Source organism: Giraffa tippelskirchi, chromosome 4 (genome assembly GCF_054371585.1).
Source record: "Giraffa tippelskirchi isolate mGirTip1 chromosome 4, T2T-mGirTip1v1.2.pri, whole genome shotgun sequence".
In the NCBI taxonomy this organism is placed as follows: Eukaryota; Metazoa; Chordata; class Mammalia; order Artiodactyla; family Giraffidae; genus Giraffa; species Giraffa tippelskirchi.
The window spans coordinates 122,709,351-122,853,529 of NC_137278.1; the positions used below are offsets into that span (position 1 = coordinate 122,709,351).

Consider the following 144,179-nt stretch of genomic DNA (forward strand, 5'->3'; position numbering starts at 1 on the left):
TCATGAAGAAGAAGGAAAGAAGGTACAGGAAAAGGGAATGTCCAAAAGAGTCTACGTGGGATAAGTATTCAGTGCTGGTTCTGAGAGGTAGGAGCCCACGTACAAGGCTCCTATAAGAACATGCAAGAACAGAGAGTGACTTTGGGAGCTAGGGGCAACCCAAAGCTGACAGCCAGTAAATAAATGACAACTTCAACCATACAACTCCAAAGAACTGAATTTGGTTAATATCTTGCATGAGCTTGGATGCAGAGTCTATGGAAAGCAGTGGGGTGAAATGTAAGGCTGTAATTCTAGGCTAGCTCATGAAAGACCTGAGAAGATAGGGTTAGATTGTTTACAAGCTTCTCAGAGCAAGACAGTCTTAAAGGGAAATCCATGTCAGGAGCCAGAAGCAAAGAGGGAAAGAAACTAAGAGATCCCCAACTGGGGAATTACCAGTTTAGGGGATCATCTTGGGAAAGGTCAACCAAACACTCTACCTCTACGATGAAGAGTCTTTCAGTCTTCTACCAAGAGCCCATTTGACAGGGGCCATCAGCAGAGTGCTGGGAAAGTGTTTCTATTACCAGTAGTAAGATAGCAGGTTCAGAAGTCTCTAACTATTAAGGGGAGGCCTTTGAGGGGGATCAGCAAACTGGTGAGTCTCTGAATACTGTTAGGAATGAGAGGAAGCTGGTAGGAAATGACTTCAAAAGGATCAGTGACTATTTAAAATATATCAAAAAGAAGCTGAACTTTTAAAATTGAAACTGGTTGAGAATATACATTTTTTAATGTAAAGATATGCATATATTATAAGCAGAAATCTATTAATATAAAAAGTTCATTATGGAGGTCACCTATTTTCTCCTCCCTCAGGTTGATCCTGCTTCTTTGCACCACATCAGTTTTATCATTACTTTATACTTTCTCGTAACTTTAGTTTGTATATCAATTTATTGGGCCTTTTCTCTATATCATAACTTTGCACCTTAAACTCACACTGCTCACTGGAAAATATTTCATGTTTTATCATTTCAAATTTAAGTTTATAGATGCAAGAATTGGACAGACCTGAGTCATCATTTCAAGTCAGGCCAAGAGATTATTGTTGCCTGACCAGCCTACAGTCAAGGGACCATTCACTACACACATGACAACTCAGGCAGCCAGTGCTGTCACAGAAGCAGGTTTGTTTAGAAGCGAGTGTGGTCAAGGAAGCTGCTCCAGCCAGGATCTACGTAGCACGCTGGCTGATGCTTTCATACAATGCACTCAGAACCCTTTGATTGCACATTCGGGCCATCCATGGCTTCCTGTGTTCATGCGCAGGGCATGGAAAGTAGAAATGCCCATTGGCTAGATCTTAGGAATTAAGTATTTCTCTAAAAGAGGCAGAGCTTATATTGAATCTCTTCCCAATTCCTGAATACCCTCCTCACCTTTTTTGGAACTCTTTCTAGAATAAACCATCAGATTAGGGCCACCCGAAAGCCCCAAGACTCTCCAAAGATTGAGCTTTCACTGCCCTCTAGAGGGAGTGGAAGAAGCAGTTCCATTGCTAATAATAATTAGGGTGCAGTTTTGAATGGATAAGCTGGGTCCATCTTACTGCCCAAAAAGAACCATTGTGAGTAAAAGAGAAAGAAGAGAGCTTTTGTATAGAGCAGTAAGAGAGGAGTATAGGTAGAGGATGCCAAAGAAGTTTGGGAAGGAAGGAAGGCCACAGAGGATAGCCGGGATGCCAGGAGGGCCAAGCTTGGAGAGCTAACATAAGGGAAGATGAGACCCAGAAAGTACTAATCAGGGAATAAAAAGTTATCTGATGACCGGACCTGTGGGGAGGGGGGTAAAGTCTTCATGAGAGGCTTGCTTGCGTGGTCTCCCCTGAAGGAGACCATCTCTGCAGCAGTCATCCATTTTCAGCATTTTCAGGCTATGAACCACTTACACCCAAGTATGTATCTGGTATACTCTCAAGCCCAAGTTACCTCTGACCTTTCCCATGGGATGCTTCCCCACAATGTGCCTTCAGCTCTGAAATTAATGCCTGGAACTTAATTGCTCAAAAGCTGGTTTCATGAAGTGTAACATCAACAGGGACCTCTAGACCTTGAGGAGAATGTTGAAAGGGACTTCTGTACAATTTTTTGAAGATTGCAACAAAAATAGTATGGTATCCTGGGTAAAATTTGCATTTGAATTATATTCACCAGAGAAAAGAAAACTCCCAGTGAGTTGAGGTGAGTTTATTCCTAAGAGTCCTCTGTTCTCATTTAGCTCAATCCACACTCTACTTCAGCTCTTGCTAGATTTAAATGTATAGGGATATCCTAATATCTGTCTTGAAATGGCTTTTGTAGAACCAAATTCAATCCGTGAAAGGGCTGCTGTGTGACTGAAACCGAGCCAATCACAGTACCACATTTTCCTTGGCTACAGTGATTGAGCTAGACTGATGTAATTCCTCCCCTGGAAATAAGAGTTTCTATCTTTCCATCAGGATTGCCAGTGACCATCTTGGAGTAAGGGACATAGCATGTTAATCAAGCTAAGAAGAGACAAGCAAAGCTGGGCAATAGAAATAGAGGATCCTTAGAAGAGACAGAAGAATGCAGACTTAGAAGCAATGATCTTGGAACACACTGCTGCCTTTGAATTGCAAATTTTCCACATTCCTTGAGCAAATAAGTTGACCTCTTTGAACTTAATTTATCTCAAAAACAGGTATCTTGTGAGATTGTGAGGATTCTATGAGTTAATATATAGAAAATGCTTAAGATAGTGTCTGACACATAGCAAGTGCTATGTACATGTTGGATATTTTTTTGACAACTTTGGTCATTCTACCGTAAAGTGAATAAATAGGTCAAAATATCTTATACCAGCCTCTATCATAATTAATAAATGCAAAAGATACCCACATTTCTCAAACTGGAACTTTTAGTGCAATATGTTGAATGTATTGAATCCTGGATACCTTGAAAAAGAGAATAATATTGATATAGCGGTATTCTGCCATATATACTTAAAGAGCTGTACTTCATCTTCTTAAAAATAAGAGCTACATATTGCTGTTTAGTCCTTCACCAAGTATACACTGATGTTATTAACTGGAAAAGTGTAAATCAATGATGAAAAACTATATTATTCAAGCATATACTATATCCTAAACAATAATTACTTTCTTCTTTGTAAAAAAGGGAGTTAAACCAAGTTATCTTTTTTATACTTTAGTTCTGAAAACTATCTAAAATTCTAGCTCTTTAAAAACTTGTATTTTTAGAATCATAATACTCTGCTACAAAAAAACATTTAAGACTCATTCGAGTTTCTCTGGTGGCTCAGTGGTAAAGAATCTGCCTGTCAATGCAGAAGACATCCCTGATTCAGGAAGATCCCACATGGGGCAACTAAGCCACTAAGTGGTACCACAGCTGCCAAGCCTGTGCTGCAGAGCCCCGGAGCTGCAACCACTGAAGCCCGTGTGCCCTAGAGCTTGTGCTCCACAACAAGAGCAGTCACCTCAATGAGAAGCTTGTACACCACAAGTAGAGAGTAGCCCTGAGATCTCAAATGCAGCATGGTCAAAGACAAACCAACATTCATTAGCCCGATTTTTTCATATTAAAGAGAGAGGTCCAGAAGATTTAGTATGATTTCTTCTTGATTGTTCTAAAAATGGCAGGTACTTGACATAAAACCTGTCAGGAAAGAGAAAGGAGAAAGTTAAAACGAAAGCATAGTCAAGCAAAAAAATATTCTTATTTAATATTTTAGAAGGCAGAGAATGGAGAAAAATAAAAATAAAGGTCAGGAACCCACACGAGACTGCTAGAAAGTGCACTGTAAGAGCAAGGTTCTAGAAGGAAGTAGGATGAGATTGGTTTACAATCCAGATGGAGCAGTTATTTTTATTTTTATTAATAGAATATTCTGGGTTTTGCAAGTACTATTTGTAGGGGCCTTCAGTTTCTAGAGACACAGGAACATCCTATAATTTTGATCTGCTTCTTTGCTATTAATTAACATTTTGATAAGCCTCTCAAGTTTTGCAGAGTGATTCCCATATTCTAATCCAAATGGATGCTGTGAAGTATCAAAAATAAAACAAAAAGAGAAACTCATATAAAACCACAGCCATTTACAGGATAAGAATCATTCAATGAAGCTAAATTGAGACCATTGTCCACTCATCCTAGGTCAATATCATGAGTAGTTCCTTGTTGACTTCTTCGTTATAATATGGCCCTTAACTATACATGGATAACTAAAATCACAAGTCTTTGAAGGTATAAGACACAGCTCTAAAGAAGAGAAAATTTCAATTTTTCAAGAAATCTTCCATGGACTCTTCAAGATCAAATGCCGTGTCTGGGGGAAAAAAAAAAAAAGTTAAATAGTTATTCTTGGAGAAATTTTCTCCTGTGAATCTGAGTGGAAAAGTTTTTAAAAGATATAAATATATGTTGATGCAAAGACATGAGGGAATGGGGAGGGAAGAACCTATGCCAAGATGCTGTTTGGCTTCATTTTCTTCACTTCTTCACTCCTATCCCCAATCCTATTCCCTCCCACCGTTGGACTATTTCTACTCTTAGTGGATCCAGTTCACCTCCTGCTTTCTGGGACTGGTTTAGCTCTAGGTTTCTGACCTTGAAAGACATTATTTGGCATCCAGATCATTCTTGTTCCTGGGCTATACATCTACTGCTCAGGCTGTGCTTAACAATGCCCCCACTTTCTTTGGTGCTGAGTCCTGAGAGGTCTTTGCCTTGGTCCCTAGCCCATGTTCCCAGCCTGTATATTAGACCCTATAATATCGCTCTTCAGATTCTCACCAAGTCCCTCAATGAGGATATGTTTCACCTTCCTAAACCTCCTTCCTTATGCTTGTGACTTAGAATATTACATACTCTTATTTTCCAAGTGGAACGTTCTCAAGCTCTTTGCCTTCAGGGAGTGCATGTCAGTCATGACTCCTTTTGTATACACTCTGATCATGTGTTAGATTCTTCTGGTGTAATTGTTTTCCAGTTTCAGGCAGTAACATCCCAAGCCCTAGGGTTGATTGTTTGTGAGAAATAGTCTCAACTCTATAGAACCTATTGCTCAGTCGTGTCTGAATCTTTGTGACCCCATGGACTGTAGCCTATCAGGCTCCTTTGTCCATGGGACTTTCCAGGCAAGCGTACTGGAGTGGGTTGCCATTTCCTTCTCCAGGGGATCTTCCCCACCCAGGGATTGAACCCAGGTCACCCACATTGCAGGCAGACGCTTTACTGTCTGAGCCACCAACTCTATAAAATAAATCTAAATGCCAACTATAAGTGTTGAAGGAATCATGAGAATGAGGACTTCCAGTTACACTTCAGCAGATGAAAAATGGCAAGTATGGAGAATTCACTGGGGAATTAATAAGACATGAATAAGAGAAAGAGAGTGAAGTGAGATGAATCACTACATAATAGGCTATTTAAGTAAGAAGCAAATTATAATTAAAGTTGCTTATCTTCCCACCAGAAATGACAAAAGAACTGAGTATGTGTGTGCTCAGTTGTGTTCGACTCTTTTTGATCCTATGGGCTGTAGCCCGCCAGGCTTCTTTGTCTATGAGATTCTCTAGGCAAAAATGTTGGAGGGGGTTGCCATTTTCTCCTCCGGGGGATCTTCCCGACCTGGGGGTGAACCTGCATCTCCTGCATTGGCAGGTGGGTTCCCTAACACAGAACCACCTGGGAAGCACAAAGAACTGGAGAGAACACACAAATTATGAGACAAAAGTAATTGTTATCAGAAGGTTGACCGGAAACACTGTTACACAGAGTAGAGGGTGGGAGAGTTTGATTATTGGTAAGAACAAGAGATGAAATAGAATTTCTAATAAGGTTTGAAGTTGTGGCCTTTTCCTAATGCTTGTCACAATTTCTTCAGTGTTCACTAGTATCTTATTAACTTGTTGCTTGCAAAATTTATTCCGCAAACCATTACTTTTTAAAAAATATTTCCCAGTTTCATAACCACAAAATTCTTGGCAAGTGCAACACGCAAAGTACCTTCAGCAGATTAACTTCTTAAGGTACATATTTGCTTTACAATTTGGGGCTTCCCTGGTGGCGCAGATGGTAAAGAATCTGCACGCAAAGCAGGAGACCCAGGGTCAGGTTCGATCCCCGGGTCGGGAAGATCCCTGCAGAAGAGAACGGCAACCCACTCCAGTATTTTTGCCTGGAGAATTCCAGGCACAGAGGAGCCTGGTGAGCTCAGGCTACAGTCCATTGGGTCACAGAGTCGGACACAACTGAGCGACTAACATTTTCACTTTTTCACTTGCATTACTGTTTAACTAGCACAAAAAACTCTGGCTTTATAGTAGATCCTGGGAAGTTGTGTTCAGTCTGATGTGAGATGATATATGCTGGAGCTCAGATGCATTTTATGGAGGACAAAAATGAAATGTAATTTTAATGGCTTGAAACTCTGAAAATTTCTCTTGTCTCTGCTGTGTCTTCATTAATGCAGTACTCTGTTATCAGTTCTGAGAATTGAATTCATAGGCAGTTAGCTCTCTGGTTTTAGGATCACACCTATTAGGTGTGATCATAGCAATATTTAGAAATTCAATTTGTGCTTCTGAAGGTGCATATTGAGTCATGTTCCAAAGGAGTCAAACTAAATGTTTTTATTATTTTATAAAATCATACACTTGTAATTGAAGCTCAAATATAACCTGTGCATGTTTATAATCTGATTGTGTGTATATAATGAAGAAGGTCTGATTCAAAGTCCATATAATCTTTTCCACAACAGACAGACATTAAAGCAGATCCTGGTTTTCAGCAAAGATTTGCTGAGGTTGCCATTTATCCTGACACTTCTCATGTCTGAGCAGGTCTGTGTTGTACAAAACATAAAGAATACTGGTTGCACTTTGATTTCATGTACACCCAGTGCCACTTTCACAATCTATTCTGATGGTATTAACATAGATACAGCTTCAAATCTGCAAGCGCCCTAATACGTTAGCACCCTAACATGTTTACTAAAAATAAACCAACAAATAAAACCTAGAGTTATCCCCTTTTTGTTTGCTAAATTTTATGCAGTAAAGTAACCTCAAATGAATGAGTCCTGACAAGTTTTCATAAGATTTAGCTGAAGTTGTTTACCCAACATCAGCCTGGTCTGGCTACTTGGGCAACACAAGATTCAGCATTTGCTTGGGGTATGGAAATCAGAAAACAGTCTCAGGTTATTATATTTGATCTGGAACTTGTTGGCTAAGTAAGATTTTGCTAGGAGTATCTGGGAGGAAGTAGGTTTGTGGGCAGAAATAGCAACACAAGAAAAACGTCACAGATCTAAAGGTACATGTGTAGGTCTGGGAAATGCTGAGTGTCTCAGAGTGAGTTTGGAGCCAAGGTGAGAATGAGACTGGAGGGGACTCTAATGTTGTTATCAAAAGAGAGGGGGCTACTGGAGGTATTTAAAGTGTCAGTTGCTCAGTCGTGTGTGACTCTTTGAGACCCCATCGACTGTAGCCTGCCAGTGTACAGAATACATTGACTGTATTCTGTCCATGGAATTCTCCAGGCAAGAATGCTGGAGTGGATAGCCATTCCCTTCTCCAGGGAATCTTCTCCACCCAGGGATCAAACCCAGGTCTCCTGCTTTGCAGGCAGATTCTTTACCCTCTGAGCCACCAGGGAAAGCTGAGGGGCAAAAGATTATAGCCGACATTTTAAAGGTCAGTCTGGCAGATGAAGGGAACACAGTGAATTGAAAGGCAGGAAAACCCAGGAAGAATTCTTTCCTTACAATCCAGATAAAAATAATAGGTACCTGGACTAAGACAAAAACAAGTCAAGGTCTTTGACATTTGCAACCCATTTCCACCAGCCTCCGGGCTCAGTTTCATCTTTTTCATCTTTTTTCATTCTTTCCCAGAGGGAGAGGGAGAGGGGAACATTTTAAAAAAAAATTATTTCTCTGGATATTTTCAAAATGAAAAACTTTTCCCTCTCCTTTTCATTCTGTAACAACTGACCCACAGAATTACACTGAGGATTCAATAAAAGAGCACATCTGAACACACATATGACAACATATATATGCTATGCATTTTATATATGTGTTTCTACATTTATAACATACACTGATTACTTTCATTTTATATAGCACAAGGATTTTTACTTTGTAGGACTTAAGATTGCTTTTTTAAGCAGATGTCTTCTAAATAATCAACCCTATTCCAAGTTCTTTCATGATCCATGCTCAATTTACCAACTTCCCACTCTTACATTTCCACTTAAATGTCTTTTGGCATATATCATGTGGAAAAGGAATTCGGCTGGTTGCTTCACCTGAATTTCCTATGACCGTGAATGGCTCACACATTCTTTTAGTAACTCAGGCTGTTCACGCTTAGCTTCCTGTGTGTGAAACCTCTACAACTCTTCACACTTCTGCCCGCTTTTCCATTTCTCCTGCCACCACCCTTTCATAAGCCTCAAAATCTCTCAGGAACTCTACCCAGATCCCCTGACCTGCCCCATGTGCCTGCTCCAGCACTCTGTTGCATGATGACCCCTCCTCATATTATGTGTCTAGTTGCTCAGTCGTGTCCAACTCTTTGTGACCTCATGGACTGTAGTGCACCAGGCTCCTCTGTCCATGGGATTGTCCAGGCAAGAATACTGGAGTGGATTGCCATAACTTCTCCAGGAGATCTTCTTGACCCAGGGATCAAACCCGGGTCTGCTGCATTGCAGGCTGATTCTTTACTGTATGAGCCACCAGGGAAGCCCCCTCATATTACGCCTCTGCTCAAAACCCTCCAATTGTGTTTAAGAGAACAGCCTGGTTTTCAGTCACATTTCCTCTTTCTTACCTTCACAAAGTCTGTACTCAAAGCATGTTAGATGTTTTCTTAACATGCCTTGTGTTTTTCTGACTTCGGATGTGTTTACGCAAGAATATCATCTTTCTTATGAAGTTTTGTCTGAGATCTTTCTCCCTAGTATCAAGTATGGTCTCAAACACCATTAAAATTCCATAGCATTTTAATCCATTCTCTTTATAATATCCACTATAATTCTTACCCTCAAAAATGCAGTAAATCGTAGACTTCTCATGATCAGAGGTGATGCTGTCCATAACTGAGGCTAGTTTAGGGTCATGCATGCAGAAGCAGTTTTATTTAATTGTACTGAGCATACCCTCAAAGCATGTATTTTCCTAGCCTGGGTACATCTGTTACATTTTAGGTGAATGTGAGATTTGCTCAGATACCTTTCTGCTTTTCATTATCAACATCACCAACAGTATACTCATTATCAAGAAAGAGCCATCAAATGTCTGCAAATTCAAGGTGTGCCCATTTTGGTAGAACTGAATGTGGTCAGCAAAGATGCAGTGCAGGTTTTATTCCAGGATTTCATTGGTGGTGATGGTCAAAGTTAAGCAAGTCTTGGCAACAATGTCAATGCATTTAAATAATGAAATGGGACAGCTACAGCTACTCTTCACATGGATGGAATGTAGACATTTAGGCACTGCCATGATTTTATTGAGAGATGGAACTCACTTCTTGTTAGTTAGGCCTTATTAATTTTGAAGCTTATCTAACATGCATATCTTCTCCACACAGCACATAGCAGCTTTCTTTCACTTTAGGAGCTCTAGCTAGCACTTCAGCCTTATGCTTTGGGGCCATTTTTTTAAACTAATTAATTTATTTTAACTGGAGGCTAATTACTTTACAATATTGTAGTGGTTTCTGCTATACATTGACATGAATCAGCCATGGGTGTACATGTGTCCCTCATCCTGAACCTCCCTCCCACCTCCCTCCCCATCCCATCCCTCAGGGTCATCCCAGTGCACCAGCCCTGAGCACCCTGCCTCATGCATCGAACCTGGGCTGGCGATCTATTTCACATATGATAATATACATGTTTCAATGCTATTCTCTCAAATCATCCCACCCTCGCCTTCTCCCACAGAGTCCAAAAGTCTGTCATTTTAAGTAGCAAAACCACCAACACAAAGCTCAATGCAAAAACATATGGCACTAAATAGACTTCGAAAAAGATACTTGTTTACAGTGTGAGAGTTGCAATAAGAAGATGGAGGAGTCACCTTGTTTGACCTCAGCTGGGAATGTGCAGGGTGGGTGGCTTAAACTCCTTATCACTCTGCACTTGTCTAGGTAAAAGCACCTAGCTGTTGATGCAGGGGTTTTAGATAAATTTTAGCACATGGACAAATTCACAAATGTGGAATCTGCAAATTATGAGGTTCAATTGTATTAAGGATAATTCAACCACCAGGCAGCCAAAGATCATATAATCTTTACTTATTTCCTTAGTGAAGTTGAAACGATGTTTAGTAAGTTTCTCACAGTTTCTCAGCTTGCATTTTCTACTGGTGGTAAGAAGCTGTTTATAGTTGCCATGTATATTCACTGCTATAAACCTCTAAACTTTTAATTATACAGTTTTCTCTGCCTGGAATGCCATACTATTTATTGCATGACTTACTTCCCATTTAGTCCTAAGAGCTCAAGTTAGCATTATCTCTACTAGGAAGCCTACCAACTGATCTCTTTCTGAATGTATGTATCCCTCTACCTTGGATGTGGAATTGAATAAATTTTCTGTCACCTCTGTATTGAGAACTTCTTAATAAGGCTCACTTTTACCCATTTTGTACCCTTAATATCTGGTACAATGCCTGGCACCTAATAGGTGCCAAATATTGCATTGAATGAAACTGAACTAGAGAGGGTGTAGGAAGAATTGCTAATATTTAAAAAGATGAGAATATAACTTGAATATGTAGAAAAACAACTTTAAAAAACAGGACTGGATTTCATCAGTTTGAATGAAAGCTAGAACAGCGAGGAACCAAAAAAACCAAAATTGATTTAAGAAAGACAGTGTGCTCAAGTACTGTGGGAGGAGAGGGTGGCTTAATGCTCATCATAGAACACAAATTGATGATTCAGCAGCATAAAGCAATTATTTAAAAAGCTAACATTATGCTGGAGTGTATATGAATAGGAATATGACAAACTTATCATGAGTAGTAATCTTTCCCCCATATTTGGCGATAATCAAGGCTTTCCTGAAGTATTTATGAGAGTTGTAGAGAAATTGGAGCTCATTCAAAGAGGATCAACAAAAATGAAAATGAGACCATTAGAAAAGATGAAAGGGACTCTGGGGACTCCAAGGAGGTCAGAGTATAGCAAAGAGGATCATGAATTAGAATTTGTTATTAAGCCCAGCCCCATACTTGGCACAAGGCTCAGGAAATAGCTCGCTGATTAATTAAAGTACTCAAGCTGAAGCTCAAGGACTGAGGCCAGAGGTCCTGTGTTAGGATACTAGCCAAAACTGGATGAAATAGATTAAAATTCTAGAAATAGATGAAAAGTTACTTGAAGGAGAATCTGATGATACAGTGCAACAAACTTCAGCAAAAGATCTTGAAATATTCTTTCATATATATCTATTAGAGTCATTTAGATGACAAACTGCTTTGAATGATTTAACTAAGTTCAGCCTAGGAACAGAGAGATGAACTCATTGTCCCTTTAACCACTCTAACAGAATTATAATACTTGCTGGTATACCACATTAGTTTTCTGATCTAGAAATCTGTGACTATAGTTTTATTTAATCTGTGTCCATCAAGACTATTTTCATATTTCTCACTTTCACTCTCACACATATTTTCTTTGGGAAGGTGAGCAAAAATGTCTCCATTTATTTCCTCCTTCTTATTCTCACCTGGTAATAGATTTCTTGCACAAATGGTTAACAGGAAGAATTATTTTACTAAGAACTTAAATGTTCCAGGCACCAGGATGGGGTTTACATGTATTATCTCATTTAATCCTAGCAAAAATTCTCTGAGAAAGTACTATTATAATCCCTTTTACAGATGAGGATTGGGCTATTCTGGTGGATCTGTGGTAAAGAATCGGCCTGCAATGTAGGAGGCCCGGGTTTGATCCTTTAGTCGGGAAGATTCCCTGGAGAAGAAAATGGCAACCCACTCCAGTATTGCCTGGAAAATTCCACGGACAGAGGAGCCTGGTGGGCTACAGTCGATGGGATCACAAGAGTCAGTCATGACTTAATGACTAAACAGCAACAACAGCATGGATTAGCACTGGGATAAAATGCTTTGAAGATAATTAAGCCTACCTACCCTCATGATGCTTATTTACTGGATAAATGGGAGAAACTGTCAAAGTAATATGTTTTTCCTATGGCAGATGGTATGTTGTAACAAAGAAAGTAAAGCTAGAGAGAGGGAGTTCAAGCAGGAAGGTTGGCTATAACGCAGTTTAGGTAAAGCTTCACTAAACTTTCGAGAGATTTGAGCAAAGCTTGGAAAGAGATGAGGAGATACATGAGGACACCTAGGGAAAGAGAATTTATGTTGGGAGAAAACAGTCTTGTGCAAAAGCCCCAAGCAGAAGTGTGACCACAATGTTTGAAGAATTGCAAGGTGAAAGGAGGGGGTTCAGCTGGCCAGTGTGACCAAATCATAGCTGGCAAAGAACAGAGTAGTAAGAGATCAAAGCCAAAGAAATAATAGGATATTGGAGCCCAGATAATGCGGGAGCCCTGTGACTCATTAAGGACTTTGGCATTTACTCTGAATGAGTTTGGAAGTTATTTGAGGGTTTTGAGCAGAGGTGTGAATGATTTGACAAATTTTAAAAGGCTCCCTCTTATGTGTTAAGAACAGACTGTAGAAAGACAAAGACAAAAATAGGATAAGAGTTAAGCTATTTCAGTCTCCCTGAAGAGAACTGGTGATAGCTTGGACCACAGTGGTCAGAGTGAAGGTAGTGAGAAGTGGTTGGATTCTTGATTCACTTTGAAGGTGGAACTAAAAGAATTTGCTAATCAAGGCTACTATTAAATTTCTTAGAGCCTTAGTATTCTTTCCTTAAAATATGGGCCAATATGTCTACTCTACTGAGCAGATTGTGAGAATTAAATGAAAAAAATATATGTGATGTGCTTGGCATATTGCCTGGAACACAATGGATGCCTAATAAACACTATTTCTTTTCCCCTCCTTGTCTCTCATCTTTATCACCTTTTTTGTCACTTCTTTTGATCCTAAAAAAAAAAAAAAAAGCAAACATTGTTAACTTTAATTTATAAATGAAGACATATAAGGCCATTAATCTAAACGATTTACATGAAACTGCAGCAAAAGTTGAACTATCTCTGGACTTAACTTCTGTTACAGCTTACCTTTAAGTGTAGAGTGAGGCTTCTTACATGTTAATGTTTGAATCCTTCCAGACATCTCATGCATCTCATAAGAAGCAAAATTCACCCTACTTTTGGAGGCTTTTAAAAATATGTTCTCCAAATTTTAATTTTAAAGGTTTCTTTTAAAGAAACATATGCTCTCCCAGCTGTCTACATCTAATAAAACAACTAGTGACATAAGGGGAAAAAGGAATGGAATATAACATTTCAGGGGTTCTTCAGATCCAGTAGACATGAATAAAGTGAACGCAGTTAAATCAGGTTGACTTGCAAGTGTAGGAATTGTGGAAGAGTGAAACCGCCTTTAATGCACATAGAATCCCAGACTTTCAGAGGCAATACTGTTTATTATAAATATATTATTAACAAGAAAATAAAACAATGGGTTATTAAGCAAAAATGAAATGCTGGATGTTTTTGCTATTGATGTATTTTATTATCACAACATGTTTATTTGTAGGGTGTTTATATAACAATTCATTGTAATAATATTTATAATGTTCCTCTAATCACTAGTTGAATAATTATAAAGAGAAGTCAGTGCATATCTCCACGCGTATTACTTTCTCATGGTCAGAACAAGAAGTACTGCAACAGTTTATGGATACTGTTGAAATATTTTTTTTAAGTCACAATAGACAAAAATCAGTTTTTTTTTTTTAAAAAAAGAGCAAAAGCATTAGACTTGCTAATAAATAATGCTGCAGTTTCAAGTTGGGTCAACAATTTAAGTAAAATTATTTTTCGTACGATTGACTGGTAATGAAACCTGACAGTGTATATTATGCATTGTATGACTTATCTTTCAAAGTCAGTTTGGTTTTGGACCCAGATCTTTCTGGTCTCATTCTACTCTCAAGAGGGCAATAGTAAAAGGACTGCCATGGTCCAGATGGAAAAATGAGAGCTACCCAAGCTGCCCTCTCCCTCTGAACAAGTCTCCCATTTATCAAAAATGTCCAAACAAACACCTACAGAAAAGAGAGTTATGGAAGAGCAAGGTGAGGATCACAGCCAGAGTCACTGGGGGAGCTTGTAAAAACCTGCAGAATTCCCACATTACCTGCAAACTTTCCCAAATGAGAATTTCCATGGCAAGACCCAGAAACTGTAAGTAACAAGAACTCTGGGTGATATTTTCATATAGTGGTTTGAGTGCCAAAAATTCTAACTTAAGAAATAACATGAATAAGTTTTTAAGCCTCACTGATCCTCAGTTTCTTTATCTGTAAGTTGGGGATGATTAAAATAATTAATCTAAGTATCAGTATCTCCTCTGTCCATGAAATTCTCCAGGCAAGAATACTGGAGTGGGTAGCCATTTCCTTCTCCAGGGGATTTTCCCAACCCAGGGATGGAACCTGGGTCTCCTGCATTGTAGGCCGATTCTTTACCATCTAAGCCACCCAGGGAAGCCCTGAATTATTCAATATAATTACTGAATGATTCACCTCCTTCAATCATTGTGAAGATTAAATAAGATAAAACCAAGATGAAACATATAAAGCATGTAATATTTTATACTATTTTTGATCATTATTGACCTAGGGTTCAAACAATTTTCTGGGCTGGTTCAATGGAAAAGGAAAGAATTTGAAGATATTTTCAAGAAAGCAGTTCAAGTAATAGATCATGAAATTTAGACATACTGATCAACATGAAGCCAGAAAGGACTTGGCAGAGGGAAAGAAAAATGAGTGTGGGAGGGTTTGAGAGTCTTAAAGAACTTAAACTAAATGTGTAGTGAGCCTTCATGGAGATTTGGCAGGATGGAGAATGGAGAAGAAAGTATGTCCCTTTTCTTAATGTTTTGGAATAAAAGTGTTTGTGTGTGTAATAGTTGGAAATGTGGTAACATTATCAAAAGTGCTTGATATCAACTACAAAAGTTGTGAAATATATGACACAGAATAATTTGATATGGGACAATTTAAAATTCTCAAGACAAAATCAAAACCTTATTTCTACTGCATTCAAAAATCCATTTCTCTCACTCTTTATGAGCATGTAAGGGATTAGAGAGCAGAGCAAGAGAAGAAAGCTGCCAATGTAAGGAGGTTAAATTTTAAGATTTCCTTGGTCTGGTGGCTCTTAATTATGGCAAGACTGAGTATGACAAATTAAGTGACTAGATAGAGTTGAAGGCCATTGGAGTTGAGGCCAAGGGCCTGTGAAGTAGGGATTAGTGTATGATTTCTAACCTACCTAGGAGGAAGGCAGAGTTTGGGGTTGAGATGAAGACTGTGCTCTAGAGGCAGTCAGTGATCAACAGAAGGTGAACAGCATTCAAAAGGCTGATGGATAAAGAGGAAGTGTAAAGGGGCTGCCGTCAGTACACCTCATTTACATTAAGTTGGAAGAATAAGGGCAGTTATGGAGCTGGGAGTTACGCCTCCAGTACCCCCACCCACCCCCATTGCCAGGAGCATGTGAGAGGAAGCAGTGTATGCTAAGGCAACTTCAAAAAACGCCAAATTCCTTAGGGGAACACCAGTTTCAGAGGACAGAAGGCTCTGTCTCTGAAAAGGCAGGAAATACTTGGAAAGCTGCTCACCTTAGTGGGGTCCACCGGCTTTCTGCGTATCCTCCTAGGGCCCATAAACAGGGTTTCGCTCTGCAAAGGCACTCTACCTTCTGTGGATATCACCTTGAAATTCTTATCAATTTTATCTCTGAATTTGTGTTTTGCAAGTGAAATGTGATCAGTGCAATGACGAAGAATACACAGGGGATTTAGAACCTCAGCTCGCCTGTTGTCATACCTCCCTGGGCAAGACCTCGACCACCAGCTTCCCCTGCCCCACCCTACTCTCTGGGGAGGCTGCCAGCTCCGGGGGCCTAGATAAAGTCTTGGGGAGGGATGGGGATCAGGAATACAAGCCCCACACTTAGAGTTGTGGAGCAGGACTTGAGCTCTTGGGCAAGTCTCTACTTGCCCCTTGCCTCAAGGAGCTCAACACTGAATGATAATAAGAAAAGCCACCAGAATGGATTTAGAAAGAGATCACAAAAGGAAAGAAAGCAAGCTTCCCTGCTCCCCTATTTTTGCCCAAGGAGACCTATATTTTCGTTTGCACTGAGTCCTACAATTTACACATGGGGTCCTGACTAGAGGCTTCTAAGGTAGGAGGAAGTATACTAGGAGGAGGGCAATAGTGAGAAGAGGGACTAGAGAGAAGGGGCCAATGAGACAATGGGAAAGGAAGGAGGGTGGATTATGAATTAAGATAATAAGTGATGATGGATGTTGTATTTTGAGCAGAAAGACATGGAAATCACCCCATCACAGATCCAAATGGAACTCTGGACAAGTTTCGTTTAAGTGGACTGAACGCCGATACTCAATTTTATTGCTGATTGCTTCCACTCAGTGTATCAAACAGAAAGTGGAGAGGTTCTTACAATCTGGTTCAATAAATCCTTTCCCAAGGGTCATTTAGTTAGAGAAACTTCCCTTCAAATTGGAAACAGCGCCTCTCTCATACAACAGTAAATCACAGTATATGTAGGCAGGTAGAAGGTAGTGGGGACAAAATTTGACTCTCATTGTTAAGAGCTGGATACAACCCAAACCACTCAGTTTAGAAAGGAAAAGGAACAGGCTTTGAGTGATGGCTTTTCAGTTGCCATTTTTTACCCCGATTATGAACCTTAATTTCTTTGAAATTTATCTGTAAAATGGGGATATTGATAATTCCTGGTTTCTGACTGCCCGGAATTATTTAAACATCAAAATATTTAATAAATGTGAAATTGCCTTGCAAATAGCTATGTAAACATTAATTGATACTTTAATTCTGTATCCTTCATTATTTCTTTTGAAATATTATAGAATATTTCAAATTACTCTGTAACAACATCTAGGAGAGAGATACATCCTCTTAACAACATCTAGGAGAGAGTCAGGCTTCATCATTGCCAGCTCTGTGTCTATTGAAGGTTAAACCTGAAGATGGAGCAGTGAAAAATTTAAACACAAACCAAGCAAAAACAAAAGATAAAGTTCCAAAGCAGAGGACGGTTAAGTTTATACACACACACAAACCCACACACACATGTGAATGTCATGTCTGAAAGGGTGACTGTCCTAGAAAATATATATTAGGGTAAAAAGAACGTAGGACGAGAAAAAGAGGTCTTATCTTGTGAATTTTAGTATATTTTCCACTTCATATCATTTTCTTACATCTAACTAGTCTCTCTTTTTCTATATTATTATCTCTCTTTTTTTCAACCACCTTCTCTCATTTACCTGTGGTGTACCCACAAAAGATCAATTGTGAACAGTATGAAGGAAAGGAAAAAAAGCAATTATCAATCTAAAGAGATCAGTGAAGCATTTCATTAAATAATAATGTCAGGATTTTAGAAAAGGAGCTTTAGATAGTTTGGAAACTAAAATGAGAGTAACATGCTTCAGTCATCATTCGATTAATTAAAACTCCAGCTTAATTCAACCTAATGTTTGTGAAACATCTTTTCTCAAAAATGCATTTACATTTTAAAGTAGATAACATCCATCTCTTCAATTTATTGAGATTTTGGAGACAAAATTCAAAATCATACTGTGTCCCCTAAATGTATTTTTTTTTTCTCCCAGTGGAGATGACAATAGCAAACAAGTTTAGAGTATAAATATTAGGTGCTGATAATCAGTTCAATCCATTTCTGTGGAGGTGCAGGCAAGGCTTCTTTGAAAAGATCGCCACCTTGGGGAAATTATGAGTCAAAGCAACATCTGCAGTCCACCACACATGCTGCATAAGTGATACATATTTAAGAATAAAAACAGGTAAAATGTTCTCTGGCTTCCCTTGTGGCTCAGTTGGTAATGAATCTGCCTGCAATGCGGGTGACTTGAGTTCGATCCCTGGGTTGGGAGGATACCCTGGAGAAGGGAAAGGCTACCCACAGCAGTATTCTGACCTGGAGAATTACATGGACTCGTATAGTCCATGGAGTTGCAGAGTTGGACACAACTGAGTTAAATTTTCACATACATACATGCATACATAAAATTTTCTCATATTGCAATAAATGAGATGAATCACCTATGAAACCCATACTAAATGGTGGCTCTAGAATTTTTGTGTCTGATTTTATGTTTATTCCGAAGTAACATTAAAACTGCATATAGTTTTTACTTATGCATTAGGGCATGACTTCTAAATTTTTTTCTCCATATCTAGAAATATTTTTAGAAAATAGGTATTCTGACATTTGAGTACAGAGGGAAAAATTACATTTGGGGCAAATTCATCAATTTTAAAAATTCAGAAATTTTAATTAGAACTCTGAAAAGTTTGAGCCAAACATGCCAAAGATTTCTATCTCAATTTAGTCTTAGAAATTAACAAAAATGCTTCCTCCTTAAACTTATTTGCTTCTGAGCATTTCTGCCTATGTCTCAAATCAGAACAGGTGGAGTGAGAGATAATCTAATTAGTTGATTCAAGTGAAAATAGGCTATTTTTCTTTGTTTCAATTTCTGGTGTTTTTGAATGACTGCATTTTCTGAAAGCATATTCAGCATGAAATGTGATCCATGTCATACTCTGTATATTATTTTGCAAATAAGGGAACTTAAAGCAAAAAATCTTTAAGGTAGTTCTAAGATGATTTAGCAGTTTTGAGTAATTTATGTCCTATATGGCTTTTTTTTTTTTTTAAAAGCTTGTTGTTCAGTACTGGAGTGGGTTGCCATTTCCTTCTCCAATGCATGAAAGTGAAAAGTGAAAGTGAAGTCGCTCAGTCGTGTCCGACTCTTAGCGACCCCATGGACTGCAGCCCACCAGGCTCCTCCATCCATGGGATTTTCCAGGCAAGAGTACTGGAGTGGGGTGCCATTGCCTTCTCCGTGCTGTTAGTGAGTGCCTGTTAACTCCTCAGTCTTCCCCATTAAAAGGTAAGTTCCTCAGAGGCAGAGACTCTGTTTTACGTAGTCATTACCAGGGAGCTATTGAGCCAGTGTCCGTTCTGATTGATTGGTACCCATTGTACCAGTGATTAAATATCTTGGATATAACCCATAGATATCTCTATATGACTTAGAATGTACATAATGCCTGACATTTAGGAAGGATACAAAGCATAATGGGTGAGTGAATGAACGGATGGCCTCCAAAATTGGACCTACTGCTGCTTTGTGTGCATTTATTTAATCTACCACTTCCCCACAAAAAAGAGAAAAACATAATTAAGAAGTTAATCTGCTGTAGAAGGCATAATTAATGTTTGTAAGGCAAAGGTAAATATAAATTATTGTCATCTCTTTTTAGGTTATCACTAGACTAAGCATCTTTATAGGTAATCAAAAGATAATGGCCACCAAAGGGAACTATTTTATCATACAAAAGTGTATGTATATATAAACATGTATAATCTTATAATGATATATATATATAATCATATTATTATATATACACAAATATAATCTTAGGAATGAGTAGTGTCTTTGGTAATAGAAAAGATTCTTAAGATAGATTATAAATTTATCTACCTGGATAACTAAACTTGACATTTGATCACTGCCCAGTAAAATTATTTAAATTACTTGGTGGTTCACATGTAACACCCCTAAGATATCTTCCCTGGTGGCTCAGTTAGTGAAGAATCTGCTTACAATGTAGGAGACACAGGATTGATCCCTGGGTTGGGAAGATCCCCTGGAGAAGGAAATGGCAACTCACTTCAGCATTCTTGCCTAGGAAATCCCATGGAGAGAGGAGCCTGATGGGTTACAGTCCATGGGATCGCAAGAGTCAGACACAACTTAGCGACTAAACCACCACCACCACCACTCCCAAGAGATGTTAAATGCATCTAATACCAATTAACTTCTGTTTTCTAAGCAAGTGTGTTATGAGTCTAAACTTTATAGTGCACTATAGCTTTTAATGTAAAAATGGATAATAATAATGAACACCCTAAATGCTGAAAAACTCTGCATTCTAAAACGTACTTGACTTTCATGATTTTATCAAAATCCTGTAGCTCTGTCTTGAATACACAGTCTAGACCAATCAGCTTTCTCCTCTTACCCTCTATCAACAGTGCATCACTACATTTGAATACCCATTAAATCTTATTCTGGAGAAGGAAATGGCAACCCACTCAGTACTCTTGCCTGGAAAATCCCATGGACGGAGGAGCCTGGAAGGCTACAGGCCATGGGATCGTGAAGAGTCAGACACAACTGAGAGACTTCACTTTCACTTTTCACTCTCATGCATTGGAGAAGGAAATGGCAACCCACTCCAGTATTCTTGCCTGGAGAATCCCAGGGACGGAACAGCCTGGTGGGCTGCTGTCTATGGGGTCGCACAGCGTTGGACGCAACTGAAGCGGCTTAACAGCAACAGCAAACAGAAAATCTTATTCTCTTCTTCTCCATATGGGTTTGCTCTCTTTCCCTCAAAGCAACAACTTTGCCAAACTGAATAAGCAAATCCATGCTAACATTATATATTCATCTGGCATTATTATTTGCCAACTCTCTCCTGACATATACAGAATCTAATAGTTCACCTATAAGGATAAAATTTGTCTTAAGCTAAAGGAGTGGCGAGGCTTAAGGTGAGATGTTTAAGTTGACAACAACATGAACATGCCATTGACTAGTAGAAACTATCTTAAAGAAAGTAGGGTTTAAAAGTACACCAAGATGTAAACACTGTCTTTTGCCCTTGCTTATGGCTAGGTCTGTTGCTGAGCACCGAAGAATTGATGCTTTTGAACTGTGGTGTTGGAGAAGACTCTTGAGAGTCCCTTGGACTGCAAGGAGATCCAACGAGTCCATCCTAAAGGAGATCAGTCCTGAGTGTTCATTGGAAGGACTGATGTTGAAGCTGAAACTCCAATACTTTGGCCACCTGATGCAAAGAGCTGACTCATTTGAAAAGACCCTGATGCTGGGAAAGATTGAGGGCAGGAGGAGAAGGGGATGACAGAGGATGAGATGGCTGGATGGCATCATCGACTTGATGGACACGGGTTTGGGTGGACTCCTTGAGCTGGTGACGGACAGGGAGGCCTGGTGTGCTGCGGTTCATGGGGTTGCAGAGTCGGACACAACTGAGCGACTGAACTAAACTGTTGGTAATCATAGGGACATTGTTGTTCAGTCACTATGTCATGCCCAACTCTTTGTGATCCCATGAACTGCAGCACATCAGGCTTCCCTGTTCTCACTATCTCCCTGAATTTGCTCAAACTCGTGTCCATTGAGTTGGTGATTTGATCCAACCATCTCATCCTCTGTCACCCCCTTTTCCTCCTGCCCTCAATCTTTCCCAGCATCAGGGTCTTTTCCAATGAGCTGGTTCTTCACATCGGGTGCCCAAAGTATTGGAGCTTCAGCATGAGTCCTGCCAATGAATATTCATGGTGGATTTCCTTTAGGATTGACTAGTTTAATCTCATTGATGACCATGGGACTCGCAAGAATCTTCATAAGGATACACGAGTTGTAATACCTTGCATGGCATTGTTCCTAGCTAAGTGCTTCTTTTTACATTTCATCCACATTTCCTACTTCAATTCTTTTTCTAATTCCTGATACTTTCCTCATAGCAAACCTTTCTCAGCTTTTACACTTGGATTCTTCATTAGACCCAGATGCTTTCAACTGACCTCTCGATACTGGCTACTGCTTTTACTTTTTATACTGTATTTAACTTTTCCCCCTAACTGTCACTGCCAGGTGGCACCCTCGGGCTCTTCTCCTGCCAGTAGCTAGTGATTTTTCATTTCCACCCACTTCCATTAGTGACAGCCGATTCCTAATTCAGAGAATTAAGAATTCTGCAATCAGAGGGAGCTTTATACTTTGACCTTAGAAGAAAGGGGAAAAGGGCCAGAAAACCTCTCTAATGATGTGCATATTCTAGTGGTTTTGCACTCTGATTCTTTTCTCTCTTTGAAATTTTTTGTCTCATAAATAATTTATCACAGAAGTTTTGGACATAAATTACTGAGACTCAGCATTTTTCCAGGACAGTATTATAATATGCAGTATAACTGCAAAAGTTTGACTTTGAATATTGACTCAGAATTATATCCCAAAATAATCTGAACTGAATTTAAAATGTCACCATACTCCCATCCATTTCACAAAGCAGAGCTAATGATATATGGAAACAGATTGAGTGGCTTCCCATGTCTGTCACCTATGAGCTGTGTGACTTGGGGTAGTTTTCTGAACAGCTGTTAGCATCAACTTTCTCATTGGTAAAGTTCTCTAGTGGCTGAGATGATAAAGAATCTGTCTGCAGTGCAGACGATCTGGGTTCGATCCCTGGGTCAGGAAGATCCCGTGGAGAAGGGAATTCTCCCCTGGAGAATTCCATCGACAGAAGACTTTGGTGGGCTACAGTCCATGGGGTCCCAAAGAGTCAGACGCCACTGTGCGACTAACACTTTCAAAAATACACTCATGGGCTTAGTCCAGGCCCTGGCTTAGCAAATGTTAGTTTAAACATGGAATAAATAAGTGTCAGGCTGTTTTGAATTTCTAAATCAGGTACTTTAAATTGTAGAAAACATTTTAAGTTTATTATAACGTGCACTTAAGAACCATTGCTGTGGGTATTATTAAGGTGGTTGGTTCATTCTCCTGATTCTGTGCCCCAGCAAGTCAGAGCCAACAGCTTCCTTGTTACATTAAAGGATTTTGTGTTCAGTTCCTATGAAGATCTGTCTGTCCCGAGAGCCAGTCTGCTCTATAACAGAGTTCAGGTCACAAGAGATGTAGTTGGGTACCTGCTACTGTAACAGCTCCGTCCTTCCTCTTTGTTCCTTGTGCCTTCCTATTGAAAGTAGTTTTAGTACACACATCATGAATAAGTCACTATGCTTCCCTGTTAGAACCAGCTAATAATCATAGTTCATTTCATACATTTAGTTTTACTTATTTTTCATAATATTAAAAATGTTTATGAAGGGCTTCTTATTGGCAAGACTGTACTGGAAATAGAAAATCAATTCCCTCCCCTATAGGATTTTCTAGCCAGAAGAGAGACACAGACAATGTAATTTTAAAAGGATAATGGAATTATTAATGGAATGAGTGTGAAGGATGTACAAAGCAGGGGTACCTGTTCTGGGACAATTGATGAATGCATTGCTAGGAAAGTGGTAAATGTGGAAACTGTCTGCTAAGGAAGACCCAGTCCTTAGCACTGATTTATGCTTCCAATAGAAATGGTTAAGCAGTTGGAAAGAGCAGGAAATCGGGCTGTAATACAAGTATAAATTATCCTCTGGTCACTCGATCAACAAACAAGTTTCTCTCTTTCCTTAACAAATTGCTCTATAATTAGTGGCTATGATCTTTAATAAATTAAATGATGCTCAAGTCCTAGGAGGTAACTGACTATCACAAGTCTTGCATTTGAAAGTAGGCCAATGGATTTATGTTCTTATTTTTATTTACCAGGATTAAAGTATTAGGCATTGTTTACTTTAGCAGTCTGGATTTAAAAATTTAAGCATATAAATTTCAAATTTGTTAATTTTCTTTTCTGTTGTCAGTATTAAAAGCAAAACCTATACTGAGTGTAGATTGCTAATGTTAATTAGTGCTGCTGCTGCTGCTGCTGCTAAGTTGCATCAGTCGTGTCTGACTCTGTGCGACCCCACAGACGGCAGCCCACCAGGCTCCTCTGTCCCTGGGATTCTCCAGGCAAGAATACTGGAGTGGGTTGCCATTGCCATCTCCAGTTAATTAGTGCAATTGATGTCAAAGGGAATTCAAAATATTTTCATAATAATGTCTTTAAACTCTTACTAGCAGGGAAAATTATTTTAAGTATAAAAATAATCATTTAGGGAAATCTAAGACCTCTTGTGGGTCTAAGTTTTCCCTCTTTCCTTTACTAACTTTGATAATTTTATATTTATGGCTTAGTCTCATTGGGCAAAAAGATACTATTATTAAACACCACAGCATATGGCAACATATTCAAATAAAAATAAAATATTTTAATATGAGCGTTCATGCCAACATGTTTGCAATACTCCTTCTATATGTATCAATGTATCATGTGTCCCACAAAATACATCTGTAAACACAAGAGGAAGACCACAACCAGTAACGTTTTTGTATACATGTTTGATTTTGCCACTAGGTGGCACCTAAATATTAATAGTTGTTGAGCACACAGTCTGCATAAGAAGACAAAATAGAAAGTATATGACAGAAAGAAAAGTTACTTTTATAAACTTTGTTTTGTATTTAAATATTTGTGCTAATGTATATGCTTTGAGGTCATGAGTTAACCGCAGGAAATAGTGTGGAATTCATAAAACTTATTTTTAAGAAAAAGGAAAACAGTGTTTCTTTTTTTATGGAAAAAATAAAAATCAACATTGACTTTGGAAAATCCTCTGGGAACAAGGGGAAATGTACAGACATTTAGACTTGACCTTATCTTGTTATCTTATATTGTAATCTCTCTGCTCAAGGGACTGCTACAATCAATAGGAAATTACAAAAATACAGTTATATATAGCAGCATTCTGATTTTGTCCTTGGGAACGCTATTTAATGATAAGTGTCAGGTGGATTATCTAATCTACCAGGGATTTCTGTGAGAACTGATGCATTAACATCAGTTAAAAGTCTTAAATTACTAGAACTAAAAGTAACATGCTAAAAGCCTAAACATATTCGTAGGAGAGAATACTCAAATATTTCATGATAACAGAGATATCAATCATTATAAAAAGTTCAAATGCCTTATGAAAATATCAGAAGATGCTATTATTAATAGTTTATCCTTAGATGTAGCACAAGATAGAATCTTCAATAAAGTGGTAATATTATGAATGTTAATCAGATATCTTACATATCTATAAAATTACCCACAAATTTTTGTGAATATTTTCCTAAAGTAAAACTTTTATTTTACTTTAGTTATAGATTAACATCGTCACAACAATATCTTAGGTTAATTTATTCCACTCCGCTGTTTATTCCCACCCTAAGTGTTTATATTGGTATCAGTTTCAGTTTCAGTTCAGTCACTCAGTCTTGTCCGACTCTTTGCGACCCCATGAACTGCAGTACGCCAGGCTTCCCTGTCCATCACCAACTCCCAGATCTTGCTCAAACTCATGTCCATCAAGTTGGTGATGTCATCCAACCATCTCATCCTCTGTCGTCCCCTTTTCCTCCTGTCTTCAATCTTTTCCAGCATCAGGGTCTTTTCCAGTGAGTCAGTTCTTCCCATCAGGTGGCCAAAGTATTGGAGTATCAGGTTCAGCATGTCCTCTCAATGAATATTCAGGGTTGATTTGGCATTGATTGGTTCAATCTCCTTGCAGTTTAAGGGACTCTCAAGAGTATTCTCCAACACCACAGCTCAAAAGCATTAATTCTTTGGTGCTCAGCTTTCTTTTGGAGAAGGCAATGGCAACCCACTCCAGTACTCTTGCCTGGAAAATCCCATGGATGGAGGAGCCTGATAGGGGGTCCATGGGGGCGCTAAGGGTTGGACACAACTGAGAGACTTCACTTTCACTTTTCACTTTCACGCATTGGAGAAGGAAATGGCAACCCACTCCAGTGTTCTTGCCTGGAGAATCCCAGGGACAGGAGAGCCTGGTGGGCTGCCATCTATGGGGTCGCACAGAGTTGGACACGACTGAAGTGACTTAGCAGCAGCAGCAGCTTTCTTTATGGTTCAACTCTCACATCCATACTTAACTAGTGGAAAAATCATAGCTTTGACTAGATGGAAATTTGTCAGCAATTAATGTCTCTGTTTTTTAATATGCTGTCTAGGTTGCTCATAGCTTTTCTTCCAAGAAGCAAGCATCTTTTAATTTCATGGCTTCATTCACCATCTACAATGATTTTGGAGCCCAAGAAAATAAAGTTTGTCACTGTTTCCATTGTTTCTCCATCTATTTGCCATGAACTGATGGGTCTGGATGCCATGATCTTAGTTTTTTGAATGTTCAGTTTTAAGCCAATTTTTTCACTCTCCTCTTTCACTTTCATCAAGAGGCTCTTAGTTCTTCTTCTCTTTCTGCCATAAGGGTGTCATCTGCGTATCTGATGTTATTGATGTTTCTCCCGGCAATCTTGATTCCAGCTTGTTCTTCATCCAGCCTGGCATTTTGATGATGTACTCTGCATATAAGGTAAATAAACAGGGTGACAATACACAGCCTTGATATACTCCTTTCCCAATTTGGAACCAGTCTGCTTTCAATGGCCAGTTCTAACTGTTGTTTCCTGACCTGCATATAGATTTCTTAGGAGGCAGGTCAGATGGCCTGGTATTCCCATCTCTTGAAGAATTTTTCACAGTTTGTTGTGGTCTACACAAAGACTTTGGCATAGTCAATAAAGCAGAAGTGGATGTTTTTCTGGAACTCTCTTGCTTTTTTGATGGTCCAGCAATGTTGGCAATTTGATCTCTGGTTCCTCAGCCTTTTCTAAATCCAGCTTGAACATCTGGAAGATCTTGGTTCATGTATTGCTGAAGCCTGGCTTGGAGAATTTTGAGCATTACTTTAGTAGCGTGTGAGATGAGTGCAACTGTGCGGTAGTTTGAGCATTCTTTGGCATTGCCTTTCTTTGGGATTGGAATGAAAACTGACCTTTTCCAGTCCTGTGGTCACTGCTGAGTTTTCCAAATTCGCTGGCATATTGAGTGCAGCCCTTTCACAGCATAATCTTTTAGGATTTGAAATAGCTCAACTGGAATTCCATCGCCTCCACTAGCTTTGTTAGTAGTGATGCTTCCTAAGGGCCACTTGACTTCACATTCCAGGATGTCTGGCTCTAGGTGAGTGATCACACCATCGTGATTATCTGGGTCATGGAGATCTTTTTTTGTATAGTTTTTCTGTGTATTCTTGCCACTTCTTATTAATATCTTCTGCTTCTGTTAGGTCCATACCATTTCTGTCCTTTATTGTGGCCATCTTTGCATGAAATGTTCCCTTGGTTTCTCTGATTTTCTTGAAGAGATCTCTAGTCTTTCCCATTCTGTTGTTTTCCTCTATTTCTTTGCACTGATCACCAAGGAAGTCTTCTTATCTCTCCTTGCTATTCTTTGGAACTCTGCATTCAAATGGGTATATCTTTCCTTTTCTCCTTTGCCTTTCGTTTCTCTTCTTTTCTCAGCTATTTGTAAGGACTCCTCAGACAACCATTTTGTCTTTTTACATTTATTTTTCTTGGGGATGGTCTTGATCACTGCTTCCTGCACAATGTCACGAACTTCCATCCATAATTCTTTAGGCACTCTGTCTATCAGATCTAAACCCTTGAATCTATTTATCACTTCCACTGTATAATTGTAAGGGATTTAATTTAGGTCATACCTGAATGGTCTAGTGGTTTTCCCTACTTTCTCCAATTTAATTCTGAGATTGGCAATAAGCAGTTCATGATCTGAGCCACAGCCAGCTCCCGGTCTTGTTTTTGCTGATGTATAGAGCTTCTCCATCTTTGGTTGCAAAGAATATATTCAATATGGTTTTGGTATTGAACATCTGGTGATGTCCATGTGTAGAGTCTCTTGCGTTGTTGGAAGAGGGTGTTTTCTATGACCAGTGTGTTCTCTTGGAAAAACTCTGTTAGCCTTTGTCCTGCTTCATTCTGTACTCCAAGGCCAAACTTGCCTGTTATTCCAGGTATCTCTTGACTTCCTACTTTTGCATTCCAGTCCCCTATGATGAAAAAGACATCTCTTTTGGGTGTTACATCTAGAAGGTCTTGTAGGTCTTCATAGAGCTGTTCAACTTCAGCTTCTTTGACGTTAGTGGTTGGGGCATAGAATTGGATGATACTGGATTATTGTGATATTGGTATATTATATTGGTATACATACACAATATTAACCAACAAGTTGTTAGATTGTCATCATATGAATTATATAAACTATTAAACTACTACTAAGAATTATAATTGAAACACAGATATCGGTGTTTCTTCTTTAGGTTCCATCGTTACCAAACCCACATTGAAGAGACTGAATTTTTTCCTACCCTCTTTGGAACTCAGATTAAGTTTATTAAAGGAATTTTTATTCCTAGCAAGCTTATTTTAAATAAAACAACAGGAAGATGTGTTGCAATAACATACTGGACCCACAACTTTGAACTCAGAATAGAGGACTTAAAGTCCCGAAATAATTTATTTCTTTAAATTGAAGGTCCTTCATCTGTAAAAGGAAAATAAAGTATTAGTTCATAGTGTGGTTATATGTGATAATGTGTGTTAAAATCTTGCATGTGCTTAAATAATTTTTGAATTCTTAGATCTCTGTTCTGACTACCTTAAGTGATCTATGTAAGTGGCTTATAGAAGGTATTTCATATTTGTTGGAATTTTCATTGTCTTCAGGTGTAGCATAAGATAGAAACTTCCTCTTTAAGCATTACAATACATGCATTTTGATTTTGAAAAGATGCATTGCCTGTTTGGAAAGGAATGATCTTGACTTGAATGGGTAATTCTTAGCACTAGCTATTAGAATATTAATGTCACCCATAAAGAGAAAGGAAGTAGCATGACACAGTAAGGGGAAGAGACAGAGGGCAGAAAGTGTACTTGGGGAATGAGTCGAGCTCCAGAGACTCAATTGGTTTTTACAGTCCTGCACAATGAAATATGCAGCTCAGAGTAACATATCTGACTGCAGTTATCCAAGAGAAAACAAGACATGTAGTGAATCATTTTTTCTAATTGTCTTATTAGATATTACATTTATACTTGCCTTAATTATTAAAAAATGATTTTTAGATACCACATAATATGTCAGTGGTCTCATCTGTGCATTTATTAAATACTTATTATAACTGGCAGATATTGAGTATCACTGTTCTGAGAATGTGGTAAGCATTGACCCATTTAATCATAATCTCATTTAATCCCAGGAGGTAGATACTATAGATAAGGAAAACGAGAAGCAAGAATTTCAGGAACATGCCTTAGGTCACACAAGTAGAGCAAAACAGAAGTATTGAACCCACAAACCACAGTTTTAATTATTAAATTCCCAAGAGGACTCTTCAATGCACAAACCCCTAAACCACAGATCTTCTAGGTCTCTCATGTGTATACTTAGACTTCTACAAAGCAGATTGCAACTCAGTAGGTATGGGTGGAGCCTGGGCAACATTTCTAAAAAGCTATTAGGTGGTTCTCATAACGCAGGTCCATGGACCACAGTCTCAATACCAAAGTGCCAGACCACTGCATTTGCACATTCTTTATAACTGGAAGCCAAAATTGAATTTCTAGGACCAGCTGGTTCATGTTTAGCTCAGTTGGTGTTAACTATCTAGGTATCTCAATCCAACAAAACTACAATGAGATCTCCTGAGCCTTGTTAATTTAGACCCAATCTTCAGAAATTGAGATGATTTGTATACAGTAATTAACAGTGATTTATAGTCTGTAATGAAATTCTTCTTAAATATTAGGTTATTTGGTCTTCACAATAGGTGTGTTCAAAATTGAGGAAGGAATATGTCAAGGCTGTATATTGTCGCCCCGGTTATTTAACTTATATGCAGATTACATCATGCAAAATGCTGGGCTGGATGAATCACAAGTTGTTATCAAGATTTCAGGGAGAAATATCAATAACCTCAGATAAGCAGATGATACCACCCTAATGACAGAAAGTGAAGAAAGGAGAAACATTTCAACAAGAAGTGAAAGAGAATGAAAAAGCTGGCTTGAAACTTAACATTCAAAAAATGAAGATCGTGGCATCCAGTCCCATCAGTTCATGGCAAATAGATGGGGAAACAATGTAAACAGTGACTGACTTTATTTTCTTGGGCTCCAAAATCACTGTGGACAGTGACTGCAGCCATGAAATTAAAAGATGTTTGCTCTTTGGAAAGAAAGCCATGACAAACCTAGAAAGCATATTGAAAAGCAGAGATATCACTTTGCTGAAAAAGGTCCATATAGTCAAAGTTATGGTTTTTCCAGTAGTCATGTGTGGATGTGATATCACTTTGCTGAAAAAGGTCCATATAGTCAAAGCTGTGGTTTTTCCAGTGGTCTTGTGTGGATGTGAGAGTTGGACCATAAAGAAGGCTGAGTGCCGAATAATTGATGCTTTAGAACTGTTGTGTTGGAGAAGATTCTTGAGAGTCCCTTGGACTGCAAGGGATCAAAGCAGTCAGTCCTAAAGGAAATCAACCCTGAACATTCATCAGAAGGACTGATTCTGAAGCTCCAATACTTTGGCCACCTGATGCAGAGAGCCAACTCATTGGAAAAGACCCTGATTCTGGGAAAGGTGGAGGGCAAGAGGAGAAGGGGGCGACAGAGGAGGCGATGGTTGGATGGCATTATTAACTCAATGAACATGCGATTGAGCAAATTCAGGGATATGGTGATGAACAGGGAAGCTTGGTGTGCTGCAGTCCATGGGGTCACATGACTGAGTGAACAGCAACAAATAGGTGTGAACAGTCATAAGGTATGATAACTATTTCTTAGGAACCAGAGACCTAAACTAAGACTACCTATCACCAGTCTCCCAGGTAGCAGTGACAACACAGTTGCCCAAACTCTTCTCTTTCATCAGCTGACCTTGAGGTCAGGTTATGATCCATTAACTGGCTAAAAGTTAAATAGATGCAAAAAAATTACTAGTACTAAAACAGGTAAGATATAGCCATATGCTGATTTTGATTTAAATATGCAGATAATCAAGGCCAAATTGATTCAGAAGCATTAATATTAGCCATCAGGGAAGTCCAATTTATATTAACAGTAATTTTCAAGTATGATTATGTTAATTTTAACCTGTATAAATGTAATTTAGCTGCATATATCATTTCATTATTCCGCTAAAATCAAAAATTAAACTGAAGAAGCTATGTTTTCTTATCCTATTCTTAACCCAAGAACACCTATAGGTTGATACTTGTATTGTTTTCTTCCAAGACTCTGTGGGTTTGGTATAGCTAAGTTATTTCACCTCTCATGTTTATTTTAATGAAACTAAAGATGTTGGAATAACTCGTCTTCATATGCAGATGTTACAAAGTGTTATGAAACCATTCTCGGAGAATTCAGAGTTGATCTCCAAATACCAAGTGTATTTACCATCCTTAGAGGACTAATATTTTCACAAGGAAAAATTCCATTAAGTTACTATGGAGACAAAGTAATGAAGATAAATTAAGAAATGCTGTCAGTCACTGGAAAGGAAAATACCAGAATCTCTTGTGGAAAAACACCTGAGAATAGACAGCAAAAATTTTTATCAAGGCCAGGCCTTCTGAGTAGACTTATGATTTATAATGTTATTTTTCTGACAGTTGACAAAGCAAATATTATCCCTGTTCTTGAAAGACACAGCTAAGTGGCAGCCCGTTAGCACTGTGTCCTCTCAAGTTTAAAATGATTTTAAGAATTTTTTTTTTTAAATCGTAAATTTTCATCAAGCATACTTACCTCTAAAACTAAAGATAGGGTTTATTCTGAGCCATATGTAACACTGATACTCTGGAATCATCAAGTGGTGTGGGGCGTCTCCGTGGTGATCCAGTCATGCTGAGCAGCAATGCCCAGGACCCCTTCATTACATGGGAGTGGTTCGGTAGGTCTCTGAAAAGTGTAATAGGTGTACTGGAATGTGTAAACCTCCCACCCTGTGACATGATTTAATCATTTCATACCAGCCTTCAAGGTTAGTAAAAGGACCATCACAGTATCTGGCTTAAAAAAAAAAACAAAGTTCAGGTAGAGACTCACCAATGACTTAGATTCTCCTTTCATTTTTTTTTTTTTTTTTTGCTGGACTATTCAGAAGATATGGATAGTGCAGAAATGAGTGGATAATATAGTTTCTCTCTCACTTCTCACTGGCTGCTCCTTCAGGACACTCTGGTGCTTCTGTACTCTGTTCCTCCAAGGCACCAAGCTCCTCTCAGCTCTCCACCTTTAGCCTCAAGTCACCCTCTCCCCACAGTAAACATCCCCAGCTTCTCTCTTGGGCTCCCTTGTGATACATACTTTCATAGTGATGCACTTCCTTTAGAATTCTGGCAGTGGCCAATTTGTCTAACTTCATTTAATGTCTGTCCTTTAGACTAAACTACAGGAGGGGATTTTGCTTATTCACCATCGTATCCTAATCACTGTTTGTGGTGCCTGGCCCCTGGTAGTTCCATAATTATTTGGTAAATAATGGTTCCCAAACTGAACTCTTGAGGCATTGCTCATATTTGCATCCCTCCCAGAGACTAGTGGATAATGTCTTGTGTATGTGGAGGCAATTAACATGTGCTGAATTTTGTCATGTAAAAGTGGAATCTTTTGTAAGAATAATTTGAGAATTGTCCAGATACGATTGTGGAGAAATTCAGTCCTAAATGAAAGTGTTTCTTTAATGAGAACTTAGTGATTAATTGAGTACCTTGGAAAAAGTATTTTTCGACTGTGACTTGTAAGGACTTATTGATCAGTATCAGCAGCAGGATCCTTGGTTTCCCCTGTGCATTAGAAATGCATATGGGTGGTCAATTTTATAGGTCACCATAAAATCGCATCTTGCAGAAAATAATGATTTCTTAAGAGCATAATAAATGTTTGGTTAGTCACTGCTGTAGTTTGGACTGTTTAGTGTCATTAAAAAAATCCTACGATCTTTGCGTTAGTTTTTCTTCTTGCATTCATCCTGTTGACCACTGAATAAGATGTCTGATATTCAAAAATAAGAATTGAGAAGCACAGTGATTTCATTCAACACTTTAATTATTTTATTATCTTTTTTAACAGCTTAACCTTATCATCCCCAAAAGCTGCAATAAAATCAGCATCCAGGTAAGAGATCACCCTATAGTCTTCTCTTCATTAAATACTGAATGGTGGTTCAGACTATACTTAGTCATATAGTTTGTCAAAAGATGTAATTTTTGAGAAGGTGGACTCAAATCCTTCATCTAGGGGAATTTTAGAAATATGCTATGACTGGAACTTTTATTAAGTTATGAGAATCAAGGATCCCAAGAACTGTATTACTTCCTAAAAATGTTTGAATAAAAGTTGTTATTTTGAATGTTGAATTCTCCATAGGTAATTGTTAGACATTAGAAACTAGTCCACATAAGCTTGCACTTAAACATATTTGTTTCACTCTCCTTTATAAGGAAGACAATTGGGAAAGAAAATTTTAAAAAAGATATTCCACCCCCAAAAGGCCAATCTTTAAAAAATTCATTCTGCAAAATCTATTATTATTCCTGTAAACTTATGACAAGGAATATATCCAGGAACAAGGCTTCAAAATCTATGTTCCATTGTTTGAAGTTACCTTAGATTTTAACTAGGTGTGCAAGTTGACTTCTGACCATGGGGAATCCTCTCCATGCATGGATTTATGGATTGCTGAGGCCATGGCAGATAACCAGTTCCACAGAAGCAACTTCATGTTCTTCTGAGGAAGATCCATAGCACTGTGGAACAAGGAATATAAATGAGCGATGCCATAAGAGACTGCAAACGGGGTTACCAAAATACAGCCCTCAAAAATGAACTCTGAAGGTGGAAAATCTATAAGAAAAAAAATATTAAAATAGGCATTTTAAAATGCTTTCAGTATCATGTTAAAAGTACTGACAAACATTTAATAAACATGGCACATGCTTCTTAGGCATCTAACAGTCAAGGTATCTGTTCATTCCAAGCTCATCAAGTAGAGATGGTGTATGAAGTTGTTATAAAAGGCAACATTTTCAGCATTGCCAGATTAAAAAAAAAAACAAAAACTCAAGCATCTAGAGGAGAAAACACCAAATGAAAATATTCAAACTGTAGTAATAAAATATTTGGCCTTTAATCATCTCCAGTTAAATTATATTTGAAAGCTCTCCCTCCCCCACCCATAGTCATACACAAACACATCAATTTTTAAACGTTTTATAATGGCCAAAGATGGGGTTTACATAGATAGGTTTATTAATGGAACTCACTTTTTCATTAGTTTTTGACAAGTGGTTAATTCATTTTAGCCTCCAGTCAGTTCCATCGCATTCCTCAATCCCTTTCCTGATGTCTTAATAGTTAATGTCCTGTATCATGAAGAGATCTTCCTGTGGCACTTGGGGAATTCTCTGTTTGGGGCTTAAATACGTACAGTTCATAAAGATCTCTCTCTCTTCTTCAGCCCCCACTAGGAATGATAAAGGCATTTCCAGAGGCAAACGATTCTCTTCCTCCGTCTGCTCATCCTCCGCCAGCCCCTCTTCTTCCTCCGCTATCTCCTCTGCTTCGTCCTCCTCATCTTCCTCCTCCTGCTCCTCCATATAATCAGCCTCTTCGCCCTCCTCATCTTTGGCCTCTGCCTCTTCGTCCTCTTCCTGGCTCTCCAACTCCTTGCCATCACACTCCTCCTCGTCACACCACTCCTCCTCCTCCTCCTCTTCTCTCTCCCCTTCCTCTTCCTCCACCAGCTGTGGGGTGGCCGACTGCTTTTCTTCGTCTGGGTCAGGACTGAAGACGAGAGAGGGATTCTGCACACAGCTGTACAGAGTATCTTGCAGCGCCCCGTCTTCCTGGCCACCACTAGGGGGCGCGTCGTTTCCGAAGGCGCCCTCAGGGGAGGCTGTGCCCCCGGCCTGGGCCTGCTGCGCCCGCAGCGCCTCCTGCTGGCGCTCTAGCTTCTCCTGCTGCCGCATGTCCTCGTAGATCTGGTTCATGATGAACTGCGTGGTGTTGCGCGGCGCCCGCATGCCGGGGGCGCGCCACCCGTACAGGTTGACCGGCCGCAGCAGCGTGCTCAGATCCACCGGAGGGCTCCTCTGGGCGGAGCGGCGAGGGTGACGGCGCAGGCCGCGGCCCCGACGACCCCAGCGCTTCTTCCTGCCCGGGGGCCTCGCCCAGCCGCGGTTCCAGGGCACGTGGCAGCAGGAGCAGCAGCAAAGGCAGAGCGGATGCAGGCCGTACACCCGGATCACTTGCACCCGGCCCGGGGGCTTCCGGAATCCCGCCGGAGGTGGGCGCCAGGGCCCTCCCCAGCGGCCCCAGTTAGAATACACGGCCCAGTAGGGACACCGGGGTGGTTGGAACCAAGGGCCTGGACCATATTGCTGCTTCGGCTGGTTCCTCGGGGGCTCGTACTCGGCCTTGGGACCGTAGCGAGGCGGCCGCCTGTAAATGCGAGCGCCCCTGCGCCTTCGGGGGCCAGACGACCAGGTGCGTAACGGGGCAGAGGATGCCCAGCCGCCGCCCAGGTTAAGAGGATCCTCTTTTGTGTCGAGGGTCTGGGTCATGATTCAGGGTGCTCCGAGAGGGCGACACGGTAGCGCCCTAGAAGCTGTCCTCGCGTCTGGGCAGATCTGACGGTCTCAAGGGCCTCGTTTCTCTCTCTGCCCAGCACCACGTGCCCGCCGCTGGGATCACGCCTTTGTCTGCAGAAGGATCCCCGCCTCTCTGCTCGCTCAGTCGCTCTCCGCGTAATCTCTGATCCTTCACACCCGAGTTGTCTCGCCCAGGCGGGTTGGGTGGGACTGGGGCTGGGTAAGGTTGGTGGGTGAAGAAGGTGTTGGTGGGCAATGCGCGGTGAGACCCGCTCCCGGGTCCCACTCACACCCGCCTCAGTGGACGCGCGGGCTGGGGCCGTGGGGGAGGCAGGGGTCGCGCCGTTACCTTGCTGCTCCCTCTCAACCCAGGTGCTTCACCGTCGCCGGCCGGGCCGGACTGGGGTGGCGTGGGCCGCGGCAGCGTTTAAATACCGGCCAGGGGCCCCGCGTGCCCACCGCATCCTTGGTTGCCCCGGGAGACAGCCAATTGGGGTTGAGGTCGTTCTCCCCGGGCGTGGAGGTGGGGTTCCAGCCGGAACCAGGTGCCCAGTGAACATTCGCAGGGGTCTTGTGACGTGGTTTTTGCAGGAGGGAGGGCGGAGGCTGGCTTTGTGCACCCCACGTTAGGAACCGCCTGAGGCAGTTTCTTTGCGCTCTCGACCACCTTGAGGTGCCGGGTTAGAGAAGATGGACCTTCAGCTGAAGCCAGAGGCGGGGGTTGGGGAGAAACTTGTCTGTTGAAAAATAACATCCTACGCCTTTGGGGTGATGGAAGGGGTAAAGAGAAAGCCCCTAGAGTCGGAAACAGGGTGCCACGCCCTACTTGGTGGCCCAGGCCCACTGCTCTAACTCCTGGAGCTCTGTTTCATCATGCGTAAAACAAGATGGCAAACGTTTATTGCGTGCGCTTGCTGTGCAGGTGGGCTCACGTCACACACGCCTCACACCTCCTCTGTGAGGCAGGTACTGTTACCATGTTTCGTAGGTTAGGAAGCTAAGACATTCATTTACCTGAGGTTGTGAGGTCAGTGAATTTAAGGGCTAGTGTTAAACATCTTTGACCTCAGAGCCCAAATTCTGAGGTTACTGCAGTGCCCAAACACCTTAAACAGGACTGTGATGAAGAGAACAGGGAATCTGTATGGTCAAGCACTGTACTAATTGTAGTAGATCATATAAATGTGCTTTGATTAAACATTACCAGGATGTACACCATGGGTTTGTTTGTAAGAATACTACTGTGTCAAGTGTTTGTCCTTTTGTCCTTTTGTTAACCAGGCAGCATGGTACCTTGGGAGCCTTTGTAATATTACAGTTAAGAATATGGGCTTTGGTTTAAATAGACGAGAGCCTGCCCTGAATGATTCCCTTCAGTCCTGTCCGACTCTTTGCGACCCTATAGACCATAGCCTGCCAGCCTCCTCTGTCCATGGAGTTCTCCAGGCAAGAATACTGGAGTAGGTTGCTATGCCCTTCTCCAGGGTATCTTCCCAACCGAGGCTGATAAAACCTGTGTCTCCTGCGTCCTCTGTGTTGGCAGGTGGACTCTTTACCACTAGTGCCATCTGGGAAGTCTAGGTTTATCCAAATCTGTAGAAGGTATAACATCAAGAGGAGCCCTAATGACCCCTAATATAAACTATGGACTTTTGTTGGTAATGATGTGTCACTGTAGGTTCATTATTAATAACGAACCACTCTGGTGAAGGATGTTTATAATGGGGGAGAGAATATATGAGGAATCTTTGTACCTTCTTCTCATTTTGCTGTGAATCTAAAATTGCTCTAAAAAATAAGGGCTAATAGAAAAAAAAATAGTCGCTTCCCTGGTGGCTCAGTGGCAAAGAATCTGCCTGCCAATGCAGAAGACTGGGGCTGGATATCTGTGTTGGAAAGATGCCCTGGAGAAGAAAATGGCAACCCACTCCAGTATTCTTGCCTGGGAAATCACATGGGCAGAGGAGCCTGGCAGCTACAGTCCATGGGGTCACAAAGAGTCGGATATGACTTAGCAACTAAACAACAACAGTAAAAAACAGAGATGCTTCAACTTCAACTCAGCAATTATTAACTTCTGGAAGCCTCCGGTTCCTTACCCATACCATGAGTATAGTTATAGTGCCTGTTGCATAGAGTTATGTTAAGGATTAAGTATCGATTAAAGCACTTAGAACAGGTACTCTGTGAGCACTTAGTAACTGGAAACTTGCATCATTATCATACTTACATGTTTTAGGACTTGTCGAGAAATTGATACAGTACATGGAAAGATCACTAACCTTATACCTGAAGCAAAAATAGACTAGATGTCCCCATCTTTGTGTCCTTTTTCTCCTTCCACTTTTGAGAAACAGCAGGAAAGTGCCACCGGCTTTGACCCTACAGAAAACTATCGAGTATATTCCTTTATTACCTTCCTGTGCTCAGTGGAATTGTGCAAAATGGAACACTGCCCACTGGGAACTGAGTCCATACAAGCTTCCATTAAATGACAGAGAAGCAAAATGTGGGGAAGCCCTGATGCTTGCAAAGGTCATTTATACTTTACTGGTTGAACATTGAGAATAGTACAGGGGTTCTTGGATCACCGCTCCACTCTTTGATGTGGGACCTACAGACTCTGCAGATATCATGCAAGTTCATTTGCTCTTTGGTTTGCTGAGAAGACAAGTCTGCTTGAGTCCAAGGGCAGAATGCTGACATTTTAAGCCTACAGTGTCCATTTTTGGACAGAGACTCACACACTTGGTGGTGACTCACCCCCCGATCTGCTGAACTTGGAACTGTGCTATTCCAGATTTAGTTTTCTAAGAACATATATGGTATATGATATTGAGTTTTAATTGAGATCTTTAGAAATTGAGCATGTTGATGAGTGGAATTCCCATCCATTTCTTTCTTTAAAAAAAAAAATTACCTCAAGGATAATTAAGGGCATTTTTCTGATCAGTTGATGTGAACTTTATGTAAGTAATACTGACTTTATACACTTTTTTCATGGTGAGATATATATCTTTCAAATCTATCCTCCCTACTTAAAAACATTAATGCAGAATTGTCTTCCTTTTTTTTAAGAAAAGCAGCAAATTACCATTTATGATTTTTATTTTTTTCAGTAGATTTACATTATCATACTGATTGTTCATGTACTGGTAAATTACCCAAGAGAATTAGCACCAGAACATGTTAAACACCACCATCAGAAATGCAGTTAAGAAATTTTAAACACTTTTAAAATTGACCCGTATTCTTCAAATACCCTATAAGGAAATACTTTGATTCAACATTAAAATCCAACACACCATATTTTTATACATTGTATCCATCTAGACTGCTACATTAAAAATCCCCGCAAACTTAGTCATCCATACTTAAAACAATGTGTACATATATTTGTTTTCTCAGCATTTCCAAGCATTGGGATCCAGGAACAACTTGCTGTGTTTTCTACTCAGGATCTCCCTGGGGCTATGATATAAGCATTTGGCCGTTTGCACTCTCATCTTGGAGCTCAATCTGCTCCCAAGATCATTCATGTTATTGGCAGAATTTATTTCCTTGTGGCTGTGTAACTGAGGGCCCTAAATTTTAGCTTGCGTGTTGGCCTGAGGAAGTCTTCGGGTCTGGAGGCTAACTGGAGGTTGGCGAGGACAACAGTGGTTCCAGAGGCAGCCTGCAGATCCTGATCATGGGCTTCCTCAATGTGGCCATTCACCCCCTCACGCTAGCCAAGAGCCTCTCCTCCGTGCTTCCTAGCAGGGTGAACATGCAGAGACACATACATGTCTGTATCATAATCATGGGGCTTGACTTTTGTGACATCCCTGACCTTTGTCATATCCTCTTGTCTAGAAGCAAGGCCCAGGTCCTACCAGCACTCAAGAAGAGAGGTTGACACAAAGGCATGAATACCAACAAGCAGGAAATCATTGGGGATCACCTTAGTCTGTTTGCACATGTTTCAAGTAAAGGCAGTCAAACATGTCCTTTATAGTAACTAGTTACAACTTGGGAGATTTTAATGATATTGCTGAATTTTGAAATTCTGATGAGTGCCATGTAGCAGCATTGGTTTTGCTATGTTTTATGTTATTCAGAGCATTATGTTGTTAAGTTGAAAACACTGCAGTCTTGGTTGTGCATTTGGGTGACTTGAAAAGAATGAATTCTAACACTTGATGGCAGTAGTAACTCAAGATTCAGTCAGTAAAAGTCCTTATACCAAAGAAACTGAAATTAGACACTTTATAAAAAATATTTTATCACATATATCAAGTTACTCCAGGTTGCCAATATTAATTATCCTTTTTTTTCCTGGAGTGGTAGAATTGGGTATATTTATTAGATTTTAGCATTTTTTGGACTGGATTTTGGAAAGCTCAGCTCAGCTAATTAAACTTGTAAATAAAATTCTTCAGAGAAAAGTGGGATATACCTGATACATTTGGTCAGAGAAATGAAATACAAAGCATATTTCAGATTTATCTTTGTAATCAATGTGTTGCTATGATATACAAAAAGTAATGTAAACATAACTCCTTTTATGCGCTCTCAAAAACTCGCCTTTTTCCACCCTAAAGATATTCATGTAGTTTAAAATGTAGTCGCCATCTAGTGGTTACAGAGACTAAATGCAAGGTTTTAAGCCTTGCTGACTTTTTGAAAGTGAGAAAAAAGGGATTCAAAATTACTCATTGCTTTCTCTCCACAATTTGGAAAGTTGTGGTGTTTTCAAGTTAATAAGGTACCTTGTACATCAGAGAATACCACTGTGATATTTTCCATTTATGATTCTCATATTATTTAAGTAAATTATGAAGGGAAATTTTGTAATAAAATAACTACAAAAACAGTGTTGCTTCAGATTTAAAAGAAGTAAGGATGTGAATTTTACACTCATAATAGCAATCTGTGTAGGTATTATTTGCTATTGCCAGTTGAAAATCTTACTAACCCTACAACAACTCAAGGTTTTCAGAGGATTAGCAAAATATATTGTAGTCCTATTATCTGAGAAATATGTGTATTCAGTGAGAATTACTTAGGAATTTCAATAAAGAGATGTTTGCTTATCAGTTCAGTTCAGTCGCTCAGTCGTGTCCGACTCTTTGCGACCCCATGAATTGCAGCACGCCAGGCCTCTCTGTCCATCACCAACTCCCGGAGTCTACCCAAACCCATGTCCATCAAGTCAGTGATGCCATCCAACCATCTCATCCTCTGTCGTCCCCTTCTCCTCCTGCCCCCAGTCCTACCCAGCATCAGGATCTTTTCCAATGAGTCAACTCTTCTCATGAGTGGCCAAAGTATTGGAGTTTCAGCTTCAACATCAGTCCTTCCAATGAACACCCAGGATTGATCTCCTTTAGGATAGATTGATTGGATCTCCTTGCAGTCCAAGGGACTCTCAAGAGTCTTCTCCAACACCACAGTTCAAAAGCATCAATTCTGTGGCGCTCAGCTTTCTTCACCGTCCAACTCTGACATCAATACATGACCACTGGAAAAACCATAGCCTTGTCTAGATGGACTTTTGTTGGCAAAGTAACGTCTCTGCTTTTTAATATGCTATCTAGATTGGCCATAACCTTCCTTCCAAGAGTAAGCGTCTTTTAATTTCATGGCTGCAGTCACCATCAGCAGTGATTTTGGAGCCCAAAAAAATAAAGTCTGACACTGTTACCACTGTTTCCCCATCTATTTCCCATGAAGTGATGGGACCAGATGTCATGATCTTAGTTTTCTGAACGTTGAGCTTTAAGCCAACTTTTTCACTCTCCTCTTTCACTTTCATCAAGAGGCTCTTTAGTTCTTCTTCACTTTCTGCCATAAGGGTGGTGCCATCTGCATATCTGAGGTTATTGATATTTCTCCCGGCAATCTTGATTCCAGCTTGTGTTTCTTCCAGCCCAGCGTTTCTCATGACGTACTCTGCGTATAAGTTAAATAAGCAGGGTGACAATATACAGTCTTGACGTACTCCTTTTCCTATTTGGAACCAGTCTGTTGTTCCATGTCCAGTTCTAACTGTTGCTTCCTGACCTGCATACAGGTTTCTCAAGAGACAGGTCAGATGGTCTGGTAGTCCCATCTCTTTTGGAATTTTCCACAGTTTATTGTGATCCACACAGTCAAAGGCTTTGGCATAGTCAATAAAGCAGAAATAGGTGTTTTTCTGGAACTCTCTTGCTTTTTCGATGATCCAGCGGATATTGGCAATTTGATCTCTGGTTCCTCTGCCTTTTCTAAAACCAGCTTGAACATCTGGAAGTTCACGGTTCACGTATTGCTTATAAATAGTTTTAAACATTATAATATGGGGCAACAAAATGCAATGTCCTCCCCCTTGGAAAAGAACTTGTAATATTTAGAGAAAAAGAAATGTGTATAGCATATTCATAAAGAAAATCTGTTGCTATTAAAAAAAAAGATTGTGTTTAATCAGGGATCAATTTCAGAAACAGAGTTTTCAATTAAGAGTGTGGTCATTAAATAGGATACATTTAAAAGGAATGCTGTCATCACATACTATATTTTCAGGTTATGGTACTTACTTTGTCCTTATAGAGTTGATGATGAATTAATTACATCTGTAAAGCAGCCTTGTGAGTAGGCAGTCATAATCCCCATGAGAATGTCAACTGACCCCATAGCTTTTGCATAATGATACTCTTTTTATCCCAGTATTTTATTTTCTTTCTTTCTTCCTTCCTTCCTTCCTTTCTTTTTCTTTCTTTTCTTTTCATTCTTTCCTTCTCTTTTCATTCTTTCTCTCTCTCTATCCCTCCTCCCTCTTTCTTTCCTTTGACTACAACTTCTACTCTCCGCTCTCATGATTTTGTAGTCATGGTGTGTTGAGAAGATTGTGAGAACAGAGGGGTTTTCTATGTCATTTGTGGGAAGATCTGAGACCATCAGTAGTTTCTGTGGGCAGGGCATTATGAATTTATGGGCCCTTTAAAAGTTATAGTTTATATCATGTTGCTGTAAACACTAATATATTCCAGACTGGATTCTTTATTGCCTGTTTACTATTATTATTATAATAATCGTGTGTTTTCTTTTTATTGAAAAGCATATGCAAAGTTCTGAAAATGAGTAAGTCAGCCCTGCCTACTGGGAGTCTTTCTTTACCCTCCTGGTCCAAAGCATCTCAGTCCATCTTTCTGCTGAACTTCTGGAGGTTGGGTATATGGATGCCTACTCTAGACCCCAGAAGTGTTTACTCAAATTAGACTGAGTAGCTTAAATAAAATAATTTTATTTCTCCTAGTTTTGGAGGATAGGATATCCAAGATCAGGGTCTTAGCCAATTTGATCTCTAGTGAGAGCTTACTTCCTGGATTGCAGACGGACCACTTCTCATTATGTCCTCACATGGCTTTTCTTTTTTTTCTTTAATTAATTAATTTATTTTAATTGGAGGCTAATTACTTTCCAATATTGTAGTGGTTTTTGCCATACATTGACATGAATCAGCCATGGTTGTACATGTGTTCCCTATCCTGACCCTCCCTCCCACCTCCCTCCCCATCCCATCTCTCAGGATCATCCCAGTGCACCAGCCCTGAGCACCCTGTCTCATGCATCAAATCTGGACTGGCAATCGGCTTCACACATGATAATATACATTTCAACACTACCCTCTCAAATCATCCCACCCTCGCCTTCTCCCACAGAGTCCAAAAAACTGTTCTTTACATCTGTGTCTCTTTTGCTGTCTCGCATATAGGGTCATCGTTACCATCTTTCTAAATTCCATACACATGCATTAGTTATACTGTATTGGTGTTTTTCTTTCTGGCTTACTTCATTCTGTATAATAGGCTCCAGTTTCATCCACCTCATTAGAATTGACTCAAATGCATTCTTTTTAATGGCTGAGTAATATTCTATTGTGTATATGTACCACAGCTTTCTTATCCATTTGCATGCCGATGGATATCTAGGTTGCTTCCATGTCCTGGCTATTGTAAACAGTGCTGTGATGAACATTGGGGTACACGTGTCTCTTTCAAGTCTGGTTTCTCAGTGTGTATGCCCAGCAGTGGGATTGCTGGGTTGTATGACAGTTCTATTTCCAGTTTTTTGAGGAATCTCCACACTGTTCTCCATAGTGGCTGTACTTGTTTGCATTCCCACCAACAGTGTAAGAGGGTTCCCTTTTCTCCACACCATCTCCAGCATTTATTATTTGTAGACTTTTGGATAGCAGCCATTCTGACTGGTGTGAGATGGTACCTCGTTGTGGTTTTGATTTGCATTTCTCTGATAATGAGTGATGTTGAGCATCTTTTCATGTGTTCATTAGCCATCTGTATGTCTTCTTTGGAGAAATGTCTCTTTAGTTCTTTGGCCCATTTTTTGATTGGGTCATTTATTTTTCTGGAATTGAGCTGCAGGAGCTGCTTGTATATTTTTGAGATTAATTCTTTGTCCATTGCTTCGTTTGCTATTATTTTCTCCCATTCTGAAGGCTGTCTTTTCACCTTGCTTATAGTTTCCTTAGTTGTTCAAAAGCTTTTAAGTTTAATTAGGTCCCATTTGTTTATTTTTGCTTTTATTTCCATTACTCTGGGAGGTGGGTCATAGAGGATCCTGCTGTGATTTATGTTGGAGAGTGTTTTGCCTATGTTTCCCTCTAGGAGTTTTATAGTTTCTGGCCTTATGTTTAGATCTTTAACCCATTTTGAGTTTATTTTTTTGTGTATGGTGTTAGAAAGTGTTCTAGTTTCATTCCTTTACAAGTGGTTGACCAGTTGTCCCAGCACCACTTGTTAAAGAGATTGCCTTTTCTCCATTGTATATTCTTGCCTCCTTTGTTGAAGATAAGGTGTCCATAGGTGCGTGGATTTACCTCTGGGCTTTCTATTTTGTTCCGTTGATCTATATTTCTGTCTTTGTGCCAGTACCATGCTGTCTGGATGACTTAGCTTTGTGGTATAGTCTGAAGTCAAGCAGGTTGATTCCTCCAGTTCCATTCTTCTTTCTCAAGATTTCTTTGGCTATTCGAGGTATTTTGTATTTAAATACAAATTGTGAAATTACTTGTTTTAATTCTCTGAAAAGTACCATTGGTAGCTTGATAGGGATTGCATTGAATCTGTAGATTGCTCTGGGTAGTATACTCATTTTCACTATATTGATTCTTCCAATCCATGAACATGTATATTTCTCCATCTATTTGTGTCATCTTTGATTTCTTTGTGGCTTTTCTTTAGTATAGGTACACAAACACACACACACACAGTAGTCTCCTTTGCTTCCTCTTCTTATAAGGCCACTAATCCCATCATAAGGGCCCTACCTCATGACCTCATCTAACCCTAATTAAACTCCCAAAGCCCCCATTCCAAAAACCATCACAATGGGGAGGGGGTTATTTAGGACTTCAATATACAAATTTTGGGGGTAAACATTAAGCTCATAACAACTTCCCTGTTTAGTCTGTACACCATTTTCTTGTATTATAATACAGGGGAAAGACACATCCATGGTATATGAGACAGGACAGTGAGGTGAAGTAGAATAGGCTTTTGGGGTCAGCCCTTAAACAGGGGCAAGTTGTTTAAGCTCTCTCTCAGATCTGTGACTGGAATAGTCATTACTATCTTCAACTCCTAGGATGTTGTGAATTAATACATGCAGAAAACCTTAGTAGATGCCTAGTACATCTTTTTGGAGAAGGCAATGGCACCCCACTCCAGTACTCTTGCCTGGAAAATCCCATGGACGGAGGAGCCTGGGAGGCTATAGTCCATGGGGTCGCTAAGAGTTGGACACGACTGAGCGATTTCACTTTCACTTTTCCCGTTCATGCATTGGAGAAGGAAATGGCAACCCACTCCAGTATTCTTGCCTGGAGAATCCCAGGGACGGGGGAGCCTGGTGGGCTGCCATTTATGGGGTCGCACAGAGTCAGACACGACTAAAGCGACTTAGCAGCAGCAGCAGCAGTACATCCTTTGTGTTCAAGAATTGGTTCCTGTTGTAACAATATACATCCTTGTAGTAGGCTGATATATGTTTTTCAAAATCAGTAGAGCTGTGTGTGCTGATATGGTAGATATGGTAGGAGTGATCAAGGAATAGTTTTAAGTGAAACAAGCAAAATAGTGATTATCTATTGTGCTTAAAAATCCATGTTTATATGTACTGATACATACGTAGTAGTGATGTATGTATATATATATATAGAGAGAGTATATCCATATGTATTTTTGTAAAAGAGGAGCAATTATTTTATGTGCAAGCTTTGGCTTCTCATGGAAAACTTGATAAAATAATGCAAGAAACCATTTACTATTTCCAAGGAGTGGAACTTAGGGTTTGCTGCAGGAAAGAAACTCACCTTTCAGTGTATACTCTTTTGTTATCTTTCAATTTTTTGTATTATTATCACACATTTCAGAAAGTTCAACTTTCTCTCCAGAAAGTAGTCCTTAACTCCTTCCCTACTGTCATTTTCATATTATTGTTTATATTTTCCATTTTCTGTGATTTATTTTTTCCACAGGCACAGAAATATTACCAGTTAACTAATGATTTAGGAAAGGTCTAAAACGAGTTGGCAGGGCTTTAAGATGATAAAATATTATTGTTAAAATACTGAAGCTGTGTGTATTATTATGATTATTTGCATGTTGTGATTATAATCAATATTTTCCACAAGGCCCTTATAATTTTCAAGTATTTTTATTCTTTTCTTAATTTTATTTAATGAATTTGAAAATAAAAACATGCTTTAGTAAAAAGAAAAGTTTAATTAAAAACATTTAAATCTTGGCAATATACCTACACTGTTAATTTTTGTTACATGATTAATTTAAAATTATATAGGATATGAATTCCTAAAACTTGAAAATTACATGTGATTTATAAGAATATCTGTGAAATATTTTCTCTTAGTCTTGCTATTTCTGGACATTTTTTGGTTTATTTCTGGTTCATCTTGTGCTTTCTTAGACTATTAAATTGCTATCATATATTAAAACTTTTAGCTGCATTTTATGTACTTATATCATCTTCCAAAACATATTTTGAAAGTATCATGCTGAGTTTTCTTTTTTAAGAGAACAGAAAGAATCATTTTGTTATAGGAGGCATCATAATGCTAACCATTATCTGAAATCAGACAAGACTCCCAATAGGCAAACGAGGTAGGCACATATAGGCTTGAGGAGTTTTGCTGAGATTGATAGGATTTCCATCCAGTCGAATATCCTCTAGTGCCTTACGAATATAAGTCAAATTTTTAACATTGCAGAAGGTATCTTCATGCATCTCCAGAATGTTGTTATTCTAAAAAAGATTAAGATAAATTATTAGATGAGTTATCTCATATTCCTAGTATTGATTAATAATATAGTCCATTTTGCTCCACCCCTGCTTTTACTCTTTCGTTCCTTCTCTCATCCAGAAATGCACATTATGCAATTATTGTATACATCAACACTTTCTAAAGCAGGGAGGATAAACCAGTAAACATATTAGACATATGCTTGCCTTTATGGAGCTTAGACTTCAGTAATGAGAATATAAGATAATGAGATGAAAAAACAAATTTAAAGAAAACAAATTATTTCCAAAAATAATCTGAACTGAGAAGAAAGGAAAGTGTCTGTGAAAAATTATCTTAAGAGACAGCAATGGAGCTGAGAATGGAATGACAAGGAAACATGGGCATGGGAGAGCTGAGGTAAGAATATCCCAGACAGAACGCCAAGTTCAAATTCTGAAGAATATGCATGGAAAGTTCAAGAATGAGAAAAAAAAAATGTCAAAATGGCTCTTGGGTTGAAAGCTTTGTACATGACTGTTAGGGCTAGTTGGTATATAGTGTTGCTCAAATCTTCTGTTTCTTAGTTGATCTTATGGCTAGTTGTTCTAGCCATTATTAAAAGCAGAATATTGAGGAATCTAACTATTATTGTTGAATTGTCTTTTTCTCCCTTCAATTCTAATCATGAAGTCCTTATAAATTTTGAGGCTTTGTTGTTAGGTACATATGTATTTATAAGCGTTATATCTTTCTGATAGATTGACTCTCTATTTTACAAAGTGTCCATGAGGAATAATACAGATTTAGTGCCTATGCACTATTCTATTTTCTTTGATAGGTAATAGATACACAGTTAATAATTATCATACCTTTAAGTCATTGTCATGTATCAGTGAATGCAGCACCTACTTCATAAACTAAAACTGAGATGCCGGGAGATTTAGATATTTGTTCAATCATTAAATAGTGTCAAGTAGAATTTCAGCCCAGGGAATCTGCTTTTGCCAGATCTGTCATTCTTATAGTATGTTCGAAAATATTTTTCAAATGAATCACAAAAGATTTTTATATAAGCATTAAAAATAAATATAAAATGAAGACAATGTAAATTAAAAACAGCTTTATACTGGATATTGGTGAAGTGATTGTGAAAGAGAAATATTTTTAAGTGTTCACTTGATACTTTTTTAAACCTTAGAATAGGGAATATAAAGCCAATCACTTCAAAAAAAATCTTAGATTGTATATGCAAGCACATTATGTTTAAATATAACATCAGAGACCAGGGTACTCTGTAGACTCAATATCATCAGATAGTAGTAATGAAATTTAATTCAGAATTGGGAAAGAATTTCCAGTTCCTTTTATGGTTCCCTTGAAAATCCTCTTTCTAATCCTAAACCAGGCAAGAAATTCTCATTCACATAGACATTCACCCCCAGAAAAAAGGAAGACCAATAGAGAGCCATCCAGAAACCAGATAAGGACTAGAAAGGGCATCACATTAAGGAAGTTAAATAGTCAGAAAAACTCCCAAGAGATAGATATCTAAGAGTCATAGACAGATACACACACAAAGACACCAAAAAGAAGTATGGAAAGATGTTAATAGGAATGGAAGAAAGGACACAGAGGTAAATAATCACAGAATTCACAGAGTAAAAAAAAAAAGAATCAGACTTGCTCTCACATAGCAGAATCACTTCTTGTGATGGTTTATACTTTTCCTCCTAAAAGATTGTAATATTGCACTATGATAGTGTGTCTTTGAGCACATAATTGTTGTGTTCTCTACAGATTTATTCCATAGAACAGATGAAATTATTACAGAAAGTTGATTACAACTGTATACCAAAAGTTACATCTGAAATAAGAAGTAATTTATCTTTCTTTGTTTCAACAACCAAAAGTGTTTTTTAATTGATCCTATTGTAATGTACTTCAGTGGAGTATATTTGTTTGGCCAAGGTTTGTTCGGGTTTTTCCATAACATCTTACAGAAAAAAACATGAACAAACTTCTTGGTCAATGCAATATTTAGGAAATATTAGACCGTAACATTTTAAAAATATGTTTTCACTCATTACTTCAAAGATAAAATGTAGCTTAAAGGAATTTAAAATAATGCAAGCTTTCAAATATGTTGGTTTAGAAAAAACTGCATTTTCTTAATCCAGAGAGATGAAAGTCCATCATCTCTCAGCAGATAAGAATGTCCTAGGATTGAATTTAACTCAGTTTATGGAACCTAAAATCAAGAGCTAAAACTGACATTTTTTTTTCCTCTGAAAGCTAGAAATCAAATTAAATTTTTCTTTCTCTCTTATTCTCTTCCATTTCATTGGAAATGAAGATTACTTCACACATTTCTTCAGCAGATGAAGCTCTTATTTTCTAAAAAAGAAGATCTGTGTGCCAAAAAGATGCATCATGACTTGGCAAAAAATGAAAATCAAGACTAAAGTTATCAGAAATAAATCAGTATAGATAGAGTCATGAATATGCAAACACCTTGTACTCAGAGTGAGAGTGAGAATAAATGAGAGAAGGAAAAAAAAAACTATCACAGAGTATTAACATGCCATTATACACAGCTTTTGCATCGTGGCTTCCTTCCATTTGCATCTGTTTTGCATGGATGTGTTGGGCATAACTTACTAGTAGAAGCCTACCTGGAGGTGAAGGGCCCGCAGATTTTCCGGGAGTGGTAGAGGGATGTGGTCCAAGTTGTTATCCGTGAGGTAGAGATGATGGAGATCATACATATCCTGTAAACATTCCAAATGTAGGGCCTTAATAGAAATTAGAGGTGCCACAGTCGTATCGCTCATCCCCTGTCCATGAAACTATTTGTAAAATAACACATGCCTGTTCAGGTCTTGTTTTCTAAGTGAATGAGTGAGTGAAGTCGCCCAGTCATGTCCGACTCTTTGTGACCCCATGGACTGTAGCCTACCAGGCTCCTCCGTCCATGAGATTTCCCAGGCAAGAGTATTGCAATGAGTTGCCATGCTTTCTAAAGTTCAGGCAAATTAGTTTTCTGTGTTCCTGGACAATTCAAATGAGTTCTGCAAGAACTGATAGCAAGCAAATATCTCTCGATGTAGATGAAACATCTTTCTTAGTCTTGGGAAGAACCTACTTTGTCCACTCTAACTTTCTCAGTTTAAGCAAGGCATTGATTTCCCACATAGAGATTCTGCAATAAAATTTTGAGGATTATGGTGAGAAGTAACAAGAATTTCCTTCATGTTACAGGAATGGGAAAATGAGAAATTCTCCCCGAGAAAATCCTACCATCTCCAGCGCAAGTACCAAGAGGGCAGCCTAACAAGACAGAATATACGTTTAGACACTACCAGATCTACTCCGACCAAATGTCACAGGACAACCTGTGACCATGCCAATAGACTCTGAGTAAGGGGACTAGATTTGATCCTTGCCAGGCTCTGATGAGGTGTCCTAACTCCCTTGCCCGCCACAGTGGTGTCACAGGAGCACTAGTCGAGATCCAGGCTTTCTACCATTGCCCAGGGCTAGCACATCCACACAACCCCTTGTAGCCTCCATGGAAGTTGTGAGATGTCCCTTCAAACAGTAGCTTAAATTTATTTGTTCAACAGATATTTAGAGAAGCAGCTCGAAGGGAGTTAAGAATGGGTAAGAAAGCCAAACTGGTACTGTTCTCAGACTCTCTGTGGTTATGCCAAGCAAAGCCATTCTAACCCCAAACTTGTTTCCTTCACTTAGAAAATGAAATTCATAAGATTAGCTGAATCCATCCCCCTTGCAGATAATTTAGAAGGCTTCTACCCTCAAGGCACCACCCACACTCTGTACAAATAACTGTCCTTCCAACCACACAAAGTACTCTCCTTGAGTGGAGCCTTGGTAAATATGAGTCATTTGGCTTATAGCATTCTTAGGTGCATCTTAACAGACTGGTGCTCCACCCACTTCTTATTCCAGCTAGGCTTTCTGTTCTTGGTTCTTGAGCAGCCTCAGAATGTACCAGAACACAGTATTTCCCAAAGTTTATTTTAGGCATTAGAAGTCTCATCAAATTGAATCCCTTTGTGGAAATAAAAAGGCTAGACACTGATAGCAAAGGGAACGGGAAGATTGAAGTATTTCATATTCAAACTTAAAACTCACTTTAAATGCCTCTTGCTTTATTCCTTTCCTTCCAAGTCTATTGTTGCTGATATCAATAAATCTCAAAGTGGTTGGCAGTTCTGGGAGCTGCCTGATTTTGTTGTCACGCAGGACAAGCTCTCGGAGTTGAGGCAGCTTTCTGAATGCATCTTCATCAATCTCAGATATTAAGTTTGATGTCAGATCAATCTTTCTTAGATCATCTGGAAGAGAAAAATCAGAGAAGTAGTTGAATATGCTTCACTCACCTAAAAATATAAATACAAGATTTCCCACATATAAACAAATGTAAACATGAATTAGCAATAGTTAATGAAACAATTATTTCTAACAACTTTATAAAAATTTAATAGACTGCTGCTGCTGCTCAGTCATGTCTGACTCTTTGCAACCCCATGGACTACAGCCCTCTAGGCTCATCTGTCCATGGGATTCTCCAGGCAGGAATACTGGAGTGGGTTGCCATTCCCTTTTCCAGGGGATCTTCCTGACCCAGGGATTGAACCCCTTCCCTTGTGTCTCCTGCAATGGCAGGTGGGTTCCTTACCACTGAACCACCTGGATTTCCTCCAAATACTATTCATATTTATGCACTCCAAAGAAAGTGTAGCCTTAGCAAAGAAATTGACACATTTTATTTCATTATATTTAAAATAATTGATCTTTTTCCTATATTCCTCATAAATTTTGTCTGGATCTTACTATTTAAAATATTTTTTCTCCGTGCTGGCAGATTATTATATTTTCTAACAGTAATAGATGAATTAGCATTAATTAAAGAAATTTTAGGCATTAAAAAGAATGCATTAAAAAGGCATTGAAAAGAAATTTTCAAATGATTAAAACACTTAATGAAGACAAATACCAACTTTCTTCAAAGTTGGCAACAATCGTAAGGTCAGAATTTAGATTTGCATTCATCAATTATAAACAAATTGTGCTTTTTTTTTTTAATTGTGCTTCAATGGAAGTCTATTCGAACAAGCCAGATCCTACTAAATATATGGTCATGACTTTCTGCTCTTATTGTGACAATGTGATAATGAGTTTTAGCCTATAAAATATAATTATTTGTGATTTTTGTTTACTTGAAAATAGTTTGAGAATATTAACAACTATATAGTTTCATGTGCATAAGTCACATCACTTCAATCATATCTGACTCTTTGTGACCTCATGGACTAAGGATTGTCATTGGGATTCTCCAGGCAAGAATACTGGACTGGGTTGCTATGGCTTCCTCCAGGGGACCTTCCCTATGCAGGGATCAAACCCATGTTTCTTATGTCTCCTGCATTGGCAGGCAGATTCTTTACCACTAATGCCACTTGGGAAATCCACATAGTTTCATAACAACTTTTAATGATTGATCATTCTTTCTTATCGTAATTAAAATAAACCTTCAAGCATACAAATAAGTAAAAATTGATTTTTGAGACATATTTTGATATTCAAGTTTCACTTTCGATACCAACATTTTATAATGAAAACATTTATGAAACAAAAGGGAAAGATATTAGTGCCAGCATCCATACTTAGGCTTGCAAAATCATTTTTGTTGATCTTTTTAATTCTGTTAAAACGGGAATAGAAATAAGCTGTGTTCTTGGGCAGTGGAGGAATAGCATCAAGTTCATGGTCATCACAGTATACGGTGGTACTTATACAAGTACACAGAAGGCAGGTTGGAAAGTCTAAAAGAGAGGCAAACAATATATGTAAGCAACAAGCAATTTCTAACAAATAATGGGGTTACAAATGTTTGTTAAGCGAGATTACAGTCTCATATAGACTATTCTGGCATATTTAATATCTTCTCATGTAGTTTTTTATAAATAAAATACTAAAGTCAAATATAACAACCCAGGCTGCCCCAATAATTAATATATTCTTTGTAATGTTTTGAAATTTTATTTTAAATTATCTACTGAAATTGCATGATTGTTGATTTTATATTTATTGAAAATTCTATTTTCAGAAGTAAATATTAAGATGGCAGTTTTTATAAATTTAAAACATCACATATAATATTTTTATTAGATCTTTCATTCAGTATTTAAACACTCCACTGAAATAAAATCAAGGGAAAAGGTAGGGCAATTATCATTAATAGTAATCACTCAATATGCATTTATTGAATCTATTCTATGTAAGCTGCACTGTGGTAGCTGGTGAAACAGTGGTAAGCACAAAGACACACTTCTGTTTCATGATCTGCTGTGTAAGATGAATGTTAATCACACAAATACAGTGATGATGTGGTAAATGTCATGGAATATCATAAAAGCATAAAATAGGAGAATTTGATCTAGTCTGAGAGTCATGGTTCTTTGAGGAGGTGATAACTGAGTGGAAATCCCAAGAAGAGCAGGACCTGACTGTTCAGCCAAGCGGAAAGAGTCTGCAGGCAGAGGACGCAGCACGTACCAGGTCCCTTCACTCTGGGGGAACTGAGAGGTGGTCCCTGTAGCTACAGCACAGAAGCATTGGAATGTGTAGGACAGAAAACACACAGGCCTTATGGGCTGTGTTACAGGTTTTGTCTCTTGTCCTAAGGATGGGCAGGAGTATTACATGATCAGATTTGCATATTAAGATATCACCCTGCTTGAAGGTGAGCTGGAAGACTGATTGATGGGGAGCAGTAAAGTGGGATGGGCATAGGGGCAATGAGTTATCAAGATAAAAGATGGTGCTTGCTTGGCTCTGATAATGTGATAGAAAAGGCAACAGATCCCCCCTAAAAAATTCAAGTTATATTATATCTCCATTTATTAATCTATTCTCTCTCTCTCTGTCTCTCTCTCTCTCACACGCACACACGCACACACACACACACACAGCCCCCTCCTTCACTCTCTGCTTATTGGTCTTATAGAGGACAGAGAGCTTCTAAGGGAGATAGAGAAGCAATGGTCAGAAGAAAAGAAGGATAATAGATGGTCAGTATTATGGACGCCAAGTGGAGAGATAGTTTGAAGGAACAGGAAACAGAAAATAATCTAAATCTGCTGAGATGTCAGTTAAGGACTGAAAAATATCTCTTGGAGTAGTTACTGTGGAGGTTATAGGAGACTTCAGTAAGAGCTGTGGAGTGATAAGGCTAGAAGCCAGATCACAGTCCCTAAAGGAGGATGTAGGAGGTGAGGAAATAGTTACAGAACATGCAGACAATGTTTTTGAGGTGTTTGACTGTAAAGAAAAAGGAAAGAGAGATAGTGATAACTGTAAGACGTATTTGTAGTGTGTATGATGAGGAAATGGACTAAAGTGGGAGAGATTTGAAGTAAAGTATCCAAAGGGAAAGAGATTGAAGATAAAAAGGATCCTGAGAGGGCAGCAGGAAATGGAACTGAACACAATGGGAAGCATTTACATCCCACATGAGGGAGCACAGACAGTTCCTCTGTTGTAATAGGAGGAAGGGGAAGAGGCGAGATTGTCTGTCAGTCAGTTCAGTTGCTCGTTCATGTCCAGCTCTTTGCAACTCCATGGACTGCAGCATGACAAGCTTCCCTGTCCATCATCAATTCTTAGAGCTTGTTCAAACTCATATCCATCAAGTTGGTGATGCCTTCCAACCATCTCATCCTCTGTTGTCCCCTTCTTCTCCTACCTTCAATCTTTCCCAGAATCAGGGTCTTTTCCAGTGAGTCAGCTTGTCCCATGAGGTGGCCCAAGTATTGGAACTTCAACTTCAGCATCAGTCCTTTCAATGAATATTCAGGACTGATTTCCTTTAGGATGGACTGGTTGGATCTCCTTGCAGTCCAAGGGACTCTCAAGAGTCTTCTCCAACACCACAGTTCAAAAGCATCAATTCTCTGGTGCTCAGCTTTCTTTATGGTCCAGCTCTCACATCCTTACATTACTGCTGGAAAAACTGTAGCTTTGACTATACGGACTTTTGTCAGCCAAGTAACGTCTCTCCTTTTTAATATGCTGTCTAGGTTTGTCATAACTTTTCTTCCAAGGAGCAAATGTCTTTTCATTTCATGGCTGCAGTTTCCATCTGCAGTGATTTTGGAGTCCAAGAAAGTAAAGTCTGCCACTGTTTCCATTGTTTCCCCATCTATTTGCCATGAAGTGATGGGACCGGATGCCATGATCTTAAGTTATTTGAATGCTGAGTTTCAAGCCAGCTTTTTCACACACATCTTTCACTTTCATCAAGGGGCTCTTTAGTTCCTCTTCACTTTCTGCCATAAGGGTGGTGTCATCTGCATATCTGATGTTATTGATATTTCTCCCAGCAATCTTTGTTGGGAGCCATTCTGGATCTACTGCTGATGACAAATCACGGCACCAATCAAGAAGAAACTGCAAAGCTGTTTGTCTCCAGGATCAGAACCTTCCCTCCTTCCTGTTTCTATGCTTCTGTTGTGGCTAGCTGTGTTTCATTCTTTGATGGCTGGAGTTGTAGGGGCTTCCATGATGAGGTCATAAGAGTCCAGGAAAAAGAAAAATGATCCCTTGCCCCAGAGAAACATTCCAAAAATGATTAAACCTACTGAGGCCCCTGCCTGGTGGGTCCCTAACATTCAGCCAGGGAATAAGGCCATGATCATTTGGAAAACAAGCCCTAAGCCTATTGTGACCTGGCCTCATGAGGAGATTGTTATTGATGACTGGAAAACTTGGGTCATGTATCAGGGAAAATTACAGAAATCTAAGAATCTAAGCATAAACGGAAAAGAACTATATGAATTGTATTGTAAATGGTTTCTAGGTAAACTGCAAAAGACTTGTCCCTGCCAGAAATAGTCTTGTATTATGTGGGTAGATGGTAAACAAACCACCACTGACAATGGCTGTACTATGAGAAACTTTTTGCCCTTAGACACCGCTATAGTCCTTATTCACTGAAGCAAGATGCTGTATTCGCTGTAGTAGCAGGCTGTACAGAAAAAGTAGATGGAATGATATGATTCATAGACTATGTTCTAGTAAAATAAAAATAAGTTTTGGGGTAAACATGTAACCAGAATGTGACAATAGACTAGAAAAAAACTTTTAACACATCTTAGAATCAGGGGATGTTGATCTGAATGGAAAAATATTGTAAGAATCATTACGTAGAAGAACACGTGCTATATAAATAGAGACTAAAGCAATAAAGATTATGGTCTTTGGGCCATCAAAAACTCTCTGTCTCCTTTCTTTTCCTTTCGCCAATGCCGTTCATCCCTTGGGGACCCCTGGACCAGCTAGAGCGGGACTCCGGCAAATCTTGATTACATTTTGTGCTTCTTCCAGCCCAGCATTTAGCATGATGTACTCTGCATATAAGTTATATAAACAGGGTGACAATATATAGCCTTGACGTACTCCTTGCCCAATTTGGAACCAGTCTGTTGTTCCTTGTCCGGTTCTAACTGTTGCTTCTTGACCTGCATGCAGATTTCTCAGGAGGCAGGTAAGGTGGTCTGGTATTCCCATCTCTTTAGGAATTTTCCACAGTTTGTGGTATCCACACAGTCAAAGCCTTTGGCATAGTCAGTAAAGCAGAATTAGATGTTTTTCTGGAACTCTCTTGCTTTTTCAGTGATCCAATGGATGTTGGCAATTTGATCTCTGGCTCCTCTCCCTTTTCTAAATCCAGCTTGAATATCTGGAAGTTCTCAGTTCACCTACTGTTGAAGCCTGGCTTGGAGAATTTTGAGCATTACTTTGCTAATGTGTGAGATGAGTGCAATTGTGCGGTAGGTAGTTTGAGCATTCTTTGGCATTGCCTTTCTTTGGGAGTGGAATGAAAACTGACCTTTTCCAGTCCTTTGGCCACTGCTGAGTTTCCAAATTTGCTGGATGATGATGGAAATGTAGGTAAAATGTGTAGGGCGTGGATATAGATGTAGGTAAATTATGTGTCTAAAAATAGAAAGACCAAAGAGCCATTGACCTGAAGACTGTATTTTCTTTGTGTAGGAGGAAGCTAAGCTTTCTGACGAGTTTGAGGAGTTTAGGGAGAAGGAGAGAATGGTTGTATAGATGTGAGATGGATGAAGAAATTAAAATAGCCATGAGAGATAGAAGAAAAAAGTGATGGAAGACTTTCTTGGGATTGCTTGGTGATCCTCATTTAGCTGAGATTTTGCTGGTTTTAGCATTGGAAGCCTCGTGTCTTGGGATCCCTCACTCCCAGGCAAATCAGGACATTTGGTTGCCCTTGTTGAAGGATCCATTTGTGGTTTGAGATCAAGAATTAGTAATGCATCTACTAAGGTCTTATTGTTGTTGTTGTTTAGTTGTTAAGTGGTATCTGACTCTTTTCAACTCCATGGACTGTAGCCCACTAGGCTCCAGTGTCCATGGAATTTTCTAGGCAAGTATACTGGAATGGGCTGCCATTTCCTTCTCCATGGTATCTTTCTGACCCAGGGATTGAACCCAAGTCTCCTGCATTGCAGGAGAATTTTAGTGATTTTGATTATAGAGTTAGGATTCCCAAGAAAACAAGGTCATTAAATAGAAAAAATCACTTATAACAACTCCAGGAATGAAAGCTATTTTAGGAATGGAAGTTTGAGAAAAAATTTTAAGGGAGAGCAATAAAACACTTAATACTTGCTAATTTCTCTAATTATTATAAATAAATATTTGCTACTTATCACAAAGTTTCAAGAATAAAAGCATTTCATTCTTCTATATATTCATGGCCATGCTCATTTAGCAGTAATTGCTTAGAGTAATTATATATAGTCACAACAATTGTTTTTAATTCTAGTTTTTTTTCCACTTATAACTCAAGCTTACTCAATGTAGCTTCTGAATATTCTAGAAATTGATATTTATAGTAACCAATAATGTTTCAGTTTTTAATGCTTTAAATATTTCTAAACAATTTGACTTAAACGAATTTACAATTTACAATTTAATTTTTAAAGTTTAGAATTTACTTTTGTGCAAAGTAAAATGTGAATTAAAATTTTAATTTCATTACTTAGACTCCTTTAAGAAACACATTTTTTTAAGTCATAATTTTTCTTGTTTCAAAATTTACATTATTGAGCCATAAATTTGACTAGAGCTTTTTAAAAGATTGGGCATTCTACTCCTCTTATTCTTGGCACATCAGATAATTCCAGATCAGTCAACTTTTGAAAGTTCTGAAATTACTTAAAAGAAAGTAATGTTCTAGAGATATTTCATTTCCCTGTTTGGAGGCATTCTGCTGGGAATTTCTGCACATTTGCTTCTCATTGTGTGTGTGTCTCCCGGGTTCTGTTTTTAGCATGGTCTATCACCCCACGGAAAGCTGACTGTGTGGAAAGAATACATGTATTCATTATAGACCGGATTTAGTGGTTTCTGTCTTCATTTCAGCACCATTACATACCCCCTCCATGATCTTGGACCACTTTTATGGTATTTAGAATTTTAGTTTGCCTACTTATAAAGTGAAAATAATAATAACTAGCACCTTAGTACTACTGTGTCTCTTCAAAGACGCACTATAAAACACTTTAGTGACTGGCGTATTGGCAGCATTTCACAAAAGACAATTTTCATAGGACTTCTTAGTGAATAGTGAGTAACTCATAGAATCAGAGAGTACCTTGGTAATTACCAGGGACTGGGTGGAGGGGGAAATGGTTTCAGGTGTGAAAATGAGTTATGTTCTAGACATCTGCTTACAACACAGTGCCTACAGTTAATGAATCATTCACTGAACAATTTGTTGAGAGTAAATTTTAAAAAATTATCTTCTATCAATAATAATGAGAATCACTAACACTGATGATGTTTACTATGGGCCAGGCACTAAATGTATTCACTTAATCCCTGCAACAACTCTATGAGGTAACATCTATTACTGATTATCCCATTTGCTAGATGAGGAAACAAAGGCAAAAAAATATTGAATGCTTTGCTCAAGACTGTCTATCCAGCAAATCTGAAAGTGGGGATCTGAATGCTCTTTCCTCTCTTTCATTCTCTCAGTGTGTTCTGTACACTTTTTCTTATATTAACTATAACACTTACTGTCTCTAAGTTGGTTTACATGTCTGTCTCTCTGTACTAGACAGAAATATCTGTGAAAATGGTAGTCATTTACAGATGTTTGGTATATCCAGAACTTACAGTACAGAGACACTTGATGCTAAGTAAACCTTCGCAATGGAAACTATTCACTTTTTCTGCACCCCTCTCATCAGAGCACACACATTCTCCATGTGTGTAAAGGTATTCTACTGTGAGTCCACTTGAATACCTCCCAAGGTTGACACTGATAAATTTTAACATGAGATATAGACAAACCATAGACTCACATTTAGCACCAGGAATTCCTTTTATGACCCAAAAGGCCCTGGTTTACATAACTTTCAGGTCCTATAAAGTGGAGTCCAATATTATGGAACACCGTCTTCCCTTTTCCTTTCTCTGCTCCTAGAACTGAGTGGAAAGGCAGCCTGGTTTCCACTAAGAACACACTCAAGAATCAGAACAAGCTTGTTTAAAACTCAATGTGTGAAACTAATGCTGTGTGATCTCTGGAAAATTCCTACCCTTTCTGAGCTAGTTTCCTAGGTAATGATATGAAAAAATGAATACTAATACCTTCACAGGGAGGTTGTAGTAGTCACATGAGATAATGTGACATGAGGCATTATGGCCCCCCAAAAGTGTGCTCAATCAACGGAAAACATTATTACTATCATCACCATCATCCTCACCATCATCACTTATCTCCTTGAAATGCTGGGACCTGATCTCTCAGATATGGGTTCTGATCTTGCTAATAGTGTATCCTTTGGTTTAGAAATGCATTCCACCACAAAGCTTTTTGAGTAATGATGCCAGGCAAATATTTTCACCCCACATCTTTGGTTATTTGATCATTTCCATCATGCCAAAGCTGAATTATTAAAACTGCTTTATATTTTAACACAAAATACATGTGTATCTCTTGCTTCAAACCTAGCCTCTAGCAAAGCTTTCTCCTTGGGTCATGTGGGTCCCTGCAGAGTTGGAACTTGGCAGTTTTGAGAAATGGACAAGTGAACGTCATTACAATCCAGCTCTGATGGGCCTGACCTTCATTGGTGTGTGGACCCAGAACCCCGGTGAATTCAGGCTCTTGTGGGGAAGAACCATCGATCAGCCTGGGGGTAGATTCCTCTTCCTCTTCCTCTTCAGCCTCCTCTGGCTGTGCGGGCGGGGTGAGGAGCTCTCTGTTCCCGGAAGGCATCACTGTCGCTATTTCCATCTAAAAAAGAAGCAGAATTTCATCAGGCAACCTTCTCAATCACTCTTTGTGGCAGTGACACAAATTAAAAAAAAAAAGTATCCATCTTTGCCACAAGAGGTCGCTGGTGTCCTGAAGTTGAACACTGTGACGCCTGCTTGCCTGAGAAGGCACATGCGGTTCCTGTTTTGTTTTTAATTAATTTTGTTTCTCAAATCTTAGTAATAGTTTCCAGTGCCTTTTTAATTTTGGTCTTATTGCTCTTTAAAACACCCGCATGTGTTTATTTCAAAGGTTTAAAAATAACTTTGTTTATTGTTTTCTAAATACATAGTGTTGCAAGAATGCCTTATTGTGAAAGATTCTGAGAGTAAAATCAGAAATTCCCCTTCCTCCTGCAGCCCCAATTCTACTCCCAATAAGAAACTGATGTGTATTTTCAAGTCCTTTTAATTTTTGATTTCTAGATTCAATTATTCTGTTCCTTTACAGTGACTTACACTTCCTTCAGTTGCATTTTTAGTGAAAAGTATCCTTTATGCTAAACTAAAATATGTAAAGGTATGAAAACTACATGATTTGATCATGGAATGCCATTTCTCATATATTTTCACTATTATTTGAATAACAAATATTACCAATAATATTGGGATATTAAAATTGACCTTCTTGAGAGCTTTGACAATACAAGGCACTTTTGTAAATTTTGAAAACCTAGTCAAAGATGGCTTCTATTTTAGATTATTCTTGATTTACTCTTCTTACTTGCATGTTTTATGTAGTGAGTTTTTGATTCTAAGAACACTGTTTGGCACTTAGAAGAACCCCTTACTCTCCACTTTCTTCCCTTATCTCAGTGTCTGTTCTTTTTTGTTGTTATTTAGTTGCTAAGTTGTGTCCGACTCTTTTGCAACCCCATGGACTGTAGCCCACCAAGCTCCTTTGTCCGTTGGATTTTCCAGGCAAAAACCTGGAGTGGGTTGCCATTTCCTTCTTCAAGGGATCTTCTTGACCCAGAGATTGAACCAGGGCCTCCTGCATTGGCAGGCAGATTCTTTACCACTGAGCCACCAGGGAAGCCCCCGTTTCTTTGTATCCCTTAGTAAATCCCTAACTCCCTAGCCTAACTTCCTGCTGACCTTGAAACTTTGGGTGAGAAATTTGCTCAAGACAATTGGTTGTCAACATGTAGGAACTGGCTCAGAGGTAAAGAATCTACCTGCCAAGCAGGAGACACAGGAGACATGAGTTCCATCCCTGGGTGGGGAAGATCCCTTGGAGGAGGGCATGGCAACCCACTCCAGTATTCATGCCTAGAAAATCCTGTGGACAGAGGATCCTGGTGGGCTACAGTCCATGGGGTTGCAAACAGTCAAATGGAACTGAGTGACTACACCCGCTCACAGGCTTATGTAGGAATCATCCTTAGAGGACTAGTTTTCTCATGGCACCCTAGAATTTCCAAAGTCTCCCTTTATCACCTTGATTTTTTTCATCCTTCTTTATTTGTTTTCATTAAACACACACACACACACAAATTACTTTCTAACTTATTTAATGTCAACATGATATACAAGCTATTACTTTCATGTTTGAAATATGAAATATGTAAAATAAATACATAATTAGACTAGATACTTTCTGAGTATTTTGGATAGGTGTTTCAGATTATTTTAAAATTTTACAATAGACTTATGATTTAATGTCACTTTTATACCCTTGAATACATTGCTTCACAAATGAAAATTATCCCTTTAAAAGAAACTAAACTATTTTTTGGTCAATTTATTTTTCTGGATTGTGTCTCCTTCTGTGCATCTGTAGTTTCTCCATTTCAGCCCTTCCTGCATTGTATGATATTGATTCCATCGGTTTTCTGCCAACCCAGGACTACTTTACGGTACACTTTGAGTTAGGTCTTCTACCTTTGCACCTCATGGCTGTAGCATAGTAGGTGATCAACAAGTACTTATTGATTATAATAAAAAAAATTTGCTTGTCCAAAAGATATCTAATTCACAGCTCCATGCTTAGTTTTAGACATTTTGCTAAGAAAAATCAACGAAGATATTAAAGCTTACTGTACTGCATTTAAAGCATGAAAGCAAACCTAAAGCAAATTACAGTATAATTGGGTGCATTAGGAAGCCATACATGAAGATATTATAAAACGTGTCCAGAAATCTCTGCTTGAGAAGATTGGGCACAGTTCCTTAAACAGAGAAACATACGGTTTCCATCTGCAGGGTCAGAAGGAGGCAGTTTCAGAAGGAATGGATTTGCAGAGAGACCAAAAGGAGGTTCTGGGAAGAACGGAAATTGAGACAGATGTTTCATGGAATGGAGGCAGCCTAAAGGGAGAAACACATTCCAGACACGTTGCCTTGAATCTTTAGCTTTGTAGAAAAATGTTTGTGCATACTTTTTTTTTTACAGATAACTGTTTTTCCACTGATTTGACGTGAAGCTGTAAGATCTCAGTTGTCATTCAATATAATGAGGCAAAACAGCTTTTGTGTTTATTAAAAACTGTTTTGTTCATGCTTCTTAGCTAATAAAATGTGAATGTTGAGCAGCTTTTAAGACCGAGGAAAAGGAATGCATTTTCAGTTCAGCAAAGTTACAGAACTGTAACCTTAAAGTACTGTGCCTGGAGAGCCTTTTGCACTGCAGACACATTTATTCTCACCATTGGATAGAAGTGATTTAGGGTTCTGTCTTCTTTTCCTCTTTAACAATTTTCATACCGTGATATGAAGTGGTGAGGCAAGGCATGCAGGGAAATGAGGCCAGGGAAACGTAACCACCTGGCTTTCCGAGTAACAGACTTTAATGCTTATGCTGCAGAAACCTAAATTTGGGAAGAAACATAAATGGAAATACCCCTGCCCCCTTTCTCAAATGTACACATAACTGAGCCTCTGATATAAATATTTATCCTTTTAGAGTTTTTCTCCCTTCTTTTTCATTTCGCCTCCTTATTTTACTCAGACTTGCTCCCTACTGAGTTGACTTTCGATCTGATCAGTTTATTTCCCTAAATTTAAAGATTCAACACAAGGTCATTCCCACGTGTCATTTCTTCTTGTGCTTATCTTCTTGACCCGGTACCAGTAGGGTGTATCTTTGACTTAATTGGTTGTCTCATTCTATTCTCTTGTTTACTGGCCTTGGAACTGTAGATAGTTGATGCCACGGCCGACGGTATTTAGAAGTACCTTCTATATCCATGAAAGAGGTATATTTCTATCAGAGATTACAGATGCATAGCCCACAAGCTGGGTAGAGTGCTGAACTTAATCCCTCAGTCATGTCTGACTCTTTGCGACCCAATGAGCTGTTGCTGCCAGGCTCCTCTATCCATGAAATTTTCCAGGCAAGAATACTGGAGTGGGTTGCCATTTCCTTCTCCAGGGGATCTTCCTGACCCAGGGATTGAACCCATGTCTGTTGCATCTTCTGCATTGTCAGGCAGATTCTTTATCACTGAGCCACTTGGGAAGTCACAGTGAGGTCTCTGCAAATGTCACGCAGAAGAGATAATGGTACCAAGAAGTGTCCTCCACCATCCCTTGGCCTCCACAGGCAGCACAGCCCTGATTCCATGAAAGTAACCTCACACCTCAATACAATCTCTGAGAAAACAGGGCTGAGATGACCCTGAGGTGGCTTAGATGAAATTTTTGCTCCTGGAGAAATAAGGACTCTAAGCAGAAAGAAAGTCAGTTACATTTTTTTTTTACAAGATTATGTGTACTCGGACTTTTACTGGCTGTGTTTATATTGTTATTAATAAAACTGTGAAAGATATGAGACCTTCATCCTCAAATAGTCAGCAGGCAGGGAGCTTAGCTCAGTGCTCTGTGATGACCTGCTGCTGCTGCTGCTAAGTCTCGTCAGTCGTGTCCGACTCTGTGTGACCCCAGAGACGGCAGCCCACCAGGCTCCTCTGTCCCTGGGATTCTCCAGGCAAGAACACTGGAGTGGGACTGTGATGACCTAGATGGGTGGAATGAGGGTGGGTAGGAGGGAGGTTCAAGAAGGAAGGGATATGTATTTACATATAGCTGATTCATTTAGTTGGATAGCAAAGACTAACAGTATTGTAAAGAAATTATACTCCAGTAAAATTTATTTTAAAACATAAGCAGAACTGCCCACAGAAGAAACTTTCTCTAAAATCACCCAACACCATTTTAAGTGACAGTAACATAAAGAAGGGGAGATAAATTGGGAGATTGGGATTGACATATATACACTACTATATATAAAAATATATAACTAATAAGGATCTATTGTATAGTATAGGGAATGCTACTCAATACTCTGTAATGAGCTATATGGGGAAATAATCTAAAAAAGAGTGGATATAATATAACCGACTCACTCTGCTATACACCTGAAACTAAGACGACACTATAATCAACTATACTGCAATAATAAGAAACTTAATATTAAACAAAAAAACACCCACAATTAAAAAAAATCATTTTAATCAAATCAATTTGCCCCCTAGCAAAAAGCATATCTAAATGATCTGTGCAACTGAATTACTACCATTAAGCCTAAATTTGTCTTAATTTCAGAGTAAAAATATGAATAATGAGAATGTTCAGAAAGAGCAGCCACACCTCTTCGAATTGTCTTGTTTGCTACTGATTCTTTCAGTAGAAACCTGTTGTTGAGCATGCACATCTGTTCAGAGTAGTCACAAACCATTTTGCTGCTCTTAAGCATTGTTTGAATTAATAAAAACTAGTATATTTTGTTTTTTGATATTTTAATATTTTTCATCTCTGTGCTTAATCTGCACTAAGTTTCCAGTGAAAAATTCAATGAAAATATTATACCTGTGAGACGGAAAGAATGGAAAGAAAATGTAATACATGTGAGATGGAAATCGTTACTTGGGTTTGATTCCTATCTTTATGAATGAATGAAAGGATCACTAAGTGAATGAGTGAATTTATAAATGATAGAAGGTTTGGCAGTGTTTATCATTATCTAATCAACCAGATTGAATGCCTGTGCCAAGCATTACACTTAAGCTGTGGTCAACTGTCCATTTTCCCTGTCGTTAATATTTTCTAAACATTGATCCAAGAATGAAAATATAATTGACCTTATTGGAAAAAAAAATAATGCAAATTTTAGTATATAAAATAAAGTCCAGGATAGAGTCACAGTGAGATTCCCAGCCCAAGAAACTGAAGTTACTTTAGATTGTTCTTATGATGTAGATCTGATCAGTGAGAAGAGACTGTTTGTTTCAAACCCGTGGGAGCAGTTTCTTGACTCTTGACTCATTAGTGATGATAATATAGTTAAAGAAAGGAAAGTGAAGTCACTCAATCATGTTTAACTCTTTGCTACCCCATGGATTGTAGCCTACCAGGCTCCTCTGTCCATGGGATTTTCCAGGCAAGAATACTGGAGTGGGTTGCCATTTCCTTCTCCAGGGTTTCTTCCCGACCCAGGGATTGAACTCGGGTATCCCACAAGTAAACTAAAGAAGAGAGTAGTCTAGAAAAATCAAGCTCAGGGAAATATATCATAGTTTGTAATTGTAGCCATCATTGTTTGGAAGAGAGAAACATTAAATTCATTGAACCTAAAGATATCATCTCTAAAATGGAAAAGGGAGGATTCATTGGATCTCACTATGGGCTAGATGAAACTATTGGGCATGGATTGAATACTCATTGTATATAAACAACTGTTATACTCTTTCCATTGATTTGCGTGTAATTCTCAAAATAGCCCTCTGTGGAGGTGCAATGATTGTGCACATTTAATGGATTTGTAAACTGAGAATGGAAGGAGGGAAGGCTGAGTAAGCTGTCTGAGGTCACACAGCTCCTATGTAGTCAGCCCAGGATTTAAATCTGATTATGACTGTCATAAAACTACACAACTTCCTTAATACTTACTGATTTTGTACTCAGCCAAAGAAATTTATGTTGAATAATCTAATTTCTTACATATCTTCATTCTGAGAAAGAGGAGCTCTGGATAGGAGGAGTGAGCGTTGTCATCGGTGGAAATGACCTCACATCATAAATTCATAAATGGACTTTCTTGTACATATTTTAAGCCTCATGTGATTTTTTTTCTTAGTGTCATTTCTCAACCTACCATCATATCTGACCATGACTGATTACGTTAGTCTGTTGCTACACATGAAGGCTGAACACCCTCCAAAGGCCATGCTGCCCTATGAGAGCACTTGGCAGCCAATCAGTCTTTTTCCTGAAATTGACAAGTATAAAAAATATCACATAACACTGATGTGGGTAGAATGTAAAATTCAAGCAGCCTTGATTATAATTTTCTCCCAATTTTGTAAGAAATAAGCTTTTATGTAGAATGAAGCTCTAGTCTGGTTAAGCTAAGATAGATTCATATATTCATTTTCCTCTTGGGCATTCAGCTGAAATCAATTTTCCACTTTCTTAGACTCTAGATTGGGTTAGGTGGCTAGTTCTGGCCAACTGATAGGGAGAGAAGGTCATGCGCAACGTCTGGTTCAAATCAGAAGAGCAAGCATTCTTTCTTCAGATTCTCTCTCTTCCCTTAATCTGTCAACAGAAGATCCACTGTGACTTTGAAGTCCAAAGGTGAAGATGGTGACGTTCTAACATGAAAGATGTTTGAATCTCTGAAGAACTACTTGGAAGGCAGTAAACCCCTTGACCTGCATTAGGTAGCCATGTCAGCAAGATATAAATTTCTTATTGCATTAAGCCATTGGGATTTTGAATTATTTGTTACAGCTTTTAATGTAACTTGCCCTAAAATAGACCTTTACAATTTTTGTTTTCTTATCCATTTCCTAATTAAATTAATGAAACAATTTTTAATATTTTTGAAATTTATTTACCCAGCACATTTCATTGACATTAGAAAAATACAAATATGCACATTTTTTGTCTCTTTATCCTCTCTAATTTCTCTTTGACAGACTACTTTTCTTTGATCTAGGTCACTTATGTAGTATTGAAATATATCACTGAATTTTACTCAGTTCACCATGATTTCAATTTATCTATTTTTAAATCTCAGTATTTTATTAGCTTAATTCAAAATTAATAAATCTATATAATGAATAAATGCCTGAAAGTCAAAATCAAGACTAGTTAATGGCTTTTTTTAATCAAAATAGCATACAGTGATAATACTTGACACTAACTTGCTAAGATATGTATGTATTGACGAAAACCCGTAAGTGCTTTCTTTTTTAAAATCTATCCTAATGTACAGCTATTCTTCATAGCTTTGTGTTCAATGCCATATTTAAGTGAAAACTGTAATGTAAAAAAGAACACAAGCTGATGATTTGAAGGTTGCATTTAATCATATCCTCTCTAGTTGGTGTCTCTTCTGGGACCTCAGTGTTTTTTTCTTTGTTCGCGTGTTTATTTTCTCATTTCCTTTTCTTGTTGTCAGAAAATGGAGATATTTCATTTTTACTTGCCAGATAGACTTTTTTACTTCAGTTTTATCCCAGTTTTTTCAGGACTCTGTTCACCATCACCCCCTTAGGCTCCAGAAACTTAATAGGTTTCTAATATCTTAGTTCTCACAAAATATATCATCTAGTTCTAATTGAATGTCTCCAAATGATATTGGTAGAGGACTTTGGCAAAGGCTGTAGAAACATTATCTAATAGCAAAGTCAGTTCATGTTCCCTTTCCCCTTACTGCCCTTGTTCCCCAAGTAAGGTTGCCAGAAGGACAATTTAGTGCAGGCTGAAATCAGTAATCTCATGAGGATGGGAGTAGGGGGAGAGAGTCAATCACAGTAATTGAAAACAAAGAAGCTGGACTGAAAACCAAGATATTTGGAACCTTTCAAACACTGGCTCTTTATTTCATGGTGGAGTAATTTAGTATTTTTTTTAAGTTTCAATCTTTCCCATCCTAACACAAAGCAAATTGTTCCTTCTAACACAGGCTTTCTTGAGGCACAAAGTATAACAAGCTGTGCCTTTTAATATGCAGAGCGTCTCTGAATACAAGTGCTATTCATTCATGATGACGATTTATATATTATCAGAGGTAATTATAGACATTTTAAATGGGAAAACTTGCATTTCAGAGGATGTTCTAGGGAGAAGCAGCTAAGATTCAGTTGTCTTCAAAATAGTTATTACATTATACTTTTTTCTATTGTACAGGATTGGTGGTAACTGCTACTGCTGCTACTGCTAAGTCGCTTCAGTCGTGTCCGACTCTGTGCGACCCCATAGACGGCAGCCCACCAGGCTCTGCCATCCCTGGGATTCTCCAGGCAAGAATACTGGAGTGGATTGCCATTTCCTTCTCCAGTGCATGAAAGGGAAAAGTGAAAGTGAAGTTGCTCAGTCGTGTCTGACTCTTAGCGACCCCAGGGACTGCAGCCTACCAGGCTCCTCCGTCCATGGGATTTTCCAGGCAAGAGTACTGGAGTGGGGTGCCATTGCCTTCTCCATTGGTGGTAAAGCCTTGCAAAATTTTGCAAATTTAGAAATCTGACTTAATCTCTCAGTGGCAGAATGACTTTGAACAAATTCAAAAGACCATTCTAACTTAGTATGCTAACCTGAATCCTCTTATTGCCACCGGTATGTTCTCTGTAGTCTCTGTAGCTTCACTTGGGGGCTAATTATAGTTAAAACTTTGTAGAAACAGAAGCAGAACAGAGGACCCTGTGCATATCAGCTCTATAATAACGTAAAGAAACAGAAGGCTGTTTTTCAAGGGATTGAAATCCTTGAATTTGTTGACTATCATAAGTTTTTGCAGTCATTAGCCTGGTAGAAGTCATCCTGTCAACAGAAGGCTGCTGAGTAGTAGTTAATTGACTCTAGTAATATTTGGCTCTATGATCTTGCTTATCAATCTCAGTATCAAAATGTATGGATCTGCTTTAATCTCCATTCTATATATATGTTATAGATTCAATATAATTATGGTGCTGCTGCTGCTGCTACGTCACTTCAGTCATGTCCGACCCTGTGTGACCCCATAGACAGCAGCCCACCAGGCTCCTCCATCCATGGGATTTTCCAGGCAAGAGTACTGGAGTGGGTTGCCAGTTCCTTCTCCAACAGTTACGGTGAAAGACTTATATGTTCTGAATTTGATTTCTTTCATATTTATGTCTTTGATCAGAGTTTCAATATCATAACTCCAGAGAGAACACGTTGAAAAAAGATTTGATCCATCCTCAATACCTTCTAGATACATTTCATTTGTTCTTCTCCTTATATGCTTTAAGAAATGGAGTGTTTTATATATTTACACATACACTTTTCCTCTTTAAAGCCCACATTGAAAGTTAGCAAAGATATTGACATGATGTCACTGTGATTATCCTTTGGGGCCCACCTATCTGCATCTTGTATGGAGAACATTGACATGATAAGCCAATAATTGTACAGCCTGATGGATGACAACATTGCTTGACCTCTTATTGTCCTCCCTAGCCTTTTTTTGTAAATGCCCTATTTTCATTGGATCTTCCCTAATTCCACAAATTTCTCATTCTAACACTCCTAGTGAAAGTTATAGTAAACTTTGTCTTCAGTTTGCTAGGAACAGAGAAGCTTACACTGTTATGGTATGCAAACACACAGGCATTTTTTAAAAAGGCTGTGCAGGACAATAAGAGGTCAGGTCCAATCCTGGGTTAGAAATTAGTGTAGTGGAAGAATATGTCTAGTATAGGATTATCCAAATCAGAAATGTGAAGATTTCCAAAATTCTTTTGAACAATGTTACTTTTGGTAGATTTATCATTTATTGATTTTTTAAGGTCTCTGTAGAAGATGCCACAAAACAATATCTGGAGAATTTTGTCAGAAAACAGTGGCTCAGATGGTAAAGAATTCACCTACAATGCAGGAGACCCAGGTTCGAACACTGAGTCAGGAAGATCCCCTGGAGAAGGGAATGGCAACCCATTCAAATATTTTTGCTTGAAAAATTCCACAGACAGAGGAACCTGGTGGGTTACGGTCCATAACATTGCAAAGAATCAGATATGACTGAGCAACTAACACTTTCACTTTTGTCAGAAAAACAAGTCTGGATGGAAAAGAAGAGAGAAGGCTCTCATTACTAGAAGGCACACAGTACTAAAGAAGTAAAGAGACCAAACCAAAAAACATATTAAACTGGTTAAAAACAATAGTAACTGACGAACACTAAAAGAATAGCTGAGGGACGTCAAATACCCAATTTGAGTCCTACCCCTAGATATTCTGATTTTAATAATCTAGAGTGTGGTCCAGGCATTAAAATGTGCTTTGATGGCTCAGACGGTAAAGAATATGCCTCCCTAGGTTGAGAAGATCCCCTGGAGAAGGGAATGGCAACCCACGTCAGAGTTCTTGCCTGAGGAATTCCATGAACAGAGCAGCCTGATGGGCTACAGTCCATGGTGTCGCAAAGAGCTGGACACGACTGAGTGACTTTCACTTTGAAACTCTAGAGGTGATTCAAATATATGGCCAAGGTCAACGTTAATTCCACAGACTAGAACGTAGGAGACACAAGTGCCAATCAAGTCCCGGAACTCTGACATGTTGAGTATAGCCTTAGAATACACAGTAAAGGGATTGTTTTTTACTGGCCTCCCAAGGGCCACAGTCATCAGAAACATCAACTGGCAGTTTCAGTTCAGGAATCTGCTGAAGTTCATTCTCCAGCTTGAAACAAAACAAAACAAAAAACTGTGGGGAACAAGTGGAAACTCTCTGTGAGGTAGATTTCTTGAATTTCACAGCCTGAAGCAAGGGTAAAAGCCCCTGGGACACAGAACTTCCAGACTGGAGAAACCCCTGGCTGAAAATCCTTGCATATAACCATCTATCACTTGAAAGAACACATATTCAATGCAACACCAGGAACCAGAAAACCAGGACTTAGCAGGAAAATGGAGTTCAAAAGCTTTGAATGTGCAGAAAGATAAGCTTCAGACGGATCTGATGATTGGTGGGGTGGTGGTTTAGTTGCTCAGTCATGTCCAACTCTTTGCAATGTTATAGACTGTAACCTACCAGACTCCTGTGTCCGTGGGATTTTCCAGGCAAGAATACTAGAGTGGGTTGCCATTTCCTTCTCCAGGGGGAACTTCCTGGCTCAGGGATCGAACCCAGGTCTCCTATATTGCAGGCAGTCTCCTGCAATGCAGGCAAATTCTTTACCAACTGAGCTACCAGGGAAGTCATCAATCACCTGTACTAAAAAACCATATGTTTAAAACTGGGCCAAGAAACAGTAATATCTCCAGTGATACTCTGAGAGGAGAGACATGATGTTTGGGGATGTTTTCTAGTTCAGTGCAGCTCATAGGTACATCAGAATGACCTGCAGGGTAGGTTTCTGATTTGTTAGATCTGGAGTGGAACCTGAAAGTTTGCAAATCTGACCAGCTTTCAGGTAATGTTGATGCTGCCAGCTCAAGAATTACACTTTGAGAACAGCTGCTCTAATAAAGGTAAAACAGTGCCGTTATTTAACGTCTAGTGGGAGATTTCTCCAAATTGTACTTAGCCTCAAATTCTGCAGGCTAGGGACAATGACCATAAGCTGACCAATATCTGGATGAGGTTAAACCAAAATTTCTTCCATCTTCTGAATTCTCAGATACATCAACTCTCTTCTTAGTCTCTGGCCATTGTATGTACAGGCATGAGGAATACACTTTTGCCTAGAATAGCTGCTTAGGGACTCAGGATTAACATGTTTCTTAAAATTTGATGGAGGTTGGGGTCAATATTGTGATAATATTGTGTGTGCAATCAGTTCTTCATTCTCTTTAAATATCAGGGTCATGGGAGACTTGGTAATGAACAAACAGCAATTTATGTGCCTTTGAAGAACTACATCTGTACCTGGTAGAGTCCACTCAGGTTGTGAAAAAGGGGAGTTTGGGAGTCCATATTCTTTGATCTTTTAAATCATGAGGCAAATAATTCTGCCTTTGTACTATAATCTCTTTGGATTAGTTTCTAGTTTAATATGGGCTTTCCTTGTGGCTCACCTGATAAAGAGTCCGCCTGCAATGTGAGAGACCTGGGTTCAATCTCTGGGTTGGAAAGATCCCCTGGAGAAGGAAAAGGCTACCCACTCCAGTATTCTGGCCTGGAGAATTCCATGGATTGTATAGTCCGTGGGTTGCAAAGAGTCAGACATGACTGAGTGACTTTCACTCATACTTTAATATGGACTTCCCAGGTGGCTCAGTGGTAAAGAATCTGCCTTAAATGCAGGAGATGCGAGTTCCATCTCTGGGTCAGGAAGATCCCCTGGAGAAAGAAATGGCAACCCATTTCAGTATTCTTGCCTGGAAAATCCCATGAATAGAGGATCCTGGCAGGCTGCACTCCATGGGGTTGCAAAACAGTCAGACATTTCTTAGTAACTAAACAACAAAGTGCTTTAATATGCAAGGGACATTATGTGTGCTTTTTAACTTTTCCTCAAAAACTTTATAGAGATAGGGGAGCTATATGCAAATCTGTATCCTCTGTGTTTCTGAAATTGTCTTATTGGTGTAATTACTCAGCATTTCACTTCATTGCAGAAGCTCTGATATTAAATAATGGGGCTTGATATAATTTGAGGTTAGAACATAGAACTGAGAGTGAAATTTCAATCTTTGAGATAAATTCACTGATGTTCTTGGACCTACTTCAGGGTTTTGTGCGATCAAAATCTACAGAGGATATTTAGGAGTGCTGGTTGGCCTCATGCAGGCCTCAAGGGCAGGCCTCATGAATATAGGAGCCACTGTCCTAAAAAATGGGCTGACTTCCTCTCTTGATGTGGAGAGAGCTCTACTGAACTCAGTGGCCAAGCCTAATGGCTTGTGAGGCCACCGTGTTGGGGAGTAGGTCCATCCACTCCTCCTAAGGGAAGAAGAATGACCAGGGTGATTCATGAGCAGGAAAAGGAGCTCAGCATGAGTGGCTCTCTTCTTTTTTAGAAGAAGTTGCCTGCTTGCCATTCTGTTTTGCCCCTTCATGCAGGCAATAAGGTTTACTGTGGTTGACTAACCTTGCCTGTGACTGATGACCTGGCCTATTTCTGAAGTTTTATATTAAAAACCCCACAGTTGCTTCACACCTAAGTCATATATTACAACTTAGCCTTTATCAGTAATAAGGGGGATATTTTGAAATCTATTTGTCTTAGTCTCATTTCTGTCTCAGTTGATCCTAAATTTAGGTAGGCCATAGCAGGAACATATATAAGGTTTCTTAAAACCTAATACTATTGTCCAGAAAATTTCTATATTATATGTATCTCTATGTGTCATATATAGAATAGTATGCATTTTCAAATATGTACTCAACCCCTGGCTTCATATTATGTTAACAACTCTTTTCTTTGCCTCACTGTCTTAATTTATACTTTATATCATAATATAACACATAATTAATAACATATAATACAAGATGTGATGTGGGGAATATAATACAATATACTTTATATATATATTTTGTAAACTCTTTTATGAGATAATATTATTGTATATAGCTCGTGCTGTGCTTAGTCACTCATTTATGTCCAACTCTTTATGACCCCATGAACTGTAGCCCGCCAGGCTCCTCTGTCCATGAGGATTCTTCAGGCAAGAATACTGGAGTGGGTTGCCATGCCCTCTTCCAGGGGATCTTCCTAACCCAGAGATCAAACCCAGGTCTTCCACATTGCAGGTGTATTCTTTACCATCTGAGCCACCAGGGAAACCCACTGTATATAGCTTATATTAATCTGATTTTATCTATAATTATATTCATATATATATTTATACATCTATTTCTGTATTCATTGTAGCATTTGTGCATGTAACTAGACGTACATACTATTCAAAAACAATAGTAGATAAACACATGAGTAAAATAATTTATATCTAAGATTTTCTGTCAGGTCTGTGACTCATGATAGATTTGGAGACATAATTTCTCAGCACGTCTGTATATTTTGTGACTGAATTCATAGAAACGTTATGTCCCCAAACTACAGATCTTGTTTATACTGATTTTTTTCACTTCCTTTATTGTGTTGAAGCTGTGTGTTTATAAGATGACTAGACTGAGAACTACTGAGGGACAGGGAGGGACTTGGTCTGATTTACCTGTTTCTATTCCCAACTTTCAGCAAAAGATTGGTAAGAGGATCCAAAGTGAACCCATGCCAGTAGAGTTAGTCTTCATTATAGCACAAATCCTCTCCCTTCCATGAAGGCTTCTCTGATCACTAGTGCATAACCCTCTGTGGCTGTCGACTAATAACTGATTCCATGGTAAAGATAACATTCATTGAACGGTAGCTGTGTTCCAGGCTCTAAGTTAAATCATTGATGTTCAGTCTCTTATAAGTTGTGTCCAACTCTTTGTGACCTCATGGACTGCAGAATGCCAGGCTTCCCTGTCCTTCACGATCTTCCAGAGTTTGCTCAAGCTCATGTTCATTGAGTCGATGGTGCTCTCCAACCATCTCATCCTCTGTCACCCGCTGCTTCTCCTGCCCTCAATCTTTCCAAGCGTCAGGGTCTTTTCCAGTGAGTTGGCTCTTTGCCTTTTTAAAGCTGCTACCTTCAAAAGTTAACTCTCTCAAAAATTCCCTTAAAAATAATTTTGAATTAAATCACATGTTCTGAAGATAATCTTTCCCATCAGGGTTTTTTTCCAGTGAGTCTGATCTTCACATCAGGTGGCCAAAGTATTGAAGCTTCAACTTCAACATCAGTCCTTCCAGTGAATATTAAGGACTGATTTCCTTTAGGACTGACTGGTTTGATCTCCTTGTAGTCCAAGGGACTCATAAGAGTCTTCTCCCAAGATATCTTAGTTCTAGGAAGCTGAAACTCAGAGGATTTTTACGACAGTCCAAGGCCACACAGTTGGTGTGACAGACTTGAGACTCAGACATGAGGAGTCTGACCCCATAGCTCATGTCACTCAACTCTGTGAAAAACTGCCTCTCAAGGATGAATCAGGTGTACACATTAGCAACACCCAAAGCTGGTGGTTTCTACCCCCATTCTTTGTAGTGTGCGTGGTAATGATTTAAGTGCCCAGGCAAAGCAAGATTGAGAAGCAAATGTCCTTCTTGTTTATTTGCTTAGAGTCTCCACTCTGCCAGTCTATACCTGACCAGTGAACTCCATTCTTCCAGCACATAATATTTAAATTATAGGCCCATCTCCTTGTTTTGTTGAAGTCTTCAAAATCCTGAATACTATTTGGATTTTTATACAGCACCAAGTAAGATTTTTGTAAAACAAAACAGAATTTTAAATGTATCTTTCTCCCAAATTACCCCACCAGTCAATACTCAGTCTTGAAAGTGTTCTTTATTGTCATCATTATATCAAAATTTGGTTTCCAAATAGGTTAAAAGGCCCTGGGCCATTCATTCAGCCTGAGTTACTAAGAGTATTCTTGTGGGTTCCACATGCTGGCATATAGGTATGCTAAGTGATGAAATTCTGCGCTAAGCATAAATCTGGTGCTCAAATTGATTTAAGTGATTTATAGTAATTATCTAAAAGAATGTGACCATGAACACTGGCAATGAAAGCTGTATCTTATTTTCTGCTTTATCCTGAAAGTGTACGAAGAAGAAATGTGTTTGGCAAAGATTACTGAATCGCCATGTTTTTGACAAAGCTGCTTTCAGTTCAGAAGGATCATCTTTCCTGTCTCTTCCTTAAATACTTTGACAGCTAAGAGAGATGCTTAGATAATGTGTTAATTGCAATCACTAGAAAACTTTTTCTGGTTCCTAATATTCAAATAACTTAATTTCAGAGAAAGTAAGCCTCAATATGGGACAGAGCTAAAAGAAGCAAAGATGAAAGAGAAGGAATTGAAAAATAATGGAGGTTTTAGTGCCTGGGTCTCTCTACTTTGGCATCAGAAGAATCTGGTTTAAATTTTACTCTGAAACTTACTAGTTGAATAACAACTCTGATCCTCAGTTGTTCTTAAAAATAAGTCTTATTTCAAGGGCCAGTTTTGATAATTAACTTATATTTGTGGTCTCATAAATATGTATAGTACAGATACAAACACAAACAAATCACTGGCAAATAATATCAGTGATCTTTTTCTTCTGATGAGCCTGCATCATTGTACATTTTTGTTGCTTCATTTTTTTTAAGGTTTTCAAATAGCTTAAAATAAAAGTCAAATAGTTTAATGCTGCTTTGGAAAGAAGCATATGGAAAGTCAATCAGACAACCATATTAAAGGATCATCAGCAAAATTCTTTCCTCTCATCCTCAGAGCATCTTTGATGAAAAGGGAGGGTAAAGAGAAAGATTAGCTTTTAATTTTTGCCATAGCCTGAAAAGAATATTTACTTCAGGCTGACTGACACTTTAACAAGTTACTTCTTCCAATAAGAGGTATTTTATATGCCAACCATATGTTTGAAACTTTAAAACATATTGTATAATGTGGCCAAAGTGAGACATAATTCCAAATACAATATGAAGTATTGCATGCCTTTTTCACCAGAAGAAATAAATAGTAGAAATATTTCTAATTTAATTGTTTTTTGTTCAGAATATATAGAGATGAGTTTTGAGACAAACTATTCTCTAGTATTGACGAAGTTTTTCACCAATTCATTATACTTGTATAATCTAATTTTAAGAGCCTTTTTATATGTCATTATCTAAAGTGGACATTGATTTCCATAAGTAGTCCCATATTAGTTTGATTCTACTTCAGCAGTTTCAGGTGTTACAGGCCATCAACATATATTCTAAATCTTTTTTTGCATAACATCCTGTTATGACCAACCTAGACAGCATATTAAAAAGCAGAGACATTACTTTGTTAACAAAGGTCCATTTAGTCAAGGCTATGGTTTTTCCAGTGGTCATGTATGGATGTGAAAGTTGGACTATAAAGAAAGCTGAGCACCGAAGAATTGATGCTTTTGAACTGTGGTGTTGGAGAAGACTCTTGAGAGTCCCTTGGACTGCAAGGAGATCTAACCAGTCCATCCTAAAGGAAATCAGTCCTGGGTGTTCATTGGTAGGACTAATGTTGAAGCTGAAACTCCAATACTTTGGCCACCTGATGCGAACAGCTGACTCATTTGAAAAGACCCTGATGCTAGGAAAGATTGAGGGCAGGAGGAGAAGGGGACAACAGAGGATGAGATGGTTGGATGGCATCACTGACTCAATGGACATGGGTTTGGGTGTACTCTGGGAGTTAGTGATGGACAGGGAAGCCTGGCGTTCTTCAGTTCATGGGATCACAAAGAGTCGGATAAGACTGAGCGACTGAACTGAACTGAACTGTTATGACAAAAGAAAAATCACTGCTCTATTGTTAATTGATACAACTGCCTTCACTGAGTTCTCTCCCATTCCTATAACTTCACTAAATTTAATTTTCATTCCCTTGACAAAGTTTATTGATAAATGCTATTTTTGAAGCTGAATATATTTATTTCAATGGCAGTTTTTGTTTTAAGAATAATTTAAAAAAATCTGGCCACCTGTTCTTTCTGTGAAATTTAAAAAAATGGCCTTAATTTTAAATCAATGGAGAGTAACAGCAATAAAAGCTTTCCTCATCCAAGAAACTTACTCTTGTCAAATTATTACTGATGTTTTTTGTTAGTTATTAATGCTATTTCCTTATGAATGCATACTCTCTCTCATTCCAGTAGGTATATAAGGCAATTTTTAAAGCACATATGGTAATATTTCAGAAAATAACCTCCTTGAGGAGACTAGGGTGATGGGAAGATAGAGGTGTGGGAAATAATACAAAGCCAGGGAAGAATGAGGCAAAAATTAAGATCTAGTTTTCTGAGAAAAATGACAAGCACAGTTACGAGATGGATGGCCTAGAACATAAACAGATTTCTTAAAAATTTCAACCTGTTCTGACACTGAGGCCTGAGAGAAATTTTTCCTTCAGGTCCTCATGAAAAAGCATCGTGTGATGTTGTCCTAAATGTCCCCGACACCGTCCTACGACAAATACAGTCAAGTCCTTCATGGGACCACATGCTATAACATCTCTGGTATTTATTGATGATACGGGAACAGTGCAGGCTCAATTAAGTAGAAGTAATTATGCAAGACTAAATTATGTGATAGAGATGTGGAGAAGTCTAATTGCCTGGATGGAGCCAAGGAAAATTTCCTGGAGGAATGGAAGTTCATACCTTTCAGCAGAACCTCCATAAATATTAATACAGTCACTGAGTATGTTTCCGAGCAAAATCATTTACTCATGGGCAAGACCAGTGATTTTTTAGACCTAAGAGAAATGGACAATCAATAACGCAAAAACTACATCATGAAAATGGGAACACCAAATACCTGCTCGGTCAAAAGCACAATCTCAACTTAAGCCATTCAAAGGATACAGAATTTTGCACTATTTAGATTTTTTGTGAACCTTTTAAAAAATTAGTGCAATGTTTCCTTGGACCCTACACACTCAGGTTATTCCTTATAACTTAGATACATATACCTATTCACAATTATTCTTAAGTAGTCTTAAGCCATTTTTTCTTAAAAAATTAGGTAAATGTCAGTTGTCTATAAAGTTCACTTCTAGTTCACCATATTCACCCATAGAAGAATGTTTTTCTTTCTAAGAGTGAAGTATAGAATGCACCTGGCATTAAGTTCAACCAAAACTGGTGCAAGTTAAAAGGATGATTAGAAAATGGTAGAAAATGGAGGGAGGATGATATAATCTTTATTAGTTTGTTGGAAATTATATTCCGGTAAGAGAACATCCCTATGACTATATATTATGAATAACTGTAAGGTTAGTCAAGCTACTTAACTGCTCTTTGTCTCAACATTCTTATCTATTTGATGGGAATAATAATGGTACTTCATTGTTTGGTTGGGAGAAATAAATGAGATAATACATGTGATATTCCTAGAACAGTACTGACATGTAATAAGTGCTCAGAATTAAGCTATTATCCATCAAGAAGGAAAACATCTGCATTTCATCCTTATGGCTTATAACCAGTTCCTACTCATATCATCACAGTAAAATGAAAGCTAGAGGTAAAAACTGCAGCAACTTTATATCAGCAAATTTAGCCACAGGATAATTTAAAACATTGTAATGGAATTTGTTGTTGTTGTTTATTTGTTAAGTCGTGTCTGACTCATTTGTGACCCCATGAACTGTAACCTATGAGGCTTCTCTGTCCATGGGGTATCACAGGCAAAAATACTGGAGTGGGTTGCCCTTTCCTTCTCCAGGGGATCTTACCAGCCCAGGGATAGAACTTGCATCTCCTGCATTGGCAGGTGGACTCTTACTGCTGAGCCACCAGGGAAGCCCAGATGATGGAATTTCTGGGTCTAAAATCTTTTTCTAACATATGTCCAGCGGATCCCAGATATTCTAGACCTTCAGAAATCACATAAGTCATCAGTCTGATATATTACTGCATATAATTTCAAACCACTGGAAGAAATACTTTCCAACCACTGAAGAGGTAATGAGTGTACTACTACCAGTAGAAATTAATAAAGCTCTACTGAGATTCTAACCCGGGAATCAAGGGTGGTTTAGCTCACTGACTAAATAAATCACTGGACTCATAAATGCAAGCCTTGCAGCCTTACAGTAATTCAAACGTGGTTTTCGGAAAGACAGTTTAAATCACTACATATTATATTAGTTTTCTGTTGCTGCACTGAAAATTGATATCTGGGTCAGGAAGATCCCCTGGAGGAGGGAATGGCAACCCACTCCAGTGTTCTTGCCTGGAGAATCCCCATGGACAGAGGAGCCTGGCAGGCTACAGTCCATGGGGTTGCAAACAGTCGGACACGGCTGAAGCAACTTAGCACACATACACACATAGCAGTTTGAAACTGTACTCATTTTTAAATTCATAGTTTCTGTGGATCAGAAGTTCAAGAATGGCCTGACTGGGTTCTCTGCTTAAGGTCTCACAAGGCCAAAATAGTGATGACCAGGACTGTAACCTCATGTGGAACTTGAAGTTTCTTGTATATTTAGAAATGGGTTTCTTCTACCCCCATATATTTGCTGGCTATCAACTTCTCAGCATTTAGAGACTTCCTGCATTCCTGCTCCATACACCCATCTATCTTTAAAGCCAGAAACAGATCATTTCCCTTGCATTGAATTTCTCTCATGACTCCAATTTTGTCCCTAACCTCAAGACACTGACTTAAGAGGACTCATGAGTTTAGGTCAGGCTGACTAAGATAATCTCTCTTTTTAAATTTCAAGTATGCCATAGAACATAACCTATTACAGGAGTGATATCCCAATATGTTCATGATGTTAAGAATTGTAAAGAGCATGGATACCTCCAGGAATGGGCCACTTAGGGCACATCTTAGAATTCTGCCTACCACATATATCAACGGCCTTAAGTATTAATGATACCAAGTTTAGACCAAAGGGTCAACTCTATTGGCATAAGTTGCCAAGGCTTAGATTTTATAAGAAAGAAAATTGGCATTTAAAAGCAGTTATCCTGCCATTTTACAATTTAAGAATACCAAGCCGTCTTTTGTACAGATGAAACAAATTCTAGGCTAAATTATGCAGAACCACACTCCTGGCATCAAGGACAAAAAAAGAAAAGAAAGCAACTGAAGAATCTGATCCCCTCATTCTCAATGTGCATCATTTACTCTGAACTTTTTCATCAACGAGACCCTGTATGGGTGTGTTATCAGTGCTCACTTAAAAAGTATCCCATAAGATCAAGACCATTTGGAAACACTGCCTTTAATTTATAAAGATGAGATGTATAAGTTTACTTGACCTTCCAGAATCTAAACTTCCAAGAATGCATCCAAGAAATTCATGCCATGTTAATCAGATTCTAGAATCCATTCACATGACTGGAGCTATTGGCTGTATTTCATATTTTCCCATAGGGAATTATATGGTAGCTGTTTATAAGGAAATTTATAGTAGTAATTTGTGAAGATCTGAACTAAAGTTCTTCTGAATTTTGTTCCTCATGGCACCTTACTTTATCATATTGATTTGCTTGTTTTTGGATTTTTTCCATAGGTGGAGGGTGAGTAGATTGGTTGATTGGTTTTTGCTATTGGACCAATTTCATAAACATCTTTTTAAAATTATGTATAGTTTATGTTTTCAAGTGTGTTATACTTTCATAACAGAAGCAGAAGATATTAAGAAGAGGTGGCAAGAATACACAGAAGAACTACACAAAAAAGATCTTCATGACCCAGATAATCACTATGGTGTGATCACTCACCTAGAGCCAGATAGCCTGGAATGCAAAGTCAAGTAGGCCTTAGAAAGCATCACTATAAACAAAGCTAGTGGAGGTGATGGTATTCCATTTGAGCTATTTCAAATCCTAAAAGATGATGCTGTGAAAGTGCTGCACTCAATATACCAGCAAATTTGGAAAACTCAGCAGTGACCACAGAACTGGAAAAGGTCAGTTTTCATTCACATCCAAAGGAAAGGCAATGCCAAAGAATGCTCAAACTACTGCACAATTGCACTCATTTCACACGCTAGCAAAGTAGTGCTCAAAATTCTTCAACAATACATGAACCAAGAACTTCCAGATGTTCAAGCTGGATTTAGAAAAGGCAGAGGAACCAGAGATCAAATTGCCAATATCTGTTGGATCATCGAGAAAGCAAGAGAGTTCCAGAAAAACATCTACTTCTGCTTTATTGACTATGCCAAAGGCTTTGACTGTGTGGATCACAACACACTGTGAAAAATTCTTAAAGAGATGGGATACCAGACCACCTTACCTGCCTCCTGAGAAATCTGCGTGCAGGTCAAGAAGCAACAGTTAGAACTGGACATGGAACAACTGACTGGTTCCAAATAGGAAAAGGAGTACGTCAAGGCTATATATTGTCACCCTACTTATTTAACTTATATGCAGAGTAATTCATGAGAAATGCCGGGCTGGATGAAGCAAGAACTTGAATCAAGATTGACACCCTTATGGCAGAAAGCAAAGAAGAACTAAAGAGCCTCTTGATGAAAGTGAAATGGAGATTGAAAAAGTTGGCTTAAAACTCAACATTCAGAAAACTAAGATCGTGGCATCCAGTCCCATCACTTCATGGCAAATAGATGGGGAAACAATGGAAACAGTGACAGATTTTATTTTGGGGGGCTCTAAAGTCACTGCAGATGGTAATTGCAGCCATGAAATTAAAAGATGCTTGCTCCTTGGAAGAAAAGCCATGACCAACCTAGACAGCATATTAAAAAGCCGAGACATTATGTTGCCAACAAAGATCTGTCTAATCAAAGCTATGGTTTTCCCAGTAGTCATGTATGGATGTGAGAGTTAGACTATAAAGAAAGCTGAGCGCCAAAGCACTGATGCTTTTGAACTGTGATGTTGGAGAAGACTCTTGAAAGCCCCTTGGACTGCAAGGAGATCCAATCAGTCCATCCTAAAGGAAATCAGTCCTGAATATTCATTGGAAGGACTGATGTTGAAGCTGAAACTCCAATACTTTGGCCACCTGATGCAAAGAACTGACTCATTGGAAAAGACCCCGATGCTGGGAAAGATTGAAGGCAGAAGGAGAAGGGGACTACAGAGGAGGAGATGGTTGGATGGCATCACCGACTCAATGGCCATGAGTTTGAGTAGGCTCTGGGAGTTGGTGATGGAAAGGGAAGCCTGGCGTGCTGCAGTCCATGGGGTTGCAAAGAATCAGATGTGACTGAGCGACTGAACTGAACTGATAGCACATTTATATCTATATTTCTATCTATACCTATGTCTATATCTATCACCTACCTAAAATCAGTTTTCTGATGATGACTTCGCCACAAAGAATTATTAAATTGGTGATGATTTGTGTATTTTAATCAACTACAAGGTGTTGTCCATGACTCGCTGGACCCTCTGTTTTTTAGGTTTCTGAGCTTGGGTAGGCCATTATGAAAATTAGAAATGTTTGCCTGAAGTAAGGGTTAGGGTATGTAAGGATATAATGCCACCTATTCAGTGCCTTACAGAAAGGTTCTTATTCTAGAATAAGCAAACACTGAGGAAAGATTGTCTACTAAATCATCTCTATATGGATATGTTGATTTGCTTATATTCTTGATGGCAGAAAGAACTTTAGACTTTCATGAGAATGTGTAGGGCCTCTTGGGCAACAACAACAACAAAATCCCAACAGTGAGGAATAACTTAAAAGCAGTCTGCAGATAAAGTTCACTTCCTTCACAGTTTGTCCAGGGCATTAAAAAATGTGAAAGTGTTACTCACTTCTGCAACCCCATGGACTATATAGCCCATGAGGTTTCTCTGTCCATGGAATTCTCCAAGCAAGAATACTGAAGTGGATAACCATTTCCTTCTCCAGGGAATCTTCTCAACCCAGAGATCGAACCTAGGTCTCCTGCACTGCAGGCACATTTTTTATCGTCTGAGCCACGAGGGAGGCTTAGTCTCCAAAGGTATTTTCTCTATCATGCCTCTGTTCTTCTGAAGTGAATAAATAGCCCCTTGAATCCAAATTCCTCAGCTCCACATAAAATAGAGAATTCACTTATGGTACTCACCAATCCTATGAAATATTTTTTGCAAGAATGACAAATAAGTTTAAAATCTTTATTTTAGTAGATAACTGCAACTATGCACTGTGGTTTTTTAAAAAAATTTATGCAAGATGGAAAAAGGAGCAGGGAAGATGAGTCAAGTTCTGGAAACTTTCTTCTAATGCTCTGCATTGATGCAATAGAGATATAGACATCACATTTATAGCAAGATAGATATTAATTATATAAATTCTCTACAGAAAACCCCCTTCATATAGTAGAAGGCACACAGTAAAATGAATCAAACAGTGAATATTAATAAAGATTTAAAAACAGTCATAACCAAATGTTCAGAAGAAAAGTCTCCTGTTGTCAAGCCTGAGATTTCACTAAAAGAAAGAAGAGAAAGATAGAGAGACAGGGGGCAAACGAGAGAAAGACAGCAAAAGAATAGGGTAGGGGGAGAAGATATAAAAATATTGTACAGTGAAAATCTAACTGTATTTAATAAGGCAATAAAAAGAAAGATGAGAACATTTACTATCTTAAAAAGGATGTACCTAAGTCTCATACAATTTAAATACATGCTTTTGTTTAAATATTTCATGTTCCTAGTTATCAAAAGTTATTCTAAGAAGATTTGCACTTGAATGACTGCCCCAAATATGTTCTGATTCTGTACAGGTGATGTAATTTCCCTTTTGGTTTATTTGTACTTAATTAGTTTTTGTCAATGTTGTACATTCATTGTACTCCAACATTTCAAGGTCTGCTTGTTTTCTGATTCAGAAAAATTAGTCTGTATCCTTTAGTTATATAAAAAGCCTACTACTTAATTAGGAAAATGTCATATTAGATTTAGGTAATGGTCTGTAACCTTGCCAATGCCTACATTACTGCTGAGAGTAATCAGTCATTTAGGGAAGCGTATTTTCACTTGGAAAACAGTAAAGTTTCAAACCATTGTCCCTTTTATGCATTCTTTTAGTTTTCTTCTATTACATTTTAATCTCTCACATCTTTTTTCTTCACTTCAAACTTCCCAAAAATCTTTATCATTATAGGTGTACTATTTGAATTCACCTTTCTCTCACTGATTGCCTCTTTCTCTACTCTAACTTGATAGAAACTCTTATTTTTCAACTTTATGAGGAGATATAAAGAAAAGGAAATGAAGTATAAAAAAGAAGAGTCTTCCAGTGTTTACCTTCATCACATTGAACATGTTATGGAGACAATGTTAATATGAAATTGTTAAGTTGGAACATTTCAGTTTATGTTCTCAGTTGCTCAGTCGTGTCCAACTCTTTGTGAACCCGTGAACTGCAGCCCACCAGGCTCCTCTGTCCATGGGATTTTCCAGGCAAGAATACTGGAGTGGGTTGCCATTTCCTCCTCCAGGGGATCTTCCGGAACCAGGGACCAAACCCATGTCTCCTGCATCTCCTGCATTGGCAGGCAGTTCTTTACCACTGAGTCACCTGGGAAGCCAGGACCATCTCTACTTCTAAGTAAACAAAAATCTATTTGAAGAGAAGAAACCCCAATAATTCCTCATATAATGATTTAAAAAGTCTCCAGAGTTGGAGGAATCAGTTACCTCAGCTCTTCCCACTGGAATATTCTCATAGTTGTACAGATGATCCAGGTCTTCTGAGGTGGCATCATAGGTTTCTGAGTCGTAGTTAATGGATTCTAGAGTTGGGGCAGTCACAGCAGCCTCCAAGATGACAAGTCCCACCATGAGTCTTGCTAATGCTTTCATTTTTCAAACTTTCCTAATCATAAAACATTGGAACACATAAATATTTAATTGCTAATAACTTATGAATAGTTTGCACTAAATAGGAATGATATATCACTGTCAATACTGAGAAACTCAAGCTGGTAGTTTTCTTTCAATGGATAATTTATAACATAACATGTGTAACTGTGTGGATTCTGAGGACTACTGATGCCAGGTATTCAAATTAATACACAAATCTACTCACATTTTTGCAGTAGATATTGTAATTGCAATCAATTGATTTTATTTTATAAAGAAACATGAAGAAAAAGAGATGCAGAAAGACTGTGATAAACTTAGGTGGCTCAGATGGTTAAGAAACCACCTGCAGTGTGGAAGACCTGTGTTCGATCCCTAGGTTGGGAAGATCACCTGGAGAAGGGAATGGCTACCCACTCCAGTATTCTGGCCTGGAGAATGCATGGACTATATGGTCCATGGGATCACAAACAGCTGGACATGACTGAGTGACTTTCACTTTATTCACAAAAGCCTTCACATTATCTAAGTTTCACCACTTACTAAGCATGAAGTTATTTCATCAGCTCTGGGATGCAGAGTTGATGATGATGATGATGATAATTATTATAACTGTCATAACATTTTAAAAATGAGGAAACCAAGACAGAGTTGGCTAGTAATACAACTAAGACTGTTTCTTGTACATTTAAGCCCAGGGCTTTTTCCAGACAAAATAATGAAGGATTTTTTTTTTTTCCTTTTACTTCTTTGTTGCCTCTGGGTGTCATTAATACATACATAATTTAATATGTGCATACATAAAATTAATATTTCATGCAATATTTTCAAAATTTGTCCTTAACTAAATGGAGGAGATAAGAAAAACCATTTTTCCTTTAGTCCTTGGTGTTTTACTTCAATTCATAATGGCTATTTAAAGTTTAGATTCAGAATCAATGGGAATACATGTTTAAAAGTCACCATTTGGCAAGATTTCCTTAGAGGAGCATTTGCACACACATAAGATTAGAGCAATCTTTTGTAATTCTTTAATTAATATAATTTTTATTTTCCATGATAACATCACGCATTTGGGGGAATCAGTCAATACCTTATAATTTTAATTATTTTAATTCTGTGTATATTCCTTTGAATACATTGTAGTTTAGAAAAAAATATCTTAGTATAATTTTAAATGTTTAAATTAAGCCTATCAAAAGTGTTACCTTGTGATCATTTATTGAGGAACAAAGTATTTGTAAAACTTTTTATCAAGCATGTCTAATTTTAAAGGTTTTTTATTTCAGATACACTTCTTGGATTTACTTATGAACAGTACGTGTGGTGTTTGTACCTACGCAGACATATAAAAAGGAATTCATGGTAAATATTACCCTTAAACTTGAATGCACTGGCAGACCAACTGACCTTCAGTTACTTGAAAGAAAGTCTTTATGAAGCAGATTTAGGCAGAAGCATATGAAATTCCTCTGAGAATAAGAAGTAGTACAAGGAGCTCTTTTTTAATCCCCTCCTATGCTTTTTTCAAGTAAATTTTATTTGTACAGGAGAAACTAAGCATCTATTTTACTTGCCTTTGCAGAAGGTTTTGCACAATCTCAGATTTGAAACTGTATTATGCAATCACCAACAAAGTCCTGCTTAATAAAACAGTGTGATTTGCAAATCTCTCAAGAACCAATCTCCATATTCAGGTGGGAAGCAGTAACAGTGGCCACCACTAATCTAGGAAGTATATATTTTCCTTGTACATTTCTGGTGAGTTTCATTGTTCAAAAAAATGATGCACTTGCCTATTTTTTCTCACTTCATACTCTGTATTTGATTATAAAGGTCTGCATATTAGAATGTATTTGCATTTGACATATCCCCTAAAGCTATCACCAATAAGGCAGTCTGTGAACCTTAGAAATATGAAGAACACATATCCATGTGTAGATAAGAAGCATATATCTTCCTTCAAATACTTACATTAGTATTTAATGTAGTGGCTTGTTGAAACTTTGAACTTACTGTCTACTTTATGCAATCAAATGATATTTTAATAGCATATACTTATATAAAGCTTTAAAATATATAGCTTAAAAAGGCATTCTAATTGCACAATTCTAATATGATCATCAGTACATTTTAACACCTGATTCTTATAATTTTCTTCTTTTGCATAATATTTCAATCAATAACAACCAATAGTGCCTGTCAATACTAGCAAAGAATGTGTTCTGTATCAGGGCACCTGACTTAAGGAATATATTAGAAACAGTTATAACTTTATTGGCATCTGTCATGGCTATTAAGATAAACTGTTTTGCTGTATGTTATGAATTCCTAAGATAACTCAGAATTTTGGATTTTCCAAGAATAATATAAATATAACAGGAGCAAACTAAACCCAATCCATTGAAGTTCCCCATGAAATAGTAAAGCAAGGTGAATTATTTTTTTCAAAGGTTGTTATAGTAGGAAAAAAAGTCTATAACCCAAGAAGAAGACAAGTGTAAAAACTTACCTTTGGCTCCGACTTGTTGAAATGGCACGCAGGGACTGAGGATGCCGTCCCAGTGGTATTTGCCCCTGACCAATGGTTGTGAATTCTGGTCTGTGGGAGGTGGAATTTATAACACTCACTTTTCTATTTGGAAAAGCTCACCTTGGGAAGTGCTTCTCAGTCTTTAAAAAAACCCAAATTATTTTACAATCACTCAAATTAAGCAGCAGAAGCCAAATTACATAGTACATAAAGCTCCTGAAATTGTGTTAAAGGAATTCTGATTGCAAATGTGTTACCTTAAAAATTTTAAATGGAAAAAGTTTGTTTTAACACATCTCATCTACAACACATTCACTAGTTAAGGGAAGACATTAATGTACACAGTGATACTATAAATGGATATTTCAGAAATGTTCTAAGAAGAAAGAATTTTACCAAACCTTGCTTATCTTGAATTATTTTTTTCAATTTTCATTGACATTAACTGAAATTTAGTAAATGTTGTAAAAACCTTACCTATATAATGTTGGACAAGGAAAAGAAACAAAAGAAAACAAATTATTTTGATTGCTTGGAGTGCTTTGAGAGCAAACAATAACCTCTTGCATGAATATTTTTTAAAAAATTATGCCCAGAAATAATGCATAAATATGATCTGAGTGTTTTGAAAAGAAGGCTCCTTTTCTTCTCTTTTATCTATCAGAGCCCAACAAATCAAATTACATTAAAAACTTTTTTGCCCCAGAATACAAGATTTATTTCAGGCTTTTGGTACCTGACGTGTTTTGTGAAGCTGAGTTTTATTACAGGCATATAGAGAAAATATATTTGTATTAAATTTCTCTTCTTCGCTTTCACTCACACTGCAAAAGTTATAGAGAAAATTAAAACTTGCATCTGGTATTCTGGTATGTCTTATGTAAATCTAGGCATCTGGCTTTCTCCTGTACACCAGGAATCTTTCCTTCATGACCAGAGGTGAACAGCTTCCCTGGTTTTTGAAAGCAGGTTTGGTCCTGGACAAACCGACGGAGGAGATGGTCTGTCTTCAGAACGCTCATTCCTCTTTCTGGTTCCTTCCAATATTTCGTCCTTCAAACTGCTTTGCCCATCTCTTTAGGGCACTCTCAGTCATTATCCCCATCATCTGTACCTGGTTACAAACAATTTGCTCTCAGTGTGAATTACTTTTCTCGGGGCCAGCTTTATTGATAATGGAAGCAGTGATAAAATGTAAAGTATGAAATCTACAAAGACCTCTGGAACAGTAGTGAGGCCATCTTGGAGGCAGTGATTTCCTCCTGGCAGCCGTGTACGCTTTCAGTCTCACCACATCATCTAGAGGCTACTTTCAGAGCATTTCTGGAAAGAGGCATTTCTGTCCTTTAAACCAGGCATCCCCAATCCCAGGGCCACACCTGTTAGAAACTTACACAGCAGAAGGTGAGCAGCAGGCAAGCGAGCAAAGCTTCATCTGCTCCCCATCACTTGCATTACTGCCTGAACTTCCCATGGAAAAGTTGTCTTCCACGAAAACCAATACTTGATGCCAAAAAGGTTGGAAACTGCTGCTTTAAGTTATTGATGTTTCAGTGATGTCTTCCATAGGCCCCAGAACACTCTCCACGAATGCGGTTTTTTCATGATGATTTCATAGCCAAATTACTTGTGTTATATATATAGAACTATATATGGAATTAATATAATATTGATAATTACTAGTCTTAATATAGAATTGAAAGCAAAAATGGTCATTTGTGAGTCTTCTTCCAAATTCTCTTTCCTTATAAAAATGGAAATTGTCATACTGAGTGAAGTCAGACACAGAAAGACAAATATCATATGATATGGCTTACATGTGGAATCTAAAAAAAGGGTACATGTGAACTTATTTATAAAACAAAAGTAGAGTCACAGATGTAGAAAACAAGCTTATGGTTATTGAGGGTAATGGGAGGAGGGATAAATTGGTAGATTGGGATTGCCATATACACACTACTATAAATAAAATAGATAAATAATAGGAACCTACTGTATAACACAGGGAACTCTATACTCTGTGATAGCCTATATGGGAAGATAATCTAAAAAAGGGTGAATATATGTATATGTATAACTGAGCCATTTCACTGTACACCTGAAACTAATGCAACTTTGTAAATCAACTATAATCCAACATTGTTTTTAAAGGGACAATTCTTAAAGTACTTTCTCTTATTCTTATCTGGACCCTCTCCAATATTTCAAAACTGTTTTGAACTGTGGGAGCTCAAATTTGTAACAGCCTCCTGAGGATCTAATCTCCACTGAACAAGGAGGGAGGATTAATTACCAGTTCCAACCTTTCATATCCCTGGTAAATATCTTCTAGTTTCATGATAATTTTCTTAATAGAGCCTGAATTTGGTTATCAGATATGCTCAGGAGATCAGTTATTATGACTACTTGTATTATCTAGTAACTGAGGCCTTATGGCTTTATCCCTTTTAAGTCCCCAAACATTTTATCAATACAAATCCTTTTGGCTATAACTCTCTACACAATTAATTAAATAGCATCCTTCTTGCTGAGACAGAATTAATTTTTTAAACAGAATGGTCTTGTACTAATGATTCCCTTCTCTCTGTTCTGTAGCAGTGGTGAGCAGAGAGGAACAGTCCCTCTGAGGGCAGCCCGCAACTCTCTGCCCTTGTTATCAGCTCCCAAAGACCACATTAGTGAGACTCAGCAGGAGGGTATAGATGTCCCACTCCACTGATTATAAGGAATAAAACCATTGCTTGCATGATTAGCTCTAAAGAATCCCCTTGTTGCCTCAAATACCTAGTCATCATCAGACGCTCACAGCTCTTGTAAGTCTTCTAGCATCACCATACACTCGTGCATTAATACAATGTGCTGCCTGTGTTCCCTAGTCCTAGCCAGTCTCCACTTCCAGGATTCTTTCAAGCCTGATCTCCGATCCAAAAATTCTCCTTTGTCCTCAGTTCCTTTTGAAAAATCCCCCTCTGTTTTTTCTTAATCTTAAAAATCTGGCTGTCTCCCGAGAAACGTTTTCCACTGTAGTCCTTAAAGTAAAAGCTGTGCTTCCTCTTTACTCACACGACTCAAAGATGGAGGAATGTTCCCTGCTCTATATTTCCTCTTCAAAATGATTTCTTCTCTTTACTCTTTAAAAAATAACTTCATCCATTCTGCAACTCACGACACTTGGTTTAATTATCTACAACCTCTTCCTGTCATCAACTGCTGGACCTCCTAGTCAAGCCTTTCCTTGTCTATGACTTTGACTCCTGGCTCCCTCATACTCTCTACTGATACCCTGTCATCATGTCCAATGACATGCTTCTATGTGCATAATCCACGTACCACGGACGCCTTGGAGTTGCCTTATCTTCTCACGTGAAGTTACCCACTATTATTGTCATAACCTCACCTTAACTAATGAAGCTTAGCTAATGCAGCTTAACCCCATAACTAATGAAAATCACCTACACAATTGGTGTCACTTTAAATTCTTAAAAATAAGCTACAACCCTAGCCAGCAGATCTACCATTTTTCTGATGTCCATTCCCTTCCCAGTACTCTAAGATGACTACATTATATTTCCTCTGTCCTTAAACACATCCTATATTCTGTTTCTCCTCATGAACATCAGCAGAGTAATTGTGAAAGTCATCAGAGAAATGTTCAATTAACTCATTATAAAACCCACCTGCACTTCTGTGTGTCTTCTTTGTTTTGCCTTCTGTGACAGTGGAAGAAGTAAAGTAAATTCCCCAAACAGGATCTAATTCCCTGTTTCTCTTCTCAAGGTCTATGCTTCTTTAATTATCTCCTCTTGCTCCACTAGCTCCCCTCTCTATTATTGTATGTAGAAACGCACACAGCCTGTGCCTGGTCAAGCAGATATTCTACACTGAGTGAAAGTACAAAATATCATGAGTATGGTAGTAACTATCAGAGCATATGCCACTTCTAAAATAAAATTCAAAATCAAATTATTTTAAAACACTCTGGGGTCCAAAAATGTATATCTACAGATTTGAGTCATCCTATAAATTCTACAATTATGACTTCAGATGTTATGTCTCATTGTTAAAAGTAATGGCTCTTAGATTCCACATTTTCATCCTACTACTATTCCATTTCTTTGTCCCCTTTACAGAAAAAAAAAAAATTCTCTAACTAATGGTATGCATTTACTGTTTCTTCTTGCTCTTTTCTCATCCTCTCTTCATTCTACTGCAGTTTGGGGCTCTGTATGGATAATTGTCTGGCTTTGTCCTAATTGCTGTCCTAGAAGCCCACCTTGGTTTGCATATCTCACTGGCTATGCCTTCTCAATTCCTTTCTCACTTTTCTCTTTCCCTAACTGGCCTGTAAATGTTGGAGTACCTTAGCTTTTAGTGTTTGGGTGACCTCATCTGTTTCTACTCTAAAATTACAACAAAAACAAAATTTTAAGAATCACTACCATTTTGAATGCTCACTATGGGCCTAGCATTGTTTATTATCCTCACTTACTGGAGAAGAAACTAAGGTCCAGGAAGATTAAATGACTTCAGCTAGTAAGAGGCAGAGCCAGAATCAAAGCTGAAGCCATCTGGCAGCAAAGCCCAAGCTTTTAACCACAACTTTGAACCACCACTTTATGTTTAAATCTCCTACTGCTGCCTCTCCAATCTGCACAGTTCAGTCTGAGCTGCCAATTCTTTTCTTTTGTGCTGCTGACTACTTAGAACTTGACATCTTCACTTGGGTGTCTAATCATAATATACCCGAAATAATGGCCTTAGGACCCACCCTAAACTCTGTTCCTTTACTCCACTCTTTATTAAATGATAATGACATCTCTCTAGTTGGCTCCATCTCAAAGCCTTACAATTATTGTAGATTCCTTCCAATTCTTTACTGTGTCTCATCCAATCCATCAAAGAGATCAGTTCTACTTAAAATATATTTCATTCCACTATCTTCTCTCACCTGAACTACCAAAAAAGCATACTACTGAGTCTCCTTGCTTCCTGTTTTGTGCTTCTATCATTTATTCTCCAAACACCAGCAAGAGTCATTTAAAATACAAATACATAAAACTCCACATCTTTTTCACTGGAAGCATTCAGTAGCTTTGTATTTCTCTTTGAACAAAATCTAAACTCCTGACCCATGTCCCAGAAAGTTCCCCATCAGCTGGAGCCTACGTCCTTCTCCATGCCTAGATCAAGCACCTCTCTCTCAGTCTCTCTACTGCAATCATATGAATGACCTTTCTGTTCTCAAGGCGCACCCAATCATTGTTTCCTCCAAGTGTTGATTTTCATAGCACCTGTTACAACCTGCTATTATATTTTTTCTTTTATTATATACATCTCTCTTAGGTGAATACTAGCTTCACGATGCATAAACTTTACTAATCATATTCACAGTTGTATCCTTAACATCTAAAATAGTTCTTGGCCCACAATTTGTGCCCAGTGTTTCTTGTGTGAATCAGTCAATTAATTATTGTATGAATCAAATGCATAGTAATTCAAAGTAATAAATAATCAATTAATAAAATTATAATGATTTGCTTGGGCTAGTTGGATTACTTCCACTTATAGTTCTTGGTTAACATACCAAATTCATTCTCTTCTTGTATTTTTTTTTTTTTAACTACATTTTCTGTTCTAGCAACTGCTAATTTGTCCAGTGACACTTTCCAAGCTGTTGCCCATTGGCCTCATGTAGCAAGGTTTTACATTTGTTTGTTATGACTTTCTTGTGTCACATACAAAGATATATAGTACAGGCTTTTGATGAGAATCTAAGAGAGCTTCCATACCACTTAGGATTCCTGGATAGAAGTATAAAAATCAAGCTGACTTAAGAAACAGGTAGTTCATTGACCCAATTAACTGAAAAGTTACTTGTAACTTGACCCAACTTACAAGTTTCTCTCTTTCCAGAGAGCTTTCTTTTTGTTGATGCCATAATTAATGATCTTCCACATAGAGGTGGTAGCTACATCTGCTCCACACCTTATATCATTTTAGGATAAAATCAGAGAAGACAACGAGAATTCTTTGTTCTCATAACCCAAGAAAATATTTTCTTTTGTACTATTGATTCTGATCAAATCATAGGCTCACCACTCAAAAAACAAACAAATAAGCAAAAAGATAACAATGAGGTTGGGAGAATATAGTGTCTATTTGGTTGAATTCTTACCTCATTTGAGGCTTTGCTTAATCTTACCTCCTTGGTTACTCCTTCCCTGAGCACTCGATCTAAAAGTGAATGAACTTCTTCATAACATTCATAACTATATGATGTAAATGCATAAATTATTAGTTTATTTATTTTCTCCACCAGAATGTTATCTCCGCAAAACATGGTTTATCAGTTTTGTTTATTGCTGTACTTCTGGTCCATTACACATATTGCTGCTGCTAAGTCGCTTCAGTCGTGTCCGACTCTGTGCGACCCCATAGACGGCAGCCCACCAGGCTCCGCCAGTCCCTGGGATTCTCCAGGCAAGAACACTGGAGTGGGTTGCCATTTCCTTCTCCAGTGCATGAAAGGGAAAAGTGAAAGTGAAGTCGCTCAGTCGTGTCCGACTCTTAGCAACCCCATGAACTGCAGCCGGCCAGGCTCCTCCGTCCATGGAATTTTCCAGGCAAGAGTACTGGAGTGGGTTGCCATATTAGGCATTCAATAAATATTTGTTGACTTCGACCTTTGGCCAAATGCTTTCTCCTTGAGCTTGTAACAGACTGAAAAGGGAGTGAATGGTAGTTCCCAGCAAAAACTAGTGAAAGAAGAGTGAATTTGTCATGCATCACAAAGTCTTTGAACTTTCGTGCATGGACTTTCTAAAAACTATTTTGGCTGTTTCTTTTGCTCAATTTCTGATTCTTATCTGTCTTCTAATGAATTGGACATAAGATATATATAAATCATTGAAAACAAAAATGTTATGATAGTATCATTAAATCTCTGCTTCACGTATAACATATGTATATATTCTATTTTCCATGTCACTTTGGCATTACTCATGCTTAATCAGTAAAATTTAAAATAACAATTTTAAATACTGTTAATGGTTATTTTATCATAATTTAGACTCTGAATTATTACATTTTACTTGTCTTTTTTATGTTGCATTTTTTAAAGCTTATTATTTTTGTAGAAATTATACATATTCATCATTATGAAAATTCAAGGACTATAAGTTTTGAGAAAAAGACCCAATAATCATCCACATGCTTACCATACAAAATGTTATTATCTCTGCATATTTAGAGATAAAAAAGGATGAAAAAGATGAGTATAGATAATATTATAAGATATAATAATATGATATATTATTTATATAAAGAATTGGTAAAAGTTTAACAGATATTTTATCCAAAAATTCAAAATTATTCATTTAAATATTAAAAATTATGAAATTATTGAGTTAAATCTTTTTAAAATATTTCTAATTTATATGTACTCATTTATATTTGCACTTCTTTTCACTTACCAATTTTGTTATATTTTACTTATCAGAGATTGGCAATTTTTCTTATTGTCTGAATACATGTTTGCTTACTTTAGCCAACATAGTCTAACGTCTCCTGCACTTTTATTTGCATATTATACCACATTTAATCTTCAAAATGACCTCATGAAATAGTTTGTACTATTAATTTGCCCAAGGTTATAGACCTAAAACTTGTCAGAGTTGAAACTATAATATAAGAATGTAGATCCAGACCATTTATTTGTCACATTATACAATTATGTGTCTCGTGTTTGACTTTAGATATGTTCATGATAGTATTTAATATGAATGATGCAGTCTTTTTTATTCACATCTGCTTCAGTTTTGAATGTACGGTTTTGATAGAACTCTTTTTAAACTATATTCACTTCTTTCTCATATGTCCTATGTTCCCTGACTCCTTGCTTTTTTTTTTTTTTAATCTGTGAACATTTTACTCTAAGGACAAATTGGTAGAATATTCTTAGGTCACATTTTTCTTAGACTATTGAGACATTGCTTCATTGTCTTCTGGCACTAAAAGTTGCAGTGGAAAAGTCTGAAGCCAGCCTAGTTATTTTCCACTGTTTAGGTTACTTACTTTTCCTCTCTGGACACTCACAAGATGTTTTCTAGACTTTGAATCTTGGTAACATCACAAAAGATGGCTTCACCTTTACAGTTTTGTCAATCTTTACAAAAGAAGAAGGTTCATTTTTTACTTGCAGGTTAGACAAATCTCTTCTAATGTACCTTTGAATTTTTGTTTCTGTTTAATTCCTTGTAATCATTTTCTGGAATAATAATTATGTTATATTGAAACTCATTTTGCTTTGTTCCATCACCATCAGTTTTTGCTCTAATCAGTTTTTTATTATCTCAATATTTTCTGTATATCTTCTTAACTCTGCCACTCTTCCACAGATTTTAGTAAATAGTTAAAAGTATGCCCAAAGGAAACTTAACAATGTCCCCCATGGGGAGCTACTCTACCCTATCTTACTTGAGAAAAGAAAAATCGGTCAACTCCAGACCTTGCTAGACTTATCTATCATAAACAATGAAAATATAGGGGCTAAGGAATGTTTTGAAAACCACATTTCAGGGACTAAGATCTATTAAAAATCTGAGATTTATTATAAGAATATAGAATTCTTACCCCTCTCAACATCTTACAGCCACCTCAACAGGGCTTCAATATTAAAACAGATCATAAGTGAGTCACAGATTATAAATGAGAATCACAGATTTTATTTAAGAAGGAGTCCCTAGGGAAACCCAAAAGCAACAGGAAGAAAAAAATCTGACAAGGAAACTAGAGAAAATGTAAGTTTCTGGCAGTTACAGTTATGGCAAACACTGAACAAAACCCAAGTCCTAGCCAGATTAACATAAAACGTCACACTAAAAGCTTAATTACCTCAATGACTATCACTCAATATATCATGTCCAGCTTTCAACAAAAAATTAGAAGGTATTCTAAAAGATAAAAAACAAACAATCTGAAGAGACAAAACAAAATAAGTTTTGAGACAAAGACACAAAACAACACAACTCAGATATGACATGAATTTTGAAATTATCAGAGAACTTAAAACTATTATGTTTAGTATTTTAAAGACTCCACTGGAAAATATATGCAACTTTCAAGAACAGATGGGTAATATAAATGAAGGGACAGAAACTGCCAAGAAAGAGTCTAAAGCAATTTTTTTTTTCCACCACACTGCATGGCTTAGGGGATCTTAGATCCTAACCAGGGGTCAAACTCAGGGCCCCAGCAGTGAAAGCACTAAACTACCAGGGAAATCCCAAAAGGAAAGTATAGAAGTCACAGATACTATAATAGACATGAAGAATTCTTTAGATGGTCTCATAAGTGGACTAAACATGGCAAAGGAAAGAATCAGTGACTATCAATATATGCCAATAGAAACTGCCAAAAGTGAAATGCAAAGAGTAAAAAAAAAAAAAAATTAAAGAAACAGAATAACCAAGGCATGTGGGAGAATTTTAAAAGGTGTAAAATATGTATAATAAAAAACATGAGAAGGACAAAAATGACAAGAAGGAGCAGCAGAAATATTTGAAATACTAATAATGGAATTTTCTAAAATTATTTACAGACACCAAACTACAGATTTAGGAAACTTAGAGAACAACAAGCAGAATTTAAATACCAAAAAATCTACACCTAAGCATATTATAGTTAAACACCAGAAAACAAAAGACAAAGAGGAAATCTAGAAAAAATTATTAAACAGTAGAGGAAACCATCTTTAGAGGAGTAAGAATAAGAATTACATTGGATGCGAGCAAGAAGAGAATGCAGTGAAATGTTCAAAGTGTTGAGGGAAAAACAAAAAACAAAAAACCTAAATTCTTGAGTTATGTATTTGTTTAACCTATCTTTTGGGTTTCCTAGGTGATGCTAGTGGTAGAGAACCTGCCTGCCAATGCAAGAGACATAAGAGGCGCAGGTTTGATCCCCGAGTTGGGAAGACTCCCTGGAGGAGGGCATAGCAACCCACTCCAGTATTCTTGCCTGGAGAATCCCATGGACAAAGGAGCCTGGCAGGCTACAGTCCATAGGGTCTCAAAGAGTCAGACACAACTGAAGCAACTTAGCACACACACACATGCAACCTATCTTTCAAGAGTGAAAGAGAAATAAAGACTCTTAGACAAACATATACTGAGGAAATCTGTTGCCAGTAGATCTGCATTGCAAGAAATGTTAAAAGAAGTCTAAAAAGAAGAATGATATAGGTCAGAAACTTGGACCTAAATAAAGAAAGGAAGAGCATAAGGGAAGGGATAAATAAAGATGAAATAAAATACTTTATCTTATTCTTAATTTAATAGATAAATAGTTGTTTAAATAATCATAGCAATAATGTTTTAGGTGATTACAGCATATGGACAAATAAAATAAATGACAACAATATTGTAAAGGATGGAAGGAAGGAGTTGGGAATACTCTGTTTACAGCAGTTTTATTTATAATCACCCAAAACTGGAAGGACTCAAGATATCCTTCAAAGGTGAATGAATATACAGTGCTATATCCATACAATGGAGCATTATTAAATAATTTTAAATGAGCTATCAAACAATAAAGTAACTTGTAAAAATTTGAATACATGTTGCTAAATGAAAGACAACAATCTTAAAAGTCTACATCAGTGGTCCCCAACTTTTTTTGGCATCAGGGACTGGTTTCATGGAAGATGATTTTTTTCATGGACCAGGTGAGGGGATGGTTTTGAGATGATTCAAGTGCATTACCTTTATTGTGCATGTTATTTCTGTTATTACATCAGCTCCATCTCAGATTGTCAGGCATTTGATTCCAGAGATTGGGAACTCTTGGTCTACATATTGTATGATTCCAATCATATGACAGTCTGCAAAAGGGAAAACTGTGGAGACAGTAAAAAGATCCGTGATTGTCAGGGGTATAGAGGGAGTGAGTAGAGGTTAAGAGGTGAGGCAGGGGGGATTATTAGGGCAAGTAAACTCATCTGTGTGATATTGTGATGGTAAATATATGACATTATGTGTTAGTGTTAAGTCACTCAGTCATGTCTGACTCTTTGCAACCCCATGTACTGTAGTTCACCAGGCTCCTCTGTCCAGAATTTTCCAGGCATGAATACTGGAGTTGCCATTCCCTTCTCCAGGGGACCTTCCTGACCCAGGGATTGAACCTGGGTCTCCTGCATTGCAGGCAGATTCTTTACTATCTGAGCCAACAGGGAAGCCCCACATGACATTATGCATTTGCCAAAATCTATAACACCATACATCACTAGTGGTGAACTTTAATATAAATGATGGACTATAGTTAATAATAATGTATTAATATTGCTTCATTTATCGTAACAAATGTACCATGCTGATGCAAGATATTAATAAAATAGGAAATGTGTGCAGGAGATGGGAGAGTGTTACATGAAAATCTCTGCACCATCTGTTCAATGTTTTTGTAAATCCAAAACTGTTTTAAAAAATTAGATATCCAATCTCTTCATTTCACACCAATAAAAAGAGTAATATATTATTTTACTCCCTAATTTGCCTTATTTTCTATGTGCCTATTACATATCAGGCACTGTATTTGGGGTATATGACTTTACAGAATTCTCCTGATATAGAAAGAACTTAGACTAAATATTCAGTATTATACTGGATTAAATATCAACTTGGAGAAGGAAATGGCAACCCACTCCAGTATTCTTGCCTGGAGAATTCCATAGACAGAGGAAGCTGGCGGGCTACAGTCCATGGGGTCACAAAGACACAACTGAGTGACTATCACTCACTCAAAGAGCAACTACATTTTAAAATGAGGTAAATATGATTATGGGTACTACCTCTCCCACAGTTACTACTTTAATTACAGATAGGTTCCTACATTAATCTTCAGGGAAAACCCACACACTGTGTACATTATATACCAGTTCCAGAAATTTTGTCTCCTTTAGCAAATATTTGCTGAAGGAAAACATTTGAAATCCAAAGAGGCTTTTATCAGAACAGGAAACTGTATCACACAGTCCATTTATGATGTTCTTCCTAGAGATTATTTTCTGACGTCTAACTTTTAAGGTCTACACAGGCATATAAATGCCAACAGTCTTAACACTTCACTCCTAAGTTTTCTAACTCTGATGTTTTTGGCTCTGTTACAGTTAATATCTAGTCTTTCTTGGCTGAAGTTACTTTATGTTGTCTAACTTGGTTAAATCACTTGTTCTGGACTGAATAAGTTAATTCATGTACTTGTTTACAAGATGATATGTTTTTCTTCTTGGCCTTCACAGTTGGTGTAAGTGAACAGGCTTTTGCTCCAAGGTTGATTCTGATTCCAAAATATCATCCAACTTTCACTCTTTCTGTGTTTCAGACATTAATTTGACTCTGGTGTTTGCCACCTCAGATAGCACTGAATGAGCTTTTATAAGTTGCCACTAAGATTTCCACCACCCCTCCTTGTCCCGTAGGTCCCCCAGTAATAATCATTTTTAGGCTTTCTATTTTATTATTTAGTTGCCAAAATCATTAACAAAAATAAAGTTTGGTAATAAAAAAGAAAAATATACCTAAAAAAGAGCTAGAATGGGGTTTCAGAAAGTTTATCAATAATTGACAAGAAATTTTAAAAGCAACTATATAGTATATTAGGGCTTCCCTGATAGCTCGGTTGGTAAAGAATCCACATGCAATGCAGGAGACCCTGGTTCAATTCCTGGGTTGGGAAGATCCACTGGAAAATGGGTAGGCTACTCACTCCAGTACTCTTGAGCTTTGCTTGTGGCTCAGCTGGCAAAGAATCTGCCCTCAATGAGGGAGACCTGGGTTCAGTCTATGGGTTGGGAAGATCCTCTGGAGAAGGGAAAGGCTACCCACTCCAGTATTCTGGCCTGGAGAATTCCGTGGACTCTATAGTCCATGGGGTCACAGAGAGTCGGACAACTGAGTGACTTACACTTTCACTTTTATATAGTATATTACATAGAATGGCACCAAACTTACAGATTTAATTTTATTTCATCTTTTTTTATGATTTAAAATACCAAGTAAACATCTCAAAGAATCAGAAATGCTTCCCTTTACAAGAGGAAATATAAACAGTCTATTTATGATAGCTAAGGAATTTTTCCATTTGAAGGACTATAAAATTTATATTTCTACTTAATGCATTGGTCTGAGTTTCTGTAAATTGTCTACAGTGCGTCGTTTTACATTGTAATTACTAAAATAACCCTCTGATAATTTGGTTGATATTTACAATGAAGCAATGACTATAGCGCTTAGAATTAAATAGAAAAATACTAATATAACTGAAATATGTTTTCTGATACGACTTAGTGCCTTTCCAACTTGATATTATCCAGCCAGGTTCCTAACTCATCAAAAGTTCAGCCACAGCAGTCTTTTGTGCCTCCAAAACACCAAGTTCATTCTCATTTCGGGCACTTCACCTCTTTGTTCCCTTTGTCTTATTTGCATTTTCCTCCTACCAACAATCATTTATGTCTGGGAGGGACCTTTCTGACCCATCCAAACTAAAATACTTCTTCTTCTTCTCCATAGCATCCTGCTTTATTTTACCATATTTCATATCAGATATTTTGCACTTGGGTATTATCAAATTTAACTTCCACAGAACTGAAATTCCACGGGAGCAAACATTGTGCTTTATTTTCCCTCCTTTGGATACCCACTGTCCAGCTCTGTCTCTGAAACAAAGGAGGGCTCCAATCAATGTTTGCTGAATAAATAAAATGTAACTTCAAAATTTATATTGTGTTACCCTTCAGGCCATTTAGTTTTACTGAGTCAGGTTAGTATAGAACTTCCCTCGTAGCTTAGTGAGTAAAGAATCTGCCTGCAATGAAGGAGATCCTGGTTCAATCCCTGGTTTGGGAAGATACCCTGGAGAAGGAAATGGCACCCCACTCCCATATTCTTGCCTGGAGAATCACATGGGCAGAGGAGCCTGGAAGGTTACAATCCATGGGGTAACAAGGGTCAGATATGACAGCAACTAAACCACCACCACAATACTAATACAAATTAGATAGAAATACATTGGTCCAAATTAAGACCACTCGAATCACTGTGTCTTTGTATCACCAAAGTGTCTGTTTTGGAAACAGTATTGGATACTGGTGATTATTCAGTATGTCTTGTGTCAGTCTTTGAGCTGATACCATTTACTTGGTTAAGTGACACACCATCCTAGCTATTCAGTGAGTAAATGTTGTTGGGTTTTCCTAACTTTCCTTCTGTTCAGCATTCCGTAAGAACCCTTCTTTCATTCAAGAAGGCTTTTTTTTCAGTTCCGATATGCCAGTCACTTATAGGTCTTATAAAATTTTCTTATAAAAATTAAAGTGAAAGCAATTATTAATTATTTTACCAATATTCCCAGTTATAATATCAATAGAAAATATTATGTTTTACTCTCCTGTTTACGTATTTTGTAATTATATATCTCAACTACTAGTAAGTTTTGCCAGACTAGGAAATAAAAATGCAGCAAACACAGTGAAATTTGAATTTCAAGGGAGTGAAATATTTTAACGGTGTAATTATGTCTAGTGTAATATTTGAGACATATTTATACTGAAGAAGTTATTTATTATTTACCTGCAATTTAAATTGACTGAGTGTCCTGTATTTTATGGTCAACTCTAATTAGTTCAGAACTTGAGCAAGAAAAAGTAAGAGTGGATCTTTTTAAACCCAAAAAGTCATTGCAAAGATCCCTCAGAGAACCTCAAAAATCTCTAAAATGACAAGGAATTAAAGGTCTTCTAGGAACTAAAATGTACAATATGTGCATAACTCTCATTGGGTATTCAATGAGGTTTCATTGAAGGAAACTAAATCTACCACAATCAAAAAGAATTTGGGAGCAAGTGTGTGGAGCCTGGGGGCAGTGGGAATGGGTCAGGGGAGGTTTATTCATCCTTTGAAATCTAAGGCGATATCCTTGAAGTTCCCTGAAATCTTAAAGGCATGTATAGTTTCAAAGCAGCGCATAAGATTGCTGAAAGTATTCATGAAAAAATTCCTATGATTTTTAATGGCCAGCATGAGTCAGCATGTACCAAAAGATGGTGCCATTTATGAGTTCTGTTTTAGCAGTCTAATTTAAGCAAGCAGGTTTTTAACCAACGTCTTTCCTTAAGTGCACATGATATGTGTTAGAGTAGGTGTGATTGAATGCCCCTTACATCAGTCAAGATTCTCCAGAGAGACAGAACCAAAAGAATTTATATATAAATATATAAATTCTTATATATATATTTGTTTATATTTATATATATATATCTGTGTGTGTGTGTGTATTTGTGTATTCTATAGAGATTTTAAGGGATTAGCTGAAACAATTGCGGGGCGTTGACAAGCCCGAAATTCTAAGGGCAGGCCAGCAAGCTGGGAATTCAGGCAATAGTTGAGGTAGCCTTGAATCTGAAATGCATAGGGTAGAATGCAAGTTGAATACTGAAGCAGCATTTCTATATTACAGTCTTGAGGATGCATTTCTTCTTCTCTTCAAAACCTTAGTTTTGTTTCTCTATAGACCTTAAACTGATTGGGTAAGCCCCATCCATATAATCAAGGGTGATCTCTTTGACTTAAAGTCAACTGACTATAGATCTTCATCGCATCTATTAATATAAAATACCTTCACAGCAACATCTAGACTAGGGTTTGACCAATAATGGGTACATTAGCCTAGCCAAGTTGACATGTAAAATTAGCTATCACACCACCTTATTTCTGCTACATATTTAAAGATTTTAGAGCATTTTATTCCTAACATGAGGTGAAGAACTTTGGTTCTGGAGTTAGATGGCCCCTGATGTCAATGTTTGCTATGTAACTTTGACAAACTCATTTAATCTATCTTTACCTCAGGTTATCATTCTGTAAAACAGGAAAAACAATACCCTCATAAGATTAACATGAAGGTGGTATATTAAAATGATACATCACATGTAAAAGTATTTAGAACAGTTTCCAATGCACAGGAAACATTTGATAATAATAATTTTTGTATACATTGATACTTATTATTATTATTCTCTAACTTTCAATGAGTTTTATTATAATTAATGCTGCTCTCTGAGTTATTTAATTAGATATCCAAGGAATGCTGGCACTTTCCTTTACCACTATTCCCCTTCCTTGTAGATTTTCTAAAGGAGCTCCACATACAAGGAACATCAAGAAGTTAGAAATTAAGTGCAAGTTTAACCTTAACTGGCCTTCCCAGGTGGCAAAGTATAAAGAATCTGCCTGCCAATGCAGGAGACACCAGAGATGCAGGTTCAATCCCTGGGTTGGAAGATCCCCTGGAGAAGGAAATGGCAACCCACTCCAGTATTCTTGCCAGGAAAATTCCATGGACAGAGAAGCCTGGCAGGTACAGGTCCATTGAGGTCGCAAAGAGTTGGATGCAACTGAGCACACACAGAAACATACACAATGTCTTTCTTAACTGATCTTTTTACTGACAACTTCAAGCAGGGGTCTTTGGTACTCCATTATCTTGAGATGATGATAAATACATGCATGAATGCCAAATCGCTTCAGGCTTTTCTGACTCTTTGCAACCTTATGGACTGTAGCCTTCCAGGCTCTTCTGTCCATGAGATTCTTCAGGCAAGAATAATGGAGTTGGTTACCATGCCTTCCTCCAAGGGATCTTTCCTGACCCAGGGATCAAACCCATATCTCTTATTTCCCTTGCATTGGCAGGTGGGTTCTTTACCTCCAGCGCCACTTGGGAAGCCCAATGACAAATGTTGTTGTTGTTCAGTGGCCAGTTGTGTCCAACTCTTTGTGACCCCATGGACTGCAGCATGCCCATCCTCCCTATCCCTTTCCATCTCCCAAAGTTTACCCAAGTTCATGTCCATTGCATCGGTGATGCCATCCAGCCATCTCATTCTCTGATGCCCTCTTCTCCTGCCCTCAATCTTTCCCAGTGCCAGGAACTTTTCCAATGTGTCGGCTGTTCACATTAGGAAACCAAAATACTGAAGCCTCAGCTTCAGCATCGTCTTTCCAGTGAATATTCAGGGTTGATTTCCCTTGAGATTGACTGGTTTGATCTCCTTGCTGTCCAAGGGACTCTCAGGAGTCTTCTCCAGCACCACAGTTTGAAGGTATCGATTCTTTGGTGGTTTGCCTTCTTTACAGTCCAGCTCTCACAACCGTATGTGACCACTGGGAAGACCATAGCCTTGACTATATGGACATGTGTTGGTAGAGTAATGTCTGTGCTTTTCAGCACAATGTCTAGGTTTGTCATAGCTTTCCTACCAAGAAGCAATCGTATTCTGATTTCATGGCTGCTGTCACCATCTGCAGTGATTTTAGAGCCCATGAAGAGGAAATCTGTCAATACTTCCACATTTTCCTCTTCTATTTGCCATGAAGTAATGGGGCCATGATCTTAGTATGTTTTTTTTTTTTTTTCCAATATTTGGTATTAAGCTGGATCTTTCACACTCCTCCTTCACCCTCATCAAGATGCTCTTTAGTTTCTCTTCAATTTCTGCCATTAGGGTGGTATCATCCACATATCTGAGGTTCTTGATGTTTCTCCCACCTATCTTGATTTCAGCTTGTAACTCATCCAGCCTGGCATTTCTCAAGATGTGCTCAGTGTATAGGTTAAATAAACAGGATGACAGAAGACAGCCCTGTTGTACTCCTTTCTCAATCCTGAACCAATCAGTTGTTCCATACAGGGTTCTAACTGTTACTTCTTGACCCACATATAGGTTTCTCAAGAGATAGGTAAGATGGTCTGGTATTCCCATCTCTTTAAGAGCTTTCCACAGTTTGTTATGACCCACACAGTCAGAAGCTTTAGTGTAGTTAATGAAACAGAGCTAGATGTTTTTCTGGAATTCCATTGCTTTCTCTATGATCCAACAAATGTTGGCAATTTGATCTCTGATTCCTCTGCCTTTTCTAAACTCAGTTTGGAGGTCTGTAAGTTCTTGGTTTGCATAATGCTGAAACATAGCATGTAAGATTTTAAGCTTGACCTTACCAGAGAATAAATGATATTCAGATATATAATGTATCCTTTGCAGGGAAGAAGGGAAGTATAGAAGAAAGTATGAGAGAAGCCTCACATGCATTTTCTCAGCAGACATATCTGAGAATGGGTTTAATTAGAAGAAAGAATCTGTGCTGGAAGGGAAAAGCATGAAAAAAATTAGAAACAAACTAAAAATCCAACTCATGTCTGCCCAGATTTCTCAAGCCAGCCACTTCTTAAAAAGAAAAAAAATTAAACCCAATTAAAAAATTGATAGCTAGTGGGAAGCAGCTATATAGCACAGGGAGCTCAGCTCAGTGCTCTGTGGTGACCTAGAGGGCTGGGATGGGGGAGTGGGATGGAGGCTCCAGAGGAAGGAGAGTATACGTATGCTTACAGCTGACTCACACTGTTGTACAGCAGAAACCAACACAACATTGTAACGCAGTTATCCTCCAACTAAAAAGATCTTTTAATAAAAGGGAAAACAAACAAACACAAAACCTGCTGTTGTTCTTTTAAAGTCAAGAAGATGGAGCTGCGTTAAGAACCCACATGAGTTCCCATTCTCCTGGCTTGGCCAGTAGACAAAGGATAGCAGGACAGGGGCTCCTCAGGGATCTTTAGAGAGTGAAGCTTGGAAAAACACTGTCTGGATGGGTAGGAGATTGAAATCATTGCAGCTGAAATGATTAAGAAAACATCACCTGATTCCTAATCCGGTACTAGTATGGCCCAGTAATGTCATCCTTAAATATATGAATCAATACAGTATTTTCCAAACTGCCATATTCCCAGACCCTTAAATGAGTTTTGTCATATCCCTATAAAACCATTGTTTTAATTATAAAAACTTAACATTTTTTCAAATCAAATGCAACTTGATTTCTTTAAAAAGTTTAGCCTCATACTATCTCATGATTTCTGTGAAATTGTGTTTTTGTTAATGTGTGTGTATATCACATTAAAAATAAATTTGAAAGCTGCCTATATAAACTGCCAATATATGTGTTTATAAACCACTTGGAAGTATAACATGCTTTGGGAAAAAATTAGTTTTATGTGGGTGAAAATACAGCTTTTAACAAAATATGTATATATCCTGGACTCCTATTGCTTCAATAAATATTTGTGAATTATAATGTCAGGAGCAGTTCTACGCACTACAAATGCAGAAGTAATCTAGACAGTCAATAGTGATATGTGTTATAAAGAAAATAAAACATGTCAAATGAGGAAAGTTCCCAGGAAGGTGAAAATTTTATTTGAATATGGCCAAGTATAATCAGGTGGCATTAGTGGTAAAGAACCTGCCCACCAATGCAGATGTAAGAGACATAGGTTTGATCCCTGGATCAGGAAGATCACTTGGAGGAGGGCATGGCAACCCACTCCAGTATTCTTGCCTGCAGAATCCCATGGACAGAGGAGCCTGGCAGGCTACTGTCCATAGGGTCACAAAGAGTCAAACACCACCAAAGCAACTTAGCATGCACACAAGTAAAACCAACATCCCTCTCTTTTTCTTAGCAATCATCCAGAGGCAACAAGGAGGATAAGAAATAGAAACAGGAAGTCCATTAGAAACTAAATGAAAATAAATGAATAAAATCTTAGATGTATCAAAGAGCAATCCTGAATTGCTAATTAGGAGAGAGGATTGTCCAAAAAGTGAAGACCAACAAGGTAATAGAGAGAGGATCTTTGTGGTTGCAGAACTCCATGAAAAAAACCACAGACACTGCTTATTCTTAAGTAGGTGGTACAGTCTTGAAATTCAAAAGCAACATTTTCTTGTTTGCAAAAAATGGCAACAGGGTACCTGGGTTATCTGGGGAATTTCCTTGGAATTGGCTCTATTTTGAGGAAAAGAAGATGGAAAAGGATGCAATCACACAGCTTGCATTTCAAGTCAGCCCAAAGAGAGGTGAGAGGCACTTCACATCACTGTGAGCTGTCTGCCAGTTCCTAACCTCAATATTTTGGATCAGTAAAAGCTAATAAACTTCTCACATACACCGACCTAGAGCATAAAAACTTTCTCAGAAGCCTGGAATATAATATTGGTCCATCCTTCAGGAAGAGCCTGCTGCGGTCTTAGGGGAAGAGACTTAATTTCTGAAGGCAGCACAGCAAGTCTTCCCATTGCAGTAGGTTCCAAAGTCAGCTAACTACTCAAAAGACTTCATCTTCTCCATTTGCCTGAAGACTGCATGCCTTTGTATCCATAGCCTACTCCTCACTGTTATGCATGCAAACAAATAAAAATAAATAAATAGATAAATGTGTGTGTGCTCAGTTGTACCCGACTCTTTGCGATCCCATGGACTGCAGGCCACCAGGCTCCTCTGTCCATGGGATTCTCCAGGCAAGATTACTGGAGTGGGTTGCCATTTCCTTCTCCAGTGGATCTTCCCAACTCAGGGATCGAACCCGCATCTCTTGTGTCTTCTGCATTGGCAGGCCGATTCTTTACCACTGTGCCACCTGGGAAACCCAAAACAGATAAATAAATAAATAAGTAAATAATTGTTTTAGAAGAGATGAATCATTGCCCATAGATACAGTCTTCAAACACTTCTGGCCTTTGCAGTCACCTGTTTCTGATATAGCTCATATTGCAGGAGAGTTTAAAGATACAGATGTCACTTCAGAATTGAAAAGTAAGATTTGGATGCATTAAGGAATTGCCCATCATTTTATGTACATAATCATCAGAGCTGAGTCCTATTCTGGCCTTTGGATACAACAGGTTCTTCAAATCAAGACTCATTGCTTTTAACACATCACTGAAGTTACAAAAACACAAATCACTGCACAGTTAGGATTTTTATAAATTATGACCACAGGACAGGACACAGAATTGGAATATTGGAGTTCAGGGTATAAAACAATCCCCCACCCACCTACCACTAGTTTTTATACTATGGTTTCAGTACTAATTGAAAGAAAATCTATAGTTCTTGTTTGTGCACTATTAAATCATTAATGCAATATAATTTCTCTAGAAAATGTGTATTTGATCTTTCATGGAGGGAATATTTTTTCATTTAGAATAAATTCACTTCTTTAGTAAAAGTCATTTTTATAATACGTTTCTTTGAAAAGCATTGGTTTTTAATTAAAAAATAAAAAAAGAAAATTATCCCAGAATTTGGCAGCTTAAAGTATCAGTTCATGGATCTGAGGTTGTCTAAGACAACAGACTGCTACAACTACAATGGCTGTGCTCCACCTGAGGCCAACAGTTTAGCTGGAGTCTGTTCATTAAAGAATGGATTTTAGGTGGGTAACTAACAGTACCACAAGGATTAGGTTAATGACTGAATTTGGCAACAAGGGTGACCCTGGTGACACCGATTAAAAAAAAAAAAACTGCTTTAGTGATACTAGTTGGGTTAGGAGACAAATTAGAGAAACTAGAAGTAAAGAGAAAGGAAAAAGAAAGAGCATGAGGACAAAATTTTCATGAAATTCGACTCTAAAAATATATAAAGGAAGTTGATATAGGATAAGCTTTAAACACTATGCAATTAAATAGACTTGCAATGTTTTATTTTTATTAATTTTCTTTAGATTTACAAAATTTTGAATTAAAATGTATTTCAAATTTTAAAATATGCACATATTCCCAAGTATGAAAATGAATCAATATAAATAGTGACTCAGTATATGCACATATTCCCAAGTATGAAAATGAATCAATATAAATAGTGACTCAGTAGTAAAGAATCCATCTGCAATGCAGGAGACTTGCAGGAGACATGGGTTTGATCCCTGGGTTGGGAAGATTTCCTGGAGAAGGAAATAGCAACCCACTCTAGTAGTCTTCCCTGGGAAATCCCATGGACAGAGGAGCTTTGTGGGCTACAGTCCATGGGGTCACAAAGAGTCAGACACGACTGAGCAACTAAACAACAAATATTTAAATGTATAGACATTCATGACTCTGGTTGCAGGATCTCCTATATCTTAAACTGGACAATTAGAGGAAGAGTCTCATAAAAATGGCATGTAATAGCAGATCAAGGTTTAACTGAAAACCAATTTACCACAAATATTACATGGGAGAACTCCAATTCCACAGTGGCCACTGGCCTACCTGTGGACTTGGAGGAACATGGTCATCTTGGAATCCCTTTTTATTCTCATTTGTGGAAGCCTAGTTGAGTACTTTGCAAATATTATACCCAAGAAACCACATGATGAGTTTGGCACTAGTGTTGTTGTTATTAAAGACTTGTACTAAATGCAGAAAAATTAAATACTGTGAGGAAAGTTTGTAGTGACAGGCTCTTCTGTGCTATTTCTCAAAGATGGTAAGTGTTGTGGAATATTTCAGACATGTGGAGTTGGACTGGGAAGTAGGGTGGACTTTTTTCAAAGTTATGGAAAAATTCTGTTTATACAAGTGTTTATGATAAGTGAATAGATAAGTACAATCATATCTCTTCCTGTGAGGAATTTTTTGTTGAGGAAAGAGAATTTCCTGTTAATTTCACTGAGAGAGCTTTAGAATTATTGAATTCTAAATTTGAAATTTGCATTTCAAAGTTAAGCCCTTTCCTAGAGATAAAAATGAAAGGAACATTGATTTTCTTTTGTGCTTTGTTTCCTGAATGAAATATTACTTTTTATTCATTTGGTATTCAAATTGCATATGCCTCAATTATTTTACTGAAAATATTTAAAGATATGAAACATACTTCAACCCAGCTGGTATCCTATTTTATATTAAAACCAGACACTTTTATATGGTGATTTTTCTCCTTATTTAATTTTTCTATGCATTTTTTTCTAGACACAGTTTGCTTTGAACACTAACATATTAAGTTATAAGAACATTCTAAATTTAAGCACATACTAGGATTTAGTACAAATAATACTATAGACATCATTCTGGGTGAAATTTGTTCTACCACTTCCCATGTCTAAATGTTCATTTCTGCACAGACATTATCTTTGACTTCAATAAAGATTTATAACCCTTGAAACTGTTTAACTTTATAAAATGAATCACAGTCAATCCAGGGTTCAGATACTTCCTTTATGAGACAATTTGCTGATTATAACTCTATTCTTGCCTCTCTAGTCTATCTAAATGGTAAACTTAATCAAATATGGCATGTGACAATATATTTACAAAAATGTCAATAGTAATGTCAAAATAATAATATTGTCACTTAGTAAGAGTTAAAGCATAGGTTTATAGACTTCTTTGTTGAAATTCTTAGACGGAAATTAAAAGAGAATAATAATAAAGTTTGATGTTTTTACAAGTAATGTAACCAACTGACTTTCTTCATCTGAAATAATAGTTAAATGACTATTGTGATGTCTTCCAAGCCCATAAACATGTTTAAGGGAAAAACAATTCCACTCAGCTTTTATCACAGATTTGCTCTGTGCACCTGGTTTTGTACAGTGTGATATTACTGAAAAGCACCTGTGAATAGACATGACTGAATGCTGCATCCAAGAAGTATATCCATGCCAGACTATGAGAGTCGACCGTGGAAAAATGCCCTGCATGGCAATGTCATCATTGTCAGAAATCTGAACTAGGAACCATGGAGTATGCTAGCCTTCTTTGTGTTTATGTCCAGTAATTCTTTCCACATTCTTCTAGGGCTATAATAATTTTGCTGTTAGAAATTAATTGATATGATCCAGGAGGAGCTGACATTCTCCTTGCTTCTACTGCCATGGGTATGAAACAAATATTGATTTAGAGATGGGCACTTAATATGTTATACTAATTACAGTCTATCAGAGTATGCCTAGTGGATATTATGTTAAAGCTGTTGTGATATACACTGTTTTTCATCAAGGTCACTAAGAAGATATGATGTAACTTACTCTAGGACAGCTAATGTCAATATGGCCATCCTATGGAGCAATCTCTGGAGAAGGCAATGGCACCCCACTCCAGTACTCTTGCCTGGAAACTCCCATGGATGGAGGAGCCTGGTAGGCTGCAGTCCATGGGGTCGCTAAGAGTCAGACACGACTGAGCGACTTCACTTTCACTTTTCGCTTTCATGCATTGGAGAAGGAAATGGCAGCCCACTCCAGTGTTCTTGCCTGGAGAATCCCAGGGACGGGGGAGCCTGGTGTGCTGCCGTCTATGGGGTCACACAGAGTCGGACACGACTGAAGCGAGTTAGCAGTATGGAACAATCTCGTCTTATCTCTGTCTATCTGTCAACCTACTTACCTATCTACCTATCTAGAGAGAGAGAGAAAGAATGAGAGAGAGAAATGTTATTTTAATCTCTGCATCAATCATTCCTGAATGCAGTGGTAAGCCTTTACTTATATGTTATATACAACAATAAATCGTTTTACGTTAATGGTAATTTGCTTTGCATTTTTATTAATTGCAATTGAAAGTATCCCAACTAATAGAGAGAAAATATATGCAAAGGCCAAGAAATCTGAAGTTTAAAGGAAACAGAGATAGAAGCCATCTGTAAGGCATAGAAAAGGAATCATAACAAAATAAATCAAAGTTTTGAAGAAGCAAAAACTAGAAGAAAATGATTGGCTAGGGGGAAAAGAATGAAGAGCAAATGTTTGTAAAAATTCATTAAACGCTAGTCACTGCTGAATCACCTAGAGCTGCTTAGAATCCAGTTCCGGCCTTTGTGATACCAGGCACTGCTATGATTTCCATTATAACCGCAAGTCAAGTTGCATCCCTCAGTGTCATATTTCCTTATATTAACTTGTATCCTTACAGTAAGCCCCCCATTATTTGGTGATAACTTTAAAAATTCTGTTTTACTTGCATTCACAAGGGACTAAATAATTTTAAACTTTTTAATGAAATAGTAGAAACTTTCAGACTCCTATTTTACCTATCATAGATTGATACCAGTTATGAAAACATTGGAAATAGAAATGAGGAAAAGTTAATTTTCACCTGTAAGATTTTATTTGATGGCAATGTATAAATAAAGTTAATTTTTAACATAAAGTTTCTGGACCTTGGCAATTTCATATCAGTGTTTACTATATTCTTACTCTTTATTCAAGATGCTCTCAGATAAAAAAATGTGAATTAAATTTATGTTATTATTAGGTAATATTATATAATCAACAACTCAAAATCCAGAGGCAAAGTAGGCACCAGACTTTAAGGAATATCACTCAATAATATAACTAAAAGACTCAGGATCTCTGCCAGTAAATTTCACAAAACTATATGAAATAAATGGTTACTTAGAAAAGACAAATTGTTAAAGGTGACCAAAAGAGAGAATGCAAACAAAGAAAAAAAAAATCTGATGTGTCTAATAGCTATGTTTAAAATTAAACTATTATTGAAAACCTCCCTGTAAATTCATGTCCCCATAATCTTGAAGTAGCTGATATATGACTAACCCAAATTCAGGTAAAAGTATAAAAGCTGAGTAAAATATTAATATTTGAAGAAATAGTGAACAAAGTAGATAAAAACTAGAAAGAGTTGACCCATGAAAGAAGGAAACTCCACTAACTTTTCTCCATAACTTTTCTCAAATTAGTGTACTAGCCAAACTTCGACTGGGTTGAGGAGAGTAAGGAGAAAGATCCAATAAAGGAGTGATTAACAGAAGAGAGAGCACCAAATCTAGAGCACCAAATCTGTATATAAACTTTATCCAAATTCTTTTCTAACTACCGAACCTCACATTTTCTGAGGAGAGTTCAGATTTCTCACTGAAAACACAACCAGAAGATCGAGATAAATGATAGTTTCATTGACTCCCCCTTCAGGGGAGCTAAAATCTTGAGTTTGGATCAAATCAATTTAATTGCCTACCAGAATCATAATAAATAATTTTTAGGACAAGATAACAGAATCCAGTTTCTACAATGTGTCATTCACAATGTCCACTATCCAATAAAAAATTAGTAGACAATGAGAAGAAATTATGGGGGATTATGGAGGGTAGATGACAGTGAAGTGACAGGTTTAAAATGCTGAAAGAATGTCTACCATAAAGTTCATTCTCGGAAAAAAATTAAAAAAGTAAAATATTGACACTGTCAATAATTGAAACCTAAGAGTATTTGTACCCAGTAGAATTAAATAAATGCTTTTATGGGCACCGTGAGATATGTAGATGCTTTATGTATATGTATATATATATATGTTATTACATTAGATAATAACAGTACAAAGGATGAGAGATAAATGAAACTGTACTCTTTGAAATATGAATCTAAATTTTAGACATGCTACACTTTGATTTTTTCATTTGCCTCTTTTTTTTTTTTTTGACTTGCATTATGCTATGCTGCTGCCTTTCTTTCTAAGTCAGAAAATATAACTCAACATTCAAGATTCAAGTCAAGTGACTCTCCCTGAGGCAACTTCTTGACAATCGCTGAGTAAAGAAGTGTTCAGGGCTCCATTAAAGCAACTCTAGCATTACTTCATTTCATTATAACCATTTTGTGTAATATTGCCCTGCTGGACCCTTCAGCAGCAGGCAGTGTGTTTTATTGTTCTTTGTGTCTGCCTTAGCTCTTACCAACATATCTCTTGTTTGTTGAATGAAGAGATAATAAATAAATGAAACAATGCTTAGAGGAAAGGATGCATTGTTGAAGGAAAGGGAAATCAGCACAAGGAAAGAACTTTTAGGGAAAAGAAGTTTGGGCATACTGAGTTTGTGGTGCTAAAGTAGCCATCAGGCAAAGATGTTACAAAAGCTGTGAAATGTGGGTTTGGATGATAAGAGAAAGGCAGGATTTGAAGACATAGCTAGTGACCATAAATGAGACTAAACCCATTGTAGAAAAACAAAATACAAAAAAAAAAAGATGAAAATGTCTCCCAAATCTCTCAAGTTATAACATTTTGTGCATTTATCACATAGCCAGTAATCTTTACAAGTCTAAGACATTTATCCAAAAAATTAGGTATTTTGTCCTGTAAAAAAGATTTTGACTGTACAAACTATGGTTCATGGAAAGATGTTTTAATATTTTATAGAGTCTTATTGTATAATCACACTTGCCCTGACTCATTACTTCCACAAGTTAATGTCCTACTGTTTAAAATAGAACTTTCTCCCTGTGTAAGTTCTCTATCTTCTGTTTTCATGATGAACATCTGGCATCAATAGTGTGTAGTTTTGGAAAAAAATTTAATCATAAGGGTTTTTTGAGGATTTAGTTTGTTTGAGATTCTAGTTTTATTACTTACATCTTTCTCTTTAAAATTCAGAATTAAAAATAATTTTTTTTCAACTCTTGAAGTAGAATTGCTTGTATGACATGGACTATTATAAAAATTTGTGTGAGCTATGTCCAGTCACTTTAATAGATAATTTGGTTTCTCCTGCAAAGAGATTTTGTTTTAGACACATTAATTTATGCACATTACAGAGGACTTTCTGGTAGTGCAAATGCATTCTATTTTCTATTTAGTGAAAAACGGTAAATGTGGCAATGAAAATTTTTAGGGCCTGATAAAGAAAAAAGTAAAGTTATTGTAAAAATCATAAAAGTGCATTTAATTCTTGATACTTAAACTGGAAAAGTAATTAGTTTCATCAGTAATCCAAGCTTATCATTTCTCAACAGGATTCTAAGGCCCAGACAGAGAGGCCACTCCATTTTGTTATCAGCTAGTGGCAAAGCCAGAAGGAGATAAAATTCAGGTCTTCTGATCAAATTCTGTACTCTTTCTCCTACCAAGACAAATTTGCAGTACTGTGCAAGCACATAATATTAAGATGACTTTTTAAAACTGTGCCTACATGTCCAGTTACTCATGGTGCAGTCATGTTGAATTGTCTATTTTAAAGAGATGAAAATTGAATTGGTAAAAATATGAGTAGTTATACAAGAATCCCCAGCTTTCTCACCCTTCACTGGATAATTCTGGGATGACTTCTCCACAGTTTCTCGGAGTCCCCATAGTGTCTGATCACTAGTTGTCTCCATGGTGATTGCTTATTCATGCGCCCTTTATTGGCTTTTCTATTACATGTCCCTCTAAATTATTTTCTTTCACATCCAAATCTTTGTCTCAGAATCTGCTTTGAAGATAATTGAAGTGAAGACAAAGGGAGAATTGGAAACTAAATGTTTAGCTTTTCCAGTCTCTGTAGAGAAGTGGTAAACAGAAAATAGGAATCCGCAGCCAGTGTTGACATAAATGACCAACCATTTTGTTGTAGCACCTATTATTAATCTCACTAACAAATAAGAAAATTAAAGTCTAGATATGTTGTAGTTGCATGAAATAATACAAGAAGTCAGTGGTGTGACAATATAATGTGACAAGTATAATCTGCTATTTCTTTGCACCAATTGCAAGATGTGAGAGCATGTTCCCTGTGGTTGGAGTCACCCAGAATAGAAATGGGCTGAACTGCTTTTGCTTTAGTTGATCCTCCCATCTCTTTCCTTTGCTTTCCAGATTGAGAAATAGTATCTTTGATTTTTGAGTTACTATAAATGTTGTTAATTTGTTTGTGCAAGTTTTGCAAGTTGAAACTTCTATTTATTACTCAGTTTGTATTTGATACTGTGTATTCATAACATTATCAATATATATTTAGCAATTTACTTTTGGTGGTTCAAAACAGCAGCCATTTGGGGTTTTTTTATGTGTATTTTTCTTCTTCATCTCAGCCGAAATGTCAGGAACTAGATTATATTGTCTTAGACAACAGGCTAGCTGATTATAAGAAACAAATTCTATCAGGAACCAGGACTCTGGTAGGACTTTTAATTCTACTTTCTAATTAAAATAAAATCTCAAAAAAAATAGCATAATATTTTTGACACATTATCTTCCATTCAGATCGGACTGATTAGTTTCTTTGCTATGTAAAGCGTGTTAGCTTTTTTTTTTTTTTTAGCGACTATACTGCATAGCCCTTCAGACGTCTCTAGACAAAAGTACATAGCTCAAGAAATGCTTTTAAAAAGAATCATTAGTAAAAACTAACTTCTCACTTGGAAAAAAATAATTAGTGGTGTCTCAATCTTTGTTGCTTTTCAAAGATACTGTTGTCTCTTGCTAAAGAAGCGGGAGGATAAAGAAAGAGAAACAACAAAGGAACTTTAGAACAGTTACTTTTTTGCATAAGAGTTTTATGTGCTTGGACTCACACAACTTTTGATGAATGATATTGTGCAATATGTACCGTCTGGAATTAAAATAATCATTTAGTAAAGTAGATAAAGAACATTTGGACATTTTTGCAATATGTTCATAGAATAAGCAATCTTTTGATTGCAACAAAAATATATAGAAACCATTTTTTTGCCATCATCTATTTCTTCTTGTGTGAATGAAATATGAGAAATTAAATGTAAGACTAGTTTTCTTGTGAACTTTTCCTTTGGATTTGCCAATAAAGCTGATATAATTATTTCCAGATTTGAATTGGTTTAATTCTGTTCTGCATGTATCTATGTGTGTGTGTGAAAATGTTAAAAGAACTATCGTTTTGGAATATTGATTCTCATTTACGACTATGCACAATTTAAATTTAGAAGAATTACAACATGCTTTTGGCATGAAATCTCTGAACTAATTATGTGGTATTTAATTGCAAAGTGGATCAGTATATATTTATCTGGCATCTGTAAAGATCATTTCAAATGGGTGTGAGCTTATTTTCTTATGAACGTGTTCAAATTCATAACTCCAGTTCAGAGAGATAACAGAATATTAATTCATTGCCCTCAACCACAGCTGTTTTCTGTTATATAAACACAGAAGCTTTGATTTAGCAATTCTCATTTTATTCTGTTGAGATCTTTCTCCAAATATTTGGAGAAATATTGGAATATTTCGAATTATTACTTAGGACCAAAAGATTCAAGATTCTGTCAGATAACTTAGGAATTGTTAACCGATCTTGGCCATTTAATATTGTTAATAATTTATATTAACATTCATTCTTTGTAAAGTCTATTTGCTTAGATTCTAGGAGTATCAATTTTCATTTTCCTAAGCAATGAACTATTATTAGTTTCAGAGACCACTTCACTAATTAGTTGTATTTCTATCAGAAATTATGTATTCTGTATTTAAAATTTGAGATATTTTGTAGGATTGATAACTGAAGGTTGCATTTAGTAGTGATCAATGTATTTTCCTTTTTCTGGGCTCTCTTGTGTACAAAGATTTTTATAGCAATAGCTACTAATTCTGTCAGATTTTCCTATAAGCACTAAAAGCACTGAGGAGATATACCTGTATATATTAACGAATGGTAATGGTTAGTATGATAAAATGTGTGGAAAACACTCACATAATCTATTTTTATGTACCTTTATTAGTCATTCAATAAAACACTTAAACACTTAAGAAAACATTAAGTTTTCTGATGACTACTATTATAGACTGAATTGTGTCCCCCAAAATTTGTATGTTAAAGCCATAACCCCTAGTACCTCAAATTGGACTGTATTTGGAGATAATGTCTTTTAAAAGGTGAGTTTTTAGGGCATTTTAAAAATAAAAATGTTTTAAATTGCTCAGTTGCTCAGTCATGTCCAACTCTTTGTGACCCCATGGACTGTAGCCCACTAGGATCCTGTGTCTGTGCAATTATCCAGGCAAAAATACTGGAGTGGGTTTCCATTTCCTACTATAGGGGTTCTTCCCAACCCAGGGATTGAACCTGCATCTCTTGTGTCTCCTGCATTGGCAGACGAATTCTTTACCACTAAGGGCACATAGGAAGCCCCTTCTTTAGGGTATATTCTTATCTAATCTGACTGGTAGACTTTAATGATGAGGGAATTTGAACACCCTGAGTGACACTAGGGTTCCGAGTGCACCGAGGAAGGACTTTGGGAAAACACGGGGACAAAGTGGCTACCTACAAGCCAAGGACAGAGGCTTTGAAAGAAACCAAACCTGCCAACACCTTGCTTTTGAACTTCAGCTTTCAAAACTGTGAGAAAAGAAACTTTTGTTATCTAAGCTGCGTAATACGTGGTATTTTATTTTGGCAGTCCCATGTTACGGGATGCATTCTGTTCATTTGAGGGCACGGCTGGTATCTAGCCTCTCTTGCTCCGCAACCCTGCACCCAGAGTGCACGGGAGAAAATAATAGCAAACGAAGCAAAAGACAAACAATTAATCTCAAAAATATACAAGCAACTTCTGCAGCTGAATTCCAGAAAAGTAAACGACCCAATCAAAAAATGGGCCAAAGAACTAAACAGACATTTCTCCAAAATACATTTGAATCGGTTCTACTGAGATGGATGAAACTGGAGCCCATTATACAGAGTGAAGTAAGCCAGAAAGAAAAACAACAATACAGTATACTAATGCATATATATGGAATTTGAAAGATGGTAACGATAACCCTATATGCGAGACAGAATAAGAGACACAGATGCATAGAACAATTTTATGGACTCTGAGGGAGAAGGTGAGGGTGGGACATTCTGGGAGAATAGCATTGAAACATGTATATTATCATATGTGAAACAGAACACCATTGCAGTTTCGATGCATGAGACAAGGGCTCAGGGCCGGGGCAATGGGAAGACCCAGAGGGATGGGATGGGGAGGGAGGTGGGTAGGGGGTCCAGGAAGGGGAACACATGTAAACCCATGGCTGATTCATGTCAATGTATGGCAAAAGCTATTACAATATTGTAAAGTAATTAGCCCCCAACTAAAATAAATAAATTTATTAAAAAAAAAAATGAAAAAAAAAAAAAGAAACTAATATAACTACCAATTATAGAAATACAAAGATTTTAATGTTTTGAAAAATCAGGAAGATCTTCAATGCTGTCTGTCCTCCTCCCTGGAGGAGGGCATGGCAACTTACTCCAGTATTCTTGCCTGGAGAATTCCATGGACAGAGGGGCCTGGTGGGCTACAGTCCACTGGGTCTCAAAGAGTCAGACATGACTGAAGCAACTTAGCAGCAGTAGCAGCAGCATGCAAGACTTCTGAACACACTCCAGGTAGATTTCAAACAGCAACATGACATTAAATCTTTAGTAGCATAGCAATGGACCAAGAAGATGCTGTCTATTTGTCTCACATTTTCCCAGAATCCCACTGAAACAATTGCACAGAACTTTTTTTTTTTTTTTTTTTTTTTTATAAATTTATTTATTTTACTTGGGGGCTAATTACTTTACAATATTGTAATAGTTTTTGCCATACATTGACAAGAATCAGCCATGGGTTTACATGTGTTCCCCTTCCCGAACCCCCCACCCACCTCCCTCCCCCTCCCATCCCTCTGGATCATCCCACTGCCCCGGCCCCGAGCCCTTGTCACATGCATCGAACATGGAATGGTGCTCTGTTTCACATATGACAATACACATGTCTCAATGCCATTCTCCCAGAACGGCCCACCCTCACCTTCTCCCTCAGAGTCCATAAAATTGTTCCATGCATCTGTGTCTCTCATTCTGTCCCGCATATAGGGTTATCGTTACCATCTTTCAGATTCCATATATATGCATTAGTATACTGTATTGTTGTTTTTCTTTCTGGCTTACTTCACTCTGTATAATGGGCTCCAGTTTCATCCATCTCAGTAGAACCGGTTCAAATGTATTTTTTTTAATGGCTGAGTAATATTCCATTGTGTATATGTACCACAGCTTCCTTATCCATTCATCTGCTGATGGACATCTAGGTTGCTTCCATGTCCTGGCTATTGTAAACAGTGCTGCGATGAACATTGGGGTACACGCGTCTCTTTCAATTCTGGTTTCCTCGGTGTATATGCCCAGCAGTGGGATTGCTGGGTCATATGGCAGTTCTATTCCCAGTTTTTTAAGGAATCTCCACACTGTTCTCCATAGTGGCTGTACTAGTTTGCATTCCCACCAACAGTGTAAGAGGGTTCCCTTTTCTCCACACCCTCTCCAGCATTTATTGCTTGTAGACTTTTGGATAGCAGCCATTCTGACTGGTGTGAAATGATACCTCATTGTGGTTTTGATTTGCATTTCTCTAATAATGAGTGATGTTGAGCATCTTTTCATGTGTTTGTTAGCCATCTGTATGTCTTCTTTGGAGAAATGTCTGTTTAGTTCTTTGGCCCATTTTTTGATTGGGTCATTTATTTTTCGGGAATTCAGCTGCAGAAGTTGCTTGTATATTTTTGAGATTAATTGTTTGTCTGTTGCTTCATTTGCTATTATTTTCTCCCATTCTGAAGGCTGTCTTTTCACCTTGTTTATAGTTTCCTTTGTTGTGCAAAAGCTTTTAATTTTAATTAGGTCCCATTTGTTTATTTTTGCTTTTATTTCCAATATTCTGGGAGGTGGGTCATGGAGGATCCTGCTGTGATTTATGTCGGAGAGTGTTTTGCCTATGTTTTCCTCTAGGAGTTTTATTGTTTCTGGTCTTACGTTTAGATCTTTAATCCATTTTGAGTTTATTTTTGTGTACGGTGTTAGGAAGTGTTCTAGTTTCATTCTTTTACAAGTGGTTGACCAGTTTTCCCAGCACCACTTGTTAAAGAGATTGTCTTTTCTCCATTGTATATTCTGGCCTCCTTTGTCGAAGATAAGGTGTCCATATGTGCGTGGGTTTATCTCTGGGCTTTCTATTTTGTTCCATTGATCTATATTTCTATCTTTGTGCCAGTACCATACTGTCTTGATGACTGTGGCTTTGTAGTAGAGCCTGAAGTCAGGCAGGTTGATTCCTCCAGTTCCATTCTTCTTCCTCAAGATTGCTTTGGCTATTCGAGGTTTCTTATATTTCCATACAAATTGTGAGATGATTTGTTCTAGTTCTGTGAAAAATACCATTGGTAGCTTGATAGGGATTGCATTGAATCTGTAGATTGCTTTGGGTAGAATACTCATTTTCACTATATTAATTCTTCCAATCCATGAACACGGTATATTTCTCCATCTGTTTGTGTCCTCTTTGATTTCTTTCATCAGTGTTTTATAGTTTTCTATATATAAGTCTTTTGTTTCTTTAGGTAGATATATTCCTAAGTATTTTATTCTTTTTGATGCAATGGTGAATGGTATTGTTTCCTTAATTTCTCTTTCTGTTTTCTCATTATTGGAGTATAGGAATGCAAGGGATTTCTGTGTGTTAATTTTATATCCTGCAACTTTACTATATTCATTGATCAACTCTAGTAATTTTCTAGTAGAGTCTTTAGGGTTTTCTATGTAGAGGATCATGTCATCTGCAAACAGTGAGAGTTTTACTTCTTCTTTTCCTATCTGTATTCCTTTTATTTCTTTTTCAGCTCTGATTGCTGTGGCCAAAACTTCCAAAACTATGTTGAATAGTAGTGGTGAAAGTGGGCATCCTTGCCTTGTTCCTGACTTTAGGGGAAATGCTTTCAATTTTTCACCATTGAGGATAATGTTTGCTGTGGGTTTGTCATATATAGCTTTTATTATGTTGAGATATGTTCCTTCTATTCCTGCTTTCTGGAGGGTTTTAATCATAAATGGATGCTGAATTTTGTCAAAGGCTTTTTCTGCATCTATTGAGATAACCATATGGTTTTTTTCTTTCAATTTGTTAATGTGGTGTATTACATTGATTGATTTGCGGATGTTAAAAAAACCTTGCATTCCTGGGATAAAGCCCACTTGGTCATGATGTATGATCTTTTTAATATGATGTTGGATTCTGTTTGCTAGAATTTTATTAAGGATTTTTGCATCTATGTTCATCAGTGATATTGGCCTGTAGTTTTCCTTTTTTGTGACATCTTTGTCTAGTTTTGGAATTAGGGTGATGGTGGCCTCATAGAATGAGTTTGGAAGTTTACCATCTTCTGCAATTTTCTGGAAGAGTTTGAGCAGGATAGGTGTTAGCTCTTCTCTAAATTTTTGGTAGAATTCCGCTGTGAAGCCGTCTGGTCCTGGGCTTTTGTTTGCTGGAAGATTTCTGATTACACTTTCGATTTCCGTGCTTGTGATGGGTCTGTTAAGATCTTCTATTTCTTCCTGGTTCAGTTTTGGAAAGTTATACTTTTCTAAGAATTTGTCCATTTCTTCCAAGTTGTCCATTTTATTGGCATATAGCTGTTGGTAGTAGTCTCTTATGATCCTTTGTATTTCTGTGGAATCTGTTGTGATCTCTCCATTTTCATTTCTAATTTTGTTGATCTGATTCTTCTCCCTTTGTTTCTTGATGAGTCTGGCTAATGGCTTATCAATTTTGTTTATCTTCTCGAAAAACCAGCTTTTAGTTTTGTTGATTTTTGCTATGGTCTCTTTTGTTTCTTTTGCATTTATTTCTGCCCTAATTTTTAAGATTTCTTTCCTTCTACTGACCCTGGGGTTTTTCATTTCTTCCTTCTCTAGTTGCTTTAGGTGTAGAGTTAGTTGATTTATTTGATTTTTTTCTTGTTTCTTGAGGTACGCCTGTATTGCTATGAACCTTCCCCTTAGTATTGCTTTTACAGTGTCCCATAGGTTTTGGGTTGTTGTGTTTTCATTTTCATTCGTTTCTATGCATAATTTTATTTCTTTTTTGATTTCTTCTGTGATTTGTTGGTTATTCAGAAGCGTGTTGTTTAGCCTCCATATGTTGGAACTTTTAATAGTTTTTTTCCTGTAATTGAGGTCTAATCTTACTGCATTGTGGTCAGAGAAGATGGCTGGGATGATTTCAATTTTTTTGAATTTACCAAGGCTAGATTTATGGCCCAGGATGTGATCTATCCTGGAGAAAGTTCCATGTGCACTTGAGAAAAAGGTAAAATTGATTGTTTTGGGGTGGAAACTCCTGTAAATATCAATTAAATCTAATTTGTCTATTGTATCATTTAAAGTTTGTGTTTCCTTGTTAATTTTCTGTTTAGTTGATCTATCCATATGCGTGAGTGGAGTATTAAAGTCTCCCACTATTATTGTGTTATTGTTAATTTCCCCTTTCATACTTGTTAGTATTTGCCTTATATATTGTGGTGCTCCTATGTTGGGTGCATATATATTTATGATTGTTACGTCTTCTTCTTGAATTGATCCTTTGATCTTTATGTAGTGTCCTTCTTTGTCCCTTTTCACATCCTTTATTTTAAAGTCTATTTTATCTGAAATGAGTATTGCGACTCCTGCTTTCTTTTGGTCTCCGTTTGCATGGAATATGTTTTTCCACCCTTTCACTTTCAGCCTGTGTGTGTCCCTAGTTTTGAGGTGGGTCTCTTGTAGACAGCATATATAGGGGTCTTGTTTTTGTATCCATTCAGCAACCCTTTGCCTTTTGGTTGGGGCATTCAACCCATTTACATTTAAGGTAATTATTGATAAGTATGATCCCGTTGCCATTTACTTTGTTGTTTTGAGTTCGTGTTGAAACATCCTTTCTGTGTTTCCTGTTTAGAGAAGATCCTTTAGCATTTGCTGGAGAGCTGGTTTGGTGGTGCTGAATTCCCTCAGCTCTTGCTTGTCTGGAAAGCTTTTGAATTCTCCTTCATATCTGAATGAGATCCTTGCTGGGTACAGTAATCTGGGTTGTAGATTATTCTCTTTCATTACTTTAAGTATGTCCTGCCATTCCCTTCTAGCCTGAAGGGTTTCTATTGAAAGATCAGCTGTTATCCTTATGGGGATCCCCTTGTGTGTTATTTGTTGTTTTTCCCTTGCTGCTTTTAATATTTGTTCTTTGTGTTTGATCTTTGTTAATTTGATTAATATGTGTCTTGGGGTGTTTCGCCTTGGGTTTATCCTGTTTGGAACTCTCTGGGTTTCTTGGACTTCTGTGACTATTTCTTTCCTCAATTTAGGGAAATTCTCAACTATTATCTCCTCGAGTATTTTTTCATGGCCTTTCCTTTTATCTTCTTCTTCTGGGACTCCTATGATTCGAATGTTGGGGCGTTTCATATTGTCCCAGAGGTCCCGGAGGTTTTCCTCATTTCTTTTGATTCTTTTTTCTTTTTTCCTCTCTGCTTCGTTTATTTCCATCATTCTATCTTCTACCTCACTTATCCTATCTTCTGCCTCCGTTATTCTACTGTTGGTTCCCTCCAGAGTGTCTTTTATCTCCTTTATTTCATTATTCATTCTATATTGATTCCTTTTTATTTCTTCTAAGTCCTTGATAAACATTTCTTGCATCTTCTCAATCTTTGTCTCCAGGCTATTTATCTGTAACTCCATTTTGCTTTCAAGATTTTGGATCATTTTTATTATCCTTATTCTAAATTCTTTTTCGGATAGATTCCCTATCTCCTCCTCTTTTGTTTGGCTTTGTGGGCATTTCTCATTTTCCTTTACTTGCTGAGTATTTCTCTGCCTTTTCATCTTGTTTAGATTGCTGTGTTAGGCGTGGCCCTTCTGTATTCTGGTAGTATGAAGTTCCTCTTTGTTGTGGAGGTTCCTCACTGCGGTTGGGGTTGGACAGGTGGCTTGTCAAGGTTTCCTGGTTGGGGGAGCTTGTGTCGGTGTTCTGGTGGGTGGAGCTGGATTTCTGCTCTCTTGAGTGTAATGGAGTGACCAGTATTAATTTTTGAGATGTCTATGGATTTGGTGTGCCTCTGGGCAGCCTGTATATTGATGCTCAGGTCTATGTTCCTGCGTTGCTGGAGAATTTGCGTGGTATGTCTTGCTCTGGAACTTATTATCTCTTGGGTGGAGCTTGGTTTCAGTGAATTTATGGAGGCTATTGGATGGTCTCTTATTAATTAATGTTTCCCCTGGCTTTCAGTCTTATTCTTGCAGTAGCCTCAAGACTTCTCCTTCCATACAGCCTCAATAATAAAACTTTTAGGTTAATGGTGAAAAGATTCTCCACAGTGAGGGATACCCAGAAAGGTTCACTGAGTTACATGGAGAGATGAGGTGGGGGGGGTGGGTTGTAGTGACCAGGAGGGGAAGAGGGGAATTCAAATGTGGAGAGAGCAATCTAGCCAGTAAGCACTTCCCTCTGTGCTTTCCACAGTTTGGAACCCTCAGAGTGATTCACAGAGATACATAGAGAGGGGGGAGGAAGGTAACAGAGGTGAGCATGAGTAGAAAGGGAGGAATTAAGAGGGGAGAGAGAGATCTGGGCAGTATCCTGTTCCTGAAGTGTTCTCCGGTACCCAGAACACCCTCAGAGATTCACAGAATTGGGTTGAGAAGAGAAGGAGGAGGGTGGGAGATAGAGGTTCCCTGGGGGAGAAGAAAGAGCATCAATAGGGGGACAGAGTGATCAGGCCAGTGATCACACTCCTGAGTAAAAATGGGTCCTAAAGATTGGGTTCTTAAATGTACAAAGTTGATATCAAATATGTAAAACACAGATTAAAAATCTAGAGTAGAGGTTAGACTCTTATAAAACTTACAATCTAAAAAAAAAAAAAAAAAGAAAAAAAAAAGAAAAAAGGGAACAGTGTAAAAAGAAAAAAAAACAGTAAAACAGTAAAAAAAGAAACAGTAAAAAAATGTAGAACAGGAAAAAAACATTAAAAAAAAAAAACACAAAAGGTATAAGATATATGTATGTAGTTTGCTTCAAAAATAGGGTTTTTTTTTTTTTTTGCAAGTTAATAGTGGGTTATGAAAATGAAACTTAAAGGTGTAATAGAGGACTTGAAGAAAAAGGAAAGAAGAGAAAAAAAAATTTTTTTAATTAAAAAAAAAAAATTAAAAAAAAATTAAAAAAAATAATAATAGTAAAAAATATATATATCCCGGACTTTCTCTGGAGCTGTTGTGAGCAGTGTGGGATCTGCTCAGTTTTAGATAGATCCTTATTCCTGCTTATACTTTTCAAGATCTGTAGGTCCTTTTTAATGCAGTCGGTATTAGCTACAGGGATCTTAATCTGTTGGCCTGTCCCTTCCAAAGCACTTCCCTCTGTTTATTTGGCTTCTGTTTGGAGATCTCTTCAGTATCTAATTTCCGCCCTGCATCAAAGCGGTGGAGGTGATCTCTTTAGGTTCGCTTGTTCAATCGTGCTGTGGGGAGGAAGGAACACTGCAATTCTGGCGTGTGTGTGGTAAGCTCGCAGTGTCTCGGCCGCACTGGGTTCGCCCCCGCTCACGGCGTGTGTGCTTTCCCCGTCTACCCTGCTCAGGCTTCAGGTTACTCGGCCGGGGAGCGGGCCCTGAGCTGCGTGCACTTCCCAGGACTAAGCCGCTCAGGTTCAGGCTCCCGGTTACTCCACAAAGGCGCAGACTCGATTTTGCCCGCGGCTTGTGCCGTTCCCGGTCGGAGCTGCCCAGGCGGCCAGGAGTTTGGCGAGGGCGCTGTCCCCTGTTGGGGCGGTGCGGCTTATCACCTCCCTGGTCCCCGCCTCGGTTTACGGGCGCGCCCGGCTCCGGTGTGCTTTGTGTCGGTTCTGGGGAGCTGGTCTCTGGCTGCGACCCTCCCGGCTGCTGTCGACCCTCCGGGATCTCAGGCAGTCTTTGCTTAAAAAACTGGGAGCCTGTTTGCAGTTTGGTAGGGGGTGCCCTCTCTGGAGCCGAGTTTGCCCCTTTCCGGCTCTGGCGGGCCCCGCCTGCCCGCTGTGTCCGGCGGGGGATGGCGCAGTCCGCAGCCGGCTAGCTCTCCTCTGGTATCGCTCAGTCCTTTGTTCTGTGAGCGGGCCGGCAGTGCCTTAGAGTTGGGCTTTTCGCGGGATAGTTCTCTCTCTCGCTGTCCCACAGTTTAGGTTACTATCTCACGTTAGCTCCCTCAGATTGCCCTCGGGGCACTCGGGCCCGGTCTTTACCCTAGGCAATGCCGCCCGCTCCTCTCCGTTCAGCCCCCACTTGCTGGTGGCGGATGATGCGAGCGTCTGGGGTTCTTTGCTGGGAGTTGCTTTAGGCACGTAATCTGTCGATTTTATTTATTTTTCCTCCCAGTTACGTTGCCCTCCGAGATAAAAAATCCTCCCCAACACCCGCCGGTGAGAGGGTTTCCTGGTGCTTGGAAATTCCTCCTCTTTTACGACTCCCTCCCCGGGACGGGTCTCCGTCCCTAACTCTTTTGTCTCTCTTTTTATCTTTTATAATTTCTCCTACCTCTTTTGAAGATAATGCGCAGTTTTTGTGAAAGCCTGACGTCCTCAGCCAGCCTTCAGAAGTAGTTTTGTGAAGTTTGGTCAGCGTTCAGATGTTCTTTCGATAAATTTGTGGAGGAGAGAGTGGTCTCCCCGTCCTATTCCTCCGCCATCTTCTGCTCTCCTAGTCGCACAGAACTTTTATACGGACTAAATCTATCACAGCAAAGAGAATTGAGGAGGAGGTCAACTGTGAGTGGCAGATTTCAACATCTCTTTGGATGATAGTGGAAAGAAATTATATGTGTGTCAATTGGTGTGTTAGAGAGGACAAAATCATGGTTCAGTATTTGCTGAAGACAGATATGGAAAAGGAGAAGCATCTCTTATCCTAACCTTGGGAAAAAAGATAATTGTAAATCACTATACTCTAAACTGTCTTTAAGATAGCAGAGAGAGGAAAGGATTTTCTTTTCACATAAAGTTGAAATAATTTTCTAGAGTTGTTGAAGTTAGAAATAGAACTGTAGGTTTTTATTCACGTTTATTACCCAAATTGAGAAATGCAGATAATAAGATAGCTATCAAAATATAGAAATAAGGGAGTAAGCAGGTATGAGTATGCTAAATGGTCATCTATATCAGAGTCAATTAAAAATGCTTAAACACCCTAAATCAAGAGAGATAAAAACATGTTACCAGCAGTGTAAATAAAACTACAAAAAATTAAGCCACTAAATATTTAAAATGTCATTTCTAGATAATTGGACTGGGTTGAAAGGGTGGGGAAGGAAATGATTGGGTTTTATTTATTGAAAGCTTTTCTTAGCTATTTTTTTTTTTACCAAGGTTATGTATCATTTAGTTAGAAATAAAATTTAAATTGAAAATATTATATTGATTACATAGCACTGTTTTCAAGATGCAACAGTTTACATCACTGAAAAGATATACAGAATATGAATGAATTATTAAGTATAGGCTGTAATGCCATAATAACAAATATCACAAGTTTCAGTGTCTTAATACCCTCCCCCAAAGATCCTTTTCCTCAATGCTGTCTGTCCTATAGCAGTTAGCAGGGCAGCTCAGTCCCACAGAATCCCCCAGAGAGCTACAGAGAGAGATGACTAAGTGGCAGAGAAGATCTACTAACAAGGGAACCTGGAGCATGCATACATTTCTTCCCCTCACAATAATGGGATCGGAAGGAGGGTTGCACCTCAGTATGAAATCCTTTGACCTGGAAGTGATACCTGTCACTTCCACTCATTGTCCAGTGGCCAGACTTATCATATGGCTTCTCTTCTTTCTTTCAAGGATATGGGAAAGTTTAATCTTTCAACCTACCAAGAAAGAGAAGATAACAATTAACATGATTTATTCATTACAATAAAGAACTTTGCATCTAAGATTTTGATAGCTGCAATATTATAATTAGTATTTTGGAGCCTCATTTTGGTATATTTGCTTTATCACATTTTTTTCCTGATATATTAGTCTAAAACTTCTTTAGCATGTTTTTGCTCAAGAACTTTAAATAATATTAAAATACCAATAATACTAATGATAATAATATTCATTGAGTGACCAACAAGGACATACTGTATAGCACAGGGAACTATACTCAATATTTTGTAATAAACTGTAAAGGAAGAGAATCTGTATAAGAACATATATGTATATATGTATGTATGTATATGTACATACATATATATATGGGAGGGCAGGAAATCATTGTTTTTTGACTGAATCATTTTACTGTACATCTGAAGCTAGCGTAATATTGTAAACCAATTATACTTCAATTAAAAAATATTGTTGAGGACCTACTATAGTGTAGACATCTTAAATAAAGTATTTCTTATCCTCGGAGGACTATCCTGTAAAGTACCTTCTATTCTCTACCTACTTTAATTAAAGGCTTCCCAGGTGGTACTAGTGGTAAAGAATCCACCTTCCAATGCAGATGTAAGAGATTCGGGTTCCATCCCTGGGTCTGGAAGATCCCTTGGAGGAGAAAATGGCACCCCACTCCAGTATTCTTGCCAGAAGAATCCCATAGACAGAGGAGCCTGAAGGAGCCTGAAGGAGCCTGACAGGTTACAGTCCATGGGGTCTGAAAGAGTCAGACATAACTGAGTGTCCAAACACTTGAATTAAAAAGCTGATGATCAAAGAGTATGAGTAACTTGCTCAGGTTCCTTTAGCAGATGTAGGATTCAAATTTATTTGTATCTGACTTTACATTCTTAATGCTGCTACCACTGTATCTCACCATCCTTGATTTTAATACATCAGTGACTACCGAGTCACCCAAATCACTTTCTGTCTCTTTCCTCCAAACTGTATAAAGACTGTGTGTTTTATCTAAATTTGCTAATCTCGTACAGAAAATATGTTTGCTCCATCTATCTTTCCATCCCTATGAAGGCAATGTTTCTACTTCTCAACTTGGATAGTTTTCCTAGTCTATATTCCCACTAACCAAGAGCTTCGTTATGGCACATTCACGGCAGATTGGAGGCCAGCAAATGGATATATAGCAGGGCTCTTGCCCTGTTGGAAACAAACCCTGGCATCATTACATATACTATAGATAGCTTTTCCTATGAGTTTTGCAAAAGGCATTCCTGCAAGTCATTTTACTCTTCTGATCTTTTTTCCAGGACAATCTTAAGTTGTCTTAAGAAATCTTTAAGAACTGACAATGAGTCTCTTTTATATGCTTGAAGTCTGTTTACTCAGCGGAATGTCACAAAGAAAGTGATATTTTCCCAAAGGTAGAACAATAAATTCAAAATTGAAGATAGTAGTCCTGTGATTTTACAAATTATGTGTTGTATTTACTTGACACTTTTGAATTATACAATTTGCTCACACTATATCATTTTCCTTCTTTTCCTGTACAGAAATATACTGAGCAAAGTATTCCTGAGATCTGTCTCAGATATATAAAGAACAAAAATTTCCTAGTTTTTTAGTGAACATGACATTTTGTTGTTTTGAGTTGCCTTCAATATATGCAATGCTTCACGTATTATGCAAAACATCATTCTGTAGAACACAAACTTTTAAACTGGTATTTTAATAATCAATTACTATAAGTATATATATGTAATATCTTAGAGTAACTTTGTTAATTTTTTCCAACCATAATTGTATATTTCATCATGAGAGGTAATATAACATAATGATCAAAATCAAGAGATCTAGAAAAGTGGTACAGATGAACCTATATCAGGGCAGGGGTAGAGACGCAGATGTAGAGAATGGACATTTGGACACAGAGTCGGAAGGGGAATGTGGGACAAATTGGGAAATTCTGATTGACGTATATACACTTATCATTGTTTAGTGGCTAAGTTGTGTCCTACTCTTTTGCAACCCCATAAACTGTATAGCCTTCCGGGCTCCTCTGTTCATGGGTTCTCCCAGGCAAGAATACTGGAGTGGATTGTCATTTCCTTCTCCAGGGGAACTTCCTGTCCTAGGCATCAAACCTGAGTCTCCTGCTTGACAGGCAGATTCTTCACCACTGAGCCACCAGGTAGCTAGTGGGAACCTGCTATGTAGCACAGGGAGCTCACTTGATGCTCTGTGGTGACCTAGAGGGGTGGGATGGGGAAAGGCAAGGGAGATCTAAGAGGGAGGCAAAATATGTATATATATATATAGCTGATTCACTTCATCGTACAGCAGAAACTAATGCAACATTGTAAAGTAATTCAGTTCAGTTCAGTCGCTCAGTCGTGTCCAACTCTGCAAACCCATGAACCACAGCATGCCAGGCCTCCCTGTCCATCACCAACTCCCGGAGTCCACCCAAACTCATGTCCATTGAGTCGGTGATGCCACCCAACCATCTCATCCTCTGTTGTCCCCTTCTCTTCCCGCCCTCAATCTTTCCCAGCATCAGGGTCTTTCCCAATGAATCAGCTCTTCGCATCAGGTGGCCAAAGTATTGGAGTTTCAGCTTCAACATCAGTCCTTCCAATGAGCACCCAGGACTGATCTCCTTTAGGATGGACTGGTTGGATCTCCTTGCAGTCCAAGGGACTCTAATAAAATAAATAAGTAAAAACAAGAGCTATTAAGCAAGACTACCTGGGTTTATATCCTATGTCTACCATTCTGTAGCTCCATGACACTGAACAAAATTACTTAAACTACTTACACTGTTTGAAATTTTTGTCATTTTGCTTTTACTCTTCTCTGATTCCAGGATGCTAAAATAGACTGGAAACACTTGCCTCTGAGATTCCTACAAAATCATAGCTTCTTGGCCTCTTTGACCTCTGTGACATACACTTCCTCTTTATTTTAGCAGTTCCTTTCCATAGTCACACCCAGAATCTCATTTCTTAACCCTGGGACTAGGGTTATTTTAAGGTGTAGTCTCCCAAGCTTAGAGCACTAGTTTTCTTCCAGGTCTTATATTCTGTCCCCTCAAACCTGTACTTCAGTCATTTTTTTTTTCTTCCAATTTATGTCCCCTCCTGATTTCATCTCTTTCACTATCATACTTCACCCTCATGGTTCACTGGCTCCATTTCTTAACCCTCAACTCGATTTGATTGTTCACCCTCCCAATGCACTGAAACTTAGAACTTATAACTTGAATCAGTTTAATCATTTTTCTCAGTTGCTTGTTTATAAAATGGTCTGATTTGAAGAAAATATGTGCAATTTTATGTATTAAAGTCCTTGCTAGTAATAAAATTTCTACCTATCAGTTATTGGGTACTTTTTATGTGTCAAGTGACAAGAACTACACATCTGTTCTCTCTCTTATCCTCATAGCAAAAGTGAAAGACAGTTGATATTGTTCCTTATTTTGCAGATGAGCATCCAATGCTTAGAAATGTTAAGACATTTTCCAAAGATCAAAGAGTTACTAAACAGCACAGGCAGAATTTGAAACTCAGTTTTTCCCTACAAAGCACAAGTTCCTAACCAGTGTACCATGTCATTACCAATATACATGGCTTCAAATATACTATTTTATTAGATGCTGTCTACTTGCCCTTTTTTTTTCAAACTTTTGTTCTTACCTTCTTTTGGCCTTAATAAATACTCTTTGTCATTCTGTTTTTCTCTGTATTAGTTTGAAAGTTTACATTCTTTACCTACATATTGTGGTTAAGGTTATTAAAATTTCATTCCTTATATATTATGTACAATTCTTACTTTAATCAATAAACTTTATACTTCTCCTTGGCAACATATGATTCTTAGAACATTTTAAGTATCTACATATATTCATCTGTCTTCTGTCTATCTGTCTACCTATCTATCAATGTCTACACACACACACATTTACATTCAACAATTTGGGGGAATGCATTATATTCTTTGACATCGGTTTTTTCAAAGATGTCATCCACCATGTCAGTTGTTCTGTCTAGGTTTTTTTTTTTTTTAAGGGAAATCAAATAAACAATTCTGTTATAAAATCGTTGCTACCAAAAGTCATCTTTATTTTTTTTTAACATTATTGTTTGCAAATACGTTGCTCACTGTTATTGGACACTGCCTTTTTCCTTTCTTTTTTTGCCTATGAGATAATTCATGATATTTACACGGAGAGGTCATAATAACACTAGTTTGTTTTGTTCTGTGTTTTATTTAGGGCCGAAGTGAGGGATTAAGCATTTATTGTTGTTTAGTCACTCAGCTATGTCCGACTCTTTTGAGACTCTATGAACTGTAGCCTGCCAGGCTTCCCTGTCCATGAGATTTTCCAAGCAAGAATACTGAAGTGAGTTGCCATTTCCTTCTCTGGGAGATCTTCTCAACCCAGGGATCAAATCCTCGTCTCCTGCATTGGCAGGTGGATTCTTTACCACTGAGCCACCAGGTAAGCCCCTGAACATTTATTATGATCCCATAATTTTAAAAATGACTTGGGTTCCTCTTCTAGTTATTCTTCTGGCTTTTTTAAAATAATAACAATATATACATCAAGAAGGAGAGCAGCAGGTTTTTCACAAATTTTAGAGTCATTCTAGTAATCTTGTGTGTATAATTAAAAACATTAAAAATGAAAGAATTACTGGTAGAAAGCTCATTCTATTCCTCATAGCTTCATTTATCAATGCTTACAGTTATGTCTGTATTCTTCTAATATATCCTCTGTCCCTGACTCAGTCTTAACTCAAAGGAGGATGTCTAAATGCAGAACTCTTCCAAAATTATTGGAAGTATCAATAAAATTTAGAAAATTTTCACCTATATGTTTATATATCTATTCAGGCCTCTCATAGTCCTCATTCAACAACTTGCATGACATGTAAGTTGAAATTACAAACTAACCACATCTAAAAGCAAACTCTCAATCTTCTCTTCTAAATATGTACTCCTTAGAAAATGTTCTGCCATCTATTCAATTATGTATGCCAGAAACCTTATCCCCTCCTTGCTCTCATTCCCATCTGTTCAGTTAACTATCCAATTTTGACAGTTTTACCTCCTGATTTTATCACATTTGTCCACTTCCCTTTAATACCATGATCAGTGACCTTATATTTCAAGATACCATGTTTTTCCTAGTTTGTATTAAAATCCTAACTGAACTGATCTCCTCACATCTAGTCTTAATTTCCTCCAAATTGTTTCACTCTGCACCAGGAAAGTGTATGTGCATAAATTTATTGTGTATGTGTATAAACTTTTGTATATATCTACTATATATCTCTGCATAGTATGCATATGTACCCAATAATAATAATAAACACTTATTTATCACTTTCCATGTGTCATGCACTGTTCAAAGCACTTTGACTATTTTAACTCATTTAATTCTCACTGTTAGGTAGGTACTATTATTTGTCCTCATTTTATTGATTAGAAGAAATTGAGAAAGAAAATTTAAAAATCTGCCCAGGACCACAGAACAGTGAAGCTGAAATTTTAACTCAGCAATCTTAGCTTCAGTATTAACATTCCTTACCACCGCATGATATTACCTCAATGAACAACAGAGGATGAAATGGTTGGATGACATCACTGACTCAATGGACATGAGTCTGAGTAAGCTCTGGGTGTTGATGATGGACAGGGAAGCCTAGCATGCTGCAGTCCAATGAGACTGAGCGACTGAACTGAACTGAACGTAGTCACTTATGACTTAAAGCTCTTCAATGACTTCCAAATTGTCACTTCAACTTGACTACACACTCTTTAATGTTGCATGGAACATTCTTCTTTTTTACCCTGTGTTTAAATACTTCTCACCTTTTATGTGTTTTCTTGGCCATTATTTCTTCAGGGAATTCTTTCAAATTCCATTGAACCATGCAGCTCTCCATTAATATCTTTTATCACAGATGAAATTTTATATATTTTTGTGATTATTTGGCTAATTTGTGTCTCACTATAGTATAAACCGTGCAGACTATTATAGTCCATGTGTGTAGTCTAGTCTAGTATATGTATGGCACTCAATATATATTTTATGAAATAAAGAAAAAAGACAGGAAGGAAGGAAACATGAGATGGATAAAATTTCTTAGAGTTGAAAAAGTCTAACAGGAACAATTTACAACTTTTCTTTCGGATCAGAAATTCTTTTCATATCCTTTCTCCCATTTTTTAAATAGAAGTATAGTTGATTTTACAACATTGTATGAGTTTCGGGTGTACAGCACAGTGATTTGGTATTTTTGCACATTATATTCCATTATATGTCATTACAAGATAGTGGGTATAATTCCCTGTGCTCTATGTCTTGAATCATCTCTCTGTTTGAACAATTTCAAATAGGTAACACTACCTCAGGAAAAGCTGCTTCCATCCCTGGATGACTCTGATCAAATATTAGAAAGTTCTTCCTTAGCTAGCGATGAAATACAGCACCTTATAAATTTCACTCATGTGTTCTACTTTTCATTTTGGAGCTTCCTGGAATATGTGTTATCCTCTTTTTCACATGGCAGATTTTCAAATAAAGTTATTATGTTTCTCTCAACAAATTATTTTTCCCCAGCCTAATGAGATCTGATTTCCTGTATTTTTATGACATAATTTATATGACATAATTTTCTTTATGTGCTTTGAAGCCTTTTAAAATTATTCTTTCTTAATGTCTTACCTTCAGCCAGCATTAAAAACTGTTCAACGTATGTTCATTGTTCTTTCCTCCCACCCCTAAATAAACTTTGGTATGAAAATACAGGGGCAATACTGCACCTTATATTTTCTTCTTGGGAAATGTTTCTTCTTGGGAAATGCACCTTATGTTTTCTTCATATAACAAAATATCATATTAAGTTTCTGAGAAAACTTGGATTAAAGTTACACATTGAACTTTCATTAATGTAGTGGTTCACAAATGTATATGATCCTTTTTCTAAGGAAATATATCATATTTATAGGATTTTTCCAAATAATGTCTGGAAAATTATATATAAATAAATGTATTAATCTATATGGAATATTTATTGTTAGCAACATGTATTTAACATAGTCAGAAATATAAGAAAACTATACTTTGTTATGTAACAAAATTTTGTTTTGTTTTTTGACACATGAGAAACAGGTATGTCAAAGGATCAGAATATAATTTTTTTCTTAGGTTCACTGAATAAAAAAAGAAAATGGGAAATATATATTTTAATATATTCATGCTAGAAAAGTGGAAATAATTGTTATCATAAGACTTTTTAATAAAAATATATTCTTTATAAAACTTGTGAATAAGCCTCCTAAAATAAATAGTTTACTTCTGTTTTGTTAGAAAGCATTCATTCTTTTTATTTAAAAAATCCAAAAAAAACTGGCAAATATAAGAATGAACAATTTGCAATTAAGTGGATTTCAAGTGTTAAAACACTGAAATTCTCTCAGAAATGCGTTGAAATAAATGTAAGACATTAACTGCGAGAGTACACTACACTATACCTAAGAACAGCAGGTATAAGAAATAATAATGAACTAAAAATTCCTATTGCTTTGTTATTTAGAATTAAATAGCTAAAATTTTCTTGCTATAAAGTATTCGATGCATTTCATAACAATTCTTGAGCTAAATATCAAAATGATACTTACAAAAGCTACTTAACAATATGAATCTAATTATTTCTTTATAATTATGATAAAGAAATATCTCATTGTTTTTCTTTTTCTCTAGAAATTTCTACCTCTTGTTAGATCGTTGTGTTGTACTGTGATTATAGTATCTGCATAAGCAATTTTAAACATTTGTAAACAAATACATCGTTTCTATTGCATAACAATGTATTTGCATTAATTGGCATTAGTAAGCTGTGAGAGAAACAAAAAAGAACTATCTTTGAGTTGATAAAGTATCTTGACTCTGTGTCCTGTTTTATTAAAGAAAAGCAAGCTGTGCTATATATGGGGGAAAGCAACTGATTAGAAAAAATAAGTTGCACAAATAAAAATAGTGGCCATATAAGCAATTAGAAAGGCGATTTTTATCTTACACCTGTGAATGGTAACCAAATTTCATGTCAGAAATCTGAACTCATTAAATGAATTTTAGATTCTTGAAGACACATTTAAATAATGACAGCCTGAAGGAGCCTAAAGCAGGTCATTAAATCCATAGGGATTGGTGGTTTGATTTCATTTCCATCCAGACGGAGGTAGCGAAGATGAGGTCCATAACTGAAGGAATCTTCCATAGGCAGTGTGGCAGGAGTTGAAGGACATATTACAGAGACGTTCACATCTATGGAGAAAAAGATAGTGTGAATGAATGAACCAGAATGCAAGAGACTAAGGATGGGAAGACCATGCTATTAAACAGTCCTATGGAGGGCATAGTAGCTTGGTCTATGAAGGTGGCAGGGAGACATTCTTTTTGTCTAAGTTGGAAGTTATGCACAGAAAAAAATGTGCAATGTACATATAGTAATGCCAGTCCATATTTTGCTATACTTAATACACATCACTAGAAAACACATATAGTTAAAAACTGTGATAGAAACAAAGGTATATATGATGCATCACTTGTCTTCTTCCTTTGACAGGCCAGAAAAAGTGTGATTAGATTACTGTAGAGTGAGAAAAGTAGTATTTGGGTATCAGAGGTAGAAACAGTGGTTCAGAGCTGGTACTAAATTAATGGGTAGGTATGTGGGCAGATGGATGAATAAATGGATGTGAAGGCAGAAAGTCAGTCTATTATTAGAGAAAGTGCTTGAAAGCTACCTTTAAAATGCAAACACAAACTAATCATACATGATGACAAATTTTTTTCTTTTAAAGTACAATTAAAATAACTTTGTATACATGATACTTGCTGAAAAGAACCTTGAATCTCCATACTTAAGTGTATTTAATTGGGAAAAAAACATTTGCCAAGAATTGAATTACAAAAATTCAAGCCAGGAAATATCCTGTCAGCCTTTTCACATTGTTAGGATGTGAGAAATTGTGCACCTGCCTTGAATCAGAGCCCTTGGCAGCAGCGTGTATACTGAGATTTAGGAGAGAAAGGTGTGTTAAACCAGCAAAATTCTGATGGGTGTGCCTAATAACTGATCTCAAATGAATCCTTATGCTCCCTTTATCCCATTTTGCAATTGTGTTGAGCAAGAGATCTTCCCTTAGAAGATGAGATCCACCTAACTCTGGCAATGACCTTCCTTTTGTGTCCTGTGGGTGCACAGTAACTCATGTTGTATTGAAGGGTTTTATGCTTACTACAAATGTGCTTTGCTCTGATTGTATATCATTTTGTGAATGTAACTTGCTAAAAATAATGACTTGCATGTTATCGCAGATTTGTGTTCCTCAAGGTATTTTTCTTCACATATATTATCACCTTATCATGATGCAACTTTTATTGGGCAACACTATTATTCTCCCTACCTGGGTATTGCTTAAATAGTGACTCAGGTGGGTAAGGTCATGTGCACCAGGAATTTCATTAAGTAAATAGCTGAGTCCTACCCTTTTCCAACTACACAGGGTCACTTGCCTACTGGGGAGATTTTATCCTTTCTGATATGTTATCTCTTATCTTTATCACCCTTATTACCCATAATCCATGCATGTCTGAATAACTAGAATGTAAAAAACAAGTGTTCTAAATTTAATTATATTTTCATGAAATAATTGCAGTGTTTCTGAGAGAGTACCAAGAAGCAACTTGTTTGAATAGGTAACATTATTGCCAAATTTAAAGTCCCCTAAAGTATTCAGAAGAAATAAACATTTCTGTCATTTTGGATAAACGTTTGCTGTCCTATAAACTCTTCATATAAAAGGTATGTTTCTGGGAAACCAATTTATTAACAACTAGAGTAGATTATGTGGTAAGAAGAACTAAGTACTTTAGCAGTCACTGTAACACAGTGTGATATAATCATGAGCCAAGAACTTTTGCCAGGGAAATTCTTCTTTTCCATTTATTTTCTTGGAATATAGAAATGACTATGCTTGATATCTACATTAAGAAACAAGTAAATCAATTTCTCTATGTTGACATTGAAGTTGTGAAAATGAATTTTACCTCTGTTGCTAGAAATTTGTCTTAAGTCTTGTACTCTAGAAATTGAAGAAAATGTCCTATGATTATACTGTTGGACTGAGAAAGATCACCTAAGGGAAAACTTGGATCCAGGGCCTGTCTATTATACTTACCCTTTGTCCTTGGAAAAATACCCTTAACTAGTTGAGCCTCAGTTTTTCCATCTTCAGAAATATAAGAGCACACAAGATTCTTTTGAGGGTTCATTTGTGCTTCTCAAAGTGTGGACCAGCAGTATCCGTACTACCTGAGAACTAAATCCTTAGACCTCAACCCAGACTTACTGGGTCAGAAACACAGAGGCTGGGGCCCAGAAGTCTTTTATAAGCCTTCCAGGTGATTCTGATGCACATTAAGGTGGAACGTGGGAAAACAGAAATATATGAGAAAACTTCGATGAAAAAAAACACTCAGAGTAGAGGAAGAACAGAGTCCTTCTCTTCTTTGGGTAACCTTGTATAGCTATGTAATTACCTTGCATAGGTGCCCAACCATGTGTTGAATTTTACTACCTCACTCATGAACACTCTCATGCTCAAAGTCCCAGTTCAGGGGAATCCCCAATTCACAAACAGGGATCTATGTGGAATCCTTTTAAATTGACTTCCTACCTCAAATGTCTATGGGACTTTTGTTGTCAGGTCAGGAATGCACCTGTAGAAGCATAGAACTTTTGTCAGGAAAAATTACATTTATTTAGGTTGATATTGGGCTTCCCAGGTGGGTCGCATGGTAAAGAATCTGCCTGCAGTGCGGGAGACATGGGTTCAATCCCTGGGTCAGGAAGATCCCCTCGGGAAGGGCATGGCAATCCACTCCAGTATTCTTTCCTGGAGAGTTCCATAGACAGAGGAGCTTGGCGGGGTACAGTCCATGGGGTCACAAAGATCGACATGACTGAGCAACTAACACACACACACACACACACACACACACACACACACACATACACAGGTTAATATTGGCTGTTGTACTATTTGGTTCAGTGCAACAGGTTCAGCTATTAAGATATTTTCCTGTTGAATCTTTTGCTTTAACTACAAGATGAAACAATGTGTCTCATCACCATGGCAAAAAAATCACTGCTGTGGCAGCAGCCTGCTTTTGTTAGTTCCTGGATTTTGCTCACGTGTGCTGTTAGGAAAAAACAAAAAAAAAAGATTGAATAACTGAAGAATACACAGTGCAAAAATGATCTGTTCTTACAAGCGGGATGTTTAACTATTTGCTTAAAGAAAAGTTTAGTGAGTGATAAGCAGGCAGCACAACCTTCTGACAATGATCTGTGTTACTTTCCTACAAACCATCCAACTGATTCTCACTTTAAGAATGTATTTTATAAAGTTGTTCAGAAGCCCCCCTCAAGATTATCTTCCTTAAGGGCTTGTTTGGGGATGGAGCATTCCTGGATACTTGACAGGCTGATAGCATAGCCTGTGGCTGGACTAAGACGTTGTCCACTTCTATACCAGAGTCAGCCTGGTCTCAGGCATAACTGTGAAGATGCCAAGTTTGCCTTTAATGTCTCCAGCTTCTTCTTCCCTTCATGGCACCTCTGCCTCCAAGGCACACTGCACTCATCTCTCTCTCTCTTATCAAAGCTATTTTCAGAAAAAGTGTGGGTATTCTACCTTGTTGATTGCCATTAGTCCTAAGGAATTGCCACCTTCCAGGGACATTTGTTTCAATTTCAATTGAGCAAAACCTTGAAGTACAATATTGGTTCTCAATGCATGGTCCCTAAAACAGTAATCTCAGCATCTCTAGGATACTTGCTAGATATGAAAAGTCTCAGGTCCCACCAGACCTACTAAATCAGAAACTCTGGAATGAGGCCACCCATCTACATACTCTAAAGTTTGAGAAAGCCACTGATCTAAAGCAGAAACTCTAATTAAGGTGACTGTAAGCATCAGCTCTCTGTAGACTTTAAGATTAGGGTCCCTTCCTGATATCTCCTAAATCATATTCCTTCTTTTACTATCCATGAGATTGTGCCTGGTACACTTTCTTCCATAAGTCTGCCCACTGAGGCAGGAATATCAGAATCTCCTCAGAGTAAAAGAAGATAGAGACATTTAGTTTATCCAACAGGTAATATACCTCTGTAGATTACTAAAATCAACTTTTCAATCTAAGATTTTAACCTCTTGGATCATTGACACTGTGAATAGACAAAACTTGAAAATACGCTTTAAAAAAGTACAACAGTTGGAATAAAACCCCAACATTATTGAAACAACAACCACCGCAAAAGAAGATATAGAGTAAACTTAATGAGTATCTTAGTCAATGACACACCCTGATGGTTACTTACTTCTAATTTTGTTGTGATCGAGATGAAGGTGCTGCAGATGAGCACTGATTTTGGGGACCTTTGTGAGTTGATTGTGAGACAGTTGAAGATCTAGAATTGATGATACATTAAAACCACTAGAAGGAAGGCCAGAATCAGATAATTTGTTGTGGTTGAGCCTCAGGAAGGCCACTTTAGGAATCACATTAAAATAATTTTCTGGTATTCCTTCAATGGAATTGTTGTCCAAAAACAGCTGCATTGTATTGGCTGGTAATCTTGGTGGCATATTCCTCAGGGCATTCTTAGCCATGTTTAGCTGCATGAGGTTCTTGAGTCCCTTAAAGGTGTCTCTTTGAAAGGCATTGTCTAATAGCTTATTGTGTTGCAGGTCAAGAAGGGTCAGGTTCTCCAGATTGCTGAAAGTCCCTTGAGGAATTCTGGACACCTTGTTTCTAGCTAATTGTAATTGTTCTAAGCTTCTTGGCAATGGAGAAGGTACCTCCTCTAGCTCATTATCTTCCAGAAACAAGAAAAGCAGCTTCTTCAGTTGGCTCAGGGCTCCCTTTTCAATTCCATAGTTGGTTATTTTGTTCTTGTTTAGGTTTATCCATCTCAACTGGGTGGCATTCTCGAATGGCTTCTCAGGAATGGTTTCTATCAGGTTGTTTTCAAGATAAAGGTACCAGATCCTTGACGGGATAGCAGGGATTTCTTTGAGACCTCGGTTTTCACAGTACAAAGCAGTAGGAAAACTGGGGGGACAGAAACATTCCCTGGGACAATCGAAATCATGCACTGTCCAGTCCTCTGGATCACTTGCCTCATAAACCTGTCTCACACTTCGAGTCCACACCGTATCTGTTACGGATAACACCCAGATGATGAAGCAGATTGTGGCTGCCATTACAGTATCTAGAGTGAGGGATACAATTATTAGAGGTTTAAAGAGTTTGACCTTTAGATAACTGCATGCACCAAAATGATTGGTAAACCTTGCTTTTTTGGTGGGGGGGGGGAGGGAGGAAGGTAAAGACTTGACAGCATTTTATGCATAGTTATCAATCATTACCCATTTATTTAGTGAGCACTATCTGCAAAGCATTTTCAAAAAGTGAAACTGACTCATCAACTTGTAACTTTCCAGTTTTAACACAATCACTATGAAAACTGAGTAAGAAAAAGCAAATTTTAGGAACTCTAAGTGCTTTTCCATTTCAAGCTATTTAATACAAGGAAGTTAACTGAAACCCAGAGTTGAACACACAAGTACAAAAAAGTGACCTTTTAATAACTCAAATTTAGAGTCTACATTGTTCCTAAGAAATAGGCATATGCTTTTACTTTTGCTCCTAAATGAGCAGAACATCTGGATGAGATTTCCCAGGCTCTTTGGCCCTTGAACCAAAGAAATAGCAAGATCAAAGAACATTTTAGCAGTTTTTCTGTGAAGGAAGGTTTTAGGATTTGAAGAAAAGTATGTGATTAATCGCTTGCTCTGTTGCCCCACTTCTCAGGTAAGTTTTATTTTGGGGGTTTAGGAAAATATTTCTAATATTTTAATACAAGATCAAGCTGTTTAGCCAAGAAATTTGGATTATGAAACTCTCTATGTACAGATGTAGATATAGACATAGATACAGATATAATCACACTTACATAAGTGGCATTACTATGGTCAGTAAGAAAGGAAACAAAAGAACATGCTTAGGGTACAGGTGATCTCCATAGTTTCAGTATGGCTGCTAACAAGCATAGGTTAACACTTACTGATATGTGAGACATTTAAAAGACAGAAAGCCTCCCAGCTGAGTATCAGCAAGGCTATTGGAACAAAGAACTATCCTAACATGAAAAATATATATATATGTGTGTGTGTGTGTGTATCTATATAACAGTAACATTCTGACCAAGGTACATTTAGTTCAAACACTTGATAATGAAGACCAAATAAATTTGACTGATTCCTTAGGAAAAGATAAAATGAGCATCATTTAGAAATGCTGATCTTTCGATTTTGCCACTAAATCGAGGCAAGCACAGAGCTGCTTCCTTGAGCTGTCAAATTTCTTGTGATAGCGAACGCTCCTCTGGTCATCCTCCAACCCAGACACATTAAAACATTCTTTTCTTCAGAATAGGGATTTGCTTTAGTTATTGACGCTGTAACCCTGCCTCAGATGAATCATAACTTTGAATTCTTAACTTTAAGAGTTACGAAAATTGTAAAAAATAGTTTACCTTGCTGTCCAGGAATGTATCGCTGAGTCCTGTGTCTGGAGCTGAAGTTTGCTAAAATCAGTTAAGGAAAAAAAAAAAAAAAGAAAACTTTGACTAAGGGAATTTGTTTTTATTTTATGCTGTCAAGCCTCCTATGAGGAAA

The 144,179-nt window shown here is 37.8% G+C and overlaps 3 protein-coding genes across 9 annotated transcripts in view; all 3 read right to left on the reverse strand.

Annotated features, from left to right (window-relative positions):
- Positions 1-2,913: 2,913 nt before the first annotated feature.
- Positions 2,914-35,975, reverse strand: CCER1 (coiled-coil glutamate rich protein 1). 5 transcript variants are annotated; one of them, XR_014051860.1, is made up of 4 exons: positions 34,248-35,975; positions 33,590-33,731; positions 3,508-3,686; positions 2,914-2,962 (listed from the first exon to the last, which is right to left on the reverse strand). XR_014051860.1 is itself a non-coding variant. In XM_081484318.1 (2 exons), the coding sequence occupies exon 2, from the start codon at positions 35,544-35,546 to the stop codon at positions 34,332-34,334; it is 1,215 nt and encodes a 404-aa protein (XP_081340444.1). In that variant the 5' UTR covers positions 35,547-35,789; positions 35,923-35,975; the 3' UTR covers positions 34,181-34,331. The 5 variants fall into 5 exon arrangements, 1 of the variants encoding a protein (XP_081340444.1); XR_014051862.1 differs by lacking the exons at positions 2,914-2,962; positions 3,508-3,686 and adding an exon at positions 31,729-31,881; XR_014051861.1 differs by lacking the exons at positions 2,914-2,962; positions 3,508-3,686 and adding an exon at positions 32,501-32,768.
- Positions 35,976-46,629: 10,654 nt separating this feature from the next.
- Positions 46,630-87,887, reverse strand: EPYC (epiphycan). Of its 2 annotated transcripts, none has more exons than XM_081484319.1 (6): positions 85,352-87,887; positions 60,049-60,220; positions 52,548-52,706; positions 51,013-51,215; positions 49,530-49,625; positions 46,630-46,877 (listed from the first exon to the last, which is right to left on the reverse strand). In XM_081484319.1, the coding sequence occupies exons 1-6, from the start codon at positions 85,514-85,516 to the stop codon at positions 46,707-46,709; spliced, it is 966 nt and encodes a 321-aa protein (XP_081340445.1). In that variant the 5' UTR covers positions 85,517-87,887; the 3' UTR covers positions 46,630-46,706. The 2 variants fall into 2 exon arrangements, with proteins under 2 accessions (XP_081340445.1, XP_081340446.1); XM_081484320.1 differs by lacking the exon at positions 85,352-87,887 and adding an exon at positions 74,328-74,566.
- A 48,841-nt stretch (positions 87,888-136,728) lies between these two features.
- The window catches only part of KERA (keratocan), a 7,695-nt gene continuing 244 nt past the window's right edge, over positions 136,729-144,179 (reverse strand). Inside the window, exons 2-4 of one of the 2 annotated variants that reach the window (XM_081587339.1) lie at positions 144,038-144,088; positions 141,818-142,711; positions 136,729-137,694 (exon numbers count right to left, since the gene is read on the reverse strand). In XM_081587339.1, coding sequence (XP_081443465.1) covers positions 137,522-137,694; positions 141,818-142,703 — 1,059 coding nt within the window. In that variant the 5' untranslated portion in view covers positions 142,704-142,711; positions 144,038-144,088 and the 3' untranslated portion in view covers positions 136,729-137,521. Of the gene's footprint in view, positions 137,695-141,817; positions 142,712-144,037 lie in introns of both variants that reach the window. The other variant, XM_081587338.1, reaches the window with a different exon arrangement.

What these genes read in the sequence shown, in the direction of transcription:
- CCER1 (XM_081484318.1), bottom strand. Translation starts at nt 35,546, where the DNA reads ATGACCCAGACCCTCGACACAAAAGAGGATCCTCTTAACCTGGGCGGC.
- EPYC (XM_081484319.1), bottom strand. Translation starts at nt 85,516, where the DNA reads ATGAAAGCATTAGCAAGACTCATGGTGGGACTTGTCATCTTGGAGGCT. An exon ending in AAATGATTTTGCAAGCCTAA is followed by an intron (nt 51,216 to 52,547) that starts GTATGGATGCTG and finishes TTTCTCTTCCAG; the next exon opens with ATGATCTAAGAAAGATTGAT. An exon ending in TAAAGCAAGAGGCATTTAAA is followed by an intron (nt 49,626 to 51,012) that starts GTGAGTTTTAAG and finishes GAATGTTTACAG; the next exon opens with GATATGTATGATCTCCATCA.